General features: G+C 36.7%; 3 protein-coding genes and 1 pseudogene across 12 annotated transcripts in view; 2 read left to right on the forward strand and 2 right to left on the reverse strand.

Annotated features, from left to right (window-relative positions):
• FGF6 (fibroblast growth factor 6) overlaps positions 1-8,594 on the reverse strand; it is a gene marked incomplete at both ends in the record, with an annotated part of 11,071 nt that extends 2,477 nt beyond the window's left edge. Inside the window, 2 exons of the mRNA XM_079140465.1 lie at positions 7,182-7,285; positions 8,249-8,594. Of these exons, the coding sequence (XP_078996591.1) occupies positions 7,182-7,285; positions 8,249-8,594 (450 nt within the window). The remainder of the gene's footprint in view (positions 1-7,181; positions 7,286-8,248) is intronic.
• Positions 8,595-17,785: 9,191 nt separating this feature from the next.
• LOC306661500 (ADP/ATP translocase 1-like) lies at positions 17,786-19,094 on the forward strand (annotated as a pseudogene). The gene has a single exon. The product of its transcript is annotated as an ADP/ATP translocase 1-like (transcript).
• Positions 19,095-50,666: 31,572 nt separating this feature from the next.
• FERRY3 (FERRY endosomal RAB5 effector complex subunit 3) lies at positions 50,667-90,913 on the reverse strand. 8 transcript variants are annotated; one of them, XM_079142992.1, is made up of 15 exons: positions 90,769-90,828; positions 88,407-88,532; positions 86,779-86,973; positions 85,185-85,330; positions 81,282-81,463; positions 76,445-76,544; positions 76,005-76,126; positions 70,146-70,252; positions 69,584-69,781; positions 68,660-68,788; positions 64,098-64,172; positions 60,765-60,967; positions 52,408-52,465; positions 51,780-51,847; positions 50,667-51,254 (listed from the first exon to the last, which is right to left on the reverse strand). In XM_079142992.1, the coding sequence occupies exons 2-15, from the start codon at positions 88,441-88,443 to the stop codon at positions 51,162-51,164; spliced, it is 1,713 nt and encodes a 570-aa protein (XP_078999118.1). In that variant the 5' UTR covers positions 88,444-88,532; positions 90,769-90,828; the 3' UTR covers positions 50,667-51,161. The 8 variants fall into 8 exon arrangements, with proteins under 8 accessions (XP_078999118.1, XP_078999119.1, XP_078999122.1 ...); XM_079142993.1 differs by lacking the exon at positions 88,407-88,532 and having other exon boundaries at positions 90,769-90,913; XM_079142996.1 differs by lacking the exon at positions 81,282-81,463 and having other exon boundaries at positions 76,445-76,621.
• Positions 90,914-91,177: 264 nt separating this feature from the next.
• RAD51AP1 (RAD51 associated protein 1) lies at positions 91,178-114,256 on the forward strand. Of its 2 annotated transcripts, XM_079142377.1 has the most exons (9): positions 91,178-91,314; positions 94,575-94,624; positions 96,335-96,473; positions 105,625-105,734; positions 107,067-107,150; positions 107,649-107,798; positions 108,824-108,985; positions 112,073-112,222; positions 113,178-114,254. In XM_079142377.1, the coding sequence occupies exons 1-9, from the start codon at positions 91,298-91,300 to the stop codon at positions 113,321-113,323; spliced, it is 1,008 nt and encodes a 335-aa protein (XP_078998503.1). In that variant the 5' UTR covers positions 91,178-91,297; the 3' UTR covers positions 113,324-114,254. The 2 variants fall into 2 exon arrangements, with proteins under 2 accessions (XP_078998503.1, XP_078998504.1); XM_079142378.1 differs by lacking the exon at positions 107,067-107,150 and having other exon boundaries at positions 113,178-114,256.
• The last annotated feature ends 1,230 nt before the right edge of the window (positions 114,257-115,486 follow it).

Consider the following 115,486-nt stretch of genomic DNA (forward strand, 5'->3'; position numbering starts at 1 on the left):
AAAACGGAAAATAAACTACACTAATTAAAAAACTACACTGGTGCCGATCAATGAAAAAACAGTCCAGCAGTCAATCAAACACATATAAAAATGAATCTAATATAAATATAAAATAAAAGTAGCATTCAAATCACTGGAGAAAACAAGATATTGGAATGACTGGATAAAATAATAATAATAATAATAATAATACAGTTTGATGAGTGACTTCATTCCTTATATCAAAATAAATTTCAAAAGCAATAATTTAAACATAAAAGAGATAACCATTAAAATCTAGAAAAAATTTTATTCTATTTTGAAAAATTTTAATGTGTGTGTGTGTGTGTGTGTGTGTGTGTATTTCTGGGGATTGAACCCAGGGCCTCACATGTGCTAGACAAGCACTCTAGCACTAACTACACTTTCAGCTTTTTAAAAATTTTATCTTGAGACAGGGTCTCCCTATGTTGGCCAGGTTGATCTTGAACTTGTGGTCTTGTGGCCCTCCTGCCTCAGTCTCTCAAGTAGCTAGGATTACATGCATGCACCATCAAGCCTGGCCAAAAATGTTTTTAACAATCTCAGAATAAGAAAGATCTTTCTAAGCAAGATTTTTTAAAAATTCAGAAACCATTTTAAAAAACTAACACATTTGACTTCTGCCTGAAAATATTACCTTAAACCAAATAAAAATATAAGTGGCAAACTGAATGATAAAAATATTTACGGTGCCCATATGTCAAAGAGAACATTTTGTTACTATAGTCAGAACCCTTAACTTACTGGAAATGAACATTTATAAAAAATAAAGTTCACAGAAAAGGGGATAATAGCATTTGAGCATAAGAAAATATGCCTAATAAGAGAAATGTATATTATAAAAAGAAAGAACATTTTCAATGATCAGAAAAGTGTTTGATACTATACTCCTGTTGGTGAGCGTATAGAGACAAGGAATGGTGTGTACACTGTTATACTGTCTATAAGGACTTGACAATGTCTACCCCAAAAATGGAGAGAGCAAAGCATCAGCAATTTCACTTCCAGGAATTTTTCCTATTGTCATGTGCCTACATGTGCCCCCAAATTACTGCAGCATTATTTACAACAGTAGAACACCAAACACAATGTATGGATCAATTAAGAGGGGCATGTCTGAGTCACTTATGGTGGATTCATGTCATGGAATAGTATCTCATGAAAAAATAAGAGACCTTTTGGTGTATGGATACAAAAAGTTCTCCAAAACGTACTGCCAAGTGAAGATTCAAGGTCTGAAAGAGCGTGCAAAGTATGTTTCTGTTCATGTGATTTTTTAAAACATGATGCCTGTGTGTGCACGCACACGCACATGTGTGTGTTATTCCTGGAGTGGTCCATGAGGACCTGGAACAGTGGCTGCCTCTGGAAAGTCTCTCCTTGGCAATGACGCTTAAGGTCCATGGAAGATTCTTTGATCGTTTTTCCCCCTTAACCATGCTCATGTATTATCTGTGTGAATAAGTTTATTATTTAAAGTGGGAGAGGGATTCAAGGTAGAAGATGGGCTAGGAAACGTTTCTATCAGAAGCGGTGGTCTGTCCTAGTGGTGTCATGGCCCTCTCCACCCACCTGCCTTTCCCTCTGTTCTAACTTTACATGTCCCTGGAGAGGAACCCGCCCAGTCAGTTTCCAGGAGAATTTATTTCTGATCTGGATGGTGGTTAAGGGGGAGGTTGTGTGTTCTCTTTGCAGACTGGAAGGGAGGAAATCAGATCTTAGGGCGGAGGGAGTGGGGCAGAGGAAAGGGGAGGTGCCAAATGATTCCCTCAAGAAACACAGGACGTTGCCCACATCCCACTGTCTAGAATGTATCCAAGAGCCAGCCTTTCCTAAGTGCCTGTGTCCCCTAAAACATCAGTTAAGTGTGCATGATTGCGGTGGTATACACAGATGGCCCTATGTGTACATAGGTTCTGCCTCCCTAAGTTCAATCTGTCATGGGTTGAAAATATTTGTAAAAAGGATGGCCTCCGTATTGAACATGCATAGATTTTTTCCCTTATCATTCCTCCTGAACAATAGAATGGCAGCTATTTATGTAGCATTTACATTATATTAGGTATTAAAAGTAATCTAGAGATGATTTACCAGAGGATGTGACTGGGTTATGGGCCATTATATAAGGACTTGAGCAGAACTGGGTATCCATGGGTTACCCATTTCAAGAAACTAATTTCCTAAGGATACCAAGAGATAATGTGTTACACTTAATTCTCTGTTCAACAGATTTTTTTTTTCCAGTGCCATAGATGGAACTCAGGCCTCAGACATGCTAGGCAAGAACTCTGCCACTGAGCTGCATCCTAGCGCTGTTCATCAGATTTTGACTATTCAACCCCCCACCCCTCACAACACACACACACACACATACACCTTTTTGGAAGTTTACTACTTCAGTTTCTTCTCATTCTGTCCTTTCTCTCTAGCTCATCTCCTACCCTTAGCTCCCCCGACCCCAGAACTCTATACAAACCTAAAAAGCAAACAGAACTAGGTGAAGTTTCCTTCAGTAGCCCTCTGCTTTCTCCCTACTGGCTCCTGTCATACCCATCCTCCAGGGGGTCTAGGTGGCTAGGAAGCCTGTGGCACCATGTGGAAGGAATGTATATTCCCTGGACTCTGCTGGAATGGATGCTTCAGGTTGATGGGATTTTCCCAAGTACCAGAGCGATGCTCAAGACCCAGTCTCTTAATTCATCTCCATCATATCCTGGAGCTTAAGGTTCTCATGGTTCAGGAATGTTGGCTCCTCAGCTCTGGTGAGAAAAGCACTCGAGCCAAGTGAATGTCCTGTTAATAAAAGCAGCTACCGTATATTATTACTTGAACAAATGAAAATAATTCCAGCAGATCACATTTCCTGGGCCTGCCAGGCTCAAGCACTGACGTGATAATGTCTTAAATTCCACGTAGGTCTAATCAGACCCATGCGGAACCAAACTTCACATTAAAAAAAAAAAAGAAAGAAAAGAAATGCATTCATCTTTCACTGTGGGGAAGAAGCACAGGAGCACATCTCTGGGTGTTTCAGGTAAGTTTCCTCTGGCAGAAATGCCCGGGAAAGTCTGAGGGAGACAAGATATTCATGCCCTTGTCTTTGGCCAGAGCTAAGTTACTCCAGTCTTTAAAGATCCTTATCCTCTGTCTGCTTTGACTATTGCCCTATTACTCCTGGTTGTTATGTATGTGAGGCGGGCAGAGGCACAGGGATGGAGTAGAGTGGAAGGAGTTCGGAGATGAAGGAAAAAAAGAAAATCATGTCCTAAGATGCTTTCCTTTTGTAGTTCTTGATTGCTTCTTCGGTTCTTTGTTGAATGTTTTCCAACTCTGAAGATGCTAGCATTTTCTAACCCCTTTTCCTAACATACAATTGTTAGGAAAATTGCACTGTCAATTGCACTGTCTAAATTGCATTGTCAATTTAGAAATGTTGGAAAAGGTCTTCATCAGATGTATCTCTTCTCACTCCTGCATAGCCCTCTGAAGCAGCCGGTGTTTTGTCTGCAGGGCTCAGGCACTCATTAGCACAAAAGTCTCTCTTTTTGGACCCTAGGCCACTCTCTCTGCACTTCCACTTGGTGGGTGTCCACTGTCCCATCCCCTCAGGAACCCCATCCTCTACTAGGTGGGAGTAGCAGCTAACAGAAAGAAGGAGGGACTTGGTCGCCCTTCCCCAACACAATGCCCAGGTAATCATCAGGGAGCCCTCTACAGATGAAACGGATTTGGATTTTGTGCTTTGTACTTGTCAAACTACTATTAATTAGAAGCATGTAAAGGCTGTTATGATTATTAAAACTAACGTCCCTTAGGAGTATAACTGAATTACTAGTACCTTGTTTTTAATATGTAGTTTTCTTAACAAATGGGTGTCAACAGAACCACCATCAGTTTAAGTTCCTTGCTGTTTTTTTTAAAGTTTTATTTTAATTTGAGACAGGATCTCACTAAGTCGCTAACTGCAATCCTCCAGTCTCAGCCTCCTGAGTCGATGGAATTATAGAAAAGTGCCCCCACGCTCAGCTGTTTCTTAATTTTAAAAGAAAACGAGAAAGTTGGAACTCACTAATTTCAGCCTCAGTCTACACCTGAGGAGCCCAGGCCCAGAGACGCTCAGGAACTTTGCTCAAAATAAGACACTAGAAACAGGAACTGCCAAATGCGCCTGTGCTGTGGCCCTTCTGCGCATTGTCTGAGGAGTGCTGAGGCGGGTCTGCACATAGCTGTGATAGGACACTGTGTGTGAGACCTTGGACACGCGATCTGCAAAATGAGGTTGCAGATCAAATGTGCCTCCCAGGGAGCGCTGCGAGATAATGCTTGTGAAGCACTCTGCAGGGTGTCGGGCAAACAGTAGGCATTTAATCCAGGTTAGCTATTTATATTGTCTAGGAGGGGAGGCAAACTGCCCTCTAAGAGGCAGTTACATGGGAGGCCACTTTTGGTGGGTTTTGTTGGCTCTCATTCTCTGACTCCACCTGGTCCCCTCACCAACACTCTCCACCCGGGGAGGGTTCCCTTCCCCACAAGAGAAATTCCATTTAACTGCAGTAGCAGCTGAACCACCAGAATGAGGGGGGCTTAAAGGGAAATAGTGTGAATGAAATCATCACCCAGCAGGAGTCTTCCTGGCTCCGGGGGATCAGTTGGCAATTGTTTTTTTAGATTGTGATAATGGCCCCTGAAGGGCAAAAGAGAGAGCCTGTAGGGGGTTGTTCAGGAGCATCTGGTCTCCAGCCACAGGAAACATCAGGTGCCCAGGCTTGGGCACAGCTGCCTAGCCCCTCTCTCAGGCCTGGGGTCCTGGGAGGACAATCTCCCACCTTGGAGAAGATGCACTTTGGCCAAATGCTGCTGGAGGTGGTAGGGTGAGGAGGGGTGAGACTTTTCCTGGCCTCTGCTGGGTTAGCGAACCCAACTGTTCATCAGTCCACTTGACCCCATCTGTAGTCATTTGCCTGATGGGTTGGGGTGTTCCACACTTCAAAGAGATGTCTGCTTAACATTTGTCACTCTGAGTGCTTTTTCCCCTTTGAGGCGTTTTCTCTGCTAGATCTTATATTCCTAGCTTTTCCCAGCTTTTCCTATAAGGACCAGGAGGTTTACAGTTGAAAATGCACAAATTTACCCTAGATTTGTGCTCCTCCCCTCTCTGCACAATTCAGTTCCTTTCTGGGTAAGGAGAAAGAAATGCTAGTTTTACTATTAAGGGTGGTGAGACTAAAAGTTTATGTAATTTGTACTTCCTTCCAGATTTACCTGTTAAAATCCCCTGCTCCTGAAGTAGACAAAGGGGAATGAAGGAAAGCGGGGAGGATGTGATAGGGAAAGACAGTGGAATGAGTCTGACCTAACATTCCCAGGTACATATATGAATATACCACAGCGGATCTCACCATCATGTACAGCCACAAGATGCTAATTAAAAAAAAAAATAATAGCAGAAAGATCAGTAGAGTAGAGGGAAGGGAACAGGGGGTGGGAAGAAGGGGGAGGAAAGGGAAGTACTGGGGACTGAATTAGAACAAATTATAATTATGCCAACATATAATTTTGCCTTTATAATTATGTCAAAATGAATTCTATTGTCATGTATAACTAACCTCAAAGAACCAATAAAAATATGAAGAAATAAATAAAATCTCCTGCATAGTCAACAACCCAAATTCCCAGCTCTCCAATTCAAAGGGAATCTGGGCACTCTTCAGGCTGGTGAGAAGGTGCTTTTGGGGAGGATTCACCCCATGAATGGGATGTCTGCTCCACTAAAGTCTCTGGTTGCTCCCAGGCTGCTCCCTTGTCCTCCCTGTCACTTTTCCAGAGAGAGGTAAAGAGGGCGTTGGAGAATTCTAACCCTCAGGCTGTTTCTTTTCAGGAGCCCTCCAATTCTCAGGGCTAGTATAACACTAGGGCAACATGACTCCCTGGCCTCCAGAAGCCCTATAGCCTGGTGGTCCCTACTCCTGCCTGTGCCTCAAATACAAATGAGAAATTAAAAAAAAAAAAAAAGTGCAAAACAGATTTTCAGTCCTCATCCCAGCCCTGCTGAATAATAATCTATGAAGTAGGTCCTGCAAGGTGATATGGATGCATACTATCCACAGAATCAGGAGGAGACCACCGGTTTTCATCCATGCCATGTGTCCCCATAAACCAACCCAGACTTTAAGATGTTAACACTAAAGGTTATGAGCAGAGGCCATCTAGTCAACCTACTCCAGTATTTAAAAGGTCTCTTTTGCAGGGACAGCCCCCTGCAACCCAGCACCAGCCCCAGATCTGTTTGTTCACTTCCTGATCCTCAGTTTGTCCTCCAAGAGGCAGTAAAACATCCCTCCACACCCTCCCCATAAATAACTCTGGTCTTACTTGAAGATTGCTCTGAGGTCTTCCTTTTTAGCTTCCTTTCTGCTGTCAAAAGAACTCAGTTTTGACAACTTCATCGGAATGTTTAAAACCCATATATTAGAATAAGCCAAATCATGGGCTGAAAGTCCCAGGAGAGTTAAAGAGAGAAGAAATTTTGATTAATGTGCTCAGATGTTGGTTACTGTGCCAAAGGACCAGCATTTACCCTCCCAGAGACCATCTATGGTGGCAGAGGGAGAGGTGGGGCCCGTGCCTGCCAAAAGGGTGCAACAGAGGAGATCCTTCTCTAGCCTGCAGGATGGAATACCAGAGGACATAAGACCTTGGAATAAAATTTCAACACAATGATGAAGATGGGAAATGGCCTCCATCTCCATGGTCCCTGTGGCAGTCTAGCTGGGATGCCTCCTATAGCACACCCAGGCTGAACTCTGATCCACAGGCCTCTCCAGTTCAGGGAATCAGACCTGCCCATGAGCCTGGATGGCTGCTTTATGCCAGAGTTCAGATCTCTCTGACCCAAGAACTCCCTGCGCTATGGTTTCTTTACATCCAAAGGCCCTGGCAGATGGATCAGCAAAATCACAGTCTGATGCAGAAGTCAATTAGTTCTGAAATTGACAAAGCAGGAGATTCTAGGACCCCTCACTTGCAAGGGCTCCTTTCACAACCCCTTCTTTTCTCATTTTGGATAAAGATTCACTTCTCTGTACTGCATTTGTGTTTTTCTTTCAATTGTGTGTCAGGCCTCATGCAACCTGGAGCTTCCCCTGGCCTAATGAACTCACCGTGGTGTACAATCTTCCTTTACTGTTCATGGCAACGAAGAGTGCACTTTTCACTCCAAAGAGACTCACCACACCTCGCTCCACTGTGGAAATTTCCAGCAGGCCTGACAAGGAAATGGGGGCTATATTACCTAAGGCTTATACAAATCACAGTGGGGACTCAAGCCCCACCAGGGCATTCAGTCTGTCCCTTTCCTCCTAGATAGCCAGACCTTCCATCACCTCTGTCCTTGATCTCTCTAATTTTAGGAGATCCCATTGCTAGATTCATCATGTCTAGCCACTATCCTCTTAAACATCAGCTCTGCAAGAAAAGGTTCCATATCAGAGCTAGGGATTGCAGTGACCACCATGCATCTATTTAAGATAAACTTTGGATCTGAACTTTCACTGAATCAATCCCTCAAGATCCTTGACTTGGGCAAAAACATGCATGCTGATTATTATTATTATTTAATATAGGCTCACATGTTTCAACAAATCTCAACCCATCTTATCTGGCAAATGTTGCAGCTACACAGAGGCTGATGGCTTGCCTGGATCCTGCGGTCCCCATCCTGTCTCTGCTAGGAGACTATGCATTATGTATCAACTTGTAGTATAAGGACCCGGGGACAAAGGGAGCAGGTTGAATTAAAGAGAAGAATGTGCTTCAGTTGGGAATTTTGCAAACCATTTGCCTTTCCTTCTCAGAGAGGGAAACTGAATAAAATAAGTTCATGTCTAATTTGGTCCAAGAATCCTTACTCAGTCTCCCCACTGCTGCTCCATGGCTTTCCAGGCTGATGGTTCCTAGTGGTCTTATAAGACCTCAGATGGGCCAGTAATACTGAAGCAATTAGTTCCACAGGGACTCCATAGGGTGATGGCAAAGGCCACCAAGATGCTCAGATCTCAGCATATTGAGTTTGCACCTAGGCAGGATCCAACCAGGGTATCTAAATAGTGCATAACATTTCTCCCCCTTTATAGTAGGGCTCCACCCACCAGAGCAAGACCCCTTCATCTTTTAGTTCTGCTACAGCCCAAATTCCCAAATGTCCCATCTGGGTGCAATTGTCACTCACTGTAGGGGTTCTCCTCGTGGGTTCCGCTGATTCTGCCGTCGGGGGCCACCTGGAGGTGAAAGCCAATGCCCACGTTGCAGTAGAGTCTCCGCTGCCGCTTGATCCCCACCAAATAGCCACTTTCCCAGTTCACCCCGGCAATCTCTCCAGCAAGCCCAGCTCGAGACCTGGATAGCAGGGTGCCCCAGCCTCTCGAGTCCAGCAGCGTACTGTTGGCGCGGGTGCCTGCAGGCGAGGGCACCACCATGCCCACTAGGACGCCTAGGAAGACGAGAGCCTGCAGCGTGCCCTGAAGACGTCCTGCTCCCCGGGACATAGTGATGAACAGCCTCTGTCCCAGGGCCATCCACCTTGCCTCTCAGGCACGTGGTCAGAATTAATGGCCCTAAAAATACCGCCCTTCTTGTTTTTCTCCCCTCAGCATGGCGGCAGGGGCTTATTTTTGGAAGGCAGATGAGGGCTGCTGACATGAAACCAAAGCCTGCTTCAGGCACTCGGGTTGAGAGCAGAGGGACCCAGGCTGAGCCGCGGCCGGTAGGGACCATGGCTTAGGGACGCTCTCTAGCTTGCCGCTTGCTCAGTCCCGGGGTGATACTATTTGATTTGACCTATCTATATAGTTCAGCAGCCTGGCCCTCCCCTCCACCCATCATCACCCTGACGTCAGCCGGGCTAGCTCACTTATCCAGGACTGTAACATTAACCTGCTCCTGGGCCTGGCTGCCTCCCCAGACCCCCATCACCCTCTTCATTCCCCAGGGATTCTGGGAACCACTGTCATTCCAACTATGAGGCAGGAATGAAGTTAGCAGGGAGCATCTCTGGGGGAGGGGGAGCTGGCTGGGAGCCCAGGGGAAGAGGGAGGCAGAAGCCACCCAGGACCCATATTGGGCAGCAGTTCTTGGCCTGGCTGTGCTGGCTTCCTTATTTAGAGGGCAAAGGGTAAAGACAGGGAAGGGGAAAGGCTTGGTGGCAGGCCATGACAGTTGCCTACGAGTTACTCTGAAGACTTCTTCATGGAAAGAGCCCGTGGTTGAGGAGGGTGCTAAAAGGTCAAACCTTTGCAGCAAGAGACCACAGAGCCTCGGGATTGAGGAGGGAGGGAGGGGTTGGCTTTTACTCAACATCCTGGCCATGGCATTCACTCCAGGGTGGAAATTGTGTCTGGCCCTTGCCTAGCCCTCTGGCCATTCTCCTCAACCTTGGTGGCTGATGGATACTATTCCCATTTTGCAGATGAGAAAGTTAAGACCTTAAGTGGCTTGTCTGAGTTACTGCAGTTAACAAATGGCAGAGTCAGATCTTACAAGTGTACCTGAGTTCCAAGCATGTCCATGATTTGCTTGGATTCCCAAGCTGGCCCCCAGAGTCTATTTTGCTGTTTATACACCAGGAATACATCATGAAATTATTTCAGTAGCGCAGAATGATTCATTCCTTAAGCAAATACTTACCAAGTATCTCTGATGTACGTGGGAATTTCTGCATTTGCAGCTAACTTTTGCTAGGTTGGTAATAGAAACTAGTAAAAATATTTCTGCTAAGAAGTTATTCCCACACCCAGTTCTCTCTTTTGTTTAAATGTATTGCATGTTTAACTGAAGTAAAGTAAATCCTTTTAAAAAGCTACATACTCCCTTGCAAATTGCTATGTAAATGTAAGAAGAAACTGCATCCCTGAGAGTGAAATAAATGAACAAGGGTCACGTGGGGCACAAACGTGAGTTTAAAATCTAGGTTTCTTGTCTTTCAATCCAGGTCTTAATCTATCAGTGGAACATTAGCTTTGATTGTAAAGGGATTGGAAAAGGTGTGTACTGGGGAGGAAGTAGAGGTGGCAGTTTTAGTAGGGATGGATTTGAACATCCTGTGCAACTACAAGCTGATGTCACGTTCTGTACAGGGCAGGAAGGGGCTGGCGATTCCCTTGGCTACACTCCACACCCACTCTGCAGGTTGCAGGCAGCTTGGAAAAGCTCCCAGGGTGGGTTCTACTGCTTGGGGACTCTTCTGAGACATGACTGTCTCCCTTCCCGGTCTGGCCTGGTTCCAGCCTCTGGTCTGTGGCTTCTGACTGCCATGTGCCTCTTCAGCTCATTCATTTGGATTGATGCATTTCTGTTGATGTGTCTTTAGTTTTGCCCTTTATGTCCTCTCTCAGAGCCCTTGAAGACTAAATATCTTCTGTCATTATCCTTTCCCAATAAACTGAAATGGGAGGGATACATGTATTGCTGAAGTAGGAGGGACAATGTGTACCATTGTCTTCACTATGGGGCCCCCAGCTTCCCAACAATCTTTCCACTTCCCATCTCCATTGCCTTCTGTCCAACCATATTGTCACCAGCACCATTTCCCACAAGAAGGAAAGGTTAGTGCCTGGTGGGCATGGAGTTTGTCTACTATACAGTACTGCACTGAAAAAGATTTTTCTTCAAAGGAGGTTTTAGACGTACCCTTCTGCAACAAAAATAACTTCACTTTGAACTTTCAATTCAATTTCATACATTTAAGTTTTTATTGGTATGAGAGTAGTAGGGACACATGTTTACTGATGTTTAATTTAGAATCTTGGGTCAACTATGCTTGTTGTCTGACTTGGGAAGGGACATCCTGGAAGCATGTTGGAATGGTAAGGAGGATGCTACAGTTTGAATCCTGAATGCCTCCACTAAGTCCTATGTGTTGAAGGCTTTGTCTCCAGACTAGTGATGGAACTTTTAAGAGGTGGGGCTTAGTGGGGCTTAGTCATTGGGAATGTGCTCTGAAGGGATATTGGCATGTCATTCTCTTCCTTTCTCTTTGCTTCCCAGCTGCCACACAGTCAAAAGGCCTCCTCCATCGCACGCTCCCACTATGATGTACTGTGCTACCACAGGCCCAAAGAAAGCAGGGCCAAGTCACCATGCATAATATCTCTGAAAGTGTGAGCTAAAATAAATATTTCCTTCTTTTAAGTTGGTTGTCCCAGCTATTTGTCACAGTAACAGAAAGACTAACAGAGAAGTTAGTCAGGAATTAGCACTTACCATGGATTACTGGAGAGGTACTAGTTGGCAATCAGAATCTCTGTGGAATATTTACTGGTACCCATCCATTTTGGGGCTACCCAAAGAGAGATTCAACTATAACAGGGTCTATGTTGTGTGCCAATAAAGTTGGGAAATCTCTTTAGATTCACCTCATCCCAGATTCCCATCTATGCAGAGGTTGTTTCTGGCCGATGTGCCATAAAGCATGGGTTTCATAATGGGGACACCTGGATTTGAATTTCATCTATACCACTCATTCGCTGTGTGACCTTGGGAAAGTTGTGAACATCTCTGCAGATTTTTTTTTTTTAATCTGAAAAATGAGATCAATACTTCATGGGGTTGATATAGTGATTAGCAATAATGTATGGAAAGGTCATTGCAGTATCACTCTTCTCCAGACGGTTCTCTGAAACTCATTGAAAATCTCTCACCCAATTAAGGAAGGACAAACTCTAAGTGAGAAGGACCATCTCTTATCTCCAGGGGTGGGAGAGACACATGGGCTTCCAGTTCTCAACTGCTGTTCACCAGAGCATATGTTGTGATGGCTGTTAACATATGCAGAAGCTGGCAGCCCAGATTCCTAAAATATTCTGAAAACCAGTAATAGCCTTGGTGTCGTCCCCTGTTAAATATAAAACTTAAGTAATTCATTCTATTAAAAAGCCTGGGTCTTATTTTTATCGGGTGATGTGATGAGGCCCCATTCTAAATGTGCCTCCTGTGCCTGTCTCTATAGCAACCCCACTGTGCTCATATATCTATATATTTTCCTGAAGGCTAATTAAGTTGACAACTGCTAGGTCTTCTTGGTTTACCAGATTTGCACTTGACCCTTCTCCTGGGGCTTAGGGACCCCTATGGATGTGAAGTGATAAAGAAAAGAGTAACAGGTGGAGGAGGCCTCTCCTGGACCCTTCTTTCAAATAGTTGTCCAACAGCCTCTGGGGGTTGTCAATCACTCTTGCTGGATGAGCCAAGACTTAGTGGAGGTGAGTGAGAAAATATGTTAATGTGTGTCTCCCTCATGACAGGGTCCTTGTCCCTGAGTGGGGCACCACAAAGTATAAATGGGTCAAATTCAGCAGCTTAGCTACAGCTACCTTTCATATCAACTGCATGGTGGAACTGCCTCTGTCACAAACAGGTGGGTTGCCCTCTATGGCTCCTGTTTATTACATAAGAAAGTTCAAATCCCCCCAGGTGTGACCATAAGGAAGAGCTCATGCAACTCAGAAGAGCCATACACATAGATTGTAGAAAATCATGCTTCTGTCTGCCTCTCACATTTGGTTTTGAGAAATAACATTTGTCCTTTTTTAGGTTGGAAAATACAAACTAAAATAGCGGTTTCTGTTTAGTATTTTTGTGTCTTTTGTCTTACAGTCTGTCTGTACTATACTTGGGCACAGGGACCTAGATACCATCCTTTTTCTCTTCCCCTGTCTTATTCAGACAGGTCCCTCTGCACCTGCTACAGGTGGCTCAAAGGACTTAATAGCATGAGATGGTCATGCATAGAGGAAGGGTCTAGGAAGGATCCTCACCCTAGATCGGATCAAAGTTGAGCACTGAGGGCTCATGAAAGTTGTTATGAGGGAGAATTCAAGAGAAAAAGGTTCAGCCTGATCTGAGGTCTCCAAGTTGGGTTTCTGCAGGGAAGAATTGACTATTATCCTGCCAACTGTTCCATGGAGAACCTGTACTCTGCACTTTCCTAGTAGAATTCAAATTCCCCCAGAGCATCATCCCTGGGAGTGAAAGCCCAGTAAAAGTCATAATCTAAATTTCCCTGGTTCTTACCTCTACCAACTCATGTGGAGTTTCATCCCACTACACATCACTCCCAAGATATGTCTGGAATTCCAGAGAATCCCTGCGTGGGACTATTTCAGGGCATCTGCATGGACCACCTTGTCCCCCAGCCCTTCACCTCTTACTGGGCAGTCAGTGGGTGTGACCTTTCTTACCACAGCTCAGCATCTGAGCCAAAGGACCCAAAACTGCTCTGTGCTCTTTTTCAAAGCAAGTGAGAATACTTTTGGCTCCTTCTTTATGTTAAACCTATGAAAGGATTTACTCATTTAATTTTATTTTCAGACTTCCTGCCTAACAGAGAACTCAGCCTGGTTATGGGCTGAGCTTATCTGGCTGGGTTCCCTTCTTCTTCAAGATACATTCTTTCTCAGGAGGTTCCTCAACCCTCAGACAAATAGTCTTCCATGGGACCCAGCCCATCTGCTGTCTAAGTATATCTGAATCCCAGTGGAAGTTCAGACTGGAGATCCTGCTCCACTCCCTGCAATCCCTGTGTGGAGGATGGAGGGAGCCACGATGCCCAGCTTTGCGGTCTGGCTGCCCACATATTTGCAGTTCTGGGGGAGGCAGCTATCTCCTCCACTCCACCTAAGAAATCATCTTCTCGGATTCATGGGCTACACGAGCTCTCCTTTCAATCTCAGCACCTCCACGTCTTGCTGTGTGTCTCAGTGTGACTTCCCTCATAGTCCCTTCCCTTTCTGACCTTCTCTCTCTGTTCCCCTCTCTAGATCCCCTCCTGTCCTTAATTCCCCAGCCATATATTCACGCCTGAGGTTCGCCAACTGCCAAGGAGGCAGCACCTCACTTGGCTTGCCACCATGGCCACAACTCTCAGCTGAATTTGCAAAGGGGCAGAGGAGTCAGATAACTTTCTGGAGCTTCAGAACGCAAGGGACTTTGGCTCTGCTCAGAGTTTTGCGGTTTCTCAGGTTTGACTTTCACGATCATCATCTAATAATACCTACTGCGTGCTGAGGCGGGCATGCCCCCTGCCAGGCGCCATGCAGTTATGTAAAGACTCGGCCCTCAGTGGCAGGTTCCCTAGTGTGGCACAAAAGGCCACCATATCCTGATCTCTCCAGGCCTCTCCAGCTCCATTGCCTGCCTCTCCCTCTCTGGGAATTTTTGCTTCTGCAACTTCAGATGGCCAGTTGCTCTCAGTCATGCTTTGTGCTGTTTCTGCCTCATGTCTTTGCTCAAACTGTCCAATCTTTTGCATGGCAGATTGCTTCCCGTCTTGAAAGACAGCTTATATGTCACCTCTGAAAGCAATCCCTGACAAGCTTCTCCCTGTTTCTAAGCTAGACTTGGTGCCCTGCTTCTCTTTCCCCTCACTCCTGCCTCATGAATGCTTTGCACATATTTCTATCATTGCCCTTACCTGATTTATAATAATCAAACAAAGTGCTCACTTTGATAGTGAAATCCTTCAGGTAGCTTGGTGTTCTCATTATTTTCCTAGATCTGAGAGCCATGCTTGCCACACAGTAAGGTCTATCAAATGTTTGACTAAGTGTTGTCCAACTGAAGACCGAATTCATGGATTTCACTAGGTAATTTTTTTTTTTTTTTTTTGTCAAACAAGGGTCAAGCCCTCTGTGGAGAGTGACTGGAACCTGGGTAGGGGTGGGGCATATTAATTTGACAGAAGCACTTTATTTATCTATTTATTTATTTTCCATATTAGGAATTAAATCCAGGGACACTCTACTACTAAGTTACATTCCCAGCCCTTTTTAAAAAAATTGTTTTTTAAAATTTTGAGACAAGGTCTTACCAAGTTACCCAGGCTGGCCTCAAACTTGTGATCCTCCTTCCTAAGCCTCCCTAGTAGTTGGAATTATAAGTATTGTCACCACACCTGGATGTGCACTTTGAATATTAGGATTAGCATTAAAAATAGCTAAGCACTTTCAATATTAAGATTAGCATTAAAATTAATTGCATTGGAGATTTCTGCTTCCAGAATAATAGAGAAACTTGTACTGAACTTGTACTTCAATAATAAACAACAGTCCCCTGCAACAATTCTGTTTCACCTAAGTCAGGAAAAAAGAAAAAAAAACAAAAACAAAAACAAAAAACTGAGCAGCAGGAAGTTCATATTTCAAAAGGAATCAGGGACACAGGCTCACCAAAACACTGAGACCTAATCATAGAACTGTAGAAGGCTTTCCCTGCCCCCAAGCCAACCACTATACTACTAAAGGCCTAGTTACTATTGTACCTTTTAGCCAGTGTACCAGGTCCAACCCCCACCCCCAAAATTAAAAGGCATGCTAAAAGGCAAAAGAAACAAAGCTTGAAGACACTAAAACAAACATTGTAACCAGAGACAAATACAATAGGAATGCTGAAATTATCAGACAAGGATTTTTTTTTAAAAACATGATTAATGGAAAAAGTAGGCATCATGCAAGAACAGATGGATAACATAACAGAGATGAAAATTCTAATACAGAGTAAAAAAACCATGCTAGACATCAGAAATATTGTAACAGAAATGTAATGCTTTTGATGAGCTAACTAATAGAATGGACATGGCTGAGGAAAGAATCTTTGAGTTTGAGGATAAGACAATTGAAATTCTCTAAGATTAAAAGTAAAGAGATGGACTGTGGTTGTAGTTCAGTGGTAGAGCACTTGCCCAGCATGTGTGAGGCACTGAGTTCAATTTATTTATTAGCACTGCATGTAAATAAATAAAATGAAGGTTCATTGACAACTATAAAAATATGTTTTTAGAAAAAGTAAAGAAATAAAATATTGGAAAAATAAAGCCCTAACAAAACAGAATATCTAAGAAGTGTAGTCCAGCTACATAAGATGTAACATATGCATAGTGAGAATACTAGATGGAGAAGAAAGAGAAGGAGTTGAAACAATAGTTACAGCAATAATGGTTGAGAATTTCCCCCAATTAATGTCAGGTATCAAACCACAGACAGAGGAAGTTCAGAGAACATCAAGCAGGATATATGCCAAAAAACTACATGCAGGCAATTATATTCAAACTTCAGAAAATCAAAGACAAAAGCCAGAAGGAAAAACTACATCACTTAGAGAGGAGCAAAGATAGGAATTATATCCAACTTACCCACAGAAACTTGCAAGAAAAAAAAGAGAATGGGGTGAAATAAAGTGTTGAGAGAAAAATATAACCTAGAATTCTGTGCCCTGAGAAATGATCCTTTGAAAGTGAAGGAGAAAAAGACTTTCTCAGACAAACAAAAATTGATGGAATTTGTTACCAGTAGACTTAATTAGCAAGAAATGTTAAAATAAGTTCTTCAGAGAGAATGAAAAATGACGTAGGTCAGAAATCTGGATCCACATAAAGAAAGGTAGAATACAACAACAGGTGTTGGAGAGGATGTGGGGAGAAAGGTACACTCTTACATTGCTGGTGGGGCTGCAAATTAGTGCAGCCACTCTGGAAAGCAGTGTGGAGATTCCTTAGAAAACTCGGAATGGACCCTCCATTTGACCCAGCTATCCCACTCCTTGGCCTATACCCAAAGGACTTAAAATCAGCATACTACAGAGATACAGCCACATCAATGTTCATAGCTGCTCAATTCACAATAGCCAGACTGTGGAACCAACCTAGATGCCCTTCAATTGATGAGTGGATAAAGAAACTGTGGTATATATATACAATGGAATATTACTCAGCCATAAAGAATGATAAAATTATGGCATTTGCCAGCAAATGGATGAAATTGGAGAATATCATGCTAAGTGAGATAAGCCAATCTCAAAAAGCCAAGGGACGAATGATATCGCTAATAAGTGGAGGATGACACATAATGGGGGGGAGGGAAGGGTTAGTGTTAGGGTTAGAGTTAGGGTTAGGGAGGGGGCAAGTATGGAGGAAGGAAGGACTGTATAGAGGGAAAAAAGGGGTGGGAGGGGTGGGGGGAAGGGAAAAAATAACAGAATGAATCAAACAACATTACTCTATGTAAATTTATGATTACACAAATGGTATGCCTTTACGCCGTGTACAAACAGAGAAACAACATGTATCCCATTTGTTTACAATAAAAAAAAAAAAAAAAAAAAAAAAGAAAGGTAGAATATCAGAGAAGGAATAAATGAAGGTAAAATAAGTATTTTTGCTTTTCTTGTTCCTATTGAATAATAATAGTTTGCTCAAGATAGTAACAGCAATACCTTTATTTGATTCTGTATACTTAAATTATTTATAATATGCTTATGTATGCTTTCTTATAAGTAAAATGAATGAGAGTAATGATATAAAATAAAAGGAGAGGGGAATTAGGATTATTTTGCTAGTATAAGTTACTTGCATTGTGAAGTGGTATTATTTAAAAGTGGACTTGGGTTAGTTGTCAATGTATATTGCAAACTACGGCAACCACAAAAAAATATTGAAGAAGAAAAATGGATAGGTAATATGCTAGAAAAGAAGAGAAATGGAATCATAAAAATACTCAATTGAAACTACAAATGGCAAATAAGAGCAAAACAAAGGAAAAGTGCAGTAAACGAAAAACAGTTAAAAATGGAGCTATTAATCCAATTGTATCAATTATCACTTTAAAAGATACATTGTCAGAGTGGATCCAAATGTAAGACCCAACTATGAGTCATCTATTAGAAATTTACTCTGAATAAAATGTAGGTCCTTCACATCGCACAGGGACGAAGATGGAGACTGGGTGGCTGTGCCTGGCCAGGGCGTAGGCGAGTGAGAGCAAGAGCGCGGCTCCTTGCAGATTGGGGGCGGCCGGCTGTCATCATGGGTGATCAGACACTGAGCTTTCTAAAAGACTTCCTGGCAGGTGGCATCGCCGCTGCCGTCTCCAAGACCGCGGTGGCCCCCATTGAGAGGGTCAAACTGCTGCTGCAGGTCCAGCATGCCCGCAAACAAATCAGGGCTGAGAAACAATACAAAGGGATCATTGATTGCATGGTGAGGAATCTCCAAGGATTAGGACTTTCTCTCATTCTGGAGGGACAACCGGGCCAACGTCATCCATTACTTCCCCACCCAAGCGTTCAACTTCGCCTTCGAGGACAAGTACAGGCAGATCTTTCCGGACAGGGGGCATGGATCCACATAAGCAGTTCTGGAGCTATTTTGCTGGTAACCTGACTTCCGGTGGGGCAGCTGGGGCCACTTCCATCTGCTTTGTCTACCCGCTGGATTTTGCTAGGACCGGGTTGGCTGCTGATGTGGGCAAGAGTGCCAACCAGCGTGAGTTCAGTAGCCTGGGTGATTGCCTTACCAAGATATTAAGGTCTGATGACCTGAAGGGTCTCTACCAGGGCTTCAGCATCTCTGTCCAGGGCATCATTATCTACAGAGCTGCCTTCTTCCGAGTCTATGATACTGCCAAGGGGATGCTCCTGACGCCAAGTATGTGTACATTATTGTGAACTGGATGATTGCTCAGACTGTGATGGCCATGGCTGGGCGGGTGTCCAACCCCTTTGACACACTGATCCTCATAGGATGATGATGCGATTGGTGGGAAAGGGGCTGATATTATGTACATGGGGACAATTGACTGCTGGTGGAAGATTGCCAAAGATGAGGGAGCCAAGGCTTTCTTCAAAGGTACCTGGTCCAATGTATTGAGAGGAACGGGTGGTGCTTTTGTATTGGTATCATATGATAAGATCAAAAAATATGTCTAATATAATTAGAGCTAAAGTTCACTGTGAGTCTGTGAACTTGGTTCACAAGTTCACTGATCCATTATGTGGTTTAATAGACTATTTCTGGGGAAATAAAAAGATAGATCTGGGATAACACCAGACTGAAAGGAAGACCTCAGAAAAGAATGCTTCACTGAGTGTTCATTAAACCACAAATGTATTCTGTATTTATTTTACACTTAAATTTCCACAGCAAATAGAAAATAACTTATCATACTTGTGCAATTAACTGAAGAACTGATAATGAATAACTGAATGTGAAACATCAATAAAGATCACTTAATGCAAAAAAAAAAAAAAAAGACCCACGTAGCCAGGCACACATCTGTAATCCCAGTGGTTCAAGAGGCTGAGGCAGGAGGATTGCAAGTTCAAAGCCAGCCTTAGCAATTTAGTGAGAACCCTGTCTCAAAATAAAAAATAAGAAAGGCTGGGGATGTAACTCAGTGGTTCAGTGTCCCTGGCTTCAATCCCTGATTTTAAAAAATCATATAGATTTAAAGTCCAGGATGAAGGAAAATAAATAATCAAAACTAAAGTGGTGGTAGCTATATCTATTTCAGATACAGCAGACTTCAGAAAATGAAATTTTTCAGAGATAGAGCAGAGTATTATGAAGAAGTCAATGCACCAAGAAGACATACAAATCCTTAATAAATGAATCCACTATCCTAGTTGGAGACTTTAGCACTCCTCTAATGGGAAATAGATTCTGCAGCATGAAGAAAAATTATTAAGGGTATTGTTGAATCCACTATCAATTAACTAGATTAATTAACATCTATAGACTATGCAATCCAAAAAAGTAGTTTATACATTCTTCTCAATCTTACATGGAACATTAAAATAAACTGCATTCTGGACCATAAAACATAGCTTAAAATTTTTAAAGAATAGAAATTATACAATGACTGCTCTCAGACTATTATGAAATTAAACTAGAGTCTAATGACAGAAATAAAGATTTTAAAAATCCCCCAAATACTTGGAGATTAAATAATCCATTTCTAAATAATGTGTGTCAAAGGAAAAATTTCAAGAGAAATTTGAACTAACGAAAATGAAAATAAAACTTTTCAAAATTTGTAGGAGGCATCAAAATCAGCTTAAAGGTAAGTTTATACTATCAAATACATCTATTAGAAAGAAAAAAAACATAAAATGAATAATCTAAGCTCCCTCCTTATGAAACTAGGAAAGGAAAAGCAAATTAAATCCAAAGTAAGCTAGTAAGCAGAAGAAAAATAATAAAAATAAGATCAGAAAAAAATGAAATTGAAAGCGATATCAAAAAATGAAATTGAAAGAGATATCAATAAAGAAAATCAACGAAATCAAAGATTGATGTTTTGAAAAGACTGATAAAATATGTAACCTCTTGTCAGGCTAAGTAAGAACGAAAGAGAGGACACACACTATGAATACTAGAAATGAAAGAGAGCACATCACTACAGGTTCCCAGAATATAAACATGATAACATGGGAATACAATGAACCACTCTACACCCACAATTTTGACAACCTAGATGAAATTGATAAAGCCCTTGACGATGAAATCTGCCAAAACTCATGCAAGAAGAAATAGAAAATCTGAAAAGGTCCATAATTAGAAATGAATAAATAATTAATAAATTTCCCAAACAGAAAACAACAGGACCAAACATTTATCTGGTAAATTCTTTGAAACAAAGAAGAAATTATACTAATTTACTACAATCTTGTCCAGAAGATAGAACTAGAGAGAATAGTTTCTTATTAATTCTATGAGGACAGCATTACTTTAATATCAAAACCAAAACCAGATGTTACAGAAAACTATAGATCAGTATCTCTCAGGAAAATAGATGCGAAAATTCTCAGCAAAATATTAACAAAGCCAAATCCAACAGTGTATAAAAATTATAGCGATAAGATGAAATTCATCTGATATATATAAATCCGTTTCAGCATTCAATAAACAAACACACAAACAACAACAACAACAAAAACAGCCTGGCATAGTGGCATATGCCTATAATCCCAGCAATTCTGGAGGCTGAGGCAGGAGGATCACAAGTTCAAGTCCAGACTCAGCAATGTAGTGAGACTGTCTCAAAATAAAAAGGGCTGAGGATGTAGTTCAGTGGTTAAGCAACTCTATGTTCAATCCCTGGTACCAATAAAAGTCCCAATTAATGTAATTATCACATCAAGAAAGTAAAGAAAAAAACTCAAATGATCATATCAATTGATACGGAAAAAGCATTAGGCAAATCCAACACACATTCATGATAAAAACTTTCAGGAAAACAGGAATAGAGGGGAACTTCCTCAACTTCAAAAGGACATTTATAAAAACCCTACAACTAACATCATACTGATTAGAATCCATAAACTTATCCACTTAAGACCAGAAACAAGAACAGTATATGTCTTCTTCTCATTGCTTTTTAACATCATACTGTAAGTCCTATTTAATGTAAAAAAGACAAAAAGGAATTAAAATTTGTACATACGAGGAAGGTATGAATAAAACTCTTTAGTGAAGATGAAATTATTGTCTATGGAAAAAAAAAATCCAAGAGAAGTGACCACGATACTTTCTCAGAACTGACAGGTAATTTTAACAAAGTTGTAGGATATGAGGTTAATGGACAAAAAGCACACCACTTTTTACAAAACTGTTTTGTACAAAATTTTTGTTCAAACTATTTTGTATGATACTGTGATGTTATTAAACATTTGTTGAAACTCATAGAAGGTATACTATCAAATATAGTAAACTACAGACTTTGGGTGATGTTATGGTTTGGTCATGAGGTGTTCCCCCAAAGCTCCTGTTAATATAAGAATGTTCAGAAGTGAAGTGATTGCATTATGAAAGTTGTATCCTAATCAGTTCATCCTAGATTGAATGAACTGACTACATGGTAACTGTAGGCAAGTGGGGTGTGACTGGAAGAGGTGGGTCACTGGGGCATGCTCTGGAAGGATTCATCTGCCCCGCAGCCCCCGTTTCTCTCTCTCTCTCTCTCTCTCTCTCTCTCTCTCTCTCTCTCTCTCTCTCTCTCTCTCTCTCCCTACTTCCTGACCCTGCCATGAGCTGAGAGCTTTACTCCAATTGGGCCCTTCCTAAGCAGATGGTATGCTGCCTCAGGTTGAAACCAGAGCAATGAATCAGCTGACCACAGACTGAGATTTCCAAAATCCTGAGCCTCAAATAAACTTTTCCTCCTTTAAGTTGTTCTTGTTGGGTGTTTTGATCAGAGTGAGGAAACTTTTGACTAAAATAAATGATAATGGTATGTCAAAGGAGGTTCATCGGTTGCAATAAATGTACTTCTCTGGTGTGGGATGTAGATGGTGGGGAGGTAGCATGGGTGTGGGGATTAGCAGTGTATGGGAATTTTGTACTTTTCAGTTGGTTTTGATGTGAACTTAAATTACTCGTAAAGTTTTTAGCTGGGAGTGGTGGCACATATCTGTAATCCCAACTGACTCAGGAGGCTGAGACAGGAGGATCACAAGTTTGAGGCCAGCCTAGGTGACTTAATGAGACCTTGTCTCAAAACTTAAAAGAAAAAAGGGTTAACTCAGTGGTACAGTGCCCCTGGGTTCAATTTCCAGTACCACAAATAAAATAAAATAAATAAGCAAAAGAAAGAAAGAATAACATTTATTAATTTAAAAAATTTGAAAACAGTGGACAGAATATCATTCAACCAACCTAATAAATGTGCAACTGGAGTACCTAATAGAGCAAAAGGGTTAGAAAAAAGTTTGAAGAAATAATTACTCATATTTTTGAAATTTGAAGGAAGCTCTAAAGTCAGATCTAAGAAACTCAATAAATGCCAAATACAAGAAATATGGTGCATTGTAACTGAATATCTGAAAAGTAGTGACAAATTTAAAAAAATCTTTAAACAAGCAAAGGAAACATTTCTATTATGTACAGGGAAGCAAAGATGAAGATATAGATTTTTGTAGGATATATTGAAAATTTGTTGGGTATCAAATAGTAGGCAGAAATTTGTCATATTGGATTTAAGAAAGCATGACCATATGTGCTGCCTAGAAGAAAGTTACTGTAAATATGAAATCATAAATATTTCAAAAATAAATCAAGATAAAGCTGAAGTGTCTATATTAATATCTATAAAAATAGATTTCAGAGCAAAGAAGGACTGAAGAATGAAGAAGGTCATTTTATAGTGGAAAAGGATCAAATAATCAAGAGGACTAATGATCATAAGTATTTATATAACTGAGAGTAGAATTTTAGAAAACATGAATTTTAGAAAATATGAAGCAAAAACTGACACAACTATAAGTTGAAACAGACAACTCCACAATTACAGGTAGAGAGTTCAATAATTCCTCTCAATAATTCATCAAACATATAGAGTGAGAATTGGAAAGAATAGAGAAAAACAGCACTATCAACTAGCCTGACCTAATGGAAACTTATGGAACTTTTCATCCCATAATAGAAGAATACCCATTATTTTCAAGGGCATACCCATTAACTTCACTGGCAAATTATATCAAACATTTAAGGAAGAAATACTATCTACTCTGTACAAATTTGTTTTAGTCAGCTTTTTCACTGTGGTGACTAAAAAACCCAACCAGAACAATTGTAGAGGGAAAAAATTATTTGGGGGCTCATGGTTTCAGGGGTCTCAGTTTATAGACAGCTCCATTCCTCAGGGTTTTGGGTGACGCTGAACATCACATTCGAAGAGTGTGGTTTAGAGAAGTAGCTCACTTGATCAGGAAGTAGAGAAAGATTCTACTTGCCAAATACAAAATATATACCACAAAGCCACACCCCCAATGCCCACCTCGTCCAGCCACATCCTACCTGCCTCAGTTACCACCAAGTTAATCCCCATCAGGGGGATTAATGTACTAATTGGGTTAAGGCTCTCATAAGCAAGTCATTTCTCCTCTAAACCTTCTTGCATTGTCTCACACATGAGCTTTTGGGGGGCTCCTTACATTCAAATCATAATAAAACCCTTCCAGAAAATTGATGGAAGGGAATCACTCTCAATTTGTTCTATGAGACCAGCATTATAACTTATTGACACAAGAGAAAGACATTAGAATTAAAAAAAAAACAACTTCAACAACTACAACTATAGACCAATATTCCTCAGAATCATAGACATTCTTAACAACATTTTAGCAAATTGATTACAATAATATATGTGAGAGTCTTCCTAGCTATGCAGTCTAACAGCCCAAAACTAATAAACATAACTTTGTTTTCTAAAAGCAAACTAAAGATTATGATTATCTCAAAGTGTGCAGAAAGAGCATTTAGCAAAATCAATATCCATTCCCAATAAACAGTCTTAGAAAATTGAGGATAAACTGGAACTTCCTTACCTTGGTAAAGAGCATCAAAAAACATGCCAGTATTGTTCTTAATAGTGAAAGACTGGATAATTCCAACCTAATGTTAGGAACAATGCAAACATATTTGTTCTCATTGCTTATATTCAGCATTGTAGTGAAAGTTCTAACCAGTACCATTGGGTAAGAAAAAGAAATAAGCCATCCACATTGGAAAGAAAGAAGTGAGACTGTCTTTATGCAGAAATAATACAATTCTGTAAGGACAAAATCCCGAGTAGTCAATAATAAAAATTAGAACCAATAAGTCAGTTCATACAGTCATGTGATACAATATCAATACATAGCAATCAGTTGTATTAATATGTACTAACAATGTATGGCTTAAAATAAAATTACGAAAATAATTTCATTCAAAATGCACCAAAGCTGGGTGCGATGGCACTTGCCTGTAATCCCAGCAGCTTGGAAAGCTGAGGCAGGAGAATTGTGAATTTAAAGCCAGCCTCAGCAAAAGTGAGGCACTGAGCAACCCAGTGAGACCCTGTCTCTAAATAAAAAATACAAAATAGGGCTGGGGATGTGACTCAGTGACTGAGTACACAGTTTTTTGAATCATTTATATATCCTGGAGATTAATGTTCTATCTGCTGTGCGTATGGTAAAGATGTTCTCCCATTCTGTAGGCTCTCTCTTCACATTGTTGATTCTTTTCTTTACTGAGAAGAAACTTTAAATGGGTGAACTTCTAGTAAAGTTCCCACCTCTGTAATGTAGGTGGGTCTCAATCAGTTGAATGCCTAACTAGTAAATAAATAAATAAATAAATAAATAAATAAAGGCCAATCTGTCCTGAGAAAGATGGAATTCTGATTCCATCAGAATCAGAACAGGCTTCGGATTTGAATTGCAACATCTGTTCCTTTCTGAGTTCCCAGTCTGACAGCATGTAGACTGCAGCATTAGCTCTTGTTTGGGTCTCCAGCCTGCCCAGCCACCCTCTAGATGTTGGAAATGCCAGTCTCCATAATATCTTCCTGCCCCCATCTCTCTCTCTCTCTCTCTCTCTCTCCTCTCTCCTCTCTCTACACACACACACACACACACACACACACACACACACACACACACACAAACTATTGGTTTTGTTTCTCTAGAGAACTGTGACTAATAGAACATTCTTGTTCGTTAATTATGACTCAATATTATTCTCCCCCAAATTAATTGGTAATTTCTATAAAAACTTCAGTTGTTTTTCCCCCCAGAAAAGGATGATCTAATGCTAAGATTTATAGGGAAATGCAAAGACCTCAAATAACTAACATAATCTTGAAAAGATTAAAATTAGATGACTTCTAATTTCAAAACTTTCATCTTAATTGTAATAGCTCTGTAGTAAGTTTTAAATCCTTTACATAAGGTTAGACATACAGATCAATGGAAGAGAACTGAAGATCCAGAAACAAAGTCGGATATTTATGACCAGCTGATTTTACACAAGGGCACTAAGGAAATTGAATGAGGGCAAGGCTAGTCTTCTCAATAAATGGTTCTAAGACACTTGGATGTCCACCTGCAAGCATTGAATTTAGGTCCTCAACTTTAAAATGTTGATAAATTGAACTTCATCACAAGTAAAACTTCTATGTTTCAAAAGATATCATTAAGAAAATAAAAGGAGTTACAGACTAGGGAAAAATGTTTGCAAATCATATAGTTAATAAAGGACTTATATTCAGAATATATAAAGAACTCTTACAACTCAATTATAAAGACTTCTGATTATAAAATTGACAAAAGAACTTAACAGATGTTTTACCAGAGGAGACAAATGGATGGCTAAAAAGGAAATGGAAAGATGCTCAAGATCACTAGTTGTTAGAGAAATGAGAATTAAAACTACAGTGAGGTGTCCATTCACACCCACTAAGATGGCTCTTGTGAGAGAGTCGCAAGAGTTTGTGAGATTATGGAAAAATTGGAACTCTCTTATACTGCTTGTGGGAATGTAAAATGCTACAGCCTTGAAAAATACCTTAGTATTTTAAATGTTTTCTTAAAAAAGTCATACATAAATTTACCATATGACCCAGAAATACCACTCCTATAAATACCTAACAGAAATGAAAATAACTGTCCATGCAAACACGTTTGTCTGAGGTGTTCATAGCAGCACCAGTGAGAGTGACCTAAAAGTGGAAACAATAAGATGTACACTAACTGGTAAATGGGTAAACAAAATGTGGCATATTCTCATGATAGAATATTATTTCTATCATAAATAACTGTTTAAAAGTACTGACACATGTTATATGATGCAAATATTTAAAAAATATTATGCTAAAGGAAAGAAGACATTATCAGCCCCACAAATCACATGTTATATGATTCTGTTTACGTGAAATATCCCTAAAAGACAAATCTATGGAGACAGAAAGTAGATTAGAGTGTGTTGAAGACTGAGGGTAAGAAGGGGCAGTTACTACAAATGATTATGAAGGATTTTTGGGGGATAATAAAATGTCTTAAAATTCAATTGTCCTGATTTTTGCACAATTGCAAATTTACTAGAACTCTTTGAAATTTACACTTAAGACAGGTAAATTTTATAACATGCAAATTACACCTTATTAAAGCTGTTCAAAAAATAAACCCAGGAAGGTTTTTTATAAAAATTGACTCTAAAATTTAAAGGAAATGGAGAGGTCCCAAAATAGCCGAAACAAATTTGAAAGAGAAGAAAATTGGAAAATCTATACTGACTTCAAGACTTATACAAAGCTATAGAAATTAAGAGGTTGTGGTACTGGTGTAGGTCAGATGTATGGATTAATGCAACCAAATGGAATCTGGAAGTAGGTTCACACATGAATAGACAACTGATTTCAGCAAAGATGCCAATGTAATTCAATAAATGGTGCAGGAACAATCCACAGGTATGGCAGACAGAATAATGCTGCCCCATCCCCATCTCCAAAGATATCCATATTCTAACCCCAGAACCATGAAATGTTACTTTACATGGTTAGTAAAGGATCTTTGGGGGATAATAAAATGTTTTAAAATTAAATTGCCCTGATTTTTGCACAATTGCAAATTTACTAGAACTTTTTGAAATTTACACTGTAAATCCTGTAGTCTCTAGAAAATAATGCAAGTTTGCTGACATCTTGGTTCTACTCCAGTGAGACCCATGTTGGATTTCTAAACTACAAAACTGTAGGATAAGTCTGTTATTTTAAGTCACTAAATATGGAGTAATTTGTTACAGTTGCAATAGGAAACAAATACAGTGGAGGGGGTAACTCTCAAAACTTTGATCTAAACCTCATATCATCTACCAAAATCATCTTAAAATAGACCTAAATATAAAACCTAGCACAATACAACTTCCAAAAGAAAATCTATGATCAAACATTCATGATTTTGGTTAGAAGATTATTTCTTAGGTACAACACCAAAACCACAATCCATAAAAGAAAAAAAAAACTTTTAAATTGGACCTCATTAAAATTAAAAACCTCTGGTCTTCAAAAGACAAAGAGAAATCATTCAGCCTTTGGTTTTTTGGAAATGGCTTATTTCACTTAGCATGATACTCTACTTCGTGTAAAACCAGAGAAACAATAGTTGTACCCCATTTGTGTAAAATGAATTAAAATTTTAAAAAAGACAATGAGGAGAAAATAAAAAACCAAGGCGCACACCAGGGAGAAAACATTTGTAATACATATATGTGAGAATGGACTAGTGTTCACAATATATAAACAGTTTAAGCTCAGTATGATGAACAATTCAATTGAATGAAAGATTTGAATAAACCCTTCAGAAAAGAATCTACTGAACACATTCACTTCTAGGTCTTTACCCTAGAGAAATGAAATACATATTTCATATAAAAACTGTAAACATGTACATGAAAACAGACAAGTGGTCAAAGAGCACATGAAAAAATGCTTTACCATCAGTATTCATTTTGTAAAGGTAAATTAAATGCACAATGAGATACACTTTATACCCACTAGAATGGACAAAATGCAGAAAGTATGACAATGCTAAGCAAGATAAGTATACATGCAAGTGTGTAAAAGCACAGAATGTGGGCTGTAGCATGCATCGTGTGACCATGAAGGAAAAGTGAAAAAACAAAACAAAACAAACAAAAAAACTAAACAAGAACCTGGTGTCATCAAGTTACTAAAATTTCCAGCCTTTGCTAGGCACAATGGTACACACCTGTAATCCCAGTGGCTCGGAAGTCTGAGGCAGGAGAATTTCAAGTTCAAAGCCAGCTTCAGCAACTAAGCAAGGCCCTATGAGACTTAGCTAAGACCCTGCCTCAAAAAAAAAAAAAAAAAAAAAAAAAAAAAAACAAACAAACAAACAAAAAAAAAACAATAGAAATAAAAAGGGGGGCTGGGGCTGGGGCTTAGTGGTAGAGAGTGCTTGCCTAGCACATGTGAGACCCTGTGTTCAATTCTCAGCACCACATAAGAAAATAAATAATATAAAGGTATTGTGTCCATCTACAAAAAAAATTTTTTTAAATAAATAAAAAGATAAAAAATACTGGGGATGCGCCTCAGTAGTTAAGCACCCTTGGGTTCAATCCCTGGTTCAAAAAAAAAAAAAAAAAAAATCCAATCATGAACTCTCCCACCTCTAGACCCTTTCTTTTTATTTTTATTTTTTAGTACTGAGGATTAAACCCAGGAGCACTCTACCACTGAACTACACCCCCAGTCCTTTCCATTTTTTATTTTGAGATGGTGTTTTGCTAAGTTACTGAGGTTAGCCTTAAACTTGAGATTCTCCTGCCTCAGCCTCCTGAGTCTCTGGTACTAAGGCATGTGCCACCATGCCTGGCTTAGACTCTTAAGTGAAATAAGTAGTATTGTTTAAGCAATTTTAAGTCGAATGTTTTATTGTTCAACCAAATGCATTCTTTTTTGTTTGTTCATTTGTTTCTTTTTAAGTACTGAGGACTGAACCCAGGGATGCTTTACCACTGAGTTACATCTACTCAACCCTTTTTATTTTTTATTTTAAGACAGGGTCTTACTAAATTGCGAAGGGTCTTACTAAATTGCTCTGGTTGGCCTCGAACTTGGGATCCTCCTGTCTCAACCTCTTGAGTTACTGGAATTATGGGCATGTACCACTGTGCCCAGTCAACCAAAATTTGCCTAACACAAGTTCCTATTTCATTCTAATCTAGTTTTGAGACAAGAACTACATATTTCCACTCTGTTTATTATCAGAGTGATAGGCAGCCATCCAATGAGCCACACCTTTTACCTCTTTTTGTTATTGTGATGGTAGGTGGTGGGCCAGCTTTATACCATGACTAGCCTCCCCAGAACTAGAGTTTGTGATAGTAGAATAGGATGAAGGTGATGATGTATGACTTCCAAGGGTAGTTCATGGAGGGTGTTGAAACTTCTACCTTGCTCTTGTAGATTGCTTCTCAGGAGGAAGCCAACTGCCGTGTTATGGGGACAATGAGCAGACTGTGCAGATGCCCATGTGGAGGGGCACTAAGGCCTCCCACCAGTAGCCAGCACCAACTTGTCAGCCAGGTGACAGATCTCCAGGTCCAAGCCAGGATACCTGACCACGAGCTAGACCACTTGACCAAGCCATTCTTCCTGACCTACAGCTATTAGAGATAATAAACATTACTTTTAAGTCACTGAGTTTTGGCTTTATTTGTTATTCAAAATAGAAAATTAATACAGGTAGTAGTTCTTTAGTGTTAGAACACAAATTTTACTCATTTAGTTCTTGATTACAACTGCTTTCCTTCTGAATAATCAATACCCTTCTTGAGGCATCCTAAATTCATTCTTGAGTTACCCGAATAGGATTTTTACTCTTTGTGAGCTGGGGCCATAGACCCAGATATTCCAAGTTGTCCTTAATCTAAAAACAACTATACTCCTTCTTCATCTCCTCCTCCTACTCCTTCTTCATCCTTTATTTTGTACTTACTCACAAAGTCTCAAGAATTTTCAAAAGTAGGTCCTCACTATATTACAAAACTCACAGTAGGGATTAGTAAACTCTGGCCTGCCAGCCATATCCAACCCCCTAATTTTGTAAATAAAGTTTTATTGGAATATAGTCATGTCTGTTTGTTTACAACTTGTTTATGTCTGCTTTTACTTTATAATGGCATGGTTGAATGACAATACTGGAAACCACTGGACTCACAAAACTTAAGTATTTACTATTTGGCCCTTTATAGAAATAGTTTGTAATCCCAAACTTAGGGCTCCTAATGTACCATATTGTGCACCCCCTACCAGGGCTTCTACCCAGGGCTGTAAAGCCCTGGATATCTCCATTTGGCAGCATTCACCTTCAGAATCTAGGGAGTCTGTTATTTCAAGTTCTTTTCTCCTGTCCTATGATAACTATCAATACATCACAGCACAACCCACTTCATTTTTTTTTTCTGATTTGTTCATACTGGAGTTTTAAATTCACATCTAAAATTGTGGGATGGGGAACATACTTTTTTATTTTTCTTTCCTTTCTTCTTTCCCTTCCTCCTTTATTTTTCTCTTCAGAAAAAGAAGTTAGTTGAAATGACAAAAACATTTAAATTCATTACTTGTGAGTTGAAAACCTGTGCAAAGAGATGGGAATGTTTTGATTCTGGAAGCAGATACACATACACACTCACGTTTACTACACAAGACCAGAGTTAGGCAAGTTTGGTATGGAGATGTCAGCCCTTGACACATAATCACAGAGCACTTCTCAACTCTGACCCTTCAAAAAGGAAGAGGAACAAGGGTAATTCCAGCTATTACAGGCTCCTGGGCAACAAATGAAACACTCTGCTGCAAATTGTATATAATCAGTGAGGAAGAAATTTATTTCTCTGTGGTTAAGAATGGGACTTTTCCTTCCTCTTGTCTAGGAGGAAAAGAACTGGTTTAGATCAATCTGGGGGAGTTTCATTTGGCTGAGATGACCAGAAGTCTTTCTGGATCCTAAGAGAGCCCGTGTCCTATAATCAGGACGTGTGTAATGGAAATTCTATGTCTTTTTTCTTATACTAAAATCTCCAGTCTCCTTACCACACAACTTCTGACTTAAGATCATGCACATCAGCTACAAGATGGTAGAAGTTTTCAGATGGTTGGAGATGATGAATACAGAATACAAGCTCCTGTTCATTACATTTACACAACTCTGTCCACATAGTCTCTGCTCTCTGGGAATTCTTAATTTTGGGGGGAAGATTCATTATTTATAGAAAAAAAATCAGAATTAGGAGGGTCTGGACCCCAGAGAAGTGCAGAGTGGGAGGGATCACTGGATATTGCATGTATTTTTTCTGTGCCAAAGCAAGTTAGACAAGTTCCCTCTAGGTTACACTTTTGGAAATGACCCTCCTAAGAGTGATTGGTGGTATCCTACTGGGTGGTGACAGTAGTAGTTGGAAATTGAAGTGCTCCTGCTAGCCCAGTTTCTATGCCATATGCTTTTCAACATATTTTCTTAGTTCCACACTGCGTGGGATACTAAAAGTAGACAGGTAGACCCACTTTAACTGGGGACACAGTCTTCTGAAATGCAGACAAGAATTACACACAAAAACAATTAGAAAGTCAGACAGAAGAAAACAGATTTCTAAACTGTTAGAACAGAGAATCGGGAATTCCTAAGTGGAGGAAGAGAGATATCATCTGGAGGTCAGAGAGATGGAGTTGAGGTGGGTAGAGGAGGGGCAGGGTTAGTGCAGCAATCTCCTCTCCACCCAAGACTGGAAGCCATTTATTCCATTGGTTCATTAGTTTTCCATTGCTGTGATGGAAGAAATCAACTCTACCTCAGGAAATCAACTTAAAGGAGGAAAGGTTTATTTTGGCTTACAGTGTCAGAGGTTTCAGCATGTGGTCTGCTGGCTCCCTTGCTTTTAAGCCTGTGGCAAAGCAGAACATCATGGAAGGGAGCACATGGTGAAGAGAGAAGTGACATAGGGAGAAAGACAGAGACAGAGAGAAAGGGATTGGAGACAAGATTGCCTTCCAGGGCATGCCCCCCAGACATCTACTTCCTCCAACTAAGCTCCACCTAAGTGTACACCACCTCCCAATTGAACACTGAACTATGGATCCATCAATAGATGATTCCACTGATGAGGTTAGAGTCCTCATGATCCAATCACCCTCCAAAGGCCCTGCCTCTAAACACTGCTGCCTCAGAGACCAACCCTCCAACACAGGAACTTCTGGAGGACATTTCAGATCCAAATCATAATACCATTCCTCTTGACCCGGCTTTCACCACCTCCCTCCCTTTTGTCTTTCCTTTATGCTTTTTTTCCATTGGGCATCTAATGCCATTTTTTATATTTCATTCTGAGTTTTTTTTTAATCTATCTCTGTGAGTTGATCCCTCTCACATAATTTTGTTAATTCGTCATTGCTTTTCTATCTCTGTAATGTTTTCATTATGTGATATAATTACTTCTCAATCTCTTTTTACTATCTATCTCTCCATCTGTCTGCTTATTTCCTAAAATCTATTTTTGATCCCTATTTATCATCATTTATGTTTTTACTTCCCTGTTTATATCTACTCTTTACTTCTTTTATGTCTAAATGGTATTTACCTTAAATTGTCTCTGTTTGCAGATGACCCATTCTTATACAGGAAACCTTAAAGATTCTATCAAAAAGTTGTTAGAAGAATGAATTCAGTAAAGTTGTAGGATACAAAATCAATAATAAAAATCAGTAGCATTTCTATGCACTCATAATGAACTATCCAATAAAAGTAATCAAGAAAATAATCATACTTATAATACCATCAATAAATTAAACATTTAGGAGTAAATTTAACCAAAAAATTGAAAGATCTGAACACTAAAAACTATAAAACATTGATAAAGAACCTGAAGAAGACACAAATAAATGGAAAGATATCCCATGTTTATGAATTTTAAGAATATCGTTAAAATGTTCATACTACTCAGAGTGATCTACAAATTCAATGATTTCAATACAATACCTATTGAATTCCAATGGCATTTTCTACAGATAAAAAAGAATTCAAAAATTCATATGGAACTGCAAAAACCCTGAAGAGCCAAAACCACTTTGAGCAAAAAATCAAAGCCGGAGGTATCATAATGCTTGATCTCAAAATCTACTATAAAGTCATAGCAATCAAAACAGCATGGCATGTACTGGCACACACACAAATAGACATTTAAACCAATGGAACAGAATAGCCCAGAAATAAATCAAAATGTCTATTATGAACTGATCTTCAACAGAGGTGCCATGAACACACAACAGATAAAGGGCAGTCTTTTCAATAAGTGATGCTGGGAAAACTGGATATCAATATGTGAAAGAATGAAATTGGACCTTATTCCACCTAATATTCAAAGATCAACCCAAAATGGATTAGAAACTTAAATAAGTGTAAGACCTGAAAGTAAAACTAATAGAAGGAAGCAAGGAAAAAGCTTTTCTATTTTGGTGGTGGTGGGCGGGGAGTTTCTTGAAATTGGTCAAGGCCAAGATTTATTTGGCTATGATCTCTGAAGCAAAGGTGACAAAAGAAAAAATAGACAAATGTGATCATATCAAATTATAAAGCTTATGTACAGCAAGGGAAACAATATACTGAGTGAAGATGCAACCTAAAGAACAGGAAGATATTTCGGAACCATCTATCTGATGAGGGGCTAATAACCCCAAAACATAAAAAACTCAACTCAGTAGCAGGAAAACAAATAATCTGATTTAAAAAGTGGGCCAAGTAACTGAATAGACATTTCTCAAAAGAAGACATACTAATGGTCAAGAAGCATATTTTAAAATACTCAACATCATTAATCACTAGGGAAATGCAAATTAAAACCATAATGAGATGTCACCTTACACCTTTTAAAATGACTATTATTAAAAAGACAAATGATAACAAGTGCTGGTGTAGATGTGGAGAAAAGACAATCCTTGCACCTAGTTGGTGAGAATGTAAATTATTACAGCCACATGGAAAATAGGATGGAGTTTCCTAAAAATACAGAACTATCACATGACAAACAATTCTGTTTCTGGGTATATATCCAAAAAATATCAGTATGGTGAAGAGATAACTACACTCTCATGCAGCATTTTTCACAATAGCCGAGATATGGAATCAACCTAAGTGTCCATCAATGGATACATGCATATAAAGAAATCATACACACACACACCCCCACACACACTATAGTGTATAAATGACTATGGTATACTAGGCAGCCTAAGAAAGAAGTCATTCCTGTATTTTGCTTATGAGCCTGGAAGGCATTATAAAAGTGAAATAAACCAGAAGGACAAATAGTGCAACATCTCATTTATATATGTAATCTAAAAAAAAATGTTGAACTCATAGAAATGGCAAAATGGAGGTTTTCAGGGCCTAGAGGAGAAGAAAGGATCAGGGAGATGTTAAAGAAAGGAGACAAAATTTAAGTTAGAAGGAATAAGTTCAGGAGATCTACTGTGCGACATGATTAGAGGTAATAAAAATGCATTTTTGGTCTTGGAGGGTAGACCAGTAGTAGAGCTCATATCTAGCATGCATGAGGCCCTAGATTTGAGCCCGGCACAGTTAAAAAGAAAAAGAAAGCATCATATACCTGAAATTTGCTTAGAGAGTAGGTTTTAAATGTTCTTATCACAAAAAGACAATAAATATGTGAAGTAATAGATAAGTTAATTAGCTTGATTTAGGCTTTCCACAATGTTTGCATATATCAAACCATCAGGTTGTACACCATAAATGTGTAAAATTTTTTTCAATTAAAAACAATTTCTAAAAGTTTTTCATCCTTCATGTTCCCCCTATTAATCTATTTTTTTCTTCTTTGTTCCCCCTTATTCCTTTTCTCACCCTTGTTTCCACCTACTAGTTGTCCTTTCTTTTAGAATGATACTCTATCACCCTGATTTAATGATTTATTTTCCTCTCATTCATTAATAATAAGCAAGCATTTTTATACCACTTCTGTGCTGGCAGTGTTATAAGTGTTTTTGTTTTTGTTTTACACATACTCATTCATTTAATCCTTGGAACAACACTGTGAGACAGTTGATTCTCATTATTTTCATTTGGAGAAACCCCGAGTACAGACAGGTTAAGTAACATGCCCAGGGTCCTACAGCTAAGAAATAGTACAGTCAAGGCTCAATTATAGGCAGTCAGGAGCCAGAATCTATGCTACTAACCACGAATGTTCAGTGACCTCTCAAGAAACACATAATAGTTCAACTGCTTTAAATGTGACAGTATGCCCTATTTTGCTCAGCTGGTAGTTTAATGTAATCTCTAGGACAGGGGGAAAATCCTGGGAGTTTTAGGCAGAGTCAAATTCTTAGGAGAGCCTCTTCTGGTCTTTAGTCCACTTAGAATTGATATGTACACTCTCCAATCCTGCTGCAAGAAGAATTCTCTGCCTTATGTGGATGCAGGAGTCCTGTTTAAAGTTTAGAGGCTGGAGCCCTGGGGCCTGGTTCAAGCCTCTGAGAGGCAGCATGCTATCACTCCTTCTGAGGTCTTTAATTCTCTCTGAATCAGAAAGCACTGGTTCTTCAAAATCTGGCGAAATCTCCCTCTGTGCTGTCATCTGCTCTCTCAGCTTCAGTTCCTACTGTCCCATGTCGTCCCTTTTCTCCTCTCTACCAGTATAATTTCAGTGTTTAGCTCAGAATTCATAAAACAGAAGTCAGGAAAGGAGGCTGTCTACAGGTGACTTGGTTTTAGTCAAGCTTCCAGAACTGTTTAGGTTAGAGAACACATATCTGGCCATGTTCTTGGAATGTGGGAGGGAAAATACAAGGAGAAAAAGATACAGATTTTTATCTCAAAAATTATCCCACTATAAATTCCACTGTTGTGGATGGGTGGGAGGCAGATGGCACTGTAACCTATTCTGGCCCAGAAAGTAAATGGCACTGTAACTTATTCTGGTCTAGGTCCCCAAGCCTCTGAGACTGTTAGCTTGCCTCCATGTCCAATTCTTTGACCCCATAATCATTCCTGTTCTTGTCACTTAGGGTAATCTGTTTGAAGTACGATTTCAATAATATGAATTCCCTGTTCAGAAATATTCAGAAGGATGTTATTTGTTCTTTAATCAAATTGTGGTGATGGTTATGTAAGTTTATGAATATATTAAAAACCATTGAATGTTATTCTTTAAAAGTGTAAGTTTTATGGTATGCATTAGAGCTCAACCTGAAAAAAGAGAAAAGATATTATCATATTATCATCCCTCCTCCTTGGAGTTAAATTCTGGATCTTCAAGGTTTTCCACAGTATGGTCTTTCATTATCTCTGCAGCCTCTCCCACTACTCAGTTCTCCACCCTTCCCACTTCCAGATATGTCATCCTATAACTGAAATCTTTTTCTCCTTCCATCCATCTGTTGAGACAGTTCAAACTCCCTGCTTTGTGAAAACTCTAGTCTTTATCAACTTCTTCAGACTCTAAACCCTCTTTGCATTTGTAATATTCTTATTCTGGCATAACTTTAGTAGACATGGTCCCTTGAATGAAAGGACCCCATTTTGGGGGAGGGGTGCTGAGATTGAACTCACGGACACTTGGCCACTGAACCACATCCCCAGCCCTATTTTGTATTTCATTTAGAGACAGGGTCTCACTGAGTTGCTTAGCACCTCGCTTTTGTTCAGGTTGGCTTTGAACTCAAGATCCTCCTGGCTCAGCCTACCGAGCCTCTGGGATTATAGTCGTGCACCACCATGCCTGGCTGAAAGGACCCTTCTTAATCTTTGTAACTCAGCATCCTGAACGGTGCCTGGCACTGAATAGATACTTAAATAAGAGAAAGAGTAAGTGAATAAATTACAATTTTACTAACCTCTAAATGGGTCATATGTGTTTGTCTTGCTTTTTTCAACTAGATTGTAATGCCTGAAGGAAGGGTCTAGGTCTTCAACTAAGATTCAGCACAAGTTCAGAAAAGGACACAGAGCTGATCCTTCAGCTGCTTAATTACCTGATGGCTTGGCAGAGAAAGTTGCCCCTTGTACACTTGGTTGGTGATGGGCTGGAAAGGGAGGATGCCTAAGAGACGGGAGAGTCCCCAGGACGCCCAGCTGAATGGTGGTTTCTCCACCCTTAACCACAGTGGTTCAGTGTCCACCACTTTTGGCATTCACAACAGCATTTGGAAAGAGATATAGTAATTTCCCCCTTGGGGCTTATTTTTAAAGTCAGTGGCTGAGAGTGCTTGCCGGAAGTGGGGTCAGACAGAGCTGAGTTCTGGGTTGCCTGGTGGGTGAGATGAATACTACCCAAGATGAGATACAGGGATTGGTCCTTAATTTTGGACCTCTACTTCCTTTGGAAGAAGAAGCCAGGGTGAAGGGAAGGGATGGCTTACTCAAAAACAGAGCACAGTTTCCATGGAGCTAGAACAGCTTTGTGTACCTAGTGCTCTGCTGGACACAGGGATTAAAGTGTGACTATGGCAACTTCTGCCCTTCAAAAGTTTACAGACAAATGGGGATGGGGAGTGGGGAGACAGACAAGTAAAACAGATGAATACATTAGTGTGGTAAGGACAAGAATGATGGTGGGTGGGTAGGGAGCACAGGAAAAAGCCCTTGAAGACGTGGCATCAAGTTGAGACCTGGTTATGAATTGAAGGTAGCAGATAAAATGAGGGAGGCACTTCAGGGTAGATAGTGCAGCACTCAAGAGATGAGGAAAGAGGCCATGGTCACAGGTTTGTAGCTAGGTCATTGGCTAAAGCAAGGATCCAAAATAATGAACTTTGAATTGAATCTAGCCAGCCAACTGCTTTTGTAATTAAAGTTTTATTTGAACACGGTTCCACCTATCCATTTTCAACATTGACTACAGCTGTTTCTGCACTAAGCTGCAGAATTGGGCAATAGTGATGAGAACATTTGTCCCATGAAGCCTAAAATATTTACTATGTTGATGTACAGAATATAGTTTGGGGAGAGGTTGGAGAATGGCAAGAAATGAGGCCACAGAAGTAATCAGGAGACAGACTTGAAAAGACTTTGTAAAGAGTTCACTTCGTTTTAGAAGCAATAAAGGAACAGTTGATATGTTTAAAGCAGAAACACAACATGATGATATTTAAATTTAAATTTAAATTCTTCCTTCATTTCTCATTGTTCCAAGTTTCCTCCTAGAAGTCATGTTTCTTTTGTTTAAAGAACCTTCTTTACCAATACTTTATTTTTTTTTTTTTTCAGGGAGGGGGAGTACCAGTCACGGATGCTTTACCACTGAGTACATCACTGAGTATTAAGGTGAGATTAAGAAAGGAGAAGAGGCAAAATGAGTTGGAAAGACTGATTGGGAGGAAGGTACATAAGTGACAAATTAGGGCCTTGATTAGGAAGCAGTGGTGGAAGGGAGGGAAATAGACAGATGTAAAAGATACTGAGGAGGATATGGTCAATGTTCAGGTAAGGGAGTATGTGAGAGGGATGCCCATGAGACCAGATTTTCATCTGAATTTTTCTAAGATGAAGAAGCAACAGTAGAGACCTACTAGTCCTTCTGTACTAACTTCTTCCATTTCCTTGAGTGCAGCAGAGTCTTGTCTCATATTTGTCTTTCTTACAGTCTACTTACAATCAGTACTAACACTTGGGTGGAATATAGAAATCTTGTCACTATATAGGACTCCCTCTGTGTTCTAGTTGTTTTATGCATTCCATCTACATACATTGCAATCCTCTTTAGATAATGCTGTAATTTTTGCTTTCCACCCTAGAACATACTTTGAAGACCACAAGAGGAAAATAGACTACTGTATTTACCCAGACATTTACCATCTCTATGACTCTTCCTTCATTTCTCATTGTTCCAAGTTTCCTCCTAGAAGTCATGTTTCTTTTGTTTAAAGAACCTTCTTTACCAATACTTTTTTTTTTTTTTTTCAGGGAGGGGGAGTACCAGTCAGGGACGCTTTACCACTGAGTACATCCCCACTCTTTTTATTTATTTTTAAATTTTCAGACAGGGTCATGCTAACTTGTTTAGGGCATCCCCAAGTTGCTGAGTCTAGCTTTGAATTTGTGATCCTCTTGTCTCAGACCCCAGAATCACTGGGATTAAAGGCATGTGCCCTCACATCCGATTTTACCAATACATTTCAAACAGGTCAGCCAGCAACAAATTCTTTCAGTTTTCCTTCTTTGGAGGATGACTTTATCTTCATTCCTGAAGGATATTTCCACTGAGTATATTATTCTGGTTGACAGTCTTTTAGCACTTTAAAAATGTTGTTTTTTCTCTCTGGCTTCTGTAGTTTCTCATGAGAAACCTGCAGTCATTCAAATTGGTGTCCTCCAGAAGCAGTTCATTGGTTTTCTCTTGCTGTGCTCAAGACTTTTTCTTTGCCTCTAGTTTTCAGTAATTTGATATGATGTTTATAGGTGTAGCTGTCACTGAGTTTTTCCTGTTTAGGATCTGCTAAACTTAACTCTATAATTTATATTATTCACTAAATTTGGGAAGTTTTCAACTAATATTTCTTTAAAAAATTTTAGTACCACATGTTTTCTGTCCTTCTTTAGGTTTCTAGGGATGTAAATTTAGACTTTTTGGCATTTTCCCATAGAACCCTGAGGCTTAAATCATTTTTTTTCCAATCTTTTTTCTCTCTGTTGTTCAACATGAAAATTTCTATAGATCCATCTTCAGGTTCATTGACCATTAACGCTTTTGTCCTCTTAATTCTGCTATGGAGTAAGTTTTTAAAATTTTTTTTTTTTATTTTAGGGATTCTGGTTTTTTTAGCTCTAATACTCCCATTAGGTCTTTCTTTATCTATATTTATTTTCATTTATTTCAAATATATTTGTACTTAAATAATTTTGTAGTATCTGTTTTAAAGTCTTGATTGTATAATCCCAACATCTTTGTTGTCTGAAAATTGGCATCTGTTGGGTTGGTTTTCAGTTTGTTTGAGATTTTTCTGGTTCTTTGAATGCATTATAATTTAGATATGAGGTGTGCTCCACAAGCTCATATGTGAGAAAATGCAAGAGGGTTTAGAGGTGAAAGATTGGGTTATGAGAGCTTTAACCCAATCAGTGAATTAATCCTCTGCTAGGGATTGATTGAGTGGTAACTGAAAGCAGATAGGGTGTGGCTGGAGGAGGTGGATACCTGGGGGAATGCCTTTGGGGTATATATTTTGTCCTTGTTGAGCATAGTTTTCTCACTCTCTTTGCTTCCTGATGTGATGTCTTGAGCCACTTCCTCTACCACACCCTTCCACCATGATGTTCTACCTCACCGTGGTCCCTGAGAAATGGAGTTGGTCATCTGTGGACTGAGACCTCTGAAACTGTGAGCCCACAAGTAAACTTTTCCTCCACTAATTGTTCTTGTCAGGTCTTTTAGTCACAGCAGTGAAAAAGCTGACTAAAACAGCATTAGATTGTATCCAGGACACTTCACTATCATGTTATCAGACTGTAGTAATTTTGTTTCAATCCTATGGAGAATATTGACCTTTTTATCCTACTAGTAATCAACTTAATTTGTGTCAGGACTCAACATGCAGATCAACCTTTTGGGGCTTATGGTTTCAATATTAGTCATTTTCAAAAACTTGCAGCACTATATGAATTTTTCTCACCTAAGTGCCACTCAGTGGAGTCCGCAGTCTGGATGTTGGTCTGTCCCATGGTTCAGTTCTCAAAGTCTTTGGCAGGGTGTTTAGGATCAGACCCACACTGGCACACCTCTGGAGTGAGCACAAGAATTCCTAAACAACTTTAGGGGAGAGCTTCTGACACTTTACTTGTGTCTCTATTTTCAGTCTTCTAGCCAGAAATGTGGATATTCAGTTTCTCCCATTCATTCATTCATTCATGTACTTGCTGTGGCTGCTATTTTTTTGTTTTTGTTCATTTGTTTTTGTCTTATTTTGTTTCCTCAATCTGGAAAAGCATCTTCCTCTATTCTTTGGCTAGTTACTACCAGTTTTTCAGGTCTTACATTAAATGTCATTTCCTCCTAAAAATTTTCTTTTATTTTCATATCAATTACATTTGCTTGTTATTTTCCCATGGGACACATGGTAATTTATAATCACATACATATCTGTTTATTGATTTACTATATATCTCTCCTACTAAACAGGGGATGGGGTCATATCTGCCAATGCTTCTAGTATCTGCTGCATTCATCACTACACAGCACACAACAGATACTCAGTGAATATTTATTTAATGCATGATTCTATTCCTTCCTCCACATTTATTCATTCATGCCCTGTTTCAACTCCCCAAAGACATGAAAATCTTCATACTCAACTATAATCCTCCTCTCAAGAGTCAAATTCAACTTTGATAACTATATATATATATATATATATATATACACATATATATATATTTTTTTTTTTTGCAGTGCTGGGGATTGAACCCTGGACCTTGTGCTTGTGAGGTAACTGAGCTATCTCCTCAGCCCATAACTTTATATTTTGTAAAACATTCTCTCATTTTTTCCTTGTGTGGTTCTATATAGAGAGGAAAAGGCATTAATTATACTTTATAGATGAGTGAACCGGGATTAAAACAGTTAAATAATTTGTCCAAGGTATTGGTCAATGGAGCTGATGGGTAAGAATTAAATGACTGTTCAGCTGGGTAAAACACATGTTCAGTTCACAGTTATTCTTCCTTCACAGTGACCATCTTCTGGTGTCTCTTGAGAAGAAATTGTTCCTTTTGAGAAAACTGTAGTCTCTGAAATTGTCATTCATATCTCTTTCTTTGATTTAATGTCAAATTTTAGAGACTTTAATGTTCTTTGTTCTAGATGTTCTGTAGTTTTATCACAAGGGGTCTAGGTGCAGCTTTATCTTTGCTTTCCTGCTCAGATCTCAACCTACCTCCTGAATCTAAAGATTCGTGTTCTGGAAAGTTCTGGAAAATTTTTAGCTATAATGTCTTATTGCTTTCTCCCTGTTTCTCTCCATATCCAAATAAAACTGGAGGCTACTTCACAATACACAAAAGTGAATACCAGATGGATTAAGGTCTAAATAATAAAAAGAAAAACATTAAAACTCTTAGAAAGAAACAGATGAGTAGATAGCCATAGCTATGATCCTGAGGTAAGAAATGATATCTGAAATGAGATGCAAAAAGTTCAAACTGTAAAGGAAAAGAGTAGGAAATTATATTTCATTAAAATCTCAAACCTCTGTAAAACATAAAATAAAAGAAAAAGTGAAAAGATGAATTCAGTGGTAGAGTTTGTCTTGCATGTGTGAGACCCTGGGTTTGATCCCCAGCACAATAGACAAAAAGTAAATAAATAAACAAATAAAACACCCCCAAAATAACAACTAAAAGGTTTAATTTAAAAAGTGAAAGTATAAACCATAAATTGTGAAAAGAAATGTGCAAGAAAAACTAGTAAAGTTTAATGTTCAGAATATAGAAAAATGTTTGCAAAACCAATATGAAAAAGACAAATGATCTAAGAAAAAAATGGGCCAAGAATTCACACAGGCAGCTCATAAAGAAGGAAATCCAAACGGCCAACAAACGTATGTTTTGGTAGCTGGGTGTGGTGATGCACACCTGTTCTTCCACTTAGTTCTTTGATAAAGTGTCAAAAGGCAGAAGCATTACAGAGTGGGAGAAAATCTTTACCACATGTGCTTCAGATAGACCACTAATACCCAGGATTTATAAAGAACTAAAAAATCTTAATAACAAAAATCACAAATAACCCAATCAATAAATGGGCTAAGGAACTGAACACTTTACAGAAGAAGTACAATCAACAAATACACAAAAATGTTCAACATCTCTAGTAATTAGAGAAATGCAAATCAAAACTACTTCAAGATTTCATCTCACTCCAGTCAGAATGGCAATTATCAAGAATACAAGCAACAATAAGTGTTGGTGTGGATGTGGAGAAAAAGGTACCCTCATACATTGCTGGTGGGATTGCAAATTGGTGCAGCCACTCTGGAAAGCAGTATGGAGATTCCTCATAAAATTTGGAATGGAACCACCATTTGACTCAGCTATCCCATACTTCTGCCTATATACAAAGGTCTTAAAATCAGCATACTACAGTGACGCAGCCACATCAATGTTTATAGCTGCTCAATTCACAATAGCTAAATTGTAGAACCAACCTAGATGCCCTTCCATAGATAAATGGTAAAGAACTGTGGTGTATATATATACAATGGAATATTACTTGCCTTAAAGAAGAATAAAATTATGGCATTTTCAGGTAAATTGATGGAGTTGGAGAATAACATGCTAAACAAGATAAGCCAATCCCCAGAACCAAAGTCCTAATGTTTTCTCTGATAAGTGGATGCTGATACATAAGGGGGTGTGGAATGGAGGAACTTTGGATTGGGTAGAGGGGAATGAGTGGAGGGGAGGCAGGAGCGGGTGGGAAAGATGGTGGAATGAGATGGACATCATTACCCTATGTACATGTATGATTACATGAATGGTGTGACTCTACATTGTGTATGACCAGAGAAATGAAAAGTTGTACTCCACTTGTGTACAAATTAATTGAAATGCATTCTGCTGTCATGCATAACTAAATAGAACAAATAAAAAGAAACTTTAAAGAAAGACTAGGGCAAAAGATCGCAAGTTTAAAGCCAGCCTCAGCAACTTAGGGAGGCCTTAAGCAACTTAGCAAGACCCTGTGTCAAAATAAAAAAATAAAAAGGGCTGGGGATGTAGCTCAGTAGTAAAGTGCTTCTGGGTTCAGACAATACTGAAAACAAAAACAAAAACAAAAACACCTCACATATACTGTTTAATATCACCAGAACCCAGGGAAATGCCAAACAATAATGAGATGCTATTTCATGCTTATCAGAATGGTAAGAAAAATTCCTGTAGTTTATATGAGGCTATGGAGGAAAAGGAACCCACATATACTGCCAGTAGAAGGGAAATTTGGTATAATCACTTTGGAGTTAAATTTAGAACATATTTTTAAATTCGAAGATGTCCATACTTTACAATCCAGAAAACCTACTCATAAACCCTAGAGAAGTTGGAACATATGTGCATAGTAACACATGTGTAAGAATGGGGCTGTTGCAGCATGGGACCAAATGGTAGAGAGGTGGAAGCCACCTCATTGTCAATAAATAGAATGGATAAATAAACAAATTGGGCTATAGGCATGTAATTCAGAGTATTCAAAAATAACATGCTACCACCAAGATTAATAAAGTTGCTATAAGTTATCAGCATGATTAAATTCCCAAAGCATGGCATTGGATTTTTAAAAAGGAAGTTATTGAATGATATACAGAAAATGAAGCTTTTGATATAACACTATATATATTTCAGTTACACTATACAGTGTAAAACCTATGCATCAAAACTATGAATTAACCCATAAAATGAGGAACAACAAAATCTAGATAGTGATTACTACTGAGGAGAGAAAAACAGACACATGGATGGCATAAAGATTCCCAATTCTTTTCTCCATCCTGTGCTCTTTGTAAAGTGACTCATGTAAGCACCTCTCCTCAAAATGTGAAGTCTATTATTCTACCTCTTGATTCTTAGCTCATTTTGATATTTGCTTTAATCAACAGAATGTGGTCGAAATGATGTTGTGTTAATTCTCTCTTTTCCAACCTGGCTACCATTATGTGAACAAGTGTGGGCTAGTGTCCAGGGATGAGGCCCAGTGAAGGAAAGTCCAGTTGTCCCAGCTGAGATAATCTATTCCAGCTTGCAGCCAGTCAATGCCAAACATAGGATGGGTCCAGCCAAGATCATCAGAGCTGCTTAACTGACTTTCATCTGTCTGAAGACTCATGAACAAGCCCAGGTGAAGAACGGTCGAGATGACCCATAGAATCACAAAGAATGAATGCTTATTTTCTCAGCCACTAAGTTTTGGATAGGTTTGTTTTTAGAAAAGCTCATTCAAGGAGGAAGAATAGATCTGAAGAGCAGCGAAAGTGGAGTACTTCAACCTGTAACTGTGATGCTTTATGTGTTAAAAGTAAGAGAGCCCTAAGGAAAATATGGTAAAATGTTAACAAATACAGGTAGTAAATACATGGGTATGTGTTACACATACAATTATCCTAACTTTTCTGTATATTTGAAGTATTTCACATTAAAAGAAAATTCAGATAGGAAAGAAAATGTGTTATACTAGCCAAGATAGAGGAGATGAACAGTTTAAAAAGCAAAGAACAGTATTGTCCTATTGCCCAACCCTGCTCACCATCCCCACCCACACACAGTAGACTAAGTAGGTTAGTCATTTCTGCATCCTAATCCTCTTCTCTCATCCAGGACATCTCCTCTATTCCTTCCTAACATATCATCTCTTGCTTCAGTTGGTCACCTGTAAGACAGGAAACATGTGATCAGCTCACTGACAAGAGTCATAAGAGATGACACCAGGGAAGCACTATAGAGGCAACTGTAGGAGACCTTAAATTCTGTAACTACTTCATACTATTGTTATGTCTAAAATCTAGGTTCACCTGATAAAAATGTTAGTCCTTCCTGTTCCACCCAAATAAATATAGGGTTAGTCACCTACCTTGTGACTTCCTCTTGACATTCTAACCTGCCTAGTCCTTTGTATCTGAAGCTGTTTCCATTCCTGGCACAGGTGGCATTCTGTCTGTCTGCCAGGAGGATTTGTGCTTGACCTATTGAGAGTGACAAGGGCTCTCAGAGGATACCCACTCGATGCCAGAGAGAGGCAGGGCTAAGCAGGCTGCTCTCAATGGACTCAGCATCTCTTTTGGTCCAGCACATTGCTGGTGTGTCTACTTTGATTTCCATGGCACTTTGCGTATGCTTTATTCTGCACTGATTGTATACCCTTAGTCTATGTTGCTGATATTGTGAGTTACCATGTGTTCTCTTCCCAACTCAATTAGGCTATAAATTCCTTGAGGTCATAATGTTTTGAGTGACTTAGTATCCCTACTATCTAATGAGAGGAAGGAAGAAAAAGAGAAAGGTCAGACAGGAAGGAAGAAAGGAAGGAAGGGGAGACAGGAAGGAATGAAGTAAGGAAGGATAATAGCAGCAAATATTTATAGAATGACTATATGCCAGGTAGTGTGTACTTTCTTATTTAATCCTTCCAACTACTCAGTGAGGTAGATCCTATTATTAATTTTTCCTAGCTTACCAATCAGAAAACATGCTTAGGAGGGTTAGGTAATATGCCCAATGTAACAAGTCACAGTGAATAAATTGGAGAGCCAGCATTTGAACCAGCCTTGTTTAACTCTAGGGAGTATGCTCCTGACCTTTGCTGCTATACTGTTGCTTAGAGTAGAGACATTTGAGCACAGATGAACTGATAATAGGAAGCCAGGATTCATTACAAAGAAAAAAAAAAAAAAAAGAAGAGAAAGTTAGAAAGCAGGGAAGAAAGAGAGAGGAGGGGGGAGGCCTATGACATTTTCCTTCAGTCTGCTTTCTTCCTGCAAGCATCACACCTAACCTGTGACAGACAGTGCAGCTCTGTTTCATCTTTAGAAAGAATCTACTTGCTTTTTTAAAATAATGTGTTCCAGGTTCCATTCTCCATATGCCAAAGATATCTGCAGATAGTTCTTATGCTCTCTTACCTGTGAAAGAAGACATATACAGATGATCTCATTTTTAACAGTAGTTATGTTCTATAAAGTTGCTATGAACACTGAATTAGTGAATTCTAAACTTATGGGACAATACAGAGAGTTTAGATTCCTGCAAGCCTCTGGCCACATTCTCATCAGTCGACAATCACATTACCTTATCTTATGCATGTTTCTGTTTAAAGACACCTTGTTCAATATACATTTTGATTCATTAACATTGAACTCTTGAATTACAGCATTATATTGAATACCCAGATGACACGTATTTCCTCCATAATGTACATAGAGCCTTGCTGCACTTGGGAACAGTAAGATAGCACCTCAGCACTAACTATGCTGGGGCTTAGGGGGTACTTTACATAGACAATACCAGCAAAGAGTACAAAAATGCAGAACACTTGCCACTAAATAGACCATGGAAAGAACATTTGTTTACAGTATGAGAGCTGAAGCAAGATGGCAAAGTTTCCCCATATGAACTGGGAAGGTGTGTGTTGAATGACTCAAATTTTCTGCCAATCTGTGAATGTTTGCTAATGACCCTGAAAGTGCATTTCATTCTGCTGGAAATTTACCACACATACCTGACTTGGATTTGATGAAACTATTGCTTTTGTAAATTCCTTTATTAGATAAAACTAAATTTTAGGAAGCGGGTGAATTAAAAAATGTGGAATCTGCAATTAATGAGAATTGATTGTGTGTCATGAAGTTCAGTCGAATCTTCATTTGGGTGTATCAGGAAGCGTTTTCCTGTGAGAAAACAGGAAAAGAACAGCACAAGGAATCTGCAGTATGTCATAATAATCTTCACTGTTGAACACGATGTCACAAGCACATGTTGGTCCTGCAGTGAATCTCAAGATTCATTCATCCATTCCCTAGTTTTAAGTGGGTTTTCATCTTGGTCATTAGATTGTCAGCATCACAGATGATGCCTGACAGTCTTCTTGCTTTACAAGTCTCATAGCTTTTGCATAACTTTGAGAGGCCAACTATCACTTAGCATTGTGTTCTTCTGCATGGAAGACACTGTTTACGCTTACTGTTGTTGAATGTGATCCTTAGGGTGAACTGGTCATTTATGTTGACTTTATCTCTACCTTCAGGTTTTAATATACTCACATGTACATACTTCTGTTTAAAGTCATGGTTCACAACTTAGAGTTCCTGGAATTAGTGGTGTTTTAAGATGTCATCGAGTTATTTAAATGATCTTTCAAAAAATACATGTCACTTGGTTGAAATCCCACGAGTTAAATCAAATGTCAAGCTTTTGTCTTAGTTTTTGCAAATCTGCCTGGAATTATACAATAATTCTATGTGATAGTACTATGTATCACTTGTCAATCAGCTTATCTCCACAGATTTGCTCAAATAATTTCAATTGTTTGCTAAGTTTTCAAAGTATTTCAGAGAAATATGGGGAAGCTTATAAAAAGATTTCTGGATGGTAAGAGAATAGAAACATTACTAATTTAAATGGTTCTGAAGACATACTTTTTGCACAGATGGTAAAATAGTTTTATTATTTCAAATTTAGGATAATTATTTTTACACTGCTGTTAGTCCTTTTGAGCAATGCAGTCCAATTTTATCTAAATGGGAAAAATGAAGTCACAGAAAAGCAACTATTTTCAACAAGAAACCAACACAGCTCCAGTCTCTAAGCTTTGTTTATTCTTTCTACACAGCTCTGTGGATTCTTGTTAGGGCCTCTAAAATAGGAATGTCTTCATGGATTCATCTTTCCTTAGTGAAACATTTGCTTCTTGTGAGAATTAGGCAGGCTCCAACTGAAATGACATAAATGATGGCATGTGCTGCGTCAACAAGAGATCTTCCAGTTCCCAGGCAATCAAGATTCTTTCTGTTGAAAATCTTTTTCATGTATTTCTTCCATTTTAGTCACACATGCTGGTACCATACTTCTAGATCGATGGCAAGGTTATAGTTTTACTTGGTTTGGTGTTTTGAGAGCAGACACAGGAGAGTGAAGGAAAGAACAATACAGAATGGAGGCCAGTACATACTTTTAAGGCCTTGAGAACACTGCCTGTCTTGGGAATAACCAACTATTTATACAAGTGGAAAACTCTGCTCATTGAGGTACCCGCCCTGCCACTCCAAAGACTCTTGAGTGTCTAACTCTTGAGAAGCTAACCAGCTTCTCTCAATATACTGGCCATTCATCATGGCTCCTATCTGCACTTATACCTAGAATGCTTGAATGCTTTTTCTATTCTCAGTCTGCTAAGGTACCTTTTTCAGATCTGTGGATCTTGAATGTCTTCCAAAGACCATGTGCTAAATGTCTGGCCTGTGGTGCTATTATAGGAGGTGGTGGGATCCTTAGGAGGTAGGTCCTAGTGGAAGGAAGTTAAGTCACTGGGGGCATGCCTTTGAAGGGGATTTTAGGACCCCCAGATCTTCCCATCTGTCTACTTTCTTTCAACTATGAAGTGGACAGTCCTGTTTGTCCACACATTCCTGCCATGATGTACTGTGTTACCAAAAGCCCAAAGCAACAGGGCCAAGTAACCATGGACTGAGACCTCTATATCCATGAGCCAAAATAAATCTTTCCTATTGCAAAGTTGATTACCTCAGGTGTCCTGACAGAGTGACAGAAAGAAGATCAGTACAACATCTTTATAAAGTGCCTGAAACTACTTCCCTTCAAGAAGCTCTCCAGGACACTCAGAAAAAGATCATAATCTTACCCTTTTTGGCCCAAATACAAAACTCTAGTCTTCCTTAATTACTGCCTAATTAAATCCCCACCATTTAAATGCATATGAGTGGTATTTGAAATTACATATTTGCCATCAGCTTGGTGTTTCCATCAATAGTATGTAATATCATAGGCATGATTTTCCAAAGCTTACTGCTTATGTATCTCTTATAACACAGTTCCAACTGAAAAAATGGATATTCAGTAAATATATCTTAATTTCACTGATCAAAAGTTGAAATTTCCAGTTTATAAGTAACTTAATAAAATAGCCTGGAGGTGACAGAGTTGGTTAGCAACATTTACCGAACTTCCAAGAATGAATGAATCTTTGCTCCTGTACATCAGTACAGGATGTGACCTTCAAGCTGTTGGTTGTAATCTTAGATTACAGAATTCTGTGGAAAGATTCTTAACGTCTCTTTTTGAATGCCTTTTATTTGATCCCACTATACCCACCTCCATCTTGATTTAAGAACTAAAAGTCTCTGATATCCACCTATTCACTCCTAGTTATAATGCTTTTGTTTCTATATTCAAGATATAACCCTTTATCAGGGCACCAAAGACCCTCCATTTCATTCCATTGGCCACTTGCAATATTCACACAACTTGGGTTTGATGAAACTACAGCTTTTGTAAATGTCTGCATGCTTTTGTTTAATGTAGTCATGGTAAAATTGTTACAGATGAGATAGATGACATACAGTGTGGAAGAAAGACCATGGAAGAGGATGGGCATCAGTAAGAAATAGGGATACTTTTATCTGCAAAGAAAATAAGGGGTAGAGGAATGGGTAAGAAAGCTGAGAATGCAGGAAGAACAGAAAAAATAAAAATAATTCCTCATTCTTTGATTGTCACAATATTGTCACAGTGTTGCTGAGCACTAAAATCCTGCCAGGTGCTGGTTTGGACTAACTTTACATCAGGCTGGCAAAAAAGAACACTATTTTCCCAGCCCATGAAATGTTATTAATAGACAAGGGCAAGGTCACAGAGGGAAGATGAGACAGAGGTAAAGAATTCAAAGCCTTTTCTGACTCTTAACTTATACAACCTTAGAAAGAGTAGATTAAAAGCAAGGCTTTGAGGCAAGACAATTTAAAAGAATACGCACATATTTCTCATATATTTGTATTTCTACAGAAATATTTCCACAAGGAACCCATACTTGAAATGCATATTTCACTGCTTTTTAATTTTGATTTGGCAAGTAAAGTAATTATGGTTTGTACCTGGTATGTAATTCAAGCCTTCTGGGAAAGTCAAAGGTCTCCACAAAAAATGTACTCAACAGATTCCCATAGCAAATGTTTGTGATAAAAAGGAAGTATTAACTTACTAACATTCAATTTAGGACATAAAAGTAGAAAAAGGATGATATTCTTTCATAAAAAGACATAAAGAATGAATGTTTCATTTAGGGGCTGATCACTAGTCTGTTCAGTATACAAATTTTTGGAATGTTTCACAGACGTATATCATGATTTCATTTGTGGCTTAGGTTGCAGGTTCTCTTTCTGGACATCTTTTGCTTGACAGGATTCCAGCATAGTTCAAGTTCCTGGAGAGTTTAACAATCCGCTTCTGCCAGTGTGTCCATCTATAAGGGTTTAGTGCTTGGATGTCAGAGTGAGTGTTGATGAAACTCGGAAGATCTGAGGGAGCATGTTACTAAGTTGATAAAACATTTCTTCAGAAATACTCTGCAAAAGGTAAAAAAAAAAAAAACACAAAAAGTTTGTGTTCATAACTGATTTAATTGTACAGTTATGGACTGGGCTGTTTTTCTGACTCTACCCTCTGAGAACCTGTGTTGTTTCTGTTAAATAATAAGTCTGATTACTAGAAAACCCTCTTGGTAACACTAGTATAATCTGTAATACAATGCCACTAATTTTTCTAAGTTCTATTCAGAATCATTCTCAGTTCATGCCCTTATGTACAAACCCTTCAGAGTCTGTATGACATAAATGTAGAAATAAATGAGGGACAGGTAAGTCAAGTTTGGTTTTGGGGGTTAAATAAAATATCTCTTGAATAGTAAATGTTGACATCTTTGACAATAATCTAAGTGCCTTTATGGCATCCAAATGCTACTCCCCTTTAAAAATAGGAAGCTGTTAGCTTTTTGTTATATTTATGACTTTTAAGGCTACCTACTTCACCATATATGTGAGGAATATTATAAAGGAGATTAAACTGGGGTGAGATCTATTCAGATAACATACCTGTGGTACAAGAAACTGCACAGTCCTAGAAATTCCTCCATCCCATGAAGCCATTTCCATCATGAAACCTAAAATAGACAATAGGCTTTGCTGTTTTGGCCTTCCAGTCTCCCAGGTACTTGTTGAGATAAGCTGAATTTCACTGTGGAGCTTCCTGTCTTGACTTTTTAGGTAGACACCTGTCTATGGGAAAGGATAACCCTAAAAGACAGATAAAGTTCTGCAATCCCTAATTCTCCATGTCAGAGAGGTTTAACACAGTTTTGTTAACATGCTCTAACATGATTTCTCAAGTCCTAGTTGGCCCCCATACAAGGAAGCTAAAACAGACTAAGTTTAAACATATGGCTCAATTTAAAAAAAAATTTTTTTAAGGCAGTAGAGAACAAGTTAGAATTCGAACAAAATGTAAATAACATTCAAATATTCTTGTATTTCAGGAGGACTGGGGATTTATTTTGTGACTGGAAAAATATAAATTACAAGGTCTCTTAAGAAATATTTGATTAACTACTTAAAAAAGGCATCAGACAACAGAGGTAACTTTTACATCCTTTCTTTCGGGTTGCTTTGCTTTCGACATTTGGGAAGAAATATAGTTGGTTGTTAAATGTGAGATTCTGCTCACCTTTGACACACTTAAACACAAGTTCTGCTCTCCTTAAGCACCAGGGTATAGTCATTTCCTAAAAACAGAAACAAAACAAATCATTTGTTTTTAACAGAAATTTGTAAAATTAAAAACACAGGCAGATTCTTATTTGTCTATAATGTTGAGTGTTCATGTTGTGAATAGATTCAGACAATTATTTGCTAATCCCAACTGAATTTTTTTCTGGTTTTTAGGAATAGAATTTCTTCTAGTTGTTAGATGATACCTGAGAAAGGCAAATTAATTTAACAAGCCTAGCAAACATGATTTGTAAAATGAAATATCCTTAAAACTTTCATGATTAAATTTTAAAGATAACTATGATGCAAAAATTCCACAACTACTCTTAATGTCTGCATAAATTATTACTAAATGGATAAATAATTATTAAATTGTATGCTATTTGCATAAACAATGAAATAAAAAAATTTATTATGTAACAATATGTAATTGCAGAAGTAATGGAAATAAACAAAGAGAGTATCCCAGCTACTTAATGAACCAAATCCATTTATTTTCTATTTTGCTTTCTAATCTTTGTCCAAATGCACATCTGAATCCCAGGGTCAGACTACAACCAGTACATTTTATAATTTTCCACCATGTGATTAGTGAGCATGCCATTTTAAATTCTATTTCTTTTTACTGTACCAGAATTATTTAATTATGTTGCAAGTATTCATAATTATAACTATAAAACATGTTTATTATTTCATTACGATGATTCTCAAACTTTTGGGGTCTCAGATGTTTAACACTTTAAAAAATGACTAAGAACTCCAATAAGCCTTTGTTTATGTGAATTATTCATTGTATTAGAAATTAAAACATATATATAAAAATATTGATTTAGTTTAACAACAATGATAAATCCATTTAGTGTTAGCATAAATAACATTAAAACAAACTGTATTTTCCAAAACAAAAAAATTTAGTGAGAAGAGTAGTAATGTGTTCTTTAGACACAATGATCAACTATTTTAGGATCCATGTCTCTTAATTCTTGTATCTCAAGGCTTTGTGTATCTGTTTTTATGTTTGGTTGTTTCTGCTGATTCTCACTCATGGTGTCTCATTTTCCTTAAGGGCCTACTTATGTTAAACATTTTATTCAAGAATTATATGTTGGTAAAGACAGAGAGAAAACTCAAATTATTAAAATTCATGGTGAAAAAGAATTACCATGATGGATACTACTGAAATACAGAAGATAATTAGAAACTATATTGAAAATTTAAATACAAATTGAAAATTTCAAATAAAATAGAAAAACTTGAAGACTTCAACAAATTCTAGAGACATATGATCTACCCAAACTGATGCAGGAGGGCATACACAATTTAAACAGATCAATTTCAAGCAATGAACTAGAAGATGCCTACCAACCAAGAAAAGCCCAGGACCAGACCAGTTCTCAGCCTAGTTATATAAGACCTTCAAAGAACTATTAGCATCAATACTCCTCAAATTACTCCAAGAAATAGAAAAGGAGGGAACCCTTCCAAACTTATTCTATCAGGGTAGTGTCACCCTTATACCAAAACCAGACAAAGACACATCAAGGGAAAAAAAAAACTTCAGACCAATATCCCTGATGAACACAGATGCAAAAATTCTCAATAAAATTCTGGCAAACTGCATACAAAAACATATTTAAAACACAGTGTACTACAATCAAGTGGGGTTCATCCTTGGAATGCAAGGTTGGTTTAACATACAGAAATCAATAAATGTAATACATCATGTCAGTAGATTTAAAGACAAGAATCATACGATTATCTCAATAGATGCAGAAAAAGCATTTGACAAAATACAGCACCTCTTCATGTTCAAAATACTAGAAATACTAGGGATAGTAGGAACATACCTCAACATTGTAAAAGCTATCTATGCTAAAGCCCATGGCCAACATCATTCTAAATGGAGAAAAATTGAAAGCATTCCCTCTAAAAATTGGAATAAGACAGTGATGCCCTCTTTCACCACTTCTACTCAACATCATCCTTGAAACTCTAGCCAGAGCAATTAGACAGACAAAAGAAATTAAAGGGATACGAATCAGAAAAGATGAACTCAAGTTGTCACTATTTGCTGATGACATGATTCTATATTTAGAGGATCCAAAAAGTCCACTGGAAAACTTCTAGAACTAATAAATGAATTCAACAATGTAACAAGATATAAAATCCATAAGTATAAATCTAATGCATTTCTATTCATAAGTAATGAATCTACTGCAAGAGAAATCAGGAAAACTACTCCATTCGCAATAGCCTTGACAAAAATAAAATACTTGGGAATCAATCTAACAAAAGAGGTAAAATACTTTTACAATGAAAACTACAGAACACTAAAGAAAGAAACTGAAGAAGACTTTAGATGATGGAAAGATCTCCCATGCTCTTGGATAGGCAGAATTAATATTGTCAAAATGGTCATACTACCAAAAGCACTATACAGATTTAATGCAATTCCTATTAAAATCTCAATGACATTCTTCACAGAAATAGAAAAAGCAATCATGAAATTAATTTGGAAAAATAAGAGACTCAGAATAGCCAAGGTAATTCTTAGTAAGAAGAGTGAAGCAAGAGGCATCACACTACCAGACCTTAAACAAACAAACAAAAAAAGGCTGGTACCAGCACCAAAATAGACATGTAGACCAATGGTACAAAATAGAGGACACAGAGACAGACCCACATAAATACAGTTATCTCATACTAGACAAAGGTACCAAAAATATACATTAGAGAAAAGATAGTCTATTCAACAAGTAGTACTGGGAAAAGTGGAAATCCATATGTAACTAAATGAAATTAAACCTCTATCTCTCGCCCTGTACAAAAATCAACTCAAAGTGAATCAAAGACTTAGGCCCTAGAACAGAAACCCTGCACCTAATAGAAGAAAAAGTAGGTCCATACCTTCATCATGTCAGCTTAGGACCTGACTTCCTTAACAAGATTCCTAAAGCACAAGAAGTAAAATTAAGAACCCATAAATGGGATGGATTCAAACTAGAAAGATTCTTATCAGCAAAGGAAACAATCAATAATGTGAAAAGAGAGCCTACAGAATAGGAAAAAAATCTTTACCACACGCACCTCAGAGCACTAATCTCCAGGATTTAAAAAGAACTCAAAAACTTAACACCAAAACCCCAAATAACCCAATCAATAAATGGGCTAAGGAACTGAAGAGACATTTCACAGAAGAAGAAATACAATCGATCAACAAACATATGAAAAAATGTTCATCATCTCTTGCAATTAGAGAAATGCAAATCAAAACTAAGATTTCATTTCACTCCAGTTAGAATGGCAATTATCAAGAATAAAAGCAATAAGCATTGACAAGGATGTGGGGAAAAAGGTACACTCATACATTGTTGTTGAAATTGCAGATTGGTGCAACCACTTTGGAAACCAGTATGGAGATTCCTCAGAAAACTTGGAATGGAATCATTTGACCCAGCTATCCCACTCCTTGGCCTATACACAAAGGACTTAAAATCAGCATACTACAGTGACACAGCCACATCAATGTTTATAGCATCTCAATTCACAATAGCTAAACTATGGAACCAACCTACATGCCCTTCAACAGATGAATGGATAAAGAAAATATGGTACATATACACAATGGAATATTACTGAGCCTTAAAGAGGAATGAAATTATGGCATCTGCAAGTATATGGATGGAACTAGAAAATATCATGCTAAGTGAAGTAAGCCAATCCCCAAAATCTAAAAGCTGAATGTTTTCAATGATAAGTGGATGCTGATCCATAGTGGGGGGCTGAGTAGAAAAGAATGGAGGAATTTGGATTATGGAGAGGGGAGTGAGGGGAGGAGTTGGGCAGTGAGGATGGGAAGGATGGAAGAATGAGATGGACATTATTACCCTATACACATGTATGAAAAAAAATTTTAATTGAAAAATGAATTGAAAGAACTGTTGAAATCTGTTCATAAAATCTGTTGTTAACTATTTAATCACATTTGAAATTCACTATTTTAAAATTTTTTAGCCTTTTCATATTGTTTGATTCATTGCTCAAAATTAAATATTAAAATAAGCACAAAAGAGGAGGAAAAAAAAGTAAATTTAGTGTTCCTAATTTGAAAAAAAAAAAGAATTATTATGTTGGAATAAATACTAAGATATAACTGAGTATTAGCATTACTTTAAAACATTACTCTAAACTAAAATGTTTTGAAATACCACAGTAATAATCAGAATCAAGGAATTATTATTATACATATAATTTTAAGTCATTATATATGAGACACATACACACATAATATAGATATATATAAAGCATTATTGACAGTAATGGTCTTATAATTCATTATTAGTTTATTGACACCTTTGAATAATTTCAGTAATTACTTGACTAAGGTTGAGTCTAAGTACTACTCACATGAGGACAGTTAATGTGAGTTAATAAGCACAGAGCTTTGAAAACCAACAATAAAATTGATATTATTCAAATGCATTAAACTTAGGACAATATAGAGATGAAAGATTACAGCACAAATTAGAAAAGGGATGGTAGATGGAGAAGAAAATAACCAACTCATCACTTGTCCAAAGATCATCAAATTTTATCCATTAATAATATGCTTTCTCATGTTCTATATTTGTGTGATTAATAGTATGGTTTATAACAAGTACCTATGAGATAAATGAAGAACTTCACACGCTTGAAATGATGTGAATTAATGACAAAGTTTTATCGATGCAATTTGGAGAATATGACAAAATAAAATAATGGTAGGACACTAGTGTAGCTTTGAAGTGACAGATTACATTATAAAATCAATTTCATTTTCAGATGACATATGATTTCATATGAGCTTTACTTTAACTTAATGCTGATTTGCAGTGTTAGGAATCTGAAAGAAAACGCTAGACTGCAGCGTGTACATGCATATAAAACACACACACATTCACTTGAGTTGTTTTTGAATCTTTCATATGCCTATAAAGAGACTCTACCCCAAGCTTAAGGTAGATGCTTGACAGTTTTTTTGTCCTTTTAGTCTCCGATTAAAATCAGAACCTAAAAAGAATGACTTTGGATATCTGGAAAAGGCTAAATGGTAAGCTTTAGAAGTCAATAAGGTCATGACAGGACATGATTTATCAGATGTCATCATAGGATGTAGCCAGCAGTTTTATAAGGAGCTTGCTTCTTGAAACAAAGCTTACTATATATTGCACAGTAGGTAGAATTTAGAACCAGCTAATGGTATATGAAGTTTTTGTTCATGCATTGTAGGTAATGGCAAAGTGACTATATCTTAGTGACATGTCTGAAAGAATGCATTGTGAAAGAAATATACTGAAGAAGCTGCGTGGGTCATGTGAAACACCAAGTTTGGAACTGGAGCAGAAATTTGGCCCCAACAGTTATGTTTTAGGCGATAAGTGGAAACTGCACATAGAATCAATTCTAAATCCATGAAACAAATTAAAATCTCAATTCTGAGACAATACCTTCTATTATCTAAAGTTAATGGCCATATGTTTATTCTCAACTCGAATCTTTGGTTTAAGGTAAGGCTGAACTGTGGAGTTAGTAGGTATTTTAAAGTCTTCATTGTACATCTCTGAAGTCAGATATGAGAATTATTTTCTGAGTTTATTCTAACGGGGAACAGTTCAAGATTGTTTCTTCCTTCTCAGGTATGTGCCTATGAGATACCTGAAACACCTGTATTAATCAGTTTTATAGTCATTATCAGAAGGTGAAAGTCTGGATAATTTCTTATTTTCCACATTAAAAAAACACCAGTGTAGGTATAATCATTTTACAAAACTATTTGGCTGTTTCTATCAAAGAAAAATACATATGTAGCCTGAGAGTTAAATAATTCCATAATTCCAGCTTAAGTGCCATTCCCAAAAGAAGTCAAAACATATGTACTAGAATGTTCATAACAATACCAGTCATGATAACAAAAATCCAAACACTACCCAAATGCTCATAAACAGCAGAATGGTTTATAATTGTGGTCTACTCACATAATGGAATAATATGAAACATCAAAAAAGAACAATTCATAACCAAACACAATAATCTGGATAGCTCACAGACATAATATCAAATGAAAGAAATCAGATACAAAATAAACCACAAAAACAAGTCTAACCCATCCATATTTTTTTGAGATGAAAAGATGGTTGCCCTGTGGAGGGAGAGTTTTAAGTAAGAGAATATGAGGGTGGTTTCTGGGTGCTGGTAATGTTCTGGTTACATGCTTGCTCAGTTTGTGAAAATCTGAACTGAATCTTAAGTATTATCAGTATTGCAATAAAAACAAAATCTTCAGCAATAACAATTACAGAACTAAAATCCTTAAGCTCCAAATTATTCCTCAAGCTAGTAGTATACCCAAAAAAGTCAGGAACTCAGAATTTCTTACTTGTAGACTCATTCCACATCTATTAGATTACATTGATATTAATATGGCAGTATTTTCAGATCACAAATATCTACAGAGATGAAACTGGTTTGTCTTTCTTCTTTGTAAACTGCAGGTAATTTTGATTTCCACTTTATCTATCATAGGACATGGACTGTTTCAGACCTTATCATTACGTTACATACACTAACATGTAGTAACTGGGTATCTAGCTATTCTGTTTGAGAAAAATACCACCTGAAAATGCTTTGGGATCCTTGTAATGTCATCTGAGTTTATAGGATAAACTTCTTGACCTTGAATGGATATTTAAATACAACAAATGGAAGGATCATGGCTCAATATACTTTTGTGAATTAAATTGGACACTTTAGAAACAAACTTAATGTTCTGCAGCTGGCAGTCCCAATTTAAAACATGTAACTTTTGTGACATTGTGGGAGAGGGAATGCTAGTAGTATCAGATGTCTGGAAGTAAATCTGAACTTAGTGACTTTTGGAAACACTGTTTTTGAGGTTGTTTCCCACCTACATATAACCATTTTTATAAACTGGTTAACCAGGACTCCAGCTGCAGGAATATTTGAATGTTTCCTTGTGGCAAGAATTCATCATAAAGTTTGTTACTCCCCAAAGACCGTTTTATAGATGGGCTTGTTAGTGATGACAATTTAACAATAGCTAAAAATTCATGATGGAAGTACAACTTTATAAAGTTACATTGAGAATAGAAAAACATGTTTGTCCATCTCTCCTGATGCCATATTAGGTATGAGTGAGGTGACGGAAGTGGAATGAGAAGTGAGGAAGTCTACTGCAGCCTCCACAGGATGGTGTCAGAATCCTCTTCACCAAAGCAATAATGTATATGGTGAAGAACCACCAGACTAGACTATAAATGAGAAATAAATATAACATCCTGTCTTAGATGGAACTGGTTATCTTTAAATTATATTAAATTATAGCATTTAATATAGAATTTTAAATAAAGCCTTTGTAATATAATGAGTCTAAGTGGGATCTTAATCTAAAATGTTAAAAAATTACATCTTTTATATTATATTCTGTAATATTGCATTTCCACTTATTTACTTACTAGTAACATTCAACAATCAAGATAAAATTTCCTTATTAAAATTTACAATCTGTACTTAATAGTCATCAATTTTGCTTTTTTAAACTCTCCTCAAAATAAGCAAGCACAGAGTTGCTGACATGGGCCCTCATCACCAGGTTGAGAGCTGACCTTCCCAGGACTCATAGCTTTCTTTGGGCTTAAGGTTCCTTTCTTCCTCCAGACTATCTGAAGTTGAATTTTGGTCTTTGTATTATTTCCAAACTTAGCCCTCTTTTTTTTTTTTTTATGTGGGTAAAGGAAGAAAGGAGAGGAGAAACAGAATTTTTAAAACAAAAAGAGATTTTTAAAATTGAAAATGTCTCCCTGTGCAGTGGTACACAACTATAATCTGAGCTACTTGAGAAGCTGAGGCAGGGGGACTACAAGTTCATCCTGGAGAAAATGTTAACCTGAGGCTGACTTCTTGTCATCTAGCATCTCTTTCCACTTACTATTAGTCTACTCAGAGAGTACGAACTCATTTTAATATTGGCTTAAACCAAATTTAAATATGGAAGTAAATCTATTGCTAATTAAGGCAAAAGTGGAGGAGAAGAAGGAAATGGAGTAGGAAAGGAGGAGGATAGGAAAACGTTATAATTCTCTAAACATAAATGGTTGTGTTAGTTGCTGTTTTATGTCAGTCAATTCGATTAGCTTGATAGCAAATGTAAAGGTCTATTAGTTTAAAAAAAAGGAGGGGTCTTTTAAAACATAAAGTAGATTATTAAAAATATGAATATGTATCATATTCACTGAAAAGATTTTTCTATCTGCTTACCTCTGACATATCATGTACCAGCAACAGAGGAATGCTTATTGTTGTGATGTCATGGGTACAGCAAACCTTGAGTATATTTCGAAGTCCCATAATGGCAGGATCACGAGCAGTGATATTTCCCGATTTCACATTGTCATCCACACAAAGATGGAAAGCAACATGGATTTCTGAGAGATTAGAATGTCGTGTTATGTAAAATTCCCCTGTGAACAACAGATATAATCATGATTTTCAAATACATAAATCACATTCATCAATGGGCATTAAAAATAATTACAATGAGCAGTTCATGTGTTGAGCTATTTGGGGAATATCAGGAACCTATGTGGGGCTCATGAAGCTACTTAATTCTTGGAAAGGAAGAAATAAAAATAAGAGATAACTGCCAATTTTTCAAGAGGATCATAAACTGGTATGAAGTGACCACCAAGTAATAGGTAAATCAAATGAGTATTTATCATCTTTAGTTTGATGTAAATGCTTAACTCATTAAGTCCTAAGTTTTCAATTCAGTGAACATAATAAGTATTCAAACATTATTTCAAAGTTACCATAAGTGGAATATTTGTTGCTCAGTTTAAGTTTGTATACATGTCTCATATCTGGGACAATGGGACAAAACATTTTAAAATGTCAAACTTAATATGTAAAAATATGTTACTTGATTACCTGCTTTCTTCACACCTTAAGTCTACTTTCCCTCATCTCAATTTATGGGATGAGTCTCTGTTCATTAGTTGCTCAAGTCAGAAACACAGAATTTGTCCATAATTCCTTTTTTTCATTCAATGCCTATCCCTCAATTCACTACCAGCTATTTCCAGGTTTCTCTCTCAAAAATATCCCAAATCTGAGCATTCTACTTTTATTGCTAACACCCTAGCAGTTCATGTTACTATCATCTCTCATCTAGATTTCTGTAATATTCTCTTATTTGATCTCTTTGCGCCTGTTCTTGCCGAACTATAAACCATTTCTTTACCACAGTCAGAGTGATTTAAGTACAAATTGTATAAAACAACAACAACAAAAGAAAACCTCATCAGCTTTTATTTTCTATAGGTTCTGTCAATATAAGTAAATAACACATAAAACATAAAAAATGTGTTTTGACATACATATATACCTGGAAGTCCTGATATGTCCTTCAAGGAAAGATTTGCTCATGTCTATCCTTTTACATTAACCCTTGCCCTCACAAATTTGGCTTATGCTTGTATTAAAGTCATTATCCAAGGGTTTTACTTTTAAAGATATAGTATATTTATATTTAAAAGTACTTAAGATACTTTGGCACTATGCTTAATATTTCTAGTTACTAGTGTATATAAGTTGTATTCATAGATGCCTCTCATAGTCCTCAGGAAAAGGTCTTTTTCTTTTTCTTTTTTTTTAATTTGAACAAGATATTAGATAAACAGAAAAAGGAATCAAAGGAGGGACAGAAACACCAAAACAAAATGAACAAAGAGAAAGTAAAAAGAAAATTAGTGAGGAATAGAGTAACTATGACTTCCCAGGAAGGCACTGAAAGACATAGGCTACTTATCAGAAACCTAGTGAACCGTATGAGACAGTATCATTCTGGGCCCAATGAAGAGTGGTACCTCCTTAACTCCTACTATGAATTCAAATGATGAATGTCACAGCATTAAATATAGGCTTTGGTCCAGCAATGAGGTAGGATGACTTAGTGGACAAGTCAGGTGCTCCTAATCCCCAATCTGGCACTGCTTTGTTCGACCTTAAATGACTTCCCTCTTGGTCTCATTTCACCCATTAATAAAATGGGGGCCAGTCTTTGAGCTGGCAGTACTAACCAAATGAATATGATATAGGAGAAAAAAGACTAAACTGGATGTTAAAGAGATCTGTTTTTAAGCACTTTTTGGGTGAGTAATCTTGGGAAAATAAATTCAATTTATTATCTTATACCCTGTGTATGAAATATGAAGAATAGTGACTCACTGCCTTCCTTTCAAGGTTGTTGTAAGAACTTGATGATTTAAAATATAAAAACTTTAAGCTACTACATAAATTTACAAATATATAAGTAAAACTGTTTCCTTCACAATTTAAAAATCTTAAATGATTTAGAATTAGCTCTTTTTTCCACCTGTAAATATCTTGGTTGTGTAGGCATCCTTTACCTAAATGGAAACTCTGTACTATTAGGACATCTAACTCAATAATTTAGTAATCCTTTTCTACTCAGCCTTATCCTCCTAATTTGGCAATAATAATGAAAAAAGGAATAAGGACAGAAATAATATAATAATAAAGAATTAAGTTTAAACCTAGAGATACTGATACCTCTGGACTAGTAATTAAATTGATAAAATTTTAAGAAAGCCACAGAATATGAATGATTTAAGTTATGGATCTATGAAGAAGAATATGATAAATCTTCACTGAAGTTGTTTTTTGTTTTTTTTTTTTCAGATGGAGAGAAGAATGTTTTCCTGTTCCACAAAGTGGAGGCAACAGAATGTGGTGATTCTAACATTTTTCTACATAGGTTAGATATCTGAAAGCGGGAGGAAACTCAGAGGCTGATAATCACAAACTGATTGGGCCTGAAAAGATGAATACCAAAAATGAGTATGATATTTCCTTAAAGTAAATATAATGTGACCTACATGTCAAAGATCTGGGGAAGGAAATGTAAGACTACCTTAAAGAAGAATAGAAAATTATCATGAGATGGCTATTTCTGAAATTGTAAAATTTATCACTTAGTTTAAAAGACTTTTTGCTTATGAAGTACACAAATAGGCCTTCCTTGTTACACCCTGTCTTACGAACACTATAAAGGATCATCATAGTGAATTCAATCAGGAAGAGGGGGAGAGATTGAATTCCTGTTGTTAAAAAAAAATCCAAGAACAACAAAGGAAATAAAAGAAATGGAAAGCAGGCAAAGGTAAGGGGAAATGGAAAAAAGATTCTAAATCAGATGGCTCATGTTCTTTCTACAAACTAAACTATTTATATTTCTATGTATTTTTGTTTATACTTAAGAGCAAAAATAATCTCTTGGTTCATCTCCTAAGAAACTAGGATGCAACATATAAATTTTAAATAGCAAATAATAATAAAAGTAAGCAACTTTGAATAATTTTTCTTGTACAATCTATAGGTTATCACTAGTATAAAAAAGATTTACAATGAACAACATCTGAGAAAGTATGTAATATAGATAAAAATGTTTTTTCAAAATGATATACTGGAAAATGCTTCATAGTGTACACCATGAGAATTTATACTTCAAATCTATGATTTTAATGTATATGATTATAAGAAAAGAGTAATTTAAGATAAAATAATACTTACCAGGTAATATATTTAAATAATTTCTCTCAGTATTCTTATTCGTATCATCACTTCCTCCATTTTGGTTTCCAGAATCTATTCATAAGATAATGCAACATGAACGAACATAATAACATATGAAACACATTACCACCACTATTTTTACAAGAACAACAACAGTAAAAATTTACTAAGCACCTCTATGTGCCAGGCATTCTACTACAAGTTTTACATGGATGGCTTCATTTAATTCTTACAAAACCATTATAATCAGAAACCCTAAGATATTGGTAAGATTACTATTTTCATTTCTTTCTTTTTGGTGCTGAGGATTGAACTCAGGGTCTTGTGAGTGCTAAGCACATACTCTACCATTGTTTTGGACTCCCAGGCCAATTTTTATTCTATACTTGAGGAAAAGGCTTAGATTAAGTTAAGTTAAGGTACAGTTAATGCACAGATAAGAGGTAAAATTGGACCTTAAACCCATACACTCAAATCCTAAATCCTGTAGTCTTGACCATATTAGACTTTTCAATAGTTTAATTTTCATCTGGAAGGTTCAAGGCACTAGGTTAACTACACATAAAATAACTTCATTAGATAGCTGTGGTGTGGCCATCTTTATTTTTAGAACATGAGTCACTGTTGTTGATATATCTTGTTCAGGACTACAAATAAATGGCTTATAGCACCAGGAATCACTTTATATTCAGCCCATTCCTGAAATTTATTTTTTATTTGACACTACATACAATTAACTTCAAAGAAATATGTGAGACTATTTCAAACAGAACTACTTTTTTCAGTCAGTGATTTTTGAAAGTATAATAACAACAGAATCCCTATTAAGTAAACATGAGAGAACAGTTCATACTCTAATCCCTTTTCCTGTTTCAATGGATGAGACCTTGTTTAGTAATACTGAAAAGATGGCTATTTTTATTTTTAAAAATTAATATAAAATGTACATAAAACTTTTACTTATCATGGACTGCAGAACTATAAAGATGATAATATAAAAACCACAGTAAGAAAAACAATGGAATGCCTTAGAATAAACAAGTATTTGTGTTATCAGAATGTAAACTTACAGAACAAATAGGTAGGCATGTACAGAAGTCAGAGGAAGTATTTTCACAAAGTTCTTCTATAACATGCAGGTTCCTTTAAGAAAGTTGTCTTTTATAAACCTACTTGCTTCACTGACTCACTTAAACCACAAAGTAGTTGCTTGAACAAGGTCAAAATAATACCATGATATACACGCACTGCCTTAACCATAGATGGTTTAAAAACTTCCTGTCATTTACTGCACACTTTCTATCTCTCATACTTAGAATCTTCCTCCTTTTCCCACACCTACCATGATCTCAATCTTCACATTTTTAGTCACTACTAAGAATAATATTAAGATGTTTCTGATCACATCGCTGCTGATTTGAATGAGATGGAGGAAGAAGATGGCAGAAAAATAAGAGGGCATACTAAACATTTCTGAAAGGTCCTGTTTTAGGATACACTTCTCTACTGACTTTCTAACACTTGGCCTGGATTTGACACATAAACACATTGCCACAGCAAAGTCACAGTTACCTTTAGTGGGAATATACAATGGTACAGTTGCTATAGGGATTGCCAATGCTGTAAAAATTATGATTATGTGTGTCCTTTAGGAATTTTTCTTTAAGAATCTATTCTATAGATGGGCTTATTGCTCATACATATGCATAATGATTCATATGCAAGGTTATTCATGCATTACTACTTATAATTTTAAAACTAGGAAGAAATTAAATATCTACCAATAGGAGACTGGTTAGTAATAGAACATCCTGCAATGGAATACTATGAAACAGCAAAAGGATATGAGAATGATCTTTATGGACTGATCTGAAATGAGCTTCAAAATAAATTAGTACAAAAAGCAAATCACAGAATAGTGTGTATATAAAGCTGTCATTAGTGTAAAAGAGGGAATCATATAAAGGCACACATATATGTGCTTATATATATGTAAGAGAAGTCTGGATGTTACAAATAAGACAGCCCCTGCTGCCTCTGGAGAGGGAAACTGGATGACAAGGTGACAGAATGAGGAAGACTTTCACTGTACCCTCTTTTGCAGTTTGAACTGTGAATCTTGAGAACATTTTATCTATTTAAGAAACAACTAAAACATAGGTAAAACATTGCTAAAGTCTTTTGAATACATAAGGAAACTATGGTGAATGCAGGTTAAGTTAAGACTAGATGCCACATTCCAGATTTAGGAGAAAGCGAGAAATTCTACATTTACAGGAAAGGCACAAAGACACCAAGCAAAGTTTTATATACCTCTCTACTTACTACAAAATGCAAAATATATGTACTTAAAGTATTGTACTGGTTTCTTTTAAACACTTTAGGGACAAAAAAATGTCACCAAAGTATTAGCAGCAGATTTGAAGGTTTAAGCAGCCCCAACTTTAAAACTTACAATATTTTATATTCTGAGCACTAAAACTGAATTTTTATAAGACATAATAAGCATTAGTCAGGTAAGCATATGTGTTATTATTTTATGTGTGTGATAGCATATGAAATATCAGAAATAAGATAAACATACCTTACAAATATTTTGAAATGACCACTATGCTAATATTTAGCTCCTAACTAAACAAACTTATGGAATCAATTTAATTTGTAATGAATCTACTTTTTAAACTTTAATTTTTCAATCAAAAACAGTTGAACTGATTTGTAACTTAACAGTTTTTTCCTTTTAGCTACATCCTCCCTTTTCTCTCTTCCTGTATGTAGATAGAAACCTCCTGATGAAAGATGCTATGAACGTTACTTAGTTTTAAAAATACTTTCTAGTACAGAGGCTCCTCAAAAATGAAACAGAACAATCTTATGATCCAGCAATCCTACTTGGGTATATGTATCCAAGGGAAGTGAAATTCATATCCCCAAAAGATATCTTCATAGACAAGATAGGAAAACCACCTAAATGCCCATCAATGACTCAATGAATAAAGAAAATGTGTGTATATTCACACACACACACACACACACACACACACACACACACACACACACACTGATAGGTCCTTTAAAAAGAAGGAAATCTTGCCATTTATGACAATATGGATGGATGTGGAGGACAGTATACTAGTGAAATAAGCCAGATACAGAAAAACAATATGTAGTCCCCCTTTATCTTTGGGTTCACTTTCTGTGGCTTCAGTTATTCATGGTCAACTGTGGTTTGAAAATACAAAATGGAATATTCCAATGTATAAATCTGAAATTGAGTGGCATGAGGAAATTTCATGTTGTCCCAACCAAGACACGAATTGTCCCTTTGTCCAGCATAGGCATAGTGTATATGCTACCCACCCATTGGTCATTTAGTAACTGCCTCAGTTAGTAGATTGACTGTCATATTATCATAGCATTTGTGTTCATGTAATCCTTATTTTACTTAATAACAGCCTCACAGCATTAGGGTAGTGATGCTAGCAATTTAGATATGCCAAAAAAAGAGCCATAAAGTGCGTCCTTTAAGTGAGAAGGTGAAAGTCTATCATAGGTATACATGTATAGGAAAAAAACAGTGTATGAAGGGTCCAGTGCTATTTGTGGTTTTGGGCATCTACTAGAGGTCTTGGAACATAATCTTTGTGGATAAGGGAGCAATATTGTACTGTATGATACCATTTAAATGTGGAATCTAAAACTGTTGAACTCACAGAGAACAGAATGATACTTAATAGGAGGTGGGGAAAGGGGAAAATGGGGAGATGTTGGTCAAGGGGTGCAAAATTTAAGTTATACAAGTTGAATAAGTGCTGGAGATCTAATATACAGCAATGTGATATATAACAAATATGCAAAGAGAACAGATCTTAAGTGTTCTCACCATAAGAAATAAAGTAACATCTGAGGTGATGGATATTTATTTGCTTAGTTGAGGTGATTAATTTATAATGTATATGTATATCAAATCATCAAATTACATATCTTAAATACATACAACCTCTAATTGTCAAACACCTCAATAAATTTTGAAAAATTTCTAGTACATTTTCTAAATAGTTGGAAAGGACATTAAATTGTGGATACATACAGAAAAAGTCATCATAGAAGGACTTCGTGATTTTTTAAAAGAAAAACCAAAAACAATTCAAATAACAATTAGTTTCTGGTACTTAAGATGGAACATATAAAAGGTCTATATTTTGTGCTTCTTTTACTCTGTTTTTAGGGCCTTCTGTAGTAATAGTTATGCCCATTTTAGAGATGTAGAAATTGGATCAAAAGATCAACCTTACACTGAGTGTCTACTTCAAGTATATATATAGTACGAAAATTTAAAAATGGTTCTTACTAAAGATCTTGAAGAAAATCATTTTTCAAAAAAAGGAAACCAAGAACAGAATTCAAGATTTTGAAGATCTTAAATTTGCTCTTAATTTTCTTCCTCCAGCTTCTACCAATATAATTTTGTATATGATTTTACCGATCACTTGTGTGCCATTAGAGTGATTAGAGACAGAGTACACTAAAAGTGAGTTAAAGATTTGAGTTCTACTAACCATGTCCTTCTTTCAACTTGCTCCTGCGCTGGGTTCTAGCATAAAGTGCCACCTGCTGGACAACTTCCAGTTGCTCTTCAATTCGGGGAAAATGGAAATCGGTGCATTCTTGGCAAACCGTGGCAAAATCTAAGAGACCCAAAACATCAACATACTTCTACATGTAAACGATCAAATATTTAATATTTACTTACAGAGAATGAGATCTAAGACAAACAGAAAATGAAACTGCTGAGTATTATTTTTGTAATTTCTTATAACCATGAAGTTATGGTATAGCAACTTCATTTTCATCAGAAACTTAACCTCTCACTCAACAGAGTAAATAATTAGTAGACATTGAAATTTTAAAATAAGTCCAAGTCTTTAATAGATATGTTGATCACAACCCACCCCCAAAATGCTACAAAAATACCAGAGGGTTCTTGTATTTATGAGCACTAAATTCTATTCAAGCCTTTTCCAAAAATAGTTACAAAATTCAATACATTTTATATATTTAAAAATTTTGAAATATAGAAGTGAGGATACTATGAAGAAGAATTTCCCACAGCACATTTAAGAGGCAGACTATTAAAAAAAAGAATAAATGAATGAACTGAATTCACTGAGCCAGAATCTGCTTCTAAATTGAAAAATACATTTGTATCTTGATTATTCTTTTTATTTTACCCTGAAGTAAGATCCTAAAAGAGTGTTACATACAGTGTAATAGAACGATAAGAAAAAAAAATTGTCAGGAAGCACTCCACCAGTGCTAAGTATGAAACAAATAAATAGCTTTGTCTAGCTATGTTTATTGTTTGGTCTACTTGATTGTTGGGAGCAAGTATTAAAAAGGAACAGTTTTTCCACAATTCATTTCTTTATAAGGATAGTATTTAATGAAATTTAACAAAATAAATATGAATAATGTCAACTTACCTCTCTTAATACCACTATATGAATTAATTCGATTATCTACTAGTAAAACCAGACCACAGAGAGATGTAGAATAAAGTGACAGTGCTGTTTGGAGCCGATGGAGTTTCACACCACTTCGATGATTTCTTTTATGCTTACAGAAGTCCAGCATGTCTGCTCTCAACAATCTCAAATTATGCATGGTCTTCAACTGTGCTCCTGGGGGTAGGCAACAGTCTCAGAAAGATACTTAAATAGCTACAAAAATTCAGTATAACAGAATGCAAATCTCCACGGCAAAAATCTAGATACGTCTTTGCTACAAATAATGATTAAAAATGGGCTTTGCAGCTTCTCATTTTAAAAACTATTATAATTTAATCTATCTGCAAAAATTAACATATAAACTAAAACAAAAAACTTACAGCCAACAAACTATAGGTTTTTTTGGAGCAGGACATACTTTGGAATTAAAGATAACATAGGTACACTTTACTTATATGCTAAGGATTTTTCTTTTAGAGTAAAAGAAAAGTTTCAGAAGTAACAATAAATAACAGCAAAAAAAATTTAAAATACTTACCTAAGTGAATGGTAAAACTTTCTTCTAACTTTCTCTGTTCCTCATAAATTCTTCCAACTGCTTCCACAGATTCTCTGAACTGATTTGGCTGAACTTTAATTTCTTCACTAAAATTAATAAAAATTATTGATTTTCTTTCTCTGGGTATTTGGCAAAAACTTTTCTTAAACTTTATGAGACAAAAGTGAACTGCTGAAAGCGGTACTTAATTTCTCAACCATCCTAACCAATGATGACAAGTAAGACTATGAGCACTAACCAGTTCTAAAATATCCACTTGTTCTTTCATTTTCTCACAGTAAGTTAGATAATTCTTCTCAATCATTACAATAGCAATTAACATATTACTGTTTAAAATTTCTTAAGTGGTTACCTTCATACTTTAAAATCACATTATATCTATTTTTTTGACAGATTTTTTTATCGTAAACAAATGGGATACATTTTGATTCTCTGTACATGGAGTAAAGGCATACCATTGGTGTAATCATAAACCATACACAGGGCAATGTTGTTTGATTCATTCTGCCATTTTTTCCCTTCCCCCCCCACCTCCACCCACCCCTCTTTTCCCTCTTTACAGTCCTTCCTTCCTCCATTCTTGCCCCCATCCCTAATCCTAACCCTAAACCTAACCCTAACCCTAACGCTAACCCCTCCCACCCCCCATTATAGGGCATATATATATACAATGGAATATCACTCCGCCATAAAGAATGATAAAATTATGGCATTTGCAGGCAAATGGATGACATTATGTCTATTTAAAATAAATGATATATCCTGTACCAAGGTTAGCTTAGGCAGAATTAGAAAATAGGTAAAAGCCAGTTACAGTGGTGCACACCTGTAACCCTAGCTACTTGGGAGAATGAGGTAGGAGGATCACAAGTTTGAGGTCAACCTAGGAAACTTAGGGAGATCTTGTCGCAAAATAAAAAGGGCTGGGATGTAGCTCAGTGGTAATGTCCTGTGTTCAGTATCCAATATTCTTGAAAAAAAAAAGGTGGGTGGGGCAATGGAACATTGTGATAGCAATGAAAATTATAAAACATATAAGTAATAAAAAAGAAGTTCATTTTAATGTATCTGCATCCTCTATTTTTTCATCATTTCCTGTTGTTTTTTGGTGTCCAACATTTTATTCCCACAAAATGATCTCTCTCTCTGCTCTGCTGTGCTCTTTGTGTTTCCTGAAACGGTTTTCAAAACAAAGTTAAACTTGTACAACTATTCAATTAAAATTTTAAGGGTAAATATGTACATGAGTCATCTACTCTACTGACTAAAATTTGGGGGTTAATCCAAACTGCCTCATTAATCTCACTGACTGACTGACTTCATTAATAAATATGGTAAAAATTAAGAAATAAATTTTTATTAATAAAATATTCCCCTCTTAGGAGGTAGAAAGTCATAAGACAATGTTATCCCCACTGTAACAACAAAAAGTCAGATAATTTACAAAATCATAACTTTTCTGAAGTCTATCAGAGATTTGAGGTAACAACACAACCAAGGAAACTTAATTCCAAAAAGTGACATGCCCCTCCAATGAGAGATAGGACACAGTTTCATCTTTGTCAGGACATGGCTGGAATAGGTTGCTATCATACAAGGAAGTAAACAGAAATCAGCAAAATTTTAATAGCTTCTTAAAAGCCAAGGATGGGCTAGCATGTTCATTTGGAATAGTTAGGAGCCACAGGCTCATGCACTTTAAAACTTTTCCCCATTAGGCTCCACCAAGTGCTTCCAAGAAAAGACCTGCAGCAGGAGACAAGAGAACACACTTGGAGACAGGGTCAGAAGTCATTAGAATATCCCATATTCAAGGTCTAGATACATGTAGTTTGCCCAAGACTGGAGCTGGACAAAGATAACAGAACTGGACAACAGATGAACAAAGTAACCTGCTCCTGTCCCCTAATTATTATGAACCTAGTGCCAATAATACATTGTTGGGAGGAAGAGCAATGGGACAGAGGAAGATTTCACTCTGTGTTACAGGCATGCACTCTGCAGAAAGCCGAGGATGGATAAGAATCAGACAAAAACCTCTAGAACCCCAACTTCCCAATCCCAGCATAAAGTAACAGTCCAGACTATTACATAGAAAATGAAATCCATTGAATACTGATGGTAATGAGAGACACAACAAAAAACAAACTCTGCTCAATTGCTGATAAGATTGGTACAACACTCATTCATGGCCTGTTCACTCCAGACATAATACTGTTTGCCTCAGTCTCCTTTGCTAATACTCACATTATCTAGCAGTCAGAAAAAAAGGAAAAGGAAGAAAAGGAAGAGGGAGTAAGGAAGAGGAGGAAGAGGAAGAAGAGGAAGGGAGAAGAGGGAAGAGGGGAAGTTGAGGGGAAGATGTTGAATAGGAGGAGGAAGAAAGATACTCTGAAAAGCAAGGGGGAAAAAAGAAACCCCCTGTCAAGAAATAAAGCAATCGGTAGAAACAAATTTAGAGATAACAAAGATATTGAGTCTAAAAGAAAGAGATTTTCAAATACCTATGACTAATATGTTAACAGATTTAGTGGAAAAGGTAGATGAGATACAAGGATAGACAGGGAATTTCAACAAAAAGAAAAAATATGAAAATACAAGAAATAGAACATATTAGATTATAACGGATAACTCATTTTAAAATGTCATCATTACACTGAAAACAACATCAACTGAAGATATTATAATAAAAACTATAGACCAATATACATACATACAAATATACATATGCTAGTCATACATATACGTATGTCATATATACATGAAATAATATATCATGACCTATATGTAAAACCTAAATCTATAAATCTGCTAGAAGAAAACACAGGATAAAATCTTTGTGATCTTGGATTAGGCAAAAATATCTTACATAAGACAAACTACTTAAAAACTGATAAATTGGCAGAATACGTAGGGTTCTGATACTGCCATATGGATAGAGGTCACTATGCATTCATCACTAAACATTTGTATTCCAACACATTGAATATGCAACAGGAATATGCATTGTTTACAAATGTAAACGATGAACTTTGGTTGATTATGATATGTCAATGTAGGTTATCAACTGCAACAAGTATACCACACTTCTGGGGAATACTGACATAAGGAAAAATATATATATGTGGGTCAAGGGGTAAATCTCTGTGCCTTTCTCTTAATTTTGCTGCAACCTTAAAGTTACCCTGAAAAATTAAAGTCTTTAATTTAAAAAAAACTGATAAACTGAACTGCAGTAAAATGAAAAATTTTGGCTGAGGTGACAACTCAGAAGCAGAGTGCTTGCTTAGCATGCATAAGGCTCTAGGTTTGATCTCCAGTATGGCAAAAAAAGAAAAAAAATTAAAAATGTGCTCTTTAAAAAGCACTATTAAGAAAATAAAAAAAAGACAAGCCACAGATTAGGAGAAAATATTTATAAAACACCTGTTTGAGGATAGACTGTACCCAGAGTATTTAAAAAACTCTTACAACTTAATAATAAGAAAACACAAAGGAGACAGAAAATTAACACATGAAAAAATGTTCAACATTAGCCATCAGGAATGTGCAAAGTAAAAGTATAATGAGATACAACTACAAAAACTACTAGAATGGCTGAACAGCAATATCAAGTGTTGATAAACATGTGGAACATCTGGAATTCTCATACATTAGTGGGAGGAATGCACAACTGCACAACTGATTTGGAAAACAATCTGGTAGTTATTTATGAAGATAAACAAACAAACACCATATGACCTAGAAATCACAATCCTAGATATTTATGTAAGAGAAATAAAAACATTTCTTTCCAAAGACCTGCACATAACTGTTTACAGTGACTTTATTTTATAATTGCCCCAATCTATGCCCTAAATGTCCATCACCAAGTAAATAGATAAATAAATGAACAAGAGAAGACTAAAGGATAATAAAAAGGAAAGAAACATAATACACAGAACAACATAAATGAATTTCCAAAGTACTATGCCAAGTGAAAGAAGCAAGATATAAATGGCTACATAAGTTTTGATTCCATTTATATGACATTCTGGAAAAATAAAAACTATAAGGACAGAAAAAGAACAGGTTGACGGGCTGGGAAGAGGAAAGGGGGTTGACAATGAGGGTGCAAAAGGGACACGGAGGTGCAAAAGCAGCAGCTTGAGGCCAATGCACAATGAAATTGATTCTATGAATTAAATTTCTGAAACTACAGTAGCAAAATAAGGGATTACTTGTAGCAAGCGGCTTTTTCAGCTTCCTTAAATCAGTTGCTTTAACTTCTTTGTCTACAATATACTGCATAGGTTTTAAATTTTGGCTAAATATACACATTCATTTATGTAAAGTTTCATGCATAATGTACTCTGACATTTTTTCCCTACTCAATTCTATTCTATTTGTTATTTTTAAAAGGTTGATTGGAGAGTGAGGTTCCAGAATAGTTCCTAAAAGACTTCAACCAAGAGTTTGGGGAAAACAATAAGGCAAATGAAAGCCTATAACATAGAATATAAGAGATGATATAGGAATCAGGAAAAGAGTTCATTGATAATCTATCCACCTGTCAATCGATCCATTCCATAAATATTTACTGAGCATGTCTTATGTGCCAGTGCCAAGAGCTAAATACTTAGCAAGGAGTTGGTACACAATGGTTTAACAAAAAGTCAAACAAAATAGATATAATTCTTGCTTTCAAGGCAAGTGTTCTAGTTAATTTTTGTGTTACTGTGACCAAAATACCTGACAAGAACAACTTGCAGGAGGAAGTTTAGGGCTCAGGGTTTCAGAGGTCTGAGTCTGATCATGGGGGAAGGGCCCCCTGGAGGAAAGCTACTCAGCTCATAGTAGTATCAGGAAGCAGGGGGGCAGGAAGGGGCCACAGGGAAAATGCACCCTTCCACGGCACACATCCAGTGACACAACTCTTCTAGCCATGTCCCACCTTCCTAGAGTTTCCATCCAGTCAGTCCAATCAAACTAGGATAGACTAATTAGGTTACTGATCGTACAATCTAATCATTTTACTTCTGAATATTCCTGCATTAAAAGGAACTTTTGGGTGACACTCATTATCAAACCATAATAGCAAGACAAGTGGGAGAAACTGACATCACATAAATAAAATGCTATTTTTAAATGTTTATAGCATATACTAGCATATTCTAGAAATAGGTTTATGATATTTTTCTTAGTTTATTTCTAGTTTAATGTACTTTAGGATTTGAAAGAATAAAGAAATTTTCAAACATACATACATACAATTAGTAAATAATTTAGGCATGGTTAAGCTCTAAGGCAATATGCAAAACAGTTTACTTAGGCCATATATGACATACAAGATATAAGTTATGAAAAATCCCCCGTACCACTTCTGTACCTTGTACATGTTTCTACTTCTATATATCTTAATCTACATGGTATTGTGTTATTAACAGGTCAGGTTCTCTTTTTAGAATATAAGTGCCACATGGGCAAGTATTCAACTAATTGCACTGAGCAAAAACCAATTTAAAGAAATAGGTATGTACACCCAAACGGTTTAGAGAACTAAAGTTCTAGAGGTGAAATCACTATTTTAGACCAATTAGTTACCATTCATCCAGCTCTAAAATAATCTACATACAGTCGCTATAGAAAAGGTGGGGAATAAAAGCATAAAATTATCTTAAAACGTGGTAACTTAAAAATATATACAAATGTATAAAAATATATACAAAAAAAGCACAAAATTATCTTGAACTTGGTAACTTAAAATATATACAAGTAACAAGGCTCAATTGTATAGTAAATATAAACTTTTACTAACAATAGATTTTTATATGAATCAGAACAGTACATGGATGATACCTGAGTGAGCTGTTGTTGGGGTTTTTTAGATCTTGATGAAGTTTTATCACCCATTCCTGATATTCTTGCTTTTGGATGGCTGTTGATTGTTTTAATTCATTCGACCATTTATTCTCTAAGTCCTAAAAGAGACAATGTGCCAACTAGTTAATTTTTTTTTTATAAAAAAAAAATAAAAGAAAGCTGGGTGTGATGGTGCACACCTATAATCCCAGCAGATCAGGAGGCTGAGGCAGGAGGATCATGAATTTAAAGCTAGCTGCAGAAATTTAGCAAGGCCCTAAGCAACTCAGATAGACTCTGTCTCTAAATAAAATACAAAAAAGGGCTAGGGATGTGGCTCAATGGTTAAACCCCTCTGGCTTAACCAGAGTACCTTAGTACCAAAATAAATAAATAAAATGCAACTACTTACCTAAAAGCTCTTATATTTCACTCACCTGCTGGGATTCAAAATGCTGAGCAGCCAGTGAATTTACATCCTGATCTGTCAGTGATTTTCCCAATTCCTGCATTACTTTTTCCATTTCAATACCTTGTCTAAAACAAATTAGCAAATCAGGTATATTCATCAAATTTTCAAGGTATATGACCATTTCTGATTCATTGAACAATTCCTACCAAGTGAAAATAAAGCTTTTATTTTATAGGACTATGCCCAGGAATGGGAACTATAATACCTGGAAAGTGCTCTGAATCCTCAGGAATGGAGATTTGGAAATAATGATGTCATATAAAATCAACATCATTTGTATAGCTCTAAACTTAATGCATAAATGAAAGCAGTCAAAATCCAAATGACTAGGGCTGCAGTTGTGACTCAGTGGTAGAGTGCTTGCCTAGCAAGTGTGAGGTACTGGGTTCGATCCCTGCAGGACCACATAAAAATAAATAAATAAAATAAAGGTATTGTGTCCATATACAACTAAAAAATACAAAACAAAAAAATCCAAGTGACCTTTCAATTCCTATGGCTCATGGTCAATAATCAAAATGTCTTTCATCTGAAATTTTCCTCAAAGAAAATACTCTGTAATTCCAACTTAAATTTTTTTTTATTTACATATGAACTAAAATGACTTCAAGCTATGAAAGTTTGTTTATATTATATCCAGAAGCTGTCAAATAGGTTCTAAGAGTCAAATTTTTAAGTCACAAAATTACCTTTAAAAAGGTATGTAAAGAAGAATGAAATTATGGCATTTGCTGATAAATGGATGGAGTTGGAGAATATCATGCTAAATGAAATAAGTCAATCCCCAAAAATCCAAAGACCAAATGTTTTCTCTGATATGCAGATGCTAATTCACAATAAGATGGGTGGGGTGCCAGGTTAGAATAGAGTTACTTTAGATTAGGTAGAAGGGAATGAGGAAGGAATATGGGGATAGGAAGGATAGTAGAATGAAACAGACATTATTACCTTATTTACATATATAACTGCGTAACTGATGTGATTCTACAACAGGTATAATCAGAAAAACGAGAAATTATACCCCATTTATGTATGCATAAATGCATTGTCATGTGTAACTAATTAGAATAAAAAATTTTAAAAGGCATGTAAAATACAGTCTGAAGATCTATTATAGCCTTATCTTCTATACTTATCCAATGATAATTTAAGAAGGCAGAAATTAAGAATGATTTTTCTTAAAGGAAAAGCTAATCAATGGTTTAAGTAAACTAATTAGAATACTTACATATGTGATAAATTAAATTCATTCTTATTACATATTTATGTAAAAATATGTATTTCTATATATACCTTCTGGCATTAAAGATTTAATATCACTTAATATTATCATTAGGGCTAATGCTGGTGACTCTATTATGCTTTTATTTTTTAAAATTTTTAAATTTTAAAAAATTTCAGACTGCATTTTGATTCATTGTACACAAATGCAGTACAACTTTTCGTTTCTATGGTTGTACACAATGTAGATTCACATCATTCATGTAATCATACATGTACATAGGGTATTGATGTCTGCCTTATTCCACCATCTTTCATACCCTTGCTCCCTTCCCTGTTATTATGTTTTTAATAATTACTATAGGTCAGGTAAATATTATACTTGCAAATGAGATTTTTTATTTAGAAATAATTGCTAAATTATAAATTTACATTAATATTTCATACTATGCATGTTCCCTCTAGTGGATAAAATGTATCATTGCCATTTTTTTAAAGTTGAAAGAAATATCTAGAATCTGGTTTGACAAAAAAAAAAAATCAAATTTCTTCTAAGGAAAAAAAAGACAAGAATTCAACAAATAAAATGTCATGAACATTTACTTCATCCTAAATGTGTTCAAGATGCAAGTCGCTAATAATGTATTAAATGATATAAATATATATAATCTATGATTTAGATCAAAGGAAATTTTATTGTATTTCAATCTATATTTTTTACTGTATTTTCAACCTATATTCTAAATATAGATTGGTTCAGTATATCAGATTTGACAATGCTGCAACCTGCAGATTATCTTAAAGTCATTTAAAGAAAAAAGATCCTTAAAACTATAGTGAGGTTATGCTGAGAAATGGTCTTTTAAATGTGTAAAGTGGCAATAAAATGAAAGGACAAATAAAAAAATCTCACTTCTGCTCATGAATATGATAAATGACTTAAGTATCCAAATTCTAGGTGAGCCTCCGCAGACACTAATGAACTTCAACTTACTTCTTAAGTCATTCTGTTCACCTTTGCAATAAATATTACTTTACTAGTAGAAGACAAATTTTTTTTCTTTGTCAATCTAACAGTTTGGACATATGAAAAAAAAACTACAAAATTGCTTTTAAAATAGATGCATCCAAATATTATTTATGTTTAGAAAGAAAAGTAAAAGGCAGAGCCCCACCAAAAAATCTCATCAGAGGACATGTCAAACAATAAAATAAAGCAAAACCAATTCCTGCTTTAAAAAGCTATTCCATTCTAGAAAAAGTATAAAGTTTTGATAAAGGCAAATAATTAGTAGGTTAATTTAGCTTCCCAAAAGATGAAGAGTCATGTAGGATAGGAATATTCTTCTGATTTAGGTTAAGAATGATTTTAGACTATTGATGAACAGATATAGAATTTTCTGGGAGATGTAGTGAGTAGGCAACAAAGTATGTTGCACTTTAGGGCAGTTCACCAGCTGAAAGAAAATACAAGTAACAGACAGCCAAGATAGGAATTTACCATTATATAGTTATCTCTGGGACCCAGGGGAGATTAGACACCAAAATGCTCAAGTTCCTTATATAAAATGATGCAGTGTTTGCATATGACCTATGTACATCCTCCAGTAAACTTATCTCCAGATAACTCATACCTACTGTAATGTAAAGGCTATATAAACAGTTGTTATACTCTATTGTTTATGGAATAATGACAAAATATGAAAGTCTGCACATGTTCAGTATGGGTATAGTTTTTTCCCCTGAAAATTTGTGATCCACAGTTGGCTGAATCCACAGATACAGAGGGCCAACTAAAATATGTGGAATGACTGTAGTCTCAGAAAACCTGCGATCTAAGAACTGATTCAAAATGAACTGAAGGTTATATTGTTCATAGGCCTTAGTAGGAAAATTGAAATATGAATGTCCCTTTAACATCAACAAAAGGTAATTGGTATTTGGTAATTATATTTTTATATATTCAAAAATCTACTTCTAGCTGGGCATGGTAGCATATGCCAATAATCCCAGGGACTCAGGAGGCTGAGGCAGGGGGATAGCAAGTTTGAGGGTAGCTGTAGCAACTCTTAGAGAGGCCCTAAGCAACTTAGCTAGACCCTGTCTCAAGATAAAACAATAATAAAGAGCTAGGGATGTAGCTCAGTGGTAAGACACTCCTGGGTTCAATACCTACTACCAAAACATAAAATAAAAATAAAACTTATGAGACAAAGCGTCTACTGCTTACCTCGTAGCAACTACCCATACTGTAGGTATTCCATCTAGAAGGGAATAAACTGCCTTAACATAGCTGGCCAACAAATCAAAACCTATAAGAAGTACAAATGCCTCAAAACATCATGTTGTTCTCAACAAAGAGATCATTCTAATATTTTATGATATATGAGAAAAAATATTCCAAAGAAATAGAATTACTATAAAAATTAACAAATCTATGCAAAAAAAACTAAAAATGTCAATATGATATCCAGAAGGGATCAATGATTAAATCCATTTGTCTGTTATTTTTTGCATTTCAAATTGTTCTTTTTTATGATAACCTTCAAAATAAAAGATTATTTTCATATCACTCATTTTAATGCTTTCTAATGGGAAGCTAATGGGAAATGGAAGCAAACCAGTACACGATTTGAAATTTACTTCTTTGGGATTAATTATTAAATCAGTCACAAAAATTTTAAAAAGTTAAATGTGATTTTGTTCTAACATGCTTTCACAAAGACATTTTACCTCAGTAACATTAAAAATTTATACATTGTTCAAAATAAATGTTTTAAGGTAATGTTATTAGTCTGCGAAATTAAAATGATTATCTTGGAGGAGTGTGTCCTGAACTCATACCACAATATACAGAATTTCCAGAGGAAGCAGCCTGGAAAGTCATGCTCTAAAATCAATAATGCTAGTAGCTTAATACTCACTCTGAAGTGATTCATAAAGACATCATTGTCATATTGTATTACGTAATTCCTATAGAATGGTTTCAAATCTGACTAAAATTTTTTTGAATAACACAAGTATTATTTTTTCTTCCTAATGTAAATCAGTTAACAAAATGAACTAAAAGACCATGCACTTAGAGCAGGGTGATGAAGAAGTTTCGACTAGGGAGAGAACAAAGTACAGTGATTACTAGCTTTGTAGTTAGATTCCTTGGTTTAAAAAAATTCTGTCCTGTCCTTGGACAAGTTACTTACTTTATTTAAGCCAGAATTTTTTCATCTGTAAAATGAGAATAATAATAGTAGTGTTGAGGTAAAGATCAAAGGAGATAGGGCACAGTGCTCAGAGCAAAGCAAGTCTTCAGCAGAGGTAATCTATTCCTCTTGTTAGAAATAAGAATATGTAATGCCAGCACAATTTATTTGTATAAATCACTCGAGAAGTTCTGTAAATCTATAAGGACTTTCCCAGTTGAAATTACACATTTAAATATGTAAGATAATTGATTTCTAATATTAAAACAATTTTTCTACTTTATCACTTAATTTTATAAAAAATGAAAACAAGTTGTTCTGCAGGTCATCATATATGACATTGTAATATTCAATTATGATAATTTAAGAAATGTGAAATACCTTTCTCTTAATTTTTTCAGCTCCACATCTCTTTCACCAATCAGTTCTGATATACTAACAAAGTAATTATGTTCCAGATTTAGAAGAGTTTCAGAGGCAGGAGAATGTATTAGATCATGATATACATCTGCAAAATCTTCATCCCAGCTGGGCTCTTCAGGCCTTGCATGCTCTAATGTACTCTATAAGATGATACACAGACATTCCTCCATCAAGACACAGTATTTTTATTTAACACAGTACTAGAAAAGTATGCATATTATGGCTCCATTTTTCTATATCAGACAAGGACTGCAAGACCCTCTATTTATGTATGTGTAGAGATATAAGAATGAGGGCAGAACGAATATAGAAAGATTTAAGCTAAGTTGAGTTACCTTGGAACAGAGATGAAGCACTAATATGGAGGAAGGTGCACAAGTTTCCAAAATAAAAAAAGAGTATTCTGTAATTCTATTTTTGTGAAATCACACACACACACACACACACACACACGCACGCACACACACGCACACACACATACACAAAGGGAGATCAACAAAATGATAATGGTGACTATTTCAGGATAGTGGGACTTTTGGTGACCTTTATATTTTATAATAATTTGCATGTACTAATTATATAATAAGAAAAACTTTTCATTGTTAAAAATGTGCTCTACAAAGGATTTATAGGTTGTATGTTTAGAAAATAAAGTTATCTATGTAGTCACCTATGATACATTAACCTTCAATACCCAATTCATGCATACCTATGTCCAAGATAAAAGTGTAATTGTCCTACTTTGATCTTTTCATCTATCTTCATTTTAAAAAACAGTAATATGCTTTCTTTAAAAATATAAGCATGCTTTAAAAATATAAGCATAAGTATATGAAAATGATAACTATCGAAATGATAAAGGACAGCGTAAGCACTGATAAACCAAAAAAAAAGTAGAACTGAAAGAGAGCCCACACTGGGATCTTGAAGGCTCATACATATACACCCTGAGAGGCACAGATGCCTATCTCAAAAACAGTCACCTCGATACATGCAAAACACATGCAGAAGCTCATAGCAAATAATAGAAAAATAAAAATAAAACAAAATGGTGTTTTTTTCACTATTGATCTGTGCAAACAGATATGTTTTTTAAAAAATAAAAATTATTCTCTTTTCTTATCAACGAATATATTAAAACTGCAATGTAAGATGACCTAGAGTCATAACTTACCTTAAAGCAAATGAATAAATCATAGAAATAGGTATCTTGAACTTGGCCAATTAACAGGTAAACTTTCCCCTTTGTTCTCATTCACTCATCCTTCAGACAAAGGCCACAGCAGATGGGAGGAGTTTCAGAGGACTAGCTGAACCTGGAACTCAGATTTCATCTCTATATCTCTATGTCTTTCCACCAGGTGCTGCTCTAAGAATTATAACCAGCCCAGGTGACTTACCCTCTAGTCAAAATTCACTTCAGGCTAAGGCTGAAACTGTGTAGGAAGGAGCCAGTGCAAGATCTTTGGGATCTGAATGGCTACAGCACCTATTTTAAACTCAGCCTAGTACAAGCCTTATGAATCAGAAGCTGCCTACACAAAAAGCACTAAACAGTCTTTCCTTGATCTAATTCATGCCATTTCCTCAAGAGAGGTTGGGCATGAAGGAAAGACCTGCAGAGAGAAAACTATTCACTGCCCACCTCCACCTCCACCCTCAGGCATAAAACCTGGTTTCTTTGAGGTTTACACCACTCAGCACTGATAATCTTTCTTGGTCATTATTATAAAACAATCCACCTGTCACTTACTGTCATTAATTTAAAGGCTTGGCACCAAGATCAGTCTTCCTCTCTGCACCAAATTCTATCATCAACCTGGTCCACTTGGATGTCCTTATGGACAACCCATCCAATGTTCCATCTTCTTACTTTCCTGAACTCTTTATCTTTCATGAGTTCTCCAATCTACCTCAGTCATCCTTTCATTAACTGTTTTAGTTTGAATCTTGAGTGTCCCCCAAAAGTCACATGTTAGGCTTGACTCAAAGTGGTGCTATTGGGAGATGGCAGAACATTTTAATAGAAGGGGCCCTAATGGGAGGTCCTTAGGGAGTGTTCGTGAAGGGGATTGTGGAATACCTATCTCTTCCTCTTCCTTTTCTGGTTTGCTTCCTGGCCATAAGGTGAAGAGTTTTACTCTGCCATACACTCTTGCCTTGATGGGTTGCCTCGTCACAGGCACAAAGCAAAGGGGCCAACAATCATGGACTGGAACTTCTAAAACTGTGAGCCCAAATAAACCTTTTTGTCTTTATAAGTTGATTATCTCAGGAATTTGTTACTAGTAATGGAAAGCTGGCTAATGCAGTATTTCTCATCACAAACAGTTTAACTTTTAACATTCAAGTATCTAACCATAACCTCCAACCAAGATTTTTTCACTCAGTTATTCCCAAGTAATTGAGTATTTAACCTCTCCTACCAGCTCATTTTATCAGTCATTAATTCCTAGAGATTCTCTTCATTCTCTACATAGCTTACATTCTGTGGCCCAGCATTCAAACACTGTCTTGCCAATATCCTCAACTCTCTTGACTGATGTTGTCTCTCTGATCCATTTAATAAAACCCTAATCTTATTCTTCTCTCTGCCTGCTATCAGGCTTAGACAGCCACAGCAAAAGAAAAAAAAAAATCACACAACTCCAAAGTTCATGGCAGCAAACAGGCTACTCTAACTTGCCTTTCAATGATGCTTGACAATTCCACCATTCCTTGGAAAATTCTGTCCTCAAACATTCAACTCTTTCATTACTCCCTACCTCATCTAAACAAATGATCTATCTTTTCTATTTCTCAGATAAAGTTGAAGCAATCAGAAGAAAATATCATCAACTTCCTACTACAGTTAGCAAAATTTTTGGAATTTATTTCTAATCTTTCCTGCTTCACATCTGCAATAACGAAAGAAGTATATTTCATTTCAGTTAAGGTTAATTCTCCACTTGAGTTCTGGATACTGTCCTTTTTAGACTTCAACTCTACCATCAAAACCAAACCAAAATAAAACAAAACCAACAAACCTCTGATCCTGTATTCCCATTTAGCAAGTGTCTCAAATAGCCAAACTTCTGGAGTTATATATTCTCATTCTTCCTTCTTCCTACTTCCATATTCTTAAAGTCACTGAAATCTGAAATCTAGTTTCTGCTCCCACTAATCCATTGAAACTAATCTTCCATAGACAAGAATACCTGATAAATCTAATGATATCTTTAAGTATTTTCTTTAGATCATACTCAGTGGCATCTTCGCTTTCTATCAATTTAACTGATGATGGTTTCTTTTTTAGTAAATAAAATAATGATATGTGTGGCATTAGATTTTATGAAACAGTGTTTGTTACTTAAATAGAAAAGTGATGGTGTTAACATAGCTTTACAACAACAATGAAGTAGGAAGACAAAAGTAAATCAAAGCCTAAAGTGAGCTACTATTGGTTTAGGGTTGCCAGATAAAAGCCAAGATATTCAGTTAATTTAGAATTTCATATAAAGAATAACTAATTTTTCGGTATAAATATGTTCCATGTAATATACAGGATATAGTTATACTAAAAAAATTCACTTATCTGAAATTCTGTCTTTACTAGGTACCCTGTAACTTTAATTATTAAACCTGGTGACCCTATGTTGGCTGGATATAGAAAAGTAGCTCCTATTTTACAAAAGTATTCTATGAAGCATATTTTGACTTACGTGCTCATACTGATAAAGGAAGGAAGCACAAAAGCAGTAACATATACTGAATATTATTGGTACATAGATAAAAAAGGATTCCCCAAACTGTTTCAGTATTATGTTAGCAATTTAAAATTCAGAATATCCTTGAAATATACAATCTGACTTATTTTCTTACCTCAGCATAAGCTTTGGCCCATGTGTTTGCCAGCTGATGTAAATCTATTTCACCTGATTTCACAGCTTCCAAAGCTGCTTCAGCATCTCTATCATAATCCCTGAGGGATTCTTCCTCTATAAACTGGCTTAGAGCTTCTTTTAAGTCTGTAAGAGGAACAATAAATGCCATCATCAGCAAAATTCATATACAGAAAGGGAAAATTTTACTTGGCTAAGCGTTCCAATGCAAAATTTTATTTTATCAAACTAACACCCTTAATATCATCTTCAATTAAAATAAAATCAATAGTACAGTGCTTGTATGGCAGACACAAGACCCTGGGTTCAATTCCCAGCACAGAAAAAAAAAAACTGGTTTAGAGGATCATTTAACTATTTCATAACAATTATTTTTCTTTATCACGTTATAACATGGAGAAAGGTCAACATTCTTAGTTCTTCTGTAAATCCTTGATACTAATTAAGTAGTATTAATTTCTTAAACCAAATAATTCAGTTTGAAGTTGAACAAGTAAATGCATATAAAGAAAAGTCTACATATTTTGAGAGTCTGTTACTGTATGTAAGTGAAAAAGCTTCTTATATCTGTTTAAAGAGTATATTATTAGAGCTTTTGAATCTGAAAAAAGAAATTGATTATATTAAAACCAGTTTAATTCAGGTAATCTAAGGTTTCAATTTTAGAGACACTATTTAGGGACTGCCATAATGGAAAGAGCACTAGAATAGGAGTCAGGACATGTGGGTTCTGGCCTTGATTCTGTCACTATGCTTGTGACTTTAGACCAGGGGTCCACGATCTTGAATCCCCGAGAGGCCTTGCTGAAACCAACTGCTTCAGGACTACCCCTAGAGTTTCTAAATCAGTAGGAACAGCATGGAGTCAAGAATTTACATTTGTAACAAGTTCCCAGGTTGTGCTGATTAGTGAGAATTAGTAATTCCTTGAGAATTACTGCTTGAAGTAAATAATTAACTTCTTTATGTTGTTTCCTTATTTATACGATGTGATTATGCTAAAAGTTTCTCAGTTGTTTTATAATTCTAGCATTCTGTGATTCAACATGTTATTAATTTGAAATTTTGTCCTAGTCTGAGAGATAGAACAGAGACTTTTTAAAATGGCTTCATACAGACCACTTTATAAAACTAATTTAGGTAATCAAATATTTTTCAAAGATTAGAACTCCTCTGTTCCATGGAATCTTAAGAACTGATGACCAGATCATTGAAAGGCCAACCCAATTTACTGATATAATTCTATAATTATAATACTGTAATTAGTGATAGCTGAAATACCTTATGAATCCACCCAACTAAATTCAAATGTTAAGAGTTTTCATCCAGACCTTGTAATGAACTTTTCATTATGTAATTTATTTTTCATTAAATTGCTTTATAAAAATTACACAGGTTATAGGGAAAATAATAAAGCAAAGGACTGAGAAATCTTTTATTCTTGGAAGCACTTAAACAATTCTTATTTTGTTTCCATTGCTTCTTAAGTTTATGCTTTCTAGTATGGAACTTTTAATGAGAGAGGCCATAAGAAAATAATAAAGTGGTATTACTTTAAAAAAATCAGTCCGTACCATTTTCTATAAAGCATGGCAAGCTATGAAGCAGCATTAGACGTCCATGCAAATGACTGGCATTTTCCTGAACAGGAAATTTGAGGGGTACTCTCAATTCTAAGCACTCAGTTCCCACTTTGAATTTATACACAAATTCCCTTTCTTTGTGGCAGAATCTTTCTCGGTTTTTCTTCATATTCTTTGACAGGATATCTATAGAACAAAAACAAAACAAGCAACAAGTTATATTATAAAACCATGATGTTTCATTATGGCTGTAGCACTTCTAAAATATATTCCACCACTCGAATAATTTTACTTGTGTGACTCTGAACCAACTACTTCAGTTTTTTCCAAGTGGTATTCTTAGGCAGGGTTCTCAATATTAGGGAAAGAACTGGGAAAGATTAATAAGAAAGAGGATTCTTAGGAAGGGATACGTAGGTGGATAGATACAGAGCCTAGGAAAGAGTTGATGAAAACGAAGTGAAACAGATCAGGGACCAAGTAGTGATCCAGGCGATCTTAGAGGCTGTGGTTTTGAGATCTCTGATAGGAGAAGAGGATAAGAAAGTCCTAGAAAGATCTTCATGTGGCAAGAACAGAAAACACAGGATGCCTACCACAAGGCAAACTGGACAGTATTCAGAAAAAAAGAAAATCTAGTTAAAGTGAATAAGAATCAGCTTCAAGTAAAGATTAATTCATTGATCTCCCAACTGGATTTATGCTTGCTAGGCTTTTCCCATCAAAGCAGTTCTCACCGTATTCTCTACTCTGAAGTCATAATAACCTTTCTTTAAAAATGAATATGCTTATTTGATCATGTTGCTCATCTGCTTAAAACCTTTCTATGAGTCCACTGCTCTCAGGATAATATTCAAACCCTATATTCCAGTTTGCACCTCCAGACTCTTCTCTGGGGTGCACCTACATTCTTCCTCATCAACACACCAATTTGCAAATTTTACTTTCCTATCATACTGAACTTCTGTCAATACCGAACTTCTCTTACCACTCTTAAGCTTTCTGAATTAAGTTTTACCTAGGGTACTCTTACTAGTTAAATTTTCTTGGATAACAACTACTCATTCTTTGGGTCCTAGTTCAGATAGCCTCCAGAAGCCTGCATCAACTCACAAAAACTGTACTGGGTCCCTAGTACAAGTTTTCATACTATTAGTCTGTTCTTATCTGAATCATGATGTTTTTCTTACTCTCACTGGAATAGTTAACTTCAAGGGAGAGGAAATATATTTCATGTACCAGGTAGGTTTCTGGGAATATAATAGCAAGAGCTAACAGACAATTGTTAAATTGTATGCTGTTTTAATTTTATGGTGCTCTCTGAAAAAACATAAAAGACAATAAACAGTTACTCATATTGTGTTCTAAAAAGAGGTCATTTTCTTGAAAGTAGAAAAGTAATACTAGGGACTGGGAAGGGTGCATGGGACGTGGTGGGAATGAGGGTGGAAGAAGGGTGGTTGAATATGATCAAAACATGCTGTATGCATGTCTGGAAATCACCGTGAAACCCATTAATATGCACAATTAGCATGTTAATAAAAAGAGGTCACTTGACATTTAAAAATAATTCAAAGGACTTTTTCAGTGTGGGTGGTAGTACTGATGATTTGATTTACCCAGGCTGTATGTAGGGTGTACAAAATACTTCATCATAGTGCAAAGAGACAGGATACTGGGATGGGGGTACAGAGAGGTAGAGTGCTTTCCAAGAATGTGCAAGGTCCTGGATTTGATCCCCAGCACTGCAAAAAAAAGGAAAAGAGAGGGAGGAATCAAAGAGAGACAGATCAAGACAGAGGGGGAGAGAGGGAGGGAGGGAGGGAGGGAAGAGGAGGGAGAGGGAGAGGGAGAGGGAGGGAGAGAGAGAGAGAGAGAGGGAGAGAGGGAGGGAGAGAGAGAGAGAGAGAGGGAGAGAGGGAGGGAGAGAGAGAGAGACAGAGAGAACAAAAACATATGCTTTACTCATGGAATTGAATAACTAATATTCATTAAATGTAAATTAATGTAAATTTGTACAACAGTTTTAGAAAACTGGCAATAATTACCAAAACTACAACAGGTCTGTTCTATGATGCAGAAATTCCACTTCTAAGTATACATATATATTCAAATACACACACACATACACATATATGTATGCAGAAGACTTTGTGTATGGCATCATCATCTCTGGTCTAATTTCCTTGACACCAATGGACCACCCCTTTCCACTCTTCTACATTTTAGGCTCCCTTCGCTTAAAACTCCCCACTATCTCTTTCCAAAACGTTTTAGCATGGCATTCAAGGCCCTTCATAATCTAAACCCTATTTACATCTCCAGCTTTACCTCTACTATGAGTATCCTGAGGGTTGTATCTTATCTATAGTTGAACGATAGCCCGCTAACATGGTGCATATAGACCTTTGGCAAACATTTGCATAAAGAAAGTGGTGCGGTTAGTAAGAGAATTCCCCCTTTGATTCTGTGTTCAAATAGTTCAAATTTTAATTCTGCCATTTAATTGTTACCTGAACAATTGGGGATAATGCCATTTTTTGTAGTTTTATTTATTTATTTATTTTTATTGTAAACAAATGGGATACATGTTGTTTCTCTGTACATGGAGTAAAAGCATACCATTTGTGTAATCATAAATTTACATAGGGTAATGTTGTTTGATTCATTCTGTTATTTTTTCCTTCCCCCCACCCCTCTTTTCCCTGTACACAGTCATGCCTTCCTCCATTCTTGCCACCCTCCTTAACCCTAACCCTAAACCTAACCCTAACCCTAATGCTAACCCCTCCCACCCCCCATTATATGTCATCATCTGCTTATCAGCGAGATCATTCGTCCTTTGGTTTTTTGAGATTGGCTTATCTCACTTAGCATGATATTCTCCAATTTCATCCACTTGCCTGCAAATGCCATAATTTTATCATTCTTTATGGCAGAGTAATATTCCATTGTATATATATATATACATATATGCATATATACATATATATATATGCCACAGTTTCTTTTTTGCCACTCATCCTTCAGATAGAGTGCTAATTTCCAGAACATATAAAGAACTCAAAAAACTCTACACCAAGAATACAAATTATCCAATCAACAAATGGGCTAAGGAAATGAACAGACACTTCACAGAAGAAGATCTACAAGCAATCAACAGATATATGACAAAATGTTCAACATCTCTAGTAATAAGAGAAATGCAAATCAAAACTACCCTAAGATTCCATCTCACTCCAATTAGAATGGCGATTATTAAGAACACAAGCAACAACAGGTGTTGGCGAGGATGTGGGGAAAAAGGTACACTCATACATTGCTGGTGGGGTTGCAAATTAGTGCAGCCACTCTGGAAAGCAGTATGGAGATTCCTCAGAAAGCTTGGAATGGAACCACCATTTGACCCAGCTATCCTACTCCATTTAACGTGCAGGACAGTGTGTCATAAGGATTAATCAAAAATAAATATGAAACATCTGACAAACATAAGATGATCAATAAAAGAAAGCCAGAAATAAAATATCTAAGAACATAACACCATAGAAATCATATGCTACGATAAAATCAGAGGTAGTAAAGGTGTTAACATGTAGCAAGAAATTGAAAGTTGCAGAAATACAAGTTACACGGTCTAATCTAGTTCAGGTTCAGTACTTTCAGTAATAAAACTATCAGCTCCGGTTTCAATCGGTTCAACATTTAGACTTGTTTCAATACATTGGTAATTCAGTTACAATTCCCTCCACTATTTTGGTTTTTAGTAATAGCTTTGCTTCAGTTTTAGTGGCTGTGAAATCAAACATGGAATGGGAAAAGGGCTGGACCGAACTCACATAACCAACAGCGGAAGCACTGAGGCTCACATTAAGGAAAGGATTGAGAACTGCTGAGCCAAGAAGCTCCGGCCGAGGAACGGAACCTGACCCCTAATTAGGTTTCGATCTTAAATGGTTTCCTCCCTCTTGGTTCTGAGCTCACCTCGGTTGGTCCCGAAGTAGTCAGCACACTGCGAGCTGTCAAGGAGTCTGGGCGTAGGGAACGTCAGCTGACTAACCGGCTTGTTTTTACAGCCAGCAGATTCCCCACGGCAGATTCACTCATCTTTTCCTGTTTTACGTCGTTTCAAAGAAAAATATTTGGTTCAAATTGCCACCTTTTCCAGCATATTTTAATCTCTTAATTTAAAAAGAGCAAGAAGGTGTGTTTCTAAACAGTTACTATGTATTTTGGAGACGAAGTTACAGCCGCTTTCGTGACGAAAGTGGAACGAAATAGTACAAATTGAATTCTGGCAGACCGGATGCGGAAGGGCGTGCCTTTGGAAGGGAGTGAGCCAGCCAGCTCTTAGAGCGCAGGCTCCGCCCAGTCTGGCTGCTCATGATTGGAGGACCCGGTGGCAGCGGGGGCGGAGAGCGAGATGTCAGGTTTTGGGCGGGAATTGAAACCGCCACTGTTGCCAGCTGGAACTTGAGTTGAGCGCTGCAAGTTTTCAGCCTTGACTCGGAACATGGTGCGGCCCGTTAGGTGAGGAGGTCAAGAGATTCGGCGGGAGTGGGGGAAATGGAGCAAGGGGACACTGTAGGCAACTTGTATACAGGATTGTGGAAAAGGGACCGGTTAAGAGAGAGGACCGCGGTGGGAGGAGTGGGATGGACGGTTACCGGGAAATACTCGTCTCGAGTGAGAGACACCCTTTGCTCAGAGGTATCCTAGCTTATTAGCTCGTATCCTCTTCTTACTTCGCAGCTCTTGCCGTTAGTTTTACCCTGCCCCCGCCTCCTTTCAAGTAAGACTGTTGTATGTTGACATTAGAACGATGTTTTGCATTTCAGCGAGCATGTACTTATTTGTCGTTTTGTTCGTTCACCACCAATGATTTGGTATAGAAAGAGAATGCATTCCTGTTTATGGATTTTAAACTTCTAGACATAAAGGCCAGTTTTCTTGTGTCACGCAGCTAGTAAATAGCAGGAAAATATTCAACCCTAAGTCATTTGGCTCCAGATCCTTTACTTTCCATTATACCACTAGGAACTGTTCCTATACTTAATCACAGTTGAGTAGCGTGGAAGCCTAGGGTAAGCCATTCATTTAGTAAAGTCATCAAATATATTTACTTCTGTACTGTACTAGGTGCTGGTGATTACATTCTAGTATAAGGTGTGGATAGGGGCCTGAAAATAAACAAATCAATGTGATAAGTAGGAGGTAAACCCTTAACTGTAACTAAAGGAGGATGGACTTCTTTGAGCAGATAATGTGTGCACGGAGATACGAATTATGAGGATTTTAGCCATGCAAAAATATGGGGCAATTCAGGTAGCAGGAGTAAGAGTCAAGGCCCTCAACTTGACCATAATTGAGGTACAGATTGAAGCTGTAGCATTAGCAAGCAATGGGGAGAATTTTGGGGGATTAGGTCAGATAAATAAGAGCAGAGCAGGTAGGTCTTGCTAAAGGAGTTTGGATTTTACTCCAAGTACATTGGGAAACTAATGGGAGAATTTAAATATGGGGGAGAAATCTAATTTTGCTTTTATAAAAATAACTGGTGGAGATCGAATGGGGGATGGTGCCAGAATGGAAGCAGTTAGGCTATTTTATCTTTGGGTAGTAGTTTGGAATATGGTGTTATTAGTGGACATGGAATAGATTGGATGAATTTGGGATATATTTTGGAGGTATTATTGACAGAAGTGGATGTGGAAGTAAGGGAAAATGAGAATCAAGAATGACTACTATTTTTGGTCTGAACTACTAAATGGATGATGATCTTTGTATTAACTGAGATGTCTGGGAAAGCAGGAGAGCTAAAGTGCTAAACCTTGGTTTGTTCTGATTAAAGAAAATCTGAAGTCAGACACCAAAAGCCATGCAAGAGAACTTTATAATTGAAAGTAAAGTCAAAGCAAAGTGAGGCTTAAGCAGAGAGCTCTCTCTCAGAAAGAGAGAGAGCCAACTCTGAGCAAAGAAAGACAAAGAAGATAATGCCATCTTCAAATTTATTACTGTTTGATGTTTACCAGAACTGGAGACCACCTGCACTCTTTGCCAAGCAGGTGTTCAACTCCTCCTTCACACTGGGCAATGGAATTTTTTACCTTAGTTGATCCTCTCTGGAACTGTCATGGTGGCCATTCTATTTAAGGAACTTCACTTACAAGCCAATCCCATGTTAATGTGGGCACTGGTCAGAGGTTACCTTCGTGTGCCTGTGCTGCTAAAGGAATCTTCCTTCTCAGACAGATTGGGACACCTATAGCCATAATTCCTAATTTCACATCAACCTTAGTGAACCCTGTCAAAAGTTACTCCTATGAATCCTTTTCTTTTGATGTATTTTCCAAATACTTCTTGCTTTTGTTTATTTTCTATGGATTAACTGCCACCATCTGATTTCTCATCTACTCTGAGGATAGTTTAACGATAACCCTAAAGTAATTTAAAGAACACTTGTGACCTTACCATGCATTTCACTGCTCATTGCTTGCTACTACCCAACATTGGGAAAGGAACAGGGGAGTCAAGATTTCTGTTTTCAAAATATTAAATTTAAAGTGGATTTTAAACATTGAGGTAGTGAAGATGTAAATCCATTTGTGTTAGGAATTGCACTAGTCAAACTACAGTCTGCAACCTCTAGGGGAATCCCTGAAACCTCAGGGGGTCCATTAGGTCAGTATTGTTTTGATAATAATAGTTATTATTTGCTTTTTCCACTGTTTTGTCATTTGTACGGTAAATGATGATTTGGCACAAATCAAGGCAGTAGCATCAGACTGCTAGAAGTCATTGCATTCTTAACTGCTATGTACTCAAAAGTTAAAAAAAAAATCCCATTTTCACTGAAAAGTGTGCTTGAAGTAAGACTTATTATAATATTTACTATAGCTCAACCCTTGGGTGTACTTCTCTTTAAAAGGCTTGATTTTATTTTACTATTTTTCAACCTCAGAATTTCTAAAGAACTTTTCATAATTTTATTCAGCTCTCAAATTCTTTAACTCTGAGGAGAGTGTAACAAAAGTATACTTCTTTTTAATATTATATGTGAGGATATGGGAAGTACACATAAAGCACTCTACATACTGAAGAATACTGGTTTTCTCAGGGAACAGCACCTGCAAGATTATAAGCTGAACTAACCTCTTTTTAAAAAATTGATTAACCAGGTTGTTCATACTTGAGCATTTGGCAGAAGACAGAAACAAAGATTGGAAGACATTTCATTTAGTACAAAGAGAAGGGAAGGAGGAAATGTTTTTTTCACTTTGAATATCATTTTCTTCTAATGCCCTCTAAAGTAGTATAAAGATTCATTTAGTTTGCAGGAACAAAGTCACTTACCATTTTTTTAAGGGTCCATTGCATAAAAAGTATTATATGATATTGCAGAGATATTTTTAAAAAGAATGACTTTTCATATCAGGTTTATAGTTTAATAAGGAAGATGGAATGCAAGTATAAAACAATAAAACACATACAAAAGAAATTTATAAAAGTCCAGTAACAACTAAACAGTATCTAAATTGTAACTGTTAATTACATAGGTTATCTTTACTTTGTGAGCTATCTAGATTAATTTCTTTTCTATATCAAGTGTAGATTTAACTGTATTGGCTAATGCTAAGTCCCTGCTATAAAGTGCAAATAATATTTTAGATTTAAGTATTTTTATCAGAATCTAAACACAATTTCCCTTATTCAAGACCATTAATAACCTTTATGAGTGAAGATAAGAAATTAACATTTGTATTAATGAAAAATTTCTGTCTTGGCCATAGACATAAGAAACCAGTCAATTACTCACAGTTTGAGGACTCTGATAGCGATGGTAAGTAGAGTTGTCTATTTTTGCTTAAATGATTTGGACATTTATTTCCTTTGTATTTATATAACACATATAGTTCAAATATTAAATATTCCCCAATTGTATTATGAGGTAGGTTTGAAAAAATAAGACCTTGAAGAAAGGTTAGGCTTAAGCTCTGCCATATTTATTACATGCTTACTTGTCTCTGTCTTAAGAGAACTTTGATTCAAAAGTTTGAGAAACATTAGATTACAATATACTTTGAAGTAGGCTTTTCCCCCTTTTTCTTTTCCTGGTGCTTGGTCTCAACACAGGACCTCAGAGATGCTAGGTCGGTGCTCTATCACTGAGCTATATCCCCAGCTGAGAGGTAGATTTTATATTTCTTTCCCACATCATTTCAGTTGAGTGCCCAAGTTCAATATTTTAGTAATTCTAAGGTTTGAAGAGACCTTTCTGGCTTTGGGCACAGCCTTAAGTATGCCTATAACTTGAGGAAAAAGTAGTATAGAATATAACTTTTAGATTTTTAATATAGTCATCAGTCAGCAGATATTTATAAGTTGCCAGTTTTGTTCGGCATACTGGGTGGGGTATAGGTGCCAAAAGTTTTAAATTATCATATTCCTATGTAGGGAAGCATAAATAAGATTGCATATGTTAATAATTGCTAAAGTATGTGATTAAGACTACATGGACCCTGAAGGTGTACATACATGTGTCATACTTGTGTTTAAAAGCCATAGTAGCAGTTTTATATTAAGTGTCAAGAGAAACAACAGTTCTGAGATGTGACAAGACAGAAAATCTGTGAGAAACAGTATTGGATGGGAAAAGAACATTCCTTTTCTAGAAATTAAAAAGTTACTTTTGTAGGATCATAGGAAGCTCATTATGGTAATGCAAAGAAAATAAAACAAAAAAACCCACTACTTTTGGAAAAATTCTCTTTCCGTGATACTTCTTCCTTTCCTTAGTTTCGTGAATGTACTAGGAATAGGTCATGTGCCTTTGGAAAAGTACTTGGCTACTTTGTGATGTTTCATTAAAAATCATTTGCTAATCTCAGCCACTTGGGAGGGAGACTGGGGCAGCGGGGATCACAAGTTTGAGGCCATTCTGGACAACCTAGTGAGTCCTTGTCTCAAAATTAAATTAAAAAGCACAAGGATGTAGCTCAGCAGTGTATTAGAGTACTTGCCTATTGTGTGTAAGGACCTGGGTTCAGTCCTTATTATGACCAAAAAACATTTCCTTCTACTTTCTATTGTTATAAAAATTTACAATTTTTCTAATGGTTTTAAAGGTTTTTAATTAATCATTTTAAATCCTTTGCATTTTCTTTTCTTTCTTTCTTTTTTTTTTTTGGTACTGGGGATTGACCTCGGGCATGGAGACACATCCCCAGCCCTGTTTTGTTCCTCAGAGCCTCACTTTTGCTGAGCCTGGCTTTGAACTCATGATCTTCCAACCTCAGTCTCCTGAGCTACTGGGATTATTGGCATGTGCCATATCGCTTGGCTGTGAACTGTTTTTTGATAGACAGATATTTTTAAAAATAAAGGCCACCTAAATAAGAGGAGTTGAGTGAGAATAAAGACAAACAATACCAACAAAGATTTTTAAACTATGGAAATTAAACAACTTGCTAATCTATAAAACTTGAATACTCTGTAATGAATTTCAACTAAGAAAATTATTTTATTTCTTTTCTTTTTGATTTACACATAGATGATTTTGTTTCTGCAACTATACCTTTAAACAAGAAATCCAGAACATCAAAGGAGTCAAAACAAGATAAACCAAAACCTAACTTGCAGAATCCCCAGAAAGAAGACATTCAACTACAAGAGAAGACCCCTAAAAAAAGGTGAGAGGTAAGACAAAGTAAATATATGACATTAGATGTGTTTAAGAGACACAGTTTCAAATTCTCAGTTTAAATTAGAATTTGAGCAGAGTTATAGATCTTGTTTAGTGACTGTCAGAGAGGATAGGAACATACTATTAAACTCCTTCCTTTCTCATTTAAAAAAGAAAAATCATAAACATATGTTCCTTAATATAGTGAGACAATAATAATTATGGACCTGTGCCTGCATCTGCAGTCCTCAAATCTTACAAGACTACTTTTTTAAAAATTACACTTATAAACAGTTCAATTTTTAAACCATGTATTTTTCTGTAGCTAAATGATACTTTCTCTTTATCTTGTGATTTGCCCAGCAGTGCGGACATCCTATAGTTTCTAATCTAACCCTGGAATTCCCTTTATTGGTACCAAGAGGGAAGGGAGAGTGATGGAAGGGAGTACTCAAAACTTGTCATGTGGGAGTAGATGGGGCAAAGAGAATTATTAACTGGCACGTGGGATATGTAATACTTACTGCCACAAGTTTCTATATGAAAAGTTAATTAGCATTTACAAATTTATTCCATGTCATGCTCTACTTTTTCACTCTTTGTTTTTGAGTTTCTCATGTATTAAACATAGTAAAACAATGCCCATAGATGGGAGAAAATATTTGCAAATGTATAACTTAGGGAGACTTGCATCCAAAGTACATAAAGAACTCAAATTCAACAGTAAAAAAGCCAATAACCTATTTAAAATGTGCAAAAGATTTGAATAAGCATTTCTCTAAGGAAGATACACAAATAACCAATAAACACTTGAAAAGGTGCACAACATCATTAGCTGTCAGGAAATACAAATCAAAACCTAGTACAATACTACTTCATACCCTCTAATTGACAGTAGTCAAAAGATAGACAATAACAAGTGTAAAGAAAGGTGTGGAGAAACTGGAACTCTCATATATTGTTATGGGAAGGTAAAATGGTGCAGCCAGATTGGAAAACATAGTTATTTTATGATCTAGCTTAAGTATGTAGCCCAGGTAATTGAAAACATGCCCACACAACAGCCTGTATATAAATGTTTGTAACAGTATTATTTATAATAGCCAACGAATGAAAGCAATCTAAATGACTATCAGCTGATGAATGGAGAAATGGGATGTATCTAGACAATGTGTTATTCAACCATAAAATAAATAAACTATTGATATATGCTGCAACACGAATGAACCTTGAAAACATTATCATGAATAAAAAAATAGATGCAAAATGTCACATATTATATGATTCCATTTATATGAAATGCCTAGAATAGGTAAGTCCATGTAAACAGAAAGTAGATTAGAGGTTGCCAGCATCTGAGGGAGGGAAAAGTGGATATGGGGTTTCTTTTTCAGGTTCTAAAAATATTCCAAAATTAGGTAGTGGTGGTGGTTTCATAACTTTGATTATAATAAAAACTGCTGAATTGAATACTTGAGAAGGGTGAAATTTTATGGTATGTGAATTTGTTTCAATAAAATCTATTTTTAAAATAATAATAATTCAAGTTCAATAATTTTTCTCGCCTGATTTTTCTTTCTCTTATGCTTCTTAACACTTTTGACCAACTTGAATAGGAGACTTATTATAATCTGCTTTTTTTTTAATTGTAAACAAATGGGATACATGTTGTTTCTCTGTTTGTACATGGCGTAAAGGCATACCATTTGTGTAATCATAAATTTACATAGGGTAATGTTTGATTCATTCTGTTATTTTTTCCCTTCCCCCCACCCCTCCCACCCCTCTTTTCCCTCTATACAGTCCTTCCTTCCTCCATTCTTGCCCTCCTCCCTAACCCTAACTCTAACCCTAACACTAACCCCTCCCTCCCCCCATTATGTGACATCATCCACTTATTAGCGATATCATTCGTCCTTTGGTTTTCTGAGATTGGCTTATCTCACTTAGCATGATATTCTCCAGTTTCATCCATTTGCCTGCAAATGCCATAATTTTATCATTCTTTATGGCTGAGTAATATTCCATTATATATATATGTGTATATATATATATATATATATATAATATATATATATATATATATATATATCACAGTTTCTTTATCCATTCATCAATTGAAGGACATCTAGGTTGGTTCCACAATCTGGCTATTGTGAATTGAGCAGCTATGAACATTGATGTGGCTGTATCTCTGTAGTATGCTGATTTTAAGTCCTTTGGGTATAGGCCAAGGAGTGGGATAGCTGGGTCAAATGGTGGCTCCATTCCAAGTTTTCTAAGGAATCTCCACACTGCTTTCCAGAGTGGCTGCACTAATTTGCAGCCCCACCAGCAATGTATGAGTGTACCTTTCACCCCACATCCTCGCCAACACCTGTTGTTGCTTGTATTCTTGATAATCACCATTCTCATTGGGGTGAGATGGAATCTTAGGGTGGTTTTGATTTGCATTTCTCTTATTACTAGAGATGTTGAACATTTTTCCATATGTTTGTTGATTGCTTGTAGATCTTCTTCTGTGAAGTGTCTATTCATTTCCTTAGCCCATTTGTCGATTGGATTATTTGTATTCTTGGTGTAGAGTTTTTTGAGTTCTTTATAGATTCTGGAGATTAGTGCTCTATCTGAAGTATGATTGGCAAAGATTTTCTCCCACTCTGTAGGCTCTTTCTTCCCATTGCTGATAATTTCCTTTGCTGAGAGAAAACTTTTTAGTTTGAATCTATCCCAGTTATTGATTCTTGCTTTTATTTCTTGTGCTATGGGAGTCCTGTTGAGGAAGTCTGGTCCTAAGCCGACATGTTGAAGATCTGGACCTACTTTTTCTTCTATAATCTGCAGGGTCTCTGGTCTGATTCCAAGGTCCTTAATCCATTTTGAGTTTAGTTTCGTGCATAGTGAGAGATATGGATTTAGTTTCATTCTGTTGCATATGGATTTCCAATTCTCCCAGCACCATTTGTTGAAGAGGCTATCTTTTCTCCATTGCATATTTTTGGCCCCTTTGTCTAGTATGAGAAAACTGTATTTATTTGAGTTTGTGTCCATGTCCTCTATTCTATACCATTGATCTACCTTTCTATTTTGGTACCAATACCATGCCGTTTTTGTTACTATTGCTTTGTAGTAGAGTTGAAGATCTGTTATTGCAATACCCCCTGTTTCACTCTTCCTGCTAAGGATTGCTTTAGCTATTCTGGGTTTCTTATTCTTCCAGATGAATTTCATAATTGCTTGCTCTATTTCTGTAAGGTACGTCATTGGGATTTTAATTGGAAATTGCATTGAATCTGTATAGCACTTTAGGTAGTATGGCCATTTTGACAATATTAATTCTTCCTATCCAAGAACATGGGAGATCTTTTCATCTTCTAAGGTTTTCTTCAATTTCTTTCTTTAGTGTTCTGTAGTTCTCATTGTAGAGGTCTTTCACCTCTTTTGTGAGGTTGATTCCCAAGTATTTTATTTTTTTCGAGGCTATGGTGAATGGGGTAGTTTTCCTAATTATTCTTTGCAAAGATTCATCACTTATGTATAAAAATGCATTAGATTTATGTGCATTGATCTTATATCCTGCTGCTTTACTGAATTCACTTATGAGTTCTAAAAGTTTTCTGGTGGAATTTCCTGGTTCCTCTAAGTATATAATCATATCATCAGCAAATAGAGATAGTTTGAGTTCTTCTTTTCCTATTCGTATCCCTTTAATTTCTTTGGTCTGTCTAATTGCTCTGGCGAGAGTTTCAAGGACGATATTGAATAGAAGTGGTAAAAGAGGGCATCCCTGTCTTGTTCCAGTTTTTAGGGGGAATGCTTTCAGTTTTTCACCATTTAGAATGATATTAGCCATGGGCTTAGCATAAATGGCCTTTACAATGTTAAGGAATGTTCCCACTATCCCTATTTTTTCTAGTGTTTTGAGCATAAAGGGGTGCTGTATTTTATCAAATGCTTCTTCTGCATCTATTGAAATAATCATGTGATTCTTGACTTTAAGTCTATTGATATGGTGAATTACGTTTATTGATTTCCTGATGTTGAACCAACTTTGCATCCCTGGGATAAAACCCACTTGATCATGGTGCACTATCTTTTTAATGTTTTTGTATGCGATTTGCTAAAATTTTGTTGAGAATTTTTGCGTCGATGTTCATTAAGGATATTGGTCTGAAATTTTCCTCAATGTGTCTCTGTCTGGTTTAGGTATCAGTGTGATATTGGCTTCATAGAATGAGTTTGGGAGGGTTCCCTCCTCTTCTATTTTATGGAATACTTTGAGAAGTATTGGAATGAGCTCTTCTTTAAAGGTTTTGTAGAACTCGGCTGAGAACCCATCTGGTCCCGGACTTTTCTTTGTTGGTAGGCTTTTGATGACTTCTTCTATTTCATTACTTGAAATTGGTCTATTTAAATTGTGTATGTCCTCCTCGTTCAGTTTAGGCAATTCATATGTCTCTAGAAACCTGTTGATGTCTTCAAAATTTTCTATTTTGTTGGAGTATAGATTTTCAGAATAGCATCTAATTATGTTTTGTATTTCAATCGTGTTGTGATATTTCCTTGTTCATTCCGAATTTTAGTGATTTGGGTTTTTTGTTAGTGTGGCTAAAGGTTTATCAATTTTGTTTATTTTTTCAAAGAACCAACTATTTATTTTGTCAATTTTTTGTATTGTTCCTTTGTTTCAATTTCGTTGATTTCAGCTCTGAGTTTAACTATTTCCTGTCTTCTACTACTTTTGGTGCTGGTCTGTTCTTTTTCTAGTGCTTTGAGCTGTAGTGTTAGGTCGTTTATTTGTTGAGTTTTACTTCTTTTATTAAATGCGCTTCATGAAATAAATTTTCCTCTAAGTACTGCTTTCATAGTGTCCCAGAGATTTTGATACGATGTTTCTTTGTTCTCATTTATCTCTAAGAATTTTTTAATTTCCTTCCTAATATCTTCTGTTATCCATTCATCATATAATAGCATATTGTTTAATCTCCAGATGTTGGAATAGTTTCTGTGTTTTACTCTTTCATTTATTTCTAACTTCAATCCATGATGATATGATAGAATACAAGGTAGTGTCTCTATCTTCTTGTATTTGCTAACATTAGCTTTGTGGCATAATATATGGTCTATTTTAGAGAAGGATCCATGTGCTGCTGAGAAGAAAGTGTATTCGCTCTTGGTTGGATGGTATACTCTATAAATGTCTGTTAAGTCTAAATTATTGATTGTGTTATTGAGATCTATGGTTTCTTTGTTCAATTTTTGTTTGGAAGATCTGTCCAGTGGTGACAGAGGCATGTTAAAATCACCTAGTATTATTGTGTTATGGTCTATTTGATTTCTGAAATTGAGAAGGATTTGTTTGACGTACATGGATGAGCCACTGTTTGGGGCATAGATGTTTATGATTGTTATGTCTTGCTGATTTATGCTTCCCTTAAGCAGTATGAAATGTCCTTCTTTATCCCTTCTGACTAACTTTGGCTTAAGTCCACATTGTCTGAAATGAGGATGGATACTCCAGCTTTTTTGCTGAGTCCATGTACATGGTATGTTTTTCCCCATCCTTTCACCTTTAGTCTATGGGTATCTTTTTCTATGAGGTGAGTCTCTTGCAGGCAACATATTGTTGGATCTTTCCTTTTAATCCAATCTGCCAGTCTATGTCTTTTGATTGATGAATTCAGGCCATTAACATTCAGGGTTATTATTGAGATATGATTTGTATTCCCTGTCATTTGGTTCATTTATTTTATTTTAATTAATTAATTAATTAATTTATTTATTTGACACTACTTGGTTCCTCCTTTATTTGACAATTCCTTTAGGATAATTCCTCCCTTTGCTGATTTGCTTCTTTGTTTTTCATCTCTTCCTCATGGAATATTTTGCTGAGAATGTTCTGTAATGTTGGCTTTCTTTTTGTAAATTCTTTTAGCTTTTGTTTATCATGGAAGGATTTTATTTCATCGTCAAATTTGAAGGTAAGTTTTGCTGGGTATAAGATTCTTGGTTGGCATCCATTTTCTTTCAGGGCTTGAAAAATGTTGTTCCAGGCCCTTCTAGCTTTTAGGGTCTGGATTGAAAAATCTGCTGATGTCCACATTGGTTTCCCCCTGAATGTAATTTGGTTCTTTTCTCTCACAGCCTTTGAAATTCTGTCTTTATTTTATATGTTAGGTATTTTCATTATAATGTGCCTTGGTGTGGTTCTGTTGTAATTTTGTGTATTTGGAGTCCTCTAAGCCTCTTGAACTTGATTTTCCATTTCATTCTTCAATTTTGGATAATTTTCTGATATTATTTCATTGAATAGATTGTTCATTCCTTTGGTTTGTTTCTCTAGGCCTTCCTCAATCCCAATAATTCTTAAATTTGGCCTTTTCATGATATCTCATAGTTCTTGGAGATTCTGTTCATGATTTCTTACCATCTTCTCTGTTTGTTCAACTTTGTGTTCAAGGTTAAATATTTTGTCTTCAATGTCTGAGGTTGTGTCTTCCAGGTGTTCTATCCTATTGGATATGCTTTCTATGGAGTTCTTAATTTGGTTTATTGTTTCCTTCATTTCAAGGATTTCTGTTTGTTTGTTTTTTTCAATATCTCTAACTCTTTATTGAAATGATCTTTTGCTTCCTATATTTGCTCTTTTAACTGTCGATTGGTGCGATCATTCAATGCCTGCATTTGCTCTTTCATCTCATCCTTCAGTGCCTGCATTTGCTCTTTCATCTCATCGTTTGCTTCCCTGATCATTTTAATTATGTACATTCTGAACTCCTTTTCTGTCATTTCTTCTGCCATGCTGTCATTGGGTTTTGTTGATGTAACATCTAGATTTGTTTGGGGCATTTTCTTCCCTTGTTTTCTCATATTGTTCAGGTATCTGTAGACCGCTGAGATATTGCAGATTTCCTCTATTGACTTATAATGTCCCTGAAGATTTCTAGTATATCCCCTCTTAGCCTTCAGTGGGCTAAAGTCTTGGGAGGAAGTTGATAGTGCGGTGCTCCACAAGGAACCTGCCTCTCTAGGGGTGGTAGCCTTCAGGTGGGGTAAATTCCCTGCTAGTGGGCAGAGGTGCCTCCACTTGTTGACCAGTGGTCATCCAAAGGGGAACTAGGCTGCGGACTGAGGCAAGGCCTGTTTGGGCCTGTGTCTCTGGCTTTACCGTCCTTGTGGGAAAATCTCACCCGGCAGGGAAGACTCACCTGGTGGGGAGGTCTCGCTGGTCGGTTCCCCTCCTAGAGGTTCCCCTCAATCTACAACTACCGCCTGGGCTGGGCTGCCTTCCTCTGCAACGTTCCCAGGGACCCGGCCCTACCTCCTGGGCCCGGGAGCCTCACCCTTCGCAGGCGAGTCTCCTTAGGCTGCTTCTCCTCAGAGAATCTGTCCGCAGTCTTGGAACCTTCGCTCCGCCCCTAAGCGTGTCTCTGTGCAGCTCTTCCACCAAGAAGCCTCCTAGGTCCTGGGATCCTGCTCTGCACCTAATCGCCTGGCTATGCGGCCCCTCTCTGAGCAGCCACCTGGAGCCCCATACAATCGCTCCGAGTCCCAGCGGCCCGCCGCACGCCTCTTCCTCCGGACAGCCGCCCAGTGTTCCCGTGCGGTCACTAGGAGTGCAAGCAACTCACTGCATGCCTCCTCTTCCCCCCAACCACTCGTAGCCCTGGGCAGTCACTCCAAGTGACCCGCCCCGTTCCTCCTCCTCCTTCGGGCAGCCCCCCGCCCCCCGTGTTCAGGAGCAATCACTTTGAGTCCAAACAACTCACCACTTGCCTCCTCCTCTGAGCAGCCGTCTGGAGCTCTGATGCAGTCACTGCAAGTCCAAGCGACCCACCATGCTCCTCCTCTTCCTCCTCCTCCTCCTCAGGGCAGGCCCTGGCGTTCAGGCATTCAGGAGCGGTCACTTTGAGTCCAAACAGCTCTCCACGCAGCTCCTCCTCTGGCAACCACCTGTAGCTCTGGTATAGTCACTCCGAGTCCAAGCAGCCGCGCTCCTCCTCCTCCTCCTCCTCCTCCTCCTCCAGGCAGCCCCCCGGTGTTCAGAAGCAGTCGCTCTGAGTCCAAACAGCTCTCCTCGCAGCTCCTCCTCTGGCAACCGCCTGTAGCTCTGGTGCAGGTGCTCCGAGTCCAAGCGTACCGCCATACTCCTCCTCCTCCTCCTCCGGGCAGGCCCCGGTGTTCAGGAGTGGTCGCTCTGAGTCCAAACAGCTCTCCTCGCAGCTCCTCCTCTGGGCAGCCGTCCTGAGTCCCAGTGGTTGCTCCAAGTCCAAGCACTGTGCTGAGCGGCCTCCTCTACAATGCTCCCAGTTGTCTGAGTTCACTGCTCCAGTGGGGGGAGGGGTGTCTCGCTGGGCAGCTCTGCTTCACAAGGTTCCCTGCCTTCCGGGACTACTGCCCCATCCGAGATGCCTCCCCAACGGGAGAGACTCACCCAGCTGCTTTGAGTTGGTCCCAAGTCTCTCAACATCTCCTTTTGAATCCTGAGTCCTGGAGCAACATGAAAAGGAGCCACTCTCTAGTCCGCCATCTTGAAAACCTATAATCTGCTTTATATGAGACGATTAGTTGTCTTATTTCCCCACCTTCCTCATTACAAACTCCTTGAGTGTACTTTTAGTATTCTCACTAGTGCAGTGTCTTGTGTTTAGTAAAATATTTGTTTAAGTCTAGATTGGGAGAAACAGATGTAAAAAATAATGTTTTTAATATAAGAACTGTAATGTCTACAAAAGGGGTGTGGATAAGGTCAAGGAAGTTAAGTGGAAGTGATGTTGGAATTAAGTCTGTCTTAGATTGAGCAGGTGCTTCCTGGATAGAGCTTATGTTAAAGAGAGACATTACAATTGAAGAGAACAGTAAGTTCAAAGGCACACAGCATTCCTTCAAACCTGTTAGGCTATGCATATATATAACATATATATAGTTACAATAAGTTATATGTTGTAACATTATATATAACCTGTCAGTTTTGAAGGAACAGTGTGTGTATATACAACATTTTAGGAGTCTTATCATCCAAGGTCAGTTGATGATGATTATTACTTAAAAATATTTTGTTAGGTTAACAGCTCTTAAATAGTAATATAGGAAAATCTCAAACTTTGTTCTTTAGTTGAGATTGATATTTTTAAAAACTCTTTGCTTGTCTATTTCAGGATGGCCTTAGATGATAAGCTCTTCCAGAGAGGCTTAGAGGTGGCTCTAGCTTTGTCAGTGAAGGAACTTCCAACAGTCACCAATGATGTGACGAAGTCTCAAGATAAAAGTAACTTTGTTTTTTGTGTATTTATCATTAAAACCTTATTGTTTTAGTAATCTTTGCTTGGGGTGGGCCTTCACAGTAGAAAGAAAACAATTTGAGTACTTTGAACTATAGATAGACCAATTTGTATGAGTGTACAGTTGGATTCAGTTCTCGATTCAGCAGTGTCAGTTTCATACAAACATATATATCTCTGCCTAGAACCTGAAGTAAGCTTGAGGACATATACTGTGAGCCTGGAAGGTCAATTACAACGTGGTATACAGTGAAAATTTAATTTCTTGATCAAATGACCTATATAATTCTAGCTCAACCTCCTTTTTCTCCAAATTCAAATTAGTTAAACATGACCTAATTATGGTAATTTTTCTTATTGACAGAGGTTTAAAGGTACTAATTTAGTTTGCTAGTTCAATAGATTTAAGTGAATGACCTCTGAATTTCTCTGTGGGTTTTTTTTCTTTGAATTTTTTTTTTTTTTTTTTTTGGTAATATTGAGATATGGAAAGAGAGAAGAAACCTCAAATTTCTAAGATGATTTTTGGACTAAATTGTTTTGGCTTAAATTCTTTCAGGTCGGGAGCATTTTAGCCCATTATCTTATTTAGGGACATAAGTGAGGTGTTTGTTTTTTAAGTCAGTAAGTATTGCCTCCTATTTAAAAATAAACAAAACAATGTTGATTAGGGAGACTTTTAGGAATTAAAAGGCAGAAAAACTTCAAAAGAAAATTGTTATGTATTATGTCTAAAATGGAGAAAATGAAATTATTCTCTTAAAAGACATTGTAAAATAGATAGTATAAGTTTCTTAGAAGTACAACTCTCATTGAATGATACACTTAGCATTGGGATTAAAAGTACCCATTATCATGACTTAAAGGCCTCTTAAAATGTTTCATTTAAAGGTTATTATAATGATTAGAGAGGATGAAAATTAGTAAAAGCATGTCTGTGCCTACACAGAAGTGACAATTAATATTTATTGACTGTTTCCTGTGTTGTGCAGCATAAGTAGTTTCCACATGAAATTTACATGTAATTTCCCATTCTAATCCTACAATACACAATTTTTATCTTCATGTTATCGATGAGGAAATTGAGTCTTAGGATAAGCCAGTTTATGTGGGAGAGCCTGAATTTGAACTTAAGTCTTTTTTATTTCAGAGCCCAAGCTTCTAACCATATGCTATCCTCTCCAAGTAAAATCATTGTGCTAGTTTGGGTTTGGGATCTTTTATCAGTATCTAGATGCTGTTACATTTTAGCACTAATCTTCCTGTAGATATCAGTTTATTAAGGTGCATCTGAATATTTTCTTATTCCTAATATTTAGGCATTGAAAAACATGGCAACAGTAAAACAGAAATAATGAATAAGTCTCATATCTCTAATTGCAGTATAGCCAGTGATTATTTAGGTAAGTTTTTGATGATATACATTTTTTTCATCCATAATGCTATTTTTCTACTGTTTATTTAAATTCCTAAAACTGCAACTAGAATCAAGGTCTTTAAATTGTCAAGACTTTCTTTATCTCTTGGCTTTTGTTTCTTTAAGTTTTAATCTTGTCCTCTTACCACATACCCACTTTCTTCCCTGTTGGAGAGTCATGACTACTCATGGCTGCTAGTCTACAGCAGTTGACCACTGAAGAAAGGCGCTGTATCTTCTCAGTTCCACTTTGAAAATTCTTGGGGAAAGACAATCTTGAATTTGTCCTTAAAACCAGAGTCTGTTGCCAGGGTACTGATGTGCTATGAGTGACCCAGCTTGGACTACGTAGTCTTATTACTAGGAACAGGGGAGGGATGAACCTAGTCAAGTAAAGACAACAGTTGTCATAGTCTACTTTGCTGTTCCTGAAATATTAGTTATCACATAAAGTTTTCCATTGATGTTTATGCCTCTCCTGAAGATTTGAACAAGATCACAGAGGAAGATGATGCTCGTGGTGTTCAACGGAAAAGAAAAGCAGCATCTAAAGCTGTGGCTCAGCAGAGGAAGGTGCTTTTGGAAGACAGTGATGGTGATAGTGCTAATGACACCGAGCCAGATATTGCAACTGGTAAGGTATACCCTTCTTCAAAATTAATTCTTCTGAAAGTCAGTACAAATTTCTTGGAGGCCATTAATGTATGCAAAACACTGTGCTAAACCTTTAGGGTATGCAAACTTGAGGAACAAATAGGGCAGTTAAATTCAATTGTGGCATTTGGGGACAAGTTTTGTCTATGAGATAGTCTTTCAGCCTTGCCTTGAAAAATGAGTATCCTTTAGACCAACTAAAGGGATAAAATTGTATTTCTGGCTCATAAAAAAGCATGAGCAATGAAGTAGACAAGTGTACATACCAGAGTTTAATCAGTACTTTTTTCTAGAACCACTATAGTATTTTCCATATTGAACCACTGGCTTATATAATCCCAGGCAGAACAGAAAAGAGCCTGTGGGAAATGGGGGTGTTGCTTAAATGAAATCAAATACAGGATTATCTGTTAATAAGATTGTTGTAGTATAGTCTCTTGTTAATTTCCAATGAATTTCTATTCCAGAATGTTGAAGCATATGTAATTAAGGGAAAGTATATTATTTTCATAAATGTCATTTGTCTTGAAAGACTGGTTTTTAATCATACTCTACCCTTTTCAAAAATTATTGAGAAAAAAGTAAGATCTGAAGTAGGGATTACTGATGGAAAATTATAGTGATAATGGTAATAGAGAACAATTATATTTTATTTGATATGTGTTAGAAGTTGTTCTAAGTGCTTTATATATATTAACTCATAAAATTGGCACATCTCCATAATCTGTAGTTTTTTGGTTAGCCCCATTTTCTAGAAGTGGAAACTGAAGCATTGTGAAGTTAGTTAACTGTCAAGACAACATGTATAGGGGGGCAGGGTTCCAAGCTAGCCTCTCACAGTTTCAATACTACAGTGTTCTGCTGCTGGAAATGGTAGATCACAAAATGCCTAGGAATCTGATGCAAAAACTGCAAGTAAAGTGGAGGCACCAGAAGCTTTATTTTTTAGAACAACAACAAAGCATACATAATCTTCTGTTTTGTATACATAATCTTCCATTTTAGGTGATTCTGAGGAAGATTCTGATTTTGATGAGAGTGAAGATAATGATGAAAACTTTACTATGAAAAAAAGTAAATTTAAAGAAATTAAAAAGAAAGAAGTGAAAGTAAAATCCCCAGTAGAAAAGAAAGAGAAGAAATCTAAATCCAAATGTAATACTTTGGGTAAGCTTGGTCCCAAATACTTAATTTTATATAGGAAATGTGTTGGGTTTGATTGCTGCATTTTTATTATCTTTGCCTTTGCTCTCCTTAATATTTTGCTAGTGTTCATTTTTATTTAAAATATAAAAAGAAGCAGAGTAAGGTGAGGGTGGGGGACAAAGCAGATGGTGCTGCTGACCCCACTAACTCTGCTAGCACCAAATATGTATTTTCATGCTTTAGTACAACCACCTGCTGTAAACTCCATCATCACCTGTATCTTACGATGAGCAGACTGAGGCTCAGAGGTTAAATATTTGTTGAAAGTCTTACGTCTAATAAATGAGGTACTGGAATTTGAATCTTGGTTTGTCAGTTCAGAGGTTGAACTTTTATCTCCTAGACCACATTTTCTCTGGGCAATTAAACAGGGCAGCTTGCATGATTCTAACTTTTTACTTTTGTGCTTGGCCTATCTTTGATTTGAGAGATTTTTTCCACATGTTTAGGGCACTTTTTGATTTTTGTTTTCCCAAAACAAATCCAGTTAGAAACCATTTTATAGTAAAACTTGGAATTTTTGATGACTTTAACATGGAATACCTGTTTTTTATGTTAAAAAGGTTTTTTTGAGTTCATTATGTTATAATTATAAAAGATAAAACTCTTTAAGTAAATTTGTTATTGCTACCAATTTTTCTGCCTTAGTTTTCATATATGTATGTATATTTATTATTTGAAACTAAAATTTCTACTAGTCAGACTTTCTGTTTAGGAGTTACGTTCAACATTAAGTAGCATGGTGCTAAGTACTTACTAAGAATTAAATATACCAATTGAGTCATATTCTTCCTTCTGTTCTAATTTGAATTAATGACCTTTAGATTAGAATGTTTTTTAAATTGACAAATTCATCTAGTTGCTACATATTAAAATTTAATGTAGGTGCATTTAGAGATAAAACTGTATTAGTTTCCTAATGCTGTTATAACAAATTATCCCAAACTAAGTTGCTTCAAACAACACAGTAATTATTTTACAGTTTAGAAGGCCAGAGGTCCAAAGGGTTTCTCAGAAGGCTATCTAGAATCAAGCTGTCATCAGACTGTGCTCCTTTGTGGAACTCTAGGGGAGAATATACTTTTTGCCTTTTTCAGCTTCTAGAGGGTGCCTCTGTTCTTTTGGCCCATGGCTCTGTTCCATCTGGACTTTCTCACATCACATCAATCTAATATTGACTCTCCTGCTTCTCACTTTTGTTTATAAGGACTCTAGTGGATTATATTTCTAGTTCTATTAATAATTTACTAACTTTGAAAATCTTTCATCTAGCACATATAATTTTTTCCCTTTGTGGAGAAAATTTTGGAAGCAGTGCTGTCCAACATGGTAGCCACTAACTACATGTAGGGCTGTATTCTATTTAAGTTAATCAAAATTAAATAACACGTGAAAGTCAGTTTCTCAGTTTTGCTAGCCACATTTCAAGTGCACAATAACCATATGTGGCTAGTGGCTGCCATATCTGACAACACAATATTTAGAAAATTTCTGTCTTCATAGAAATCATGTTTCTATTGGATGGCTTCTATCTAAGGATTGTGGATGTTAACTTTACGAAGAGTATGTAGTGAAAGTGTTCATATTTGTATACATTTAGATATCCCTTGGGTATCTTAAAGCAAACATTATACGAAATTGAGTTTCTGTTTTAACTCTCTTCCCCTCCTCATCCCTCACTTCCCTCCCCAACAAAAAGAACCCAAACCCGTCCCATTCTTACATTCATTCTCGAGGTAAACAACGCCCTCAAAGCCCTTCCCTATGAGAGGAACTTGCAAGTCATAAATTATTTCTTCATCTCCATAGCCACCTCCTCACATCTAATTACTGAAACATGTTTAATTGCTGCTATCCCCTCTCTTCTCCACCTTAGCTCAGACTCCTATCACGTCTCCTGGATTATCATAATAGCTTTCTGAGTGGTCTATTTGCCTTACATTACCACCAGAAAGATGTTTTCAAAATGCAAGTCACTCCTGAGAAAACTTTATACATAATTGTGAACTGACCCGACTCCTTTATATGACCTGTAAAGCTCTTCATAAATAATTGTACCCTGACTGTGTGTCTTACCTTTCCTATTAAGATTCCTGCTCTAGCCATACTGAACCAGTACTGGTCCTGGAACTTGTCACACTTTACAGCATTGCATTATGCTGTATTCCCTCTGCCTAGAAAACTTTCCTCAATTCATTTTTACCCTTCACCCTTGATTTGGTTCAGCCCAGTCTCACCCTCCTCCTGTGACTTCTAAACACATATCAGATTTTAAGTTCCCTTTCTACTGGGCATCCTTCTAGAAAGTGGCATGTTCCTTCTTCTAGAGACACACCTCTTTTCCTGTCTTTCCCAGGCCAGTGACAGAACCACAAATTCCTTGGGAGTAGGACCTATGAGTTATATATATTTTTTATAACCCTAGAGCTTATTGTCTCCCTGACACATACTGATGAGACCCAAGACTTTGTTGTGTCTTCTGAACTTCAGAATCAAACTGAATTTCTAATCCCAGTTCAGACATATAGCTGTCAAACTACAGGCAAATTGCTTAGCCTGTATTTCCTTCTGTATTGTAGTTGCTGTAAAAAAGTTAAAGGTAGTGTATGTGAGATCACATTGCATGGCATTTAAATTTTCATAAAAGATGGCAATCCTAGCCGGGTACAGTGGTGCACACCTGTCATCCCAGCAACTTTGGAAGCTGAGGCAGGAGGATTGCAGTTTGAGTTCAGCCTCAACAATTTAGTAAGGCCCAAGCAAGTTAGCAAGACCCTATCTCAAAATAAAAATTTAAAAAAGGCAAAGCCTGGGGGTGTGGCTCAGTGGTAAAGTGCCTCTGGGTTCAATTCCCCTTATCCCCCCCCCAAAAAAAAGACAATCTTTAGACTCTCAATAAGTTTGTTGACTAATGAAGAGTTTTTCAAATTTGTGATATTGCCTTTTAAATTTTATAAAGTTATAAAATTTATAATTTTTATGCATATATGCTAGATTGAACTATCTTCCCATATGACAAACTTTTTTTATGTGTATTTTTCAAATAAGTGACTCCAGTAGACTCTGCTACAGCTGCCATTAAATCAGAATCTCAAACTTCACCCAAGAAGGCTTATCTTTCTTCAGAAGTCACTAGGAAACCATTGCAAATACACAGTCCTTCAGCTGAAGGCAGGAGACCAAAGTGGGTCCCACCAGGTATGGTATATTTGCAATCAAGGGCAAGGGGTTTAGAAAATTACCAATTGTAGGTAAATGTTCTAAATGTTATATGTGAGCATTTTCCCATATTACTACATATTCTTCATTGTTTTCAGTTGCTGCATTTATACATCTATTAGGCATCCAGGTCATATGTGATGTTTTTTTCATTGTTAGAAATAAGTTTGCCATAAGCACAAACATCCTTATTGTAGAAATCTGGACACATCCCTGATTATTTTCTTAGGGTAAAAGTCCCACTAGTAGAATTACAATGTCAGTGGATGTAAACATTTGAGATTCCTAATATTTATGTTTCTGGCAACAAATCTTTTGCTCAGTAACTGCTGACTTCTGCATTCCCACCGAAGCCTTGGGGTTTGTACATGGGAATTCCAGCATTTAACACATGCCTTATTAAACGCAGCCTCTGGCTCTTATGAATTTGTCTTCTCTTTGTTTTCTTTTGCTAAACAGCCAAATCTCTCTGATCCTTTAAGAATTCCCTGGACCTTAATTTCTTGATATTATTAAAACCCTAATCTAGGCTGAAAATATTGCTGTCTCCCAACCAGTTCTATGTCTACTTTTCAGCCAACTGAAGGACTCCTCTACCTTAGTCAAATGGATCCATCTTCTATCCCTTAAACACATTGTATATATTCTTCTGTTTAGGTCTCTAAATCATTTTCCTGTCTGATATATCTTTCTTTATTTGTCCTCTCTCCCTTTCAGAGTCCTTCCAAATCTACTCGTGTTTTACTTCTTTTGAGTGACCTTTTTTGATTGGTCCATGCTGGTCTCTTCCTGAATGATGGCTAGGTATTAAAAGGCAGAGTTAGGCCTCTGGAAAGCAAAATAATGCTTAACTATTTTTTTATTGTTGTTTTATGAATTGATCTTTGTTAAGAGATTTCTGACATTATTTGATACATCCTGTGTTTTCTTTCAGCGGCATCCAGAGGTGGCAGCAACAGCAGCAGTCCACTGGCAGGAGTGTCTGTTAGGTCCCCAAATCAGAGTCTCCGCCTTGGCTTATCCAGATTAGCACGAGTTAAGCCTTTGCATCCAAATGCCACTAGTAGCCAAGTGTGGTAGCAAAGAAATGTTTGATAGAATCACAGTTTTGCAAGTGTCTTTATATTTGACTTGTGTTTAAGATTAAGGAGGTTATTATAATGTAGAAGAATCCTTTAACATGTCACATAAATGATCTGTTATGTAATTATATTCTCTAAAGAGTTCTTCAAGACTTCAAAAAGAGGTTTGTTCATAAGAAATACCTTCTATGACATTTCTCTGAAGAGCTGTTCTGTTTCTTGTGTATCATAAGTCATTGTCTTTTTTAGTGGTTGTCAGTTTAATGTGGAGGAAGTCCATATCATGTGCTGTAGTTTCCTAGTCATATGATGTTCCTTCCTAACTTTGTCTAGTTTGTGACACTGTAACTGTTTAGTGTATCTGATAAAGGAAAACATTCACATTTCTTTTGGAGACATTTTGAATCTTATAAGCAACTTAAGTTATATTGTCAGTTTTACTACAAGGATATTTTGTATTTTAGCCAAATATTAAAATAAGAATAAAGAATCATTTTACATATTGAAACGGATACTGCACTATGGCATGTCTCTTACTTGGAAATCAATGATTATTGTATAGCAAATAAAATTTAATGACATTTTATGAACTCTTCATTGTCAAAAGCTTAAATAAAAGAAAAAGTTTAAAAATGCTCTTTTCTTTGATAACATTGCATTTATCTGTCTTATTGTCTGTATCTCTTAATAAAATGGGAGTTTTGTGAAAAATAAACTCTGCTGAAGACACAAAGCAGGGGGAGCTGTTTCTTAAAGAAATTGCTGTATCTTAAGCTAGTACTTTAAGGAGTGGCTGTCAAGTTCTTAGTCATCCCTATTATGATATTAAGAGCTTTTTAGGAAGCTTTGGTTTGAATTTATTGTGAATAAAAATAGTGATGATTATATTTATGGTGAGAATTTCAACCCACTCCTGTTCACTGTTTAATAATAAATTTTCAGTCATGTCAACCATTAAAACTGTGCACTAAGCTCAGTTCTCGTGGAACTTTCTATGTTGACATGAAAATAAGTAATTTTGAATTTTGATTAAAGTGAGCATTTGCCCTGTTGTACTATTTTTTTCTTACCTAGTATATATTTTTTATACTGCCTATACCACCTCACCTACCCTACCCTGCTTTTTAAACATTATTTTCCAATTAACATAGTATTGAGTTACTCTGTAGTGCATGCACTTCAATAATAAACATTAGGGCCTGCTCTGGTTTAGGACTGATATCATTGATTATTCATCAGGCACTTGCTTGAGAACTCCTTTGTTTTGTTAGTCATATTAATAATTTCTATTTGAAAATTACCATGAAGTATGTTTAAAAACTGGCCTGGCTGAAAACATTAACCATCAGTTGCCAAATCCAATGTACATCTTTCTCACCTCATCTTATATGCCCCAATCAAAACATTTTATATGACACCTTTCTTTTGTTATTTTCTCCCCATCTCCTGCTTACTCTTTATTATTTTGTAGCTTTCTAATCCTTTGTGTCACCTACACCATCTCTTACCACAGGATCATGTTCTGTGCAGTTCTCCCTCCCCCCTCTTCAAATTTAGATGTCTTCAAACTTCAGTGGTCACTTCTTGTGACAGTGACTTCTAAATCATGATCATTAGTCCATATCTTGATCTTGACACCAGAACTACTGCGTGGTGTATGGCACTTTGAAGTGAGTCGGTCTCAATTCATCCCTCAAAGACTTCCTGTAGAATTTTCTGTTAGGTGACACCACCATCAAGGCTGTCTAAATTGTAATCCTGGAATTCAGTCTATTATTCTTTGCATCTTGCTTCCAAGCTCTGTTCCATTTTCTAAATTTCTTGAAACTACTCTTAACATTTGCTCTTAACCCTGAAATAAAATCACTTATGCTAATTCTAAACTGCATCTTTGCTGTGTGTGTGGTTTTTGTTTTTTTTTTTAAATTGGACGCTTTATCACTAAGCTAATTCCCAGCCCCAAACCCACTCCTTTCTGCTTCAAATTTTAAGACAGGGTCTCACTAAGTTGTTTAGGAGGCGGGTCACATTGCTGAGGTTGAGCCTGGCCTTAAACTTGAGATCCTCCTTGCCTGGGCCTCCTGAGCCACTGGGTTTACAGGCCTGCCCCAATGATTCTCTCTACTCTTCCTACCTTCCACACTGTTACTACTATGGGGGA

This window comes from Sciurus vulgaris (assembly GCF_902686455.1).
Source record: "Sciurus vulgaris genome assembly, chromosome: 5".
In the NCBI taxonomy this organism is placed as follows: Eukaryota; Metazoa; Chordata; class Mammalia; order Rodentia; family Sciuridae; genus Sciurus; species Sciurus vulgaris.

Coding starts and splice junctions, on each gene's coding strand:
- FERRY3 (XM_079142992.1), bottom strand. CDS start 88,443: ATGATGAAGTATTTTGTACACCCTACATACAGCCTGG. Junction 81,464..85,184: donor GGGCCAAAGCTTATGCTGAG/GTAAGAAAATAA, acceptor ATCATCTTATAG/AGTACATTAGAGCATGCAAG. Junction 51,848..52,407: donor TGTGTTTAAGTGTGTCAAAG/GTGAGCAGAATC, acceptor TGTCTATTTTAG/GTTTCATGATGGAAATGGCT.
- RAD51AP1 (XM_079142377.1), top strand. Junction 96,474..105,624: donor GAGAAGACCCCTAAAAAAAG/GTGAGAGGTAAG, acceptor TGTCTATTTCAG/GATGGCCTTAGATGATAAGC. Junction 112,223..113,177: donor ACCAAAGTGGGTCCCACCAG/GTATGGTATATT, acceptor GTTTTCTTTCAG/CGGCATCCAGAGGTGGCAGC.